Source organism: Eulemur rufifrons, chromosome 2 (genome assembly GCF_041146395.1).
Source record: "Eulemur rufifrons isolate Redbay chromosome 2, OSU_ERuf_1, whole genome shotgun sequence".
NCBI classification, from domain to species: Eukaryota; Metazoa; Chordata; class Mammalia; order Primates; family Lemuridae; genus Eulemur; species Eulemur rufifrons.
The window spans coordinates 19562010-19686279 of record NC_090984.1 but is presented as its reverse complement, the minus strand read 5'-3'; the positions used below and the strand labels follow the sequence as shown (position 1 = coordinate 19686279).

At 40.3% G+C, this 124270-nt stretch overlaps 3 protein-coding genes and 1 non-coding gene across 7 annotated transcripts; 1 reads left to right on the top strand and 3 right to left on the bottom strand.

The window, feature by feature from the left end:
- Window positions 1-16085: 16085 nt before the first annotated feature.
- PSMA4 (proteasome 20S subunit alpha 4) lies at window positions 16086-25253 on the bottom strand. Of its 2 annotated transcripts, none has more exons than XM_069456922.1 (9): window positions 25163-25253; window positions 23712-23737; window positions 23443-23485; window positions 23014-23176; window positions 21647-21724; window positions 21085-21173; window positions 18816-18946; window positions 18196-18319; window positions 16086-16506 (listed from the first exon to the last, which is right to left on the bottom strand). In XM_069456922.1, the coding sequence occupies exons 2-9, from the start codon at window positions 23712-23714 to the stop codon at window positions 16352-16354; spliced, it is 786 nt and encodes a 261-aa protein (XP_069313023.1). In that variant the 5' UTR covers window positions 23715-23737; window positions 25163-25253; the 3' UTR covers window positions 16086-16351. The 2 variants fall into 2 exon arrangements, with proteins under 2 accessions (XP_069313023.1, XP_069313029.1); XM_069456928.1 differs by having other exon boundaries at window positions 25197-25253.
- A 2744-nt stretch (window positions 25254-27997) lies between these two features.
- On the bottom strand, window positions 27998-46198 carry HYKK (hydroxylysine kinase). Of its 3 annotated transcripts, none has more exons than XM_069456905.1 (5): window positions 46133-46198; window positions 41164-41511; window positions 39928-40067; window positions 32905-33088; window positions 27998-30552 (listed from the first exon to the last, which is right to left on the bottom strand). In XM_069456905.1, the coding sequence occupies exons 2-5, from the start codon at window positions 41507-41509 to the stop codon at window positions 30092-30094; spliced, it is 1131 nt and encodes a 376-aa protein (XP_069313006.1). In that variant the 5' UTR covers window positions 41510-41511; window positions 46133-46198; the 3' UTR covers window positions 27998-30091. The 3 variants fall into 3 exon arrangements, with proteins under 3 accessions (XP_069313006.1, XP_069313013.1, XP_069312998.1); XM_069456912.1 differs by lacking the exon at window positions 46133-46198 and adding an exon at window positions 46015-46101; XM_069456897.1 differs by lacking the exon at window positions 46133-46198 and adding an exon at window positions 45485-45602.
- Window positions 46199-52035: 5837 nt separating this feature from the next.
- Window positions 52036-95589, bottom strand: IREB2 (iron responsive element binding protein 2). Its single transcript, XM_069481509.1, has 22 exons — window positions 95489-95589; window positions 93946-94035; window positions 80173-80338; window positions 77666-77803; window positions 76552-76770; window positions 73911-73980; window positions 73229-73412; window positions 72087-72226; window positions 69550-69721; window positions 68209-68309; window positions 66115-66231; window positions 64859-65018; window positions 63972-64107; window positions 62735-62819; window positions 62185-62341; window positions 61747-61871; window positions 59928-60032; window positions 59693-59835; window positions 56628-56775; window positions 56419-56541; window positions 54205-54390; window positions 52036-53446 (listed from the first exon to the last, which is right to left on the bottom strand). Exons 1-22 carry the CDS (start codon window positions 95505-95507, stop codon window positions 53336-53338), a joined length of 2895 nt encoding a protein of 964 aa, XP_069337610.1. The 5' UTR covers window positions 95508-95589; the 3' UTR covers window positions 52036-53335.
- A 25510-nt stretch (window positions 95590-121099) lies between these two features.
- On the top strand, window positions 121100-121230 carry LOC138381205 (small nucleolar RNA SNORA17). Its single transcript, XR_011233116.1, has one exon. It is a non-coding gene; the product is annotated as a small nucleolar RNA SNORA17 (small nucleolar RNA).
- Window positions 121231-124270: the final 3040 nt, after the last annotated feature.

Sequence of the window (124270 nt, the reverse complement as noted above, 5' to 3'; positions counted from 1 at the left end):
ACACACACACAGGAAGAAAAATGTTTTCCTTTTTTAATTCTTGCAAACTTGCTTTTTTAATTCAATACGATAATGTGAGTAGGTTTCTATCCCCATTCTTTCTTCATAAACTGCAAAGTGGTCCACATTATGGGTGTATCACGCTTTAAGGTTTCACTACTGATGGGCATTTATATAGTCTTCAGTTTCTGATTATTTCTAATAATGTTACAATGGGAAAATGTTGTAATTAACATCCTCGTACATCTATTTTTCCATACCTATGCAAAGATTTCCATAGCACTGACTCTTAGAAGAAGAACTGCTGAGTCAAGGGGATGCCCTCCTTTTCTTCTTCACGGGCTGCCGTAAGAACGAAGGAAGATAATGTCTCTAAAAACGGCTTGTAAGATCGCTGTAGATTATACATCCCCAATTCATAATCAAGGCATTCCTGGAGTAGTTAATCTTCCCCTCTAAGTCTCCTTGTATCTTTACGTTATCAAAAAGTGACTTGTGCTCCTTTTTAAAAAATCCTCATTGCAAGCAGTCCTAGGAGGGCTATTTTAAGCAACTCCAAGATAAAGCAGTGAACATAATCAACCCTTGTGAAAATGAGGAGAAATGTGTTCTATATCCAACATTTTCAAATGTGACAAATAAGTATGCTTACCAATCGTTATTTTAAGTATCCCAGATAAAATACAGAGGGATGTTTAATTCACTCCAGGATTTTCATTATATTTTATATTGATTTTTATCAGAATTATAGGATAAAGGTACACTGTAACTGATATGCTTTAGTAAACTTAATTTAACACCTTGCCCTGACTCTCAGAGGCACTTGCAGTAAAAAAATGACCTTAAGCAGTATTAAATTTAGGTTCAGTCAGCAGTTCTTGAGAGGAGACAACCTTCACACTTAAAAAAAAAAAAAAAAGTTTCAGCATCATCAGATCAAGTAAATGCAGAGTTCAGTATCTTAATTTGGGGCCATAAATCTCTCAATAGGCAATAAACATGTATTATGAGCTAGTACATTTAGGGTATCATGAAGTAAAACACCTAATGACACATGAAGTTGCTTGCTACAGGCTGTATGACCCTGATAAGACTCTTACAAATTTCCTTCTTAGAACTGTTCGATTATGAATGAATAGTATGGACTGGAAGGAAATATAGAAAAGTGAAGACAGCTGCTTTGTTAGGCCAGCAAGATAACACTTTTTTCTTAGTTTCCATTGGTCTTAATGCTGTTTGGGCTGCAGTTCATTGTCGATTCACTATTGCCATAATTACTTTCATCAGACACCCTTGAGAATTCACCAAATTGATATGAATAGGGAATTGTCTACAACCTTGGTACTTAACTGTGGTACTCTCAGCGACAACAGCCATATCACCTGGGAGAGCATTAGCAATGCCGAATCTCAGGCCCTGCCTTTGACCTACTCAGTCAGCATCTACCTTCCCAGGGGATCCCTGTGCACATTAAGGTTCAAAAAGCCCTTGTCAGTAAGACCTAGACCAGCGATTCTCAAGGGGTGGGGAGTATGGGGAACAACTTTGTCCTACAGGGCACATTTGACAGTGTCTGGGGACTTTTTTTTTTTTTTTTTGAGACAGAGTCTTGCTCTGTTGCCCGGGCTAGAGTGCCATGGCATCCTAGCATACATGCCACCTGCCCCTACTCCGTGGCGGGGGCCCACAACATGAGGACCGCTGCCACCGGCTACCACAAGCCCTTGCGAGGCCACATATCCTCCCCTACTGGGGCAGAGGGGACACTTTCCCTGCCAAATCCTGCCGACTACTAATTGTGGGGAGGAATCTCTGCAGCCAGCGAGGGTACCGGAACAGCTTCCAGGAATTGAAAGAAGAGACGCGCAGCAGCAGGCAGGTGAGACATGCTCTTCATTGTCGGGGTGAAGCCATGGCAGTGAGAATATGGAGAGCGCTTATATATGGCTCAGACCCATAGTGGCAACATGCCAAGCAAAAGTGTGATCACAGGGGTTTCACATAGGAGATAACACCATGGTTACATAAGTGTGCTGACTCATGCCTTACCAGAAGGCCAGCTTGCCTGAAAAGCCAGGCCGGAAAAACACCCTGGCTGTCAGCTTGGCCTAAGAAACCTATTGCCTATACAAATGCATTTTCCCTTATACTAGATCTAATTTGTAGATAATATGTTGGAAAAAACCTATTCTGACAATTGATTGAAAACCTCAGAATTCCATCAGTAGGCTACCTTAATAAGCTCAGGTACATCTGCAACGTATTAGAAAAATAAAGCCCTGCCTTTCAGTTGCTCACATTCTAGTTCACAGAGCATATTTAGTATTCTCTTGGAAACAAAATAATTTTTAATTTCAAATTAAATTGTGTAAAAGGTTTATCTAAAGACATGCATACAGATAACACGTATAGCTGACAGCCACTATGGGTCTATTTCTGTTAACTTCTGAAAATGTTAATGAAATGACAAGATGAGAAGAAAAAAATCTTTCGTAGCTCTCGTCTTCTATGAATTATTTTCCTTTGAATGAAGAACTCAGCCACTACATATACTAAAAATAAAGTTTCAACCATTTAAAATGTCACACAGCTAAGAAATATAACTGACTAATGACCATCTAATTTCCATAAGTCACTGTCCTAATCACAGTTAGGTTAGTTTAAAGTCTTACATTATCTTAATGTAGTAGTTAATTATACCTTAATACAGACAAAATTGCCTTCTGAGCCACTTTCCACAGCTCCATGACCTTCCAGCCATACCAAATAGGTATGGCTGACGGCTGACTAGCATTCTCTTTACCTGGGGACCGGCTCACAAAAAAACATAAAGAAAGGTTATTATTAAGAATCTAAGATGTAGGGGGTGGGAGGGGCAAGGGCAATATACGCAACCTAAACTTTTGTACCCCCACAATATGCTGAAATAATAAAAAAAGAGAAAGAAAAAAGAATCTAAGATGAACATGAAAACAATAAAATGTAAACATAAAAGTAATTATAGTTGAAAGGACTTAAAATCTACTCCTACCCTTTCATTTTAAAGAGGGAGAAATAAAGAATCAGCAAGGTCAAGTAATACACCCAGGGAAACACAACCAGTTAGCGGCAGGTCTCCTGACTCTGCGTAGTATTTTGGGCCACCCACATTCAAAGGCAGTTGTACACAAAAGCATATTAACATTTAGGAGCAAGTGTGCGATTGCATCATCCATTCAATATCACTTTGCTCTTCAAGATGATCATTTGTTAAGAGCACACAGAATCTTAGAATTTTAGAGGTGGAAGGGAGAGCCTTTAATGACCTCTCACCTTAGAGGGGAGGAAATTAACATCCAGAGAGATGATATTGTTCTGTTCATCTATTCCACAAACATTCACTGGGCTCCTACAATAAGGATAAGTCTTGAGGATACAAAGATAAACAGGATAAGAATCACAGTTCTTAAGGAGCTCACATGGGGCAAAGAGAAAAGAAAACATAAAAGTAATACAACCAGATATTCACTCAGTAAAGTAAGGGCAGAGGCAGGAAGTAATCAACTCTGCTTGTAACACTGATCACCACACATGGAGAGAGAGAGAGCTATTTACACCATTTAGTACTTGGCTACAATATTTTATATTAAAATAAATAAAACAGATTTTTAAAGTTCCAGTTTTCATGGAAAGGGGTAGGGAACCACCATTTTCTAGAGTGTCAGGCACTGTGCCTGGCATTTTATATATATTATTTAATCTTGAAAATCACTCCGAGAGGTAAGCAGTATTATCCCCATTTTTCAAAGAAGGAAGCCAGCAGAGAGAAGTTTGTCCAACGCAGGATACACCAGAGCCATTATTTGAATCCAGGTTTGTCTGGCTCCAAAAATCACATTACTTTCTTTCTGTTAAACTATAACTCTTTCTGCACAGGATTTTCTTTGTTTACATCACCCTCCACCTTATTTCTCTTCAGTCTACATTAATAACTTTGAAGACTAGATTTATTAAGCAATACATCCTGCAATAAATAATTCTAGTTTTCAAAGTTATTACTTCCTAATATCAGGAATCATAGTTTAAAAACCTTAACAGAGGAAAGGCAAGAAAAGGTTCTTCTTATATCCAAACAATGTTTCCTCTATTTAAGAAACTCACTCATAAAGACTAAAATACAGATGCGGAGACCTTCTGCTATCATACCTTGCTTAAAAGATCCTTACCTTCTCTATATTTAGATCACATCATAGGTGCTCCGTAAATATTAGTACTTTTCATCAAGGTATTGAGAGGGCTGACTCGAATAGGTTCTAGAGCACTTGAAATTTGAAGTACTAAGCATTTTCCTTTGTTGTTGCTATTCCGGTTCAAAGCGTCTTGATAAACAGTAAAAGGCCATGCTCTAAAGGAGCTGATGGAGAACTCTGGCTGCAAACGGTTAGCCCAGAAGCCAGGGAGGTGGCTTCCTAGCATTCTAGAACAAACAACACTTCACCTTCGGGCAAAAGGAAAGTTTCAAACGCTGCGGGGGGTGCGGATAGGGGTAAAGGGGGACCGGGGTAGGTCAAGTCTCAGTCCCTAGCGTTACGGAGTCTCCATGCCCGTGAATGAGCGCACGGTGGGAAGCCCAGCTGAAACCACGAAAGGAAAACCCCGCGGGACAACCAAGGCATCTTTCCTTGAAAAAGTTGTACCGAAGTCTATACCAGCCCTGCAGTCTCCATGCCGGTCACGAACAAAACTGAAAAGGGGCCTTCTCGCTGCATTCAAATGAACAGATCTAGGTTTTAAACTGAAACTTCACTCCAAACCCCCCGGAAAAAAACCAATAAGCGCCCCCACAACAGGTTTCCAGTGCGGCCCGCAGCCCCGCGCCCCGCAGCCCCGCGCCCCGCGCCCCGCGCTCACCTGCGGGCGCGCTGCCCCCCGCGACCAGCTGAACCAGGAGGAGGAGGACGCGAAGGCGGCGGGACCCCAAGCCCCGCGCCGCCATGGCCCCGGACGCGCGGGGACGCGGGCTCTTCGGGAGGCGGCGCGGAGCGCGTGTCGGAGCGAAGGGAGCGCAGCGCCACCGAGGGCTCCTCGGCTCGGCCAGGTGCGGCCACCTCAGCCGCGCGGCCTCGGGCGGGCTCCGGGCGTGAGGCGGCTCGCTGCGCTCGGCCCCGTGGGTTCCATTCATAGCCCGGCCCCGCCCAGTCCCGGCCCCGCCTCTCATCAGGCCCCGCCTTTTCCACGCGCGGCCCCGCCCCACCCCGCTGGCCCGCCTGGAGGCCCTGTTTCCTGCAGGTGCGACTCTGGAGCAGTCTCACGAGGAAGGCGATGGCCCAAGGCTGGCATCGCAGGCACGTCCTTTTCCAACCACCGGGTGACCTTGGCCAAATGACCGCGTACCTAGGGTAACAGCCATTAATTGATGTCCGCTCTGTGCTCAGCACCGAAAGGGAAAACAGATGGACAGACTGCTCCCAGCAGACAGAAAACCGGCAAACGTAAATAAAGTGATCAAAGCTACGAAAGACACAAACAGGAGGCAGAGACAAAATAACAGTGGTAGGGGCTTGCTCTGAGCTTCAGGCTGCAGCCCTCTTCACTTGGCCTTGCTGCCCACTAACTTCTTCGTACCAGGAAGGTACCAGACGCAGCCTGTCTGCCTCATTGGGCTGTTGTGGGGGCCAAGGGATCCCCATTAGCAGACCTGTATTCTGCACCAATGAGCTGACCCCGGGCAAATCGCCTTTCCTTTATGGGTCTGTTCCTCCTCCTTAAAACGAGGTGGATACACTAGAGGACTCAGGAAAGTACGGCTCTGACACTCATTCAGGCCACCCATTGCCTCAAACGTGGGCAGTGCCCTCTGTGTTGCTATCAATTAACATTTGTAAATATTAGTGCCTCCATCTGTCACAGACACTTAGCAACTTCAGTGGAGATGGATGCTGACTGCTGTAATCCCATCTCAAATCCCTCTAGGCCCTGTATTTCATCCCCTGTGTTCATAATTGATTAGAAAGCTTCATTTGGCTGAAGGGATTCAGGTGAATTATCTTTAAACTTCAGTGGCAGAACGTGACACTGACTCTTCACAAAAAGCTTTATGGAGTTGACACCTCTAAGACTCATTGTGAGCAGAAATTTCACTCCAAGCTCCAGACTTGGTAAATCTGTGAAAAACTAAACCTGATTGCAAAGAATCTGAACAGCAAAATTCAGTTAAGGCTTTTTTCTTAGGTCCAAGTACAAGCAGGAAAATGGAAACCATATCCAGTGAAGCCGATCTGTCTAAGCAGGACTGAACGAAGGGGCCGCAGAAAGGGAGTCGTCAGATGATAACCGGGTTAGTCACTCGTTACACTTCTGCACAGGAGTGAAAGACAGCGCCTTTCATCCTTTCGCTGCAAATTTGTATTTCGCTCTGAAGAATTTATGGTCATCCCAAGAGTGTTTGGGTGACTTTAAAGTGTTCTGCTTTTACAGCTAAGTGATTGGAAACAGGGGAGTTGAATATCTGCTAAAGGTCACAGTACCTGTCAATGGCAAAACCAGGATTAAATGGTTGTCAGCACAGCCACAGCAAGCATAATTGGAACTCCTGGACCTCCCCAGGGTGTTATATCAATAACCATGAGAAAAAAATGGTTATTTATGTAATCTGTGAAAAACACTATTAGTTTTTGTTATTAAGTGAGAGGCAAAGTGTGTCATTTGTTGGGCACTGTAAAATCCAAGCAAATAATCGTAGACTATAATGTATGCATCTTGGATGGGTTTTTTTTTAGCAGGATATGCCAATTGCTCATGGTTGCTGGATGCGGGAGCTGCACCTGACTCTGTTAACAGGCATCTTCACGCTGCTAGGAGACATGGGCTGATCAAATGACAATGAAAACTGCTGCCGTTGCTGCAGCCACCACCTACAAAATTCCCTACAGTAGCATCTAACAACGATCTCAGATTTAACTAAAGGCACTGTCATCCAGTTTTTGCAGCCCAGACACCACATTTTCCTCTGAAAATTACGGAATTTTTATTACACTTTACCGTCTTCACTCGTCCTGCTCCTTCTTCCCTTTTCTGAGTATCTAAACCCACCCTTTCTTCAAGGCCCATTTTAAATGCCACTTGCCTTCTCTTTGTCTATTTCTCGTATGTCATCTACTAGAGATAATGAGCTTCTCGGCCTAGGGCCCATGTCTTACTCATCTTTATAATACTCACTAGCCAGTCAGTACCTTGCCATAGAAAGTAGAATCTAGTAATTATCATATTAACCCTGTTAAGTAATGGAAAATGTAATAAGTTAAGCACTTTTAAATATACCAGCTTATTTAATCTCAAATAATATTGAAGAGCAGTACTTTGATTACCCTTGTTTTGTTTTGGCCAACCCTTTCTGAGTTCTCTTGGCAGGTTCCTCCTCTTCCACTGGGCTCTGTGTGTTGGGAATTCCATAGGCTCAAATGTGGGACTTTTTCTCCTATCTCTGTACACTCCCCCGCTTGGTGATCTTATCCACTTATCCAGCTTTAAATACCATCCATATACTGACAAAAACCAGATTCATACTCAGGTACTGATCTCACCTCTGAGCCCCAGTGTATCCAACTATGTACTGGACATCATTGTCACTTGAACATGTCACTTAATATGTCCCAAACCATTTTAACCTCTTGGTCTTCCCATCTCAATCAACAGTACCACCATCCAACTAATTACTCAAGCTAGAAACCTGGGAAGTCATCCTTAGTTCCTGCCTCTGCTTCACTCACCAAATCTAATTCAACCTTAAGTGCTATTTACCTTGAATTTATCTTGAATCCATATCCTCCTTCTCCTCCACTCCTCCTCTGTTCAAATTCATCTCTAGCTTAGACTCCTGCCGCAGCCTCTCAGCTAGGTCTCTTCCCTGCACCCCTCCACATACTCTGCAGGTGGCAGCCTCAGTGATCATCTTAAAACAGAAACCAGGCCAGGTGCAGTGGCTCACGCCTGTAATCCTAGCACTCTGGGAGGCCAAGGCAGGAGGATTGCTTGAGGTCAGGAGACCAGCCTGAGCAAGAGCGAGACCCCATCTCTACTAAAAATAGAAAACATTAGCCAGGCGTGGTGGCATGCACCTGTAGTCCCGGCTACTTGGGAGTCTGAAGCAGGAGGATCGCTTGAGTCCAGGAATTTGAGGTTGCAGTCAGCCATGATGACACCACTACACTCTAGCCTGGGTGACAGAGCGATACTCTGTCTCAAAAAAAAAAAAAAAAAAAAAAATCAAAAACCAAATCCCAAGTCCAAGTCCTTGCCATGATTCTAAGAGTGCCCCTGCTGCCCTCACAAACTCCACATCAAGCCCCTCCCCCTTGCACACTAAATTCCAGCCGCACTGGCCCCTCCAGTCCCCAGAACCACCAAGCCTGGTCCTGCCCAAGGGCCTTCACACATGCTGTTCCCTCTGCAGAGACTCATCTTCCCCTGCCTCACCTCCCCTGCTTAGCCTAAGTCTACTCCTCCTTCACCACTGGGCTTGTCACCTCTTATGTGAAACCAACCTGTCTAGGTTGGGCCCTCCACCCCCTCTGCTGTCACTATCACTGTCCCCTGTTCCCTCCCTTCACCACATTTGTTAGAATTTGTAATTGCATGCTTCTGTAGTGTCTTAGTGTGTCTGCTTCCCCTTATACGGGGTCCCCAACCTTTGGTGAGTTGTATAATTATTTCATTATATATTACAATGTAATAATAATAGAAATAAAATGCATAATAAATGTAATGCGCTTGAATCATCCCGAAACCATCCCCTACCTCCCCGTTCCGTGGAAAAATTGTCTTCCATGAAAACGGTCTCTGATGCCAGAAAGGTTGGGGATCACTGCAGAGATAACCAGCTCCAGACAGGCAGCAGCTGCGTCTGCCCAGTTTCTTGAGCACATGCTAGATGCTTGTTGGATGAATAAAGGGATATGAGCTAGTCCGCCCAAGGTTTCAGAGCTAGTGAATTAGAAAATGGCTAGCCGGGATCCAAACCCAGATCACCTGACTTCAAAGACTTAACCATTCACTAAACTAAACTCAATCTCTGTCTTTGAACCTTATTACTAATCTTTAAAATGGTGACATACAGCCTGCCCCCCTGGAGGTGGTCTGTAAAGCCCTTACCACGGTGCCCCAAGTGTTCAATACACGGTAGCTATTATTATCTGTGTAGCAATTATTCTCTGATACGCTCTCCTACTTTCAAAATCCTCAAGCAAAGGGCAGTTGCTGCTTCGGCATTAAAAGAGAGTGCACGGAAAGGGAATTAGAAGGCCAAATAAATAGCAGGAATCAAAAATAAATATTGTCATCTGCGAGTGGTATGGCCTAATGCGTCGTCTTTTATATCAATGTTGTTCACTTTTCTTTTTTATAATGGGGTCAACAGAGCTAAATTCAGAGCTAGGCAGCTTCTCCGAATCTCCCATTCAGCACTTCCATTATAGCTTGGTGATAAATTCCGCTGTGAGCCTTTAAGATGAAAGCCAAACTGAAAAGTTAATTAAAGTTAAAAATGGATGCTGTCAATTTTACTGCTGAAATTAAATGCATTTGCACAGATTAAAGGAGAAAAGCAAGTATTGATAGGATATTAAAATTCAATTCTTCAAATGAAATGATATAAAAAGAAAAGATCTCTTCCAAGGGCTATTTCCATGGCCACAATTAAAATGTAAAAGTAAAGACATATTTTAATGTAGAGAATGGCCACATTTTTATTAGACTGTAATAACTAAATAGTAGTGCATAAAATCAAATATGACAAAAATAGGAACCATATATAAAAATGAGCTGTCCCAATAGAATGTAATAGCCTTATAGATGCCACAATGTCACAGACCCAATTACCAATAGAGAAACACAACTGAATGAGGAAATGGCAATTCAGCTACAAAACAGAGTAAATTATAATGTATGCTGGAGAAATACTAGCTTTTATTAAAAATGAAGGTATTGTTTTCCACCTTCAGGAAGGGCAGTACAATAACCCATGTCCCCTAAATGTTGAAAGCTTTTAAATCTGGGAGTGATGAATCACATTATGAAAGAATTTTTCCTTTTAAGACAAATATGAATTTCCATAGATAAAGTCCTTCAGCAGATTATAATTATTTAATATGCAAAAGCTCAACATTTGTATACTACAATTTATTAGGAATATATAAATATGTATTATGTTAAGTGATCCGTTCTCCATAGATGGTATAGTATTGTAAATTTTAAAAAGCAACTTATGCTCTTAATTTAATATCTACAAGATACAATTGCAAATATTTAATTCTGCGCAATAGATAGAATTTAAATATTCTTACCAAATATGTGGCCTGCATCTCTCTATCAGGTGTTCTATTCTGGATATGACAGGTATTTGTAGACACTGCCACGTGCACCAATGAGCCCAAAGTACAAACCACACACATTGTCCTGCAGGTACAGGCCACAAATGTTCCAGATATTCGTGGCTACACAGCAAGAGAACTGCCATCCTAGAATTTAATTCATCGATTGCCAATTTAGTTGTTCCCAGATTATTCCCACTTCAACCAAGGGTTATGATGAAATTCTGATCCACAAAAGCATGAAAAACATCAAAATTAAATATATTTCATTTCCATGTGTAATTTGCAAACTGCCAGATAGTTCTTTCAGGGACGTGAGGATAAAATAAAAGATGGAGCTGCTTCTCTAATATGGTTTGGAATCTCTGCTCTAATTATCCACTCTAATTTATTTAGCAAGGCTTCACTCACTCAGCCAGCTTCATTTCTCTGGAATACTAATTGATGTCAAGGTCTCTCTATGGATGAGAAACAAGACCAGATGAGCAACCTCTTAGCAATATGAAAAGCTCCCTCTGAAGGTTAGTTATGTATGGCATTGATTGTTCCAGAGAAGTGATTATCTTTAGCCTAATTAGAATTCAAAGCCACCTGATCCAAATCTCCTAAAATTGGAAATCATTGGATAATTTCCAGTTCCACAGTGCCTCGCACGAGACACAATCTTTCCTTGCTCTTCTGTTACATGCCTGATTAATTTTCGGTGTTTTGAATTTTTGAAAGCTAAAGAATACTGGAAGTCATCCACATGGAAAAGGATATTTTGATCCTGGTTTATATCTGATCTTCTCAGCCACTGGTGAACCAGAGTTGAAATTGCTGTGTTTCTAATGCACATACAATCTTTTCAATGCTCTGTGGAGTAAGACATTGGGAAATACAGAAAGTTCTTGGCATATTGGGAAGTGCACAGTCTTTTATCTTTGAAGTCAAATAAACATGAGTTTGAATCCTAGATGGTCATTTATTCATTCAGTCAACAAATATTTGAAAGCCAATTACTGTCTATGCCAAATTCTAGGGATGATGTAGTGAGCAAGATAGATAAATGTTCCTGCCTTCGTAGGACTTACTTCCTAGGACAGGAAGGCAGACAGTAGAAAGGAAAACAAAGAAATTTCAGAATTTGATAAGAACTGTCGAGGAATAAATAAAATGTGATGGAGTGAGGGTGGGAGGTTTTGTTTTAGATGGGGTGGTCAGAAAATGCCTTTCTGGCAAGGTGACCTGAGTTAGGACCAGGGATGGAGAAAGTGCCAGTCCTGCAGGCCGAAGGGGAAGAGCATTCCAGGTAAAGGCATGATCTGGTAAAGACCCCAAGGTAGAAAAGAACTTGAGGTGCAAGAGGGACAGAGAGGACTCAGGTACAGACGAGATGGGGGTATGGGGTGAGGTGCAGCTGTAGGTCAGAATGAAGAGAATGGAAAGCAGGGGCTGATGCAGGTTTGTATTGAAGATTATATTATTTAAGCAGATGGGGGTGTCCTCCTTAAGCAAAAGAATATGAGATTTGGTATGAAATTGCATATTTGCTTAGAACGAAAAAAACCTCACCAAATACAAATTTTTAAAAAGTTGACAAACATCACAGTATCTAGAAAATTATATCTTGATTAATAGCCCGACACAGTAAATTCCCTGAGGGGGAACCTATACAAGGTTTAAGATGTGCTCATGTGCTCTGATTAACGTATCAAGATTTTTCTAGCAGTAAAGGGGGGACAGGTTGGAGGGGCAGGAGTGGGAGGGTGTTCCAGAAGTCTAGGCGAGGAATGGCAGTGATGTCTTGCATGGGAAGGTGGTTCTGGAGCTGTGTGACTTGGCACAGGTCACTTGCCTTTTCTGAGCTTTGGTTTTCCCAATTACACAACAAAAAGACTGTCTGCAAATCACTGAGCACCGAGTAGGCCCTCAATCACTGAGTGCTACAGTTACAATCCCTGGTTTACAAGGTGGTTGTGAGAATTAACGCTAAATTTATAAAGTAACTGATACATACTATTTACTCAATAAATGATAGCTTCTGCTCTGTTGTATAGAGAAACAGCACTTTCTAAGGCTGCAAAATACTTCAGAAAAGCAATGAGAAGGAAAAAATATTTAACAGATTCTCCTTTAAGAGTATTTTGAAAGAGCTTGCCTAAAATTTGTTGAAGGTTACCAGTATACTTTTTCAGCATCTAAACTGGGCCACTGAGATAAGTTAATAGTGGCTACCTCTGGGCAAGATATGGGATATTTTTATTTTATTCATTGTGTACTTTCTAAAGTAATCATGCATTGCTTTTGTAATCAGAAAAAGTAAGTTATTAAATTGCTCAGGACTCAGAGGACAATTTACCCTGGATTTACCCATTTTGTGTGAGTCTTAATTTTTCAGAGAATGCTATTATATAAGGCTCTTCGGCACAGAATCAAAGAGTTGGCCTCTCCTACTGTTAGGTATAAAGGAACTTAGAGAAAACATTCTTCCTGCCAAGATGAAAGGAAGTGAAAATCCTCTCCAACTGTGAGACCTACTTCAGTGATAACAAATTCGTATACATTTACTCAAATAGTCAACCCAATTCCCATTTTTACTGGGCTGTCACAGAATAGGGGAAAGTAGACTCTTTTTAAAATCTATATCCCTAGTATGAATGTATGGTATAAAGATGGATTAAAAATAAAGCAATATGTGACCCAAAAATTCTACACTTCTAGGTATACACCCAAAGTAAATGAAAACATATATCCATGCAAAAACTTGTCCTTGAGTGTTCACAGCAGCACTATTCATAATAGCTAAAAAGTACAAAACACTCAAATGTCCATCAACTGTTGAATGGATAAACAAAATGTAGTATAACCATATAAAGGAATAAGAATGATCTATGCTATTATTTCTCTAATCTAGTAAACAAACAAACGACTGACACAGGCTACAACATGGATGAGCCTTGAAAACATTATGCTAAGTGAAAGAAGCCAGTCACAAAGGACCACATATTGTATAATCCCATTTAATGTGAAATGTCCAGAATAGGCAAATCTCTAGAGACTGAAATTAAATTAGTGGTTGCCTAGCGCTAGGCAGCGACTTGGAGGTGATGGCTAAGGGGTATGGGGTTTCTTTTCATTCTTTATTTTTTAGGGGTACAGGGTTCCTTTTTGGAGTGATGAAAATATTCTGGTATTGATGGTTGTGATGACTGCACAACTCTGAATATACTGAAAGCCACTGAAATGTATGCTTTAAGTGAGTGAATTGTATGGTATGTGAATTATATCTCAATAAGGCTGTTACCAAAAAATAATAAAAACTAATAAATCAATGAAGAAAGGCAAATAACTGTCTTATTTCATGTAATTCTCACGTGGGAACCCACAAGTTTTGCCCAGAGGAGTTTTGCTATTGGTGAAGGGCCCCTGTTCAGATGAGTATTGCTAATGCTACATTTGGGATGCATCAGGCAACATCCTCGAAACCAGAGAGCCTGCAACATGGTTTAAATATGCCACAGAGCAGAGGAAAATGGGGCTGGGTGAGAATCCAGACTAGACAATCAGCCCTAGAGCTGGGGGAGAAAACCCAGTTACGGAGTAGCCCTCGCCTCACCACACATCTTTTTTTCCCCCACAGTATAAATTTATTTCAACCAAAGGGTGAATATGTTGAAATTCTTCTATTGTTAGGGTAAAGTTCTGAAGACTTTGTGGTAAAATCTACTGAGCTTTTTTTTATCCACTACAGCCTTTGAAGTTGCCATAACTTTAGGAAGTATTGAAAGGGTGGTTAGGATACAGAAAATCCACCAGTTCTACTGACCTGGATGGAAAAGGGTATTTTTATGGATTTTACTCCAGTACATCAAGGGTGACTATTTGTTCATCAATATTTATTTGTTGCCTAACAGGCCAGTTTTTGTTCTAGGTACTGGGACAGAGAGAGCTATTGAATAAAAACAAGGTTCCTGCTCTGGAAGCTTATATTCCAGTGGGGAGAAAGACAATAAACAAATATGCCAGCTGGTGCTGAGTGCTACGGAGAAAAACTCCGCAGGGTTTGGAGGACAGAGTGTGACTGTGTGGGGGGGTAGATTGCTCCTTTGATAGAAGCAGCAAAATAAGGTGACTCTCAAGCAGCAACCTGGAGATGAGTGGGCAGCACAGGTCCCCAGGGGAAGAGCATTCCCAAGGCAGAAGGACGGGCAAGTAGAGGCTGTGTGATGGAAGAGGACTTGGTGCATTCCATGAGTGGTGAGGAGGCTCCCTGGATTAACCAAGAGTGAGGGAGCACAGGTCGGCAAAGGTAGCAGCAGGGCAAGAACACAGGGTGCCTCCTGAGCCAGCGTAAAGACGTTTACTGAGCAAGACGGGAAGTCACTGGAGAGTTTTGAGCAATGCAGTGGCACAATCTTACATTCTGGAAGGATGGCTCTGGCTGCTGTGTTGAGAACTGACCGTAAAGAATGAAGGAGAAGCAGGGAGACTGGGTAGGACGCTGCTGCAATAGTGCAAGTGAGAGAGAATGGTGTCTTGGACCAGTGTCCCTGCAATGGGAAGTGGCTGGATTCTGGATAAATTCTAGATTGACTCAACAGGATTTACTGGCTCACTTCTCCATCTACCTCTACTTTCAGGAGCAGTTACGACTGAAGGAGGGTTATTCTAAGATGTACAGTCCATCCTCATTACTCGCAGTTTCTGAATTTGCATCCTTGCTAAAATGTACCCCCAATTCAATACTCATAATGCTTTCCGACATTGGCAGACATGCAGAGAGCACTGAAAACTTTGAGCAGCTGACACAGAACGAGGCAACACTCTGCCTTGTTTCAGCTCTCATACCACAAACACGGTGTCCTTAAGAATAATTTAGAAGCACTGTAAAAGGGGCTTGGAAATACCTTAGCCTGCAGGGAAAACAGCAAGAAACGGCTATTCCTTAAGAGAATTCATAAAGGATTATTAGGCTGGGATCCTGTATCCCATTGTTTGACAACTCCGCAGAGAAGGTTTTGGCTCAGAGCACTGGTTCTCATCCAGGCTGCCAAAGGAATCGCCTGAGTTTAAGAGATGCTAATGCCTGGGCTCCACCCAGAGGCTGAGTTAATTGATCTGGAGTACAGCCTGGGTGCAAGTTTTAAAAGCTCCCCAGGTGATGTTAACAAACAACAAAAGCTTCTCAAATTTGAGCCGTTCAGAACAATCACATGCAGAGCTTGTTAAAACATTACTGGGCTCCACCCTCCGAGATTTTAATTCAGCAGGTATGGGATGGGACACCAGAATTTGCATTTCTAGCAAGTTCCCAGGTGATGCTGAAGCGTCATGGACCATACTTTAAGCAGCACTGCTCTTATCCCACCACAAAGTCAGAAACCTAAGAGAACTTGGGCTGAGCAAAGCCCAGCAATGAAGCTCCCTTCAGCCAAAAAGGAACTGTTCTCTCCTGGTTCTGGTTTTCCTCTGTGGCTGTAATTTCTCCTAGACACCATCTTCCACATGGCTGGGGCTGCCGAATGCAGCAGCCTCAGTCCTAGCTGCAGGATCCTCACACCCATACACCAATCCTGGATTTGCTCAGCCCACGTGTTCATTCAGGAGACAGAGCCAGGTAACCTGGCCAGCCCGAGGAAGTGCCCACCTTGGCGGACGGAGTGTAAGCCACAGCATATGCAGATCGTGAAAGGAACACAATGGCCATATCGGTCCTTGTATGCTTAACAATTACTGCTACAGAGAATTTTTCCATCACCATTTCCATTCTTTCCAAGTTTTATTCCAAAAAACGGGGATATGCGTGGGAGATTAAGATGTCCATGAAGAGTAATCATCATCATTACAATAAAGTATGCAACTGGACAAAAAACGACAAGGACCCAATTCAGTATGTAATGTCCTACTTCTCCACTGCACAGGTTAAAAAAAAAAGGCCAAAGCCTTCTCAGTGTGGAAGAGTAGGACATCCTTTACACTGAAACAGTGCCCCAGCGGAGTTATAAAATCCCTGATTTTGTCTCCTATTTATCCTTTTCTTTCTGCTCTTTTTCTTTTTTCTCACGCTCAGCTTTAGCTTCTTCTTCCTCATGTTTTTTGATCAACTGTTCCACTTCCTTTTGTTTGAGAACTCGGATTACCGTCTTCCCATTCTCTCTTGTTAGCGTGGCGATTTCCACTGAAAACAAACACACCCTTGTGTCACAGGCAGGCATACTTAGCGAACAGAACTTAACAGGCGCTCAGTTTACTCTCCTCACATCATCTGAGCCTTAGTTCATCACTCTCCCGTGTTTTATGCTTAGTATGGGTCATGGACATTTATGAAACAAAACACCTTCAATCTTGTAATTTTTTTTCAAGTTTAAATCATTTTGTCAACACTGATTTTACAAAATGTGGTATATAAAGGCGAACGAAGCTTACAACTTAATTTGTTCAAGCAAATTGCCTTCAAAATTGAAGCTGTGAATAAGATTTTACTGAATTTTGGGAGCAGTCACACAGAAGCAGCTGCTTTTTCAATAAACTTGGCCAGCGTCACATCTCTTTTGGTCAGTCCACCAGAGTCGTGCAAGGTGAGTTATCTGGACCTTGTACACATTGAACCATTCTGGGTGATGATTCATCTTTTCTGCTTACAGAGCAACTTGGGACATAAAGCCAATTGCCTGATTAAAATTTTTGAAGAACTCTTTGCAGATGGCACCTCTGTCACTTAATTCCAACCATCCTGCTGCTTTAAGGTCAAGTGTAACTGGGTTTCTCTCCTCGGCTGGCAAGCAGTCAGCATCTGCTGATAGGGCTGCAGCCTTGGGCTCCGGCCTCAGCAGCACCAAGCTGCCCTAATCTTGTAACATTTTAATTACCATTTTTGCTCAAACACTCTTTACTTAAATACTTCTCCTCACCCATCCCAACTTTCTTAGCAGCCGTTCTGTCACTTCCTTAGAAAAAGGACAGTCAGTTGCTCTAGCTGTTCTGCTAGTAGCTGTGCTGACCAGAAGCAACCACAATTTCCTTGTTGGAACCTCTAAAGGCTCAGCCAGAGTCTTCAACCAGTAATAAATAACATTTTTTTAATGGACTTTTCAAAACAAATGCATGGAAAGCAGCTTCCATGGCTATGGACAAGAAAAGAAGACTGAGGGGAAGGAATTTTTGTGTAGGGGAAATTGAGTAGGGCCTCCTTGGAATTAGGGAGAAGCAGACAACAGAGGGGAATCTGCAAGTTAAGCATTTTCTAAGGAACATCAGGAACTAAATTATCCTAAACTAAATCAGTATGTTAATTTAGCACAATTTTTGAAAAACATTATTTAGAAATATTGTTTTATATATCGTCGTACAACTTAAGTTGAATAAAGTGTTTAGAATTAACATAAGCTTAACATAAGAGATTACTATTAATACATTCAGAAAAACAGAAGAGGGCACCACAACACGTGCAAAGGCTGTATTTCTTATAAAGCATATCATACCTATGTAAAAATATATAACTACATACATATACTTTATCATACAATCATAGATCTCATTGGCATGAAGTCTTGACAAGACAATTGTTAACTAAAAGTAGCCTGGTGCGGGATCTCTGTGAGTATTGAGAACACTCAGGCTCAAGTCCTTAAGCTTGGAATATTGTGTGGGATGGTGGCTCCACAACTTACCAATGTTGATCTTGGTCAAGTTTCTTAACCTCACTGAGCCCCTGTGTCTTCATTTAGGAAATAGGCATATAAGGCCATCTAACTCATAAGGTTGCTGTTTCAATGAACTAAAGTAACACATTAAAGGCCTAACAGCACCTGCTCAATCAATTCCCCTCACTCAATTGAACAAATTAGAGGAAAGCACCATGAATTACCTTTCTCTGCAGATAATTTACTAACATCCATGGTCTTATTTAGCACTTTGATAGCTAAAGCAAGTGCTGACTTCAAAGTCATTTCTCCTTCCTTGTAGTCTTGTTTCAACATTGACACAGCTGCCTATAAAACATAAAGAATCAACATAGAGAATTTCCTTTAAGTTTTTGCCTTTTTTAGGAATATGAATTGGTCTGGAAGAATAACGCCTGAATTATTACTGGCATTACAGCCAGTATAAACAATTGTGATGGCAGGAAGGGTAGGCATGGGATGGGGTAGGAAGAGGGGTATGGATGCTCTATGAAGGCAGTCTTTAACTGGGGGTCCTTGGTCCCCCAACGGATCTGTCATAGAATTCAGGGGATCTATGAACTAGGATGTGAAACAAAACTACAACTTCTAATTGAAAAGTGGCATTTAATTACAAATGTAGTTAACAAAGCCCAGTACAGTAGCAGTAAGTGCAACCTTGTCATCAACAGAAATCACAGCTATTTTCCTATCATATTAAGGTTGTTGCAGCTATCTTAAAATATTGTTCACATTCACCACTACTTCAAAATTATGGTAGTTACTAGACCTTCTGCTAGAGTTTATACACCATAAAAATACTCACAGCGCTATTATTTCCAATGCATGTGGCTTTCCATCCCCCATAATTTCCACTAGGGTCACTCTGATAGAGCTGAAAGCCATAGTGCTTATCCCAGCCAATGTATAGCAATGAAACACCAAAGGGACGTTTTCCTTTAACAAAGAAAAGAAAGCCAAACATATCAACAATTTAAATTTCGTATCACTATAGTATAGTTACTTGAGCTCAGTGAATGTGGCTAAGCCCTTTTCTGTGAAGTTAAGCATTCATAAACTGCTTTTTGTTCTGGCTACCACAGATAAGCTCCATTACAAATTCCACTTTTGTTTCTAGGATTTGGACACAGCCAAGAGAGGAAATAAAGACAGAGGACCAGTGCTGAATCTCATTATCATGTAAAACGCAACGTTTCCAGATTTGAAAATGTTATTTTGGATATCCTATATATTCAAAATAACAATCCTATAGTTATTTTCAATATCCTATTAATAAACCTTATAACACACATGGAAGAAGCAGGTTCATTCATGAAGCAAGAATGCATGAAGTTCTAGTGTTCTAGAGCACTGCAGGATGACCACAGTTAATAATATACAGTTTCAAATAGCTAGAAGGATATTGAAATTCCCAGCATAAAGAAATGATAGGCCGGGCGCGGTGGCTCACGCCTGTAATCCTAGCACTCTGGGAGGCCAAGGCGGGTGGATCGCTCAAGGTCAGGAGTTCGAGACCAGCCTGAGCAAGAACGAGACCCCCGTCTCTACTAAAAATAGAAAGAAATTATCTGGCCGACTAAAATATATATAGAAAAAATTAGCCGGGCATGGTGGCGCATGCCTGTAGTTCCAGCTACTCGGGAGGCTGAGGCAGTAGGATTGCTTAAGCCCAGGAGTTTGAGGTTGCTGTGAGCTAGGCTGACACCATGGCACTCACCCTAGCCAGGGCAACAAAGTGACACTCTGTCTCAAAAAAAAAAAAAAAAAAGGAAATGATAAATGTTGGAGATAATGGATATTCTAATTACCCTGATCTGATCAGTATACATTGTATGTATCCAAACATCATTATGCTCCCATGAATATTTACAATTGTTATTTGTCAATTTAAAAAATTTACTTAAAAAAAGCCAGCTATATGAAAAAACGCTTAATATCACTTATCAGGGAAATGCAAATCAAAACCACAATGAGATGGTATCTTACCTTAATTAAAATGGCTATCATTAAAAAGACAAAAAATAATACAAGCTGGTGAAGATGCAGAGAAAAGAGAACTCATACACCAATGGTCCCCAAACTTTTTGGCACCAGGGACCAGTTTCATGGAAGACAGTTTTTCCACAGACAGGGGTGGGGTTTGGGCGGCACGCAGTGGCACTGTGGGGCTCAGTCCTTAACAGGCCACAGATACTGGTTTGCCCAGAGGTTGGGGACTGCATCATACATTGTTAGTGGGAACATAAATTAGTGCAGGTACTATGGAAAACAGTAGAGAGATTTCTTAAAAAAACTAAAAATAAAACCATCATACAATCCAGTAATCCCACTACTGGGTATTTATCCGAAGTAAAAGAAATCAGTATATAAAAGAGATACCCGCAGGCAAATGTGTATCACAGCACTATTCACAACAGCGAAAACATGGAACCAATCTAAGTGTCCATCAACGGACAAATGGACAAAGAAAATGTGGTATACATACATAATGGAATACTATTCAGCCATAAAAAAGAATGAAATGTTACTTGCAGCAACATGGATGGAACCAGAGGTCATTAAGTGAAATAAGCCAGTCACAGAAAAACAAATATTCCATGTCCTCACTCATACGTGGGAGCTATAAAAGCTGATCTCACGGAGGTAGAGAATAGAATGATAGATACCAGCAGCTGGCAGGGCTGTGTAGGTGGGACGGGGGATGAAGTGAGGTTGTTTAATGGGTACAAACACACAGTTAGATATAAGTGCTAATGTTTCAGCAGAGTAGGGTGACTGTCGTTAGCAACAACATATTGCATATTTTAAAGTAGCTAGAAGAGAGGACTTGAAATGTTTCCAACACATAGAAATCACAAATACTCAGTGATGGATACCTCGAATACCCAGAACTGATCATTACACATTCCATGCATGTAAAAAAATATCACGTATCCCCATAAATATATAAAATATTACATATTAATTTAAAAAAGGAAAGTGTTTAATTTTCAAATTCTTTTTACTGTCTCAAAAGGTTGCTACTTATAAAATATTTTAACTTTTTGGAATAAAATCTCCAAAAAATTCAGTACCTCCAAACTGTGTATAAGCTTGTTTGATATCACAGAGTGCTGTAACCAACTGCTCACAAGGAATTGGCTCCTGATACTGTAATAAATACCTAGAATAAAGAGATTGGCATATTAACAGTTTTCTCTAAAACACAGATATACTCTAAGGAAGCCACCCTCTGAAAAGAAATCTATACCATGGGGACAACCTAACAATCATATGTATTTCAAAAGGAAGGGAGGGGGAGGAAACATGTCTACATTCTAATATGGTAAATAACATTTTGTAAGTCTGGTTAAAAAAAAACCCTGTAGTGTATACATACATAATGAGTGCGATGCGCACTGTCTAGGGGATGGACACGTTTGAAGCTCTGACTCAGGGAGAGGGAGATGGGGGCGCAAGGGCAATATATGTAACCTAAACTTTTGTACCCCCACAATATGCTGAAAAAAGAAGAAAAAAAAAAAAACAACCCTGTACTTTTCAATTAATAGACTTTAATGACTTTAGTCTTTGCAAAGGTGAGCTACCCTTAGAAACACCTAATTTCTCTACCAGTTATGCTACTTATGACCATACCTTTGAGCAATGAGCCTCAGTTCATTAGTCAGAACATTAGCATCAGAAGTTATACCTGCCACACTGCAAGCCATGTCCCTTGAAGAAAAGAAAGAGACTGATCTGAGAGCAGGGAAGATGCTTGCAAGGGGCATTTACAAATATTAAAAAGCACCAAGTTCTATTAGAAAGTTTCCATGCTTGCTTCACAGCTGCTACACCCTTCAGGAGAAAACTACAGAAGTTTTATCTTTGTAGGAGAACATTCACCTGATGTCATTCAACATGAAAGATAAACAAATGCAACCTTAGGTTTTTCAATAGATGTATTTATCATCACCACCTTGTAAACAGGGCAAGAGAATTAACACCAAGAAGCTAAAGTAAATCCCAAGAAGATTCAGCAACAAAGAAGAAAAAGGTTTTGCTAGACAGACAACCCCATGCTTTGGGGTAGTGCCCTCACTCCTAAGGGCTGGCTGGATGAGGATGAGTGTGAGGGGGAATGGGGGCAGGGGGGTTGACAAGCCTGCTGAGGAAGTCCAGGGCTACCAGCCTACTAGGGGTGCATTTCGGGTTTCTTGCCTCTGTTTTCTGGAGGGCCGCCCTGGTTCTCCTAACAGCCTAGATACTCACTGTGACTATGCCCAGCCAAGCCTGCAAGCTGCTGAGTGAACCCAACAGTGGCTCTGTGGAGGGATGACACTACCTTGGACAACTGTATCAAAAGGCCCTGATAACTGGCATTTCAGAGGTCCACCACTGAAGGGAAAGTCTCTAACTAGCATAGCCAGCTCTCCACTAGCTGCAAAGTTCTGCAAACCCAGATATAACAGAAATCTCACAAAGTGTACAGAGCTTTGGCTAAACTGTTTCCAGACTTCCAAGAGACCTGTTCTTTGGTAGCATTCACTATAATTCAACAAAATTCCTGAGTAGCTCTTCTAAATAATACTTTGAGGGCCTGCTATATGCCAGACACTGTCCTATTTTATTTCATTCATTTTATTTTATTTCATTAAACTGCCACAACCACTCTAGGAGGCTCTGAGGCCCAATGAAGTTAAATAATTAGTGCAAGGTCACACAGCTAGCGTGGGTGGTGCCTGGATTTGAACCTCAATCCGTGTGACTACTAAGTTTGTACTACACAATGTTGTTTCCCCACTAAGTGTTTGGCCCTGCACTTAAAAGGAATAATACATGATATTGGGCCTCAACGAGGTTTCAAGCAAAACAAGTTAAAAGCACAAATTTTCACAAATGAAAACACAATAAACTGTTCAATTCTACCATGTCAAATGGAAGAGCCCTCCCAAATTATGCAGATCCCACTTATGTGAGAAAGCAAGACATTCAAAAAAACTCTTCCCTAAAAGCTCACTTACTCATTGAGTTTATAAATTTTTTCAGAAAAAAATACTTCATCAAGAAGCTTGTGGATGTTACGTCTCTCTGCTGCAAGCAAAACACCGTCATTTGCTAAAATTCCCAAACAGGTGCCTGCATGTCCAATAGCTTCCATGGCATATTCAACTTGGTATAAGCGACCTACAAAACACAAGCAGTGAGAAGCCAAGACTCTCCTTTGTGGTCCTGCGCCACTGGTCCAAGAGAAATCAGCAACGACACTAGCAGGCTACAAACAAGAGCCCTACTTTTACTCTTTTATGATGCATGGTGATCATAATTAATTCAAAGTACAAAAAAGGTGAACACTGCAACTACAAGAAAAGTTTGCAGATTTTTTTTCCATAAAAGTCTAATACTTTTAAAAGAATTTTTACTTGAGGCAGATTAAACAATGTATATTTTACCTTCTGGAGAAAATATAGTGGTCCTGGAGTCATATCTTCGAGACTGCAAAGGAAAAACATACAAGTGATTCCTACCCACTGAAAGTAAGCTCACACATCATCTTATAAAACCTACCCTGGTACACAAAGTTCAATGTGTGAGAAGAAACTGTAAGGAAGAAGACACCATTCCATTTCTTCCATTTCGATTTTCTCATGCAAGTCCATAAGCGGAGTACAAGCAATACTATTTATCAGGCAACAGTTTATTGGCATGTGTATTAACTCACCATGTTTTCTGAACTTTATATAATTCCTGTAAAAACAAAATTGGATCATTAAAATAAAATTCACAATTTAAAAAGCATTTCTTGACTTTACAAATCTGTTTTATTCACTCCCTTTATTCAGCTAACACTTACGATGTACCTGCTAAGTGCCAGGTACTATGCTAGATACTGGAATACCAAGATGGGTAAAACCAATCCCTGTCCTGAAGAGCTTATACTAGTCTGGCAATTAGGTGAGAGAGGCGGTCACAGATTATAAAATAATGTGGAAAGAGGCACCGAGGGTGGGGTGAAATGAGAGATGCAGAAAATGAAAGTAAATTAGTTTCTGCTGTAGAATGTGGCCAAAATATATATATTTTTAAAAAAGATAATAAAAAAGAAATGAAAGTAAATTAGTGGTGGGAGAAGCAGAAATAAGGCTGAGAACTCTCAGGTTTAAAATGAAGAATAGGGGAAGAAAGGAAGGACAGTTCAGGCAGAGCAGACAGTGTGAATAAAGGGTACTGGAGCAAGACAGCTTAGTGCGCAAGAGACAAACTGCTGAAGTTTAACAAAGAATATAAACAAGTCAGAGTTAAGCTAGTATCCAAATCACGTAGAGCCTTGAATGCCAAGCTAAGAGGCTCAGTTAGGCCTTCCCCACAAAGTGATAAAGGGTCCTGAACTTGGTAGGCGCAGTAATCTTGGACATCATTTCCATTCCTGCAAAAGACAACACCAGGGGCTCAGCGTGATTTACTAGAAAGCCTCAGAGTCCAAAACCCATATTCCCAGATACTACAATACAGGAAATCAAGATTGTAAAGGTAAACTGGGATCAGGTACTGGAGGGCCTGCGTCCCCAGATAAAAACGGAATTGTATTTCTTAGTCAATGGGGCTCCACCGAATGATCCTGAGCCCAAGGGCCACAGGAACTCATTGGCATTTAGAAAGATCACTCAGGCTGGTGAAAGGCTAACAGGAGGGCAGCCAGTTATGGGACAGTTCCAATAGGCAAGTGCAAGGGAAGGATAGCCGTGAGTAGAAAAGCCTGGAGGACACAAAAGAGGCCTGCCAAGGGGAATATGATTCGCGCGTAAACACAACTTTCTGTTGTCCCCACGCCTGACGCCGCACGATCTTGAGTTCACCGGCACCTGCAGCAGCGCTAATTTGCACGTTCCGGACCACCGGGACAAAGCCGCCCCGACCCCGCGGTCCTGCCCACCGGCCCCCATGCCCAGCCCACTCGCCCGGCCCTGGCCTTGCGGTCCAGGCTGGACACGGCAAGCCCGGGAGGCCGGTCCCCGCGGCCGGCCCGTCACGGAGGCGACCGGTGCAGAGTCATCGTGCCCACGGCTCCTCGGTGGCGCCCGCAGGCCGGGACCGGCTGCCTGGACGTTTACGGACCCCCGCCCCGGGGAGAACGGCCAAGCTTCCGCGGGCCCTTAGGAGGCAAAGGCTCACCGGAGGGAAGACCCTGGACAGTCGAGATACACACCGAATCCCTTACTCCGCGGGAGAAAAGCCACCAGCAAAGCCGGAATAGCCCCTGCCAATATGGCTCCCGCGCGTGCGCAGAACGCGGGGGCGGGGCGGCCGAGGACGCGGAAGTCCTCCTGGGGGCGGGGCGGAGGCCGGCTGCTCTCGTGGGAGCCGGGGAGTTGGAGGGTGGCGCCTCAGCCTGCGGTCCTCAGCCAGCGGAGGGTGGTATACCGCGGGGAGGAGGGCAGGAAGACCCTGGCCAAGCGGAAGGTGGACTTACTGTGTAGCTCACTTCTTTCTACGCTTTGCGCTTTCACTTTCGCTTTCTCTTCACTGCTGTTTAGTCACAAAGACCTAGGAGAGCATTAGTGTGCACCGGCCTGTTAATTGCTTATGGTTCTGCCCTGTTCCCCAAATGGCCCCAACTGTACCGGACTTTACCTTCACCCTGTCTCTTCTCACCATCGCCCTTCTTGAACCTGGCTTCCCTATTTGCTGCCGATGCATGCATTTTTGGACATGTAAATTATGATAGGGTTCCCGCTCTGGGGAGAATTTTCTCCTTGGTCTCCTCTGTTTTTCACCGTGTCAGAAAGGATTTCCCCGACCAACCTAGTTAAAGCAATACCCTACCACCACCATACACTTGCAGCATGTTATCTTCTCTGCTGAAATTGTTATGTTTGTCTGTGTTCGTCATCCATCTCTCCACCCTTTTTCTCATCCAGCTTCAATCTCTATGTACACATTCTACTATTCCTGTTTAGGTTTTTCAAGCTAGAAAGTTGACTAAGTCTGGGTTAATATGTAGTCATTTGCTCACGGTCTCTCCCAGGTAGCATCCCGTTGGGCGGGGACTTTTGTTTTCTTCATGTTGGGTGCAAAATTATTGGGGGATATGAGCTTTGAAAAGAGAGAGCTTGGAAATGAGTTGCATTTTGACGTCTCTCCTGTCATCTCTGCTTTCCAAGCACACAGGGAGGGGAGCCAAGGCAAGGTGGCAAAGGGCCATGCTCAGATAGGTGGTGCTTTGAAAGCATCCTCAGTTGTTGTACTTATGGCATCTCTGAGGGCCCCTGCCTGCCATCTTAGTTCATTCTGCAGAATTCAGCAATCATTAAGTTTTAAGGGAGTGGTAGGATTTCTTAGGTCAAAAGAGGAAGGATCGGTTGAGACAAAAGAGCAGAAGAATGAGTTTGAGAAGTTTGGGTAACAGTTCAGTCTGGCTTGAATGGAGGAGATAATGTAGGAAGTAAAGGAGGAAAGGCATTTGAGGCCAAACTGTAGAGTGCCTTCACTGCAAGAATTTTTTTGATCAGTAATAAGAGGATCAAAGTGATGTTTTAGGATGACGAGCCCTCCAGATATCCCATCCAATAAGTTCCACTGATGCCACTGATGCTTCCCATTGAAAGGTTCTATGTCCCTTTGCCCTGAATCTGGGTGAGCCTATGACTGCAATGGAAGTAGTAACATGTGACTTCCCAGAGTAGGTCATAGGAGGTGATATAGTTCTGTCTTGTCCTCTTGGGATGGTTGTTCTCGGAACCCAGGCACTACGCTGTAAGGAAGCAAAGACCACATGGAGAGGTATTTGGCCAACTGCCTAGATGAGGTCCCAGTGTCACCTGTCAGATGGGTAAGTGAAGATTCCTCCAGGTGATTCTAGTCCCTGGTGATTGAGTCTCTCGCAGGCACCAAATCTCCCCTTGCCTTCAAGTCTTTCTAGCATTGTGGAGCAGAGACAAGCTGTCCTAGGGCCTATCTGAATTCATGACCCACAGAAACCATAAATGATTATTGTTTTAAGTTTTAAACCACTAATTTTTTGGTTGAATTGTCACACAGCAATTATGTAACCAGAATTTTTACCTGCCTCTAATATGAAGTATGTAGGTTAGGGAAACTAAGAAGACCAGAAAGTAAAGTTCTGTTGTAGTCCAGAGAGGATAAAAGTCTGGACAGAAAAAGACACTTGTGAGAGCAAAGAGCCTTTGCCAGACGTATGGTATTGATTTTTAAATCTAGAAATGGGTTTTCTCCTCATTGGTTGAAAGGCCCAGGACTTGACACTTGTAGAAGTGTGTTCATTCTTGCAGTTGATTGAACAGATCTTTCTTGGGTCTGCTAGGGGCCTGGCATGGTGCTAGGTCCTGAAGGTTATATGAAATAAATATTATTCAATGTATATACTGTATTAAGTCAGGGTTCTCCAGAGAAAAGGAACCAATAGGATGGATGGATGGATGGATGGATGAATAGACAGATAGAAGGGGATTTATTATGGAAATAAATTATGGAGGCCAAGAAGTCCCATAAAAGGTTGTCTGCAAGCTGGAGAACTAGGGGAGCTGATAGTGTAAGTCCTGGAGTCCAAAGGCTGAGAACCTGGAGTTCTGATGTCTGATGGCAAGAGAAGACGGATGTCCCACCTCCAGAAGAGAGATTGAAATCATCTTTCCTCTGCCTTTTTGTCTATCTGGGCCCTCAGTGGACCACCCACATTGGTGAGGGGGGATCTTCCTTAGTCTGTGATTCAATGCCAATCTCTTCTGGAAACATCCTCACAGACATACTCAGAAATAATGCTTTACCAGCTATCTGGGTATCCTTTAACCCAATCATAGGTGTCTCCTGACCCAGTCAAGCTGACACCTAAAATTAACCATCACAACCACCCAAGAGTCTATAAAATACATGGAATTGACTAATTGGAGATAAACTAGAACAAACACCAAATAGTAAAATATCAATGCAATGCAGCATGTATTTAAATATTGAAATAGTGGTAAGCAATATTTGCATTAGGAATTGAGTGGAAGGGAATCCATGTTAGCAGAAGTAATCAAGAGGGAAATCTGTAGGGTTTTATCATAGAAAAGGATGAACACTGGGCTGGGAGTGAAACCCAAATTTCAGTCCAATTTTCTGGCCCCCAGTTTCCTGAATGATCAAGCTAGATAAAAACTACAGTATTTTAAATTTGAGAAGCATAAGTGCTTTCATGTGAATGATCTCATTTGTTCCTCCTAAAGTGTGTGTGTGCGTGTGTGTGTGTGTGTGTGTGTGTGTGTGTAGGGGGATAGGGGAGAAGGGGAGAGGGAGAGGAAGTAGTGTGGGACCCTGTAGTGGTTAACAGCATGGTCTGTATCAGAAAGACCTGATTTAAGCAGTGGCTCTCTTTAATCAAATTAGTTCAACTTTTTAAGCTTCTATTTCCTTATCTGAAAATGGGGTTTAATCATAATAGTACTGCCCTCATGGGTTTGTTGTGAAGATTAAATGAGATAATGTGTGTAAAATACTTAGTGCTCGATAAATGTTGGCTTTTATTATATACTGCTAAAAACTTTAAAAGGCAGGAAAGACAGAGATTCTTAAAATTCTATGGTTATAAAAACCAATAGGGCTCAGTGATTGAATATGAAAGAAATAAGCAAAAAACTACTCCAGTATTTTGAGATTGGGTAACCTGGAATATGTTTGATTTGTTTAATAAATATTTATCAGGTCCCAGCTATGTGCCAAGCGTTGTGCTAAGTACTGGCATTATTCTCTTATGAAATCCTCACAACTAACTCTATGAGATAGGTACTACCATTACCCCAATTTTACAGATAAGGAAATTGAGACAGAGAAGTTAAAAATGAATGACATAAGAAAATTCAGAGAAACAATTATTTTGGGAAGTATAAATAGGTAGGTGGGCAGGCAGATAGGTGTAGAATCGATGCTTATTCATATATTTAGAAAGAGACAGATAGATAGATATAGAGTCAATGCATATTCATATATAGAAAGAGATAACTATTGAGAAGGTGTTTGAATGGCCAGGGTTCTGGACTTTAGGCATTTGTAGAAAATGAATAGTTAAAACTATAAGAATAAGTTAATAGCCATTTACTAAGTCATACTAAGTGAGACATAAAGAGAAATCAGTGAAGGAAATGCAGTGGTATAATTTAAGCCAAGTATATAGTGAGCTCCAGTTCACCCAATCTACTATATGGTCATACAAAAGGAAACATAAATTATAGAGAATTTAAAAATATTTGCTTAGGGACATTCCTGATATCAGTCTGAAAACTAACCATTATATTTAGGTGGCTCAGGGGTTAGTGGCCTTGCCTGGATGTCTTTATCTGCTTCCTTGCAGTTCTTGTCTTCCAGCATCTACCTCTGGAGTTCCAGTTTCAACTACCCTTTCAAACAAGCTAAAAAATGTTCTCAAAGAATACCTTCTGTGTTTTCTCCTAGGGCATCTTAGTGTGTGCCTTCCCCAGCCTTTCTTCTAGCATACATTCATTCTGCAAGTATTTGTAAAGACTTCTCTGTGGGAAAGGCACTGTAGCAGGTGTGAGAAGAAGGGATAAGACAAAAATAAGCTTTACATGGTCTCTGCCCTCAAACAGCTCTCAGGCTAGATGCCTACACAACCATGATCCATTATGCAAAGTGATATGCCATGAAAAAGAAATAGTACAATGGGATTCTAGGGAAAGAAGAGATCAGAGAAGGTTTTATAGCACTGGTGATATGTTATCTAGGTCTGTATGTTATATCCAGATATTTAAAATATGTGAATATATTTATACATATACCTTTCAAAGTTTAAAAAAGTCATTGATTTCAGGGTGAACAGACCTAGAGATTATCTGATTCAAAATATCATTATATGTGTTTTATATACAAGGCAAGCAAGACCCACAGAAAGATATGCTTGCTTATGCAGTACTTTCTTAAGTTTAAAAACTGGTCACGAGATTGCTTGAAGACCTTAGAGGTTTCATGAGCTTTGTCACATTCAGAATTGATCTGTTCCATCAGTTCATTTTTAACTATTCAGGAAAGTCCTTTGATGTGGTCCTTTTGGGTTTTTAATTACTCAAGTTAATGTGAACTTTAATCTAGTCACATGGAGATCCCAGATTCATAGGACTTGGCAGTTTCAAACCAGATTTCCTCTACAGCTTTCTGGCCCATGTCAAACATTTGCTGTAAGTGCTTCCACCCAGTTTTTGCAGTAATCATGAGATAGTCTTTGTTCTCTGGGTGTAGCTGACAAGTGTATGCTGCCATGACAAGTGACTGACAAAAACGACTGCATACAAGTAGAAACAGAGCACCCCTCTCTACAGCTGTCAGTGGGATTATACTTTCAAACCCTGCAAGGACATGACCTCCTACTTGTATAGGATTCTTGCTTTCAATCATCATGTACATGATAGTGATTGCCACTTCAAATACATAGTAGCCATAGCTCATGTCACCAAAGTCTAAAATCCCAGATACTTGATATTCAGCATCTCCACAGGCTGACTTGCTGGACTCTATTAAAATGTTATGGTCGTTAAGATCTCCATGATTGATACCTGAAAGTAGAAAAATCAGGTAAAAAGTTATTTAATATCCCAATTCATTCTCTTTCCATTCTCTTTTTTAGGCAAGGCCATTCAAATAATTTGATGAGCAGTCGGAGATAAAGGGCCAAACCATATTTTTCTTGAAATAAAATAATTTCCTCTGAAAAGGATAAAAGGAGTTAATTTTGGGTTTCTGTTTTTGCTTTTGCTTCTCATCAGTACAAGGCCAGAAGATGGAGATTGCAGTCCCTGCACATAGCTGATTTTGGCTATTGGAAGAGTAAAGTGAAAAGGAGTACTGATCAAAACCAGAAATGTTTCAAAAGAATATAAACATAATTATATTATTATAAGAGGCAGGGGGTTCTAGAATGGACCAGATGTGCCTTTATTTTCACCTAGGTTTTCCAAAAAATTTTTCTGATGACAAGGTAATTCTGAATTTCCCCAGTTTTTTGATTACTAGAATAGGTGGTGATATTTTAAGTCAATACTACTCAAAGTGGGGTCTGTGGCCAGTGTTGGTCTACAAATGTTACAGGTCTGCATGAGTTAAGAACAGACATTGAGAGTGTTTAGAAGATTTTATAGCAATTTGACATCCAAAAGTGTGATCAGTGGCTTTGTTGCATTGAACAGAAAGTAGACCAGTTTGTGTTCTGTCAAACTTGCATGGTTAGTGACATGTGGCATGAGCTGTGAATTAATCATGTACAGTAGGACCATGTGCTAGGCTGTGATGGGTTGGGGGTGGGCAGGGAAAAACCCCAAACTTATCTTTTACAATGGATAGTTTGAGAAGCACTGATTTAAGCCACTAAAGATGGGCATGTCCATGAGCAGTAAAGGTCACATACGTTCTAATAAGTACATAATTTTAACTTCTAAATATAAGAGAGATATCTTCTGTATGATTAGGATTACACAAATCATGCTTAAGTAATGTAGCTCATTGAGTGGCACATAGAAGCAATGAACATTACATCACAGATTTTAAACTATACATTCTGAAATTGGGATATATCATACAATTGACTCAAAATATTTAAAGCAAAAATTGATGGAAATATAAGCAAAAAACAGACAATCCACAGTCATAGTGGGAGATTTAAAACATACTTTACTTAGTAATTGTTACAACAAACAGACAAATATTAGAGAAAGCTATAGAAAATTTAAACATGAATTAACAAACTTGCCCCAATGGGCATATATGTAACTCCTTACCCAACAATTTAATACACTTTCTTTTTAAACACACATGGACCATTTATTAACATTTATCAAATACGGCATCACAAGGTAAATTCAAAAGACTGGAATCATATAAATCTATTCTGTCTACTACGGTAGCCACTAGCCATATGTGGCCATTTGAATTCATTAAGATTAAATAAAATTGAAAATCCCATTCCTCAGTTGCACTAGACACATTTCAAGCACTCACTGGCCACATAGTGGCAACTGTATTGGACAACACTGATATAGAACGTTTCCTTCATTGAAGAAAATCCTGATACAGAGTATGTTCTCTGTCCACGGTGTAATTACAGTAGAAATCAATAATAAAAAGATAACTAAAAAGTTCATCCTATTTTGGGCAAAAGGATTTATACTTCTAAATACCCATGGGCGAAAAGAAGAAATCTTAAGGTAAATTACAAAATATTTTTGAACTAAATGAAAATGAAAAACTATGTTTCAGTACTTCTGGTGTGCAACTTATATTAAAGATGTTGAAAGCCATATTCTCACATAAAGTACTTCAAATAGTAAGCAATTAAGATTAAGAATCTCAGAGGATATTCAAGGGCAAAAGAGCAAGACTGTCTCAAAAAAAAAAAAAAGGAGGAGGAGATATGTGGACTCATGTAAAGCTTGGGGGGGGGGCTTCAAATGTAGCAATTTTTTTCTTTTTTTTGAGACAGAGTCTCACTCTGTCACCTGGGCTAGAGTGCCATGGCATCAGCCTAGCTCACAGCAACCTCAAACTCTTGGACTCAAGCGATCTTCTTGCCTCAGCCTCCTGAGTAGCTGGGACTACAGGCATGCAACACCACACCTGGCTAATTTTTTCTATTTTTAGTAAAGATGAGGTCTCGCTCTTGCTCAGGCTGTTCTTGAACTCCTGAGCTCAAGCAATCCTCCAGCCTCAGCCTCCCAGAGTGCTAGGATTACAGGCGTGAGCAAATGTAGCAATTTTAAGAAAAGTAAAATATTATTTATAAAATAACAGGAACAAATATGGTAAAGTTTTAAGATTTAATAAAGCTAAATTGTACCTCCATATTTTTCTGAGAGTATGAAATTTGACAATTTAAATATTGAGAAAAATACTTATTTGATTGGGGGAATACTCACATTCTCGGAAATGACTTAATTTGGTCATTACTTCCTCCTTGAACAGCTGAATGACCTGCTCAACCATCTTCTGACTTCGGTTCTCGCCCAGGGCATACAGATATTTCTCCAGAAGAGGGACATTTTTCAGATTCCAGATGAAGTTCTCCCGATGAAGAATATTTAACTTTGGGTGATGGAATTTCTAAATCAAAAGGAAGAAACTCAGCTTCTTGACAATTAGAACAACCACTGCTGAGAGACCTGCTGCGTGCCAGAAGACTACCAGCTCCCAAGAGGCCTGGGAGTGCCTGACGGAGACAGCTGGCCTTCTCTCATGGTCATTGACTTGCCCATTTACATTAATCCACAAAAAATAGTAAGACCTTTATATTTGTACAGGACCTCATAGTCTGGGGAGCACATTTCCATCTCACTTGATCCTCATAATTATATGAAGATATCGATGGCTTACAGAGGAATTAGAGGCAGCTCTAAAGAACTGTGTTCTCACCCACATGATCTGACCTGCCCCTCGTTGCCTCTCTGAGTTCATCTTCTACTACCTTTGCTCCCTCTACTCCAACCGCCCTGGCCTCCCGGCTGTTCAAGAAACATGCCAGGCATGTTCCTACCTCACAGCCTTTTTTCCATCTGCTGTTTTCCTCCTCCCAGGATGCTCTTCCCCAGGTATCCATATGGTCAGTGCCCTCATTTCCACCGGGTCTTTACTCAGAAAACACCTTTTCTGTGAGAGCTTCCTGCCCACTCCATCTAGAATTTCATCCCTTTCTCTAGTATTTTGTATCCCTCTTCTCTGCTTATTTCTTCTACTTAGCACTTACATTAGTTTAACATTTGCCATAATTCACTAACTTATTTTACTGCCTATCTTCATTAGAATATTAGCTCCTTAAGGGGCAAGGGCTTTGTTTTTTGTCTGTGTTGTTCACTATCGTACCCCCACACCTAGAACAGTGCCTGGTACGTCAAAGGCACCGCTCAAGCCACATTTGCTGAATAAATGGATGTTCTTAGAATAAAAAGTTCTGGAATTGGAAGGGCCTTTAGACGTTGATTACTTGAGGGATAACAACTTGTTACTATGGAACTGACGGGGGACATGGGTCTTCTGACTTAATAGTTCAGACCTCTTTCATAGAGTGAGTGCTAGAAGGTGCCTTGGTGGTCACCCAATGAAATATCTTTCAAATATTTTTGACCATGACTTGCAGTAAAAAAAATATATATATATATTATATATCTCACAGGTTAAGCACATGGCTCACGCCTATAATCCCAGCACTTTGGGAAGCCAAGATGGGAGGATTGCTTGAGCCTAGGAGTTTAAGACCAGCCTGGGTAACATAGGGAGACCCTGACTCTACAAAAAATGAAAAAATTAGCCAGTCATGGTGACAGGCATCTGTAGTCCCAGCTACTTGGGAGGCTGAGGTGGGAGGATTGCCTGAGCCCAGGAGATTTAGGCTGCAGTGAGCTATGATTGCGCCACTACACTCCAACCTGGGTGACAGAGTGAGACCCCATCTCTTTAAAAAAAAAATACATATATATACACACACATATATATACACACATAAAGTATATATGATACATATACACATATCACAACCCAGTATATAGGCACACACACATATAAAGAAAAAAAAAATCTCGGCTGGGCATGGTGGCACACCCCTGTAATCCTAGCATTCTGGGAGGCCAAGGCAGGAAGATTACTTGAGGCCAGGAGTTTGAGACCAGTCTGAGCAAGAGCCAGACCCTGTCTCTATAGAAAATAGAAAAATTAGCCAGGCGTCATGGCATGCACCTACAGTCCCAGCTACTTGTGAGGCTGAAGGGGGAGAATCACTTGAGCCCAGGAGTTTAGGGTTGTAGTGAGCTATGATGACACCACTGCACTCTAGCCTGGGCAACAGAGTAAGACTCTGTCTCAAAAAATAAAATAAAAAATAAAATAAAAATAAAATAAAGAAAAAAGTCTCAGTAAACAGTACTTAGAGCATTGCATGTGACATATTCTGGTGTTTTATATTGTATTCTATTTCTTTTTTTAAGAAGTTGCTGTAAATTGGCTTCAACACCTACTGTCATGACCTGAAGTTTGAAAACCTTCCCCTAATGCTTGTGATACCACTAGCATATCCTTGCTACGTGGTCATGTAGCCTCTGTTCGAATACTTCTTGTGGGAGGTACTTTTCATCCTTATTGAGATGGCTCTGTGTTCTTCCTTTTGCTGAATCAAAATTTGCCTCTGCAATAGTGTCCATGCCACTGGTTCCAACTGTGAGCTCTGGGGCCATTTCGAACAGGATGAGTCCTCCAGATTTTTTAAGACAGCATTCCTGTTCCCTCGGAGTCTTCTCTTCTGCAGAATAAACCTTTTGAGTCCCTTCAACGATTCCTCATGTGACAAGCCTTTGAATTTCCTTACCATCTTGTATATTAAATGCCCCTGAGGATCACAAAAAATACTCTGCATGGTAAGCACTGAAAACACTGTTAGGAGCTGTTACTTTTGGAGAGTGGGATTGTGACTAGGAATGGAGATGATGGTAGAGAGGAAAAAATTTTCATTTTACACCTTTCAATATTGTTTGAAATTTTTACCATCAATATATATTACTTTATTTTTATTTTTTATTTTTTGAGACAGGCTCTCACTTTGTCACCCAGGCTTGAGTACAGTGGCGTCATCATAGCTCACAGCAACCTCAAACTCCAGGACTCAAGCAATCCTCCTGCGTCAGCCTCTAGAGTAGCTGGGACTATAGGCATGCGCCACAATACCCAGTAACTTTTTCTATTTTTGGTAGAGACAGGGTCTTGTTTCTGCTCAGGCTGATCTTAAACTCCTGACCTCAAGTGATCCTCCCACCTCAGCCTCCCAGAATGCTGCAATTACAGGTGTGAGCCACTGCACCTGGCCTATTTTTATTTTTTAGAGACAGGCTCTTACTCTGTCACCCAGACTGGAGTGCAGTGGCATGATCATAGCTCACTGCAGCCTCGAATTCCTGGGCTCAAGTGATCCTCCTGCCTCAGCTTCCCGAGAAGCTAGGACTACAGATGTAAGCCACCTCGCCTGGCTAATTTTTTTTAAAAAATTTTTTAAGAAATGAGATCTCGCTATGTTGCCCAGGCTGGTCTTGAACTCCTGGACTCAAGCAATCTTCTGTGTTGGCCTCCCAAAGTGCTGGGATTACAGGTGTGAGCCACTGCACGAGGATTTTACTTTTATTTTTAAAGAAAGTAAAATCTAACATTCTTGTTAAGTTTCCAGTGGAGCAACAGCTCTGCGTCAGCTTCTGAAATGATGGCTCTATTAGCCAGGGTACCCAAAGGAGAACAGTTCACTCTAGTATGGAGTAACAGAAAGAACACTGGAGTTGACTCAGACAGATCTGGGTTTCATCTGGCTCTACCACTTATAAGCAGGCCACTTAACATCTCAGATCTTATTTTCCTTAACAGTAAAATTAACATATTAATACCAACCTTACAGCCATTTGTGGAACAAGACATGAAATAAAGACCTCATACAGAGCCGATTCTACTAAGTGAAGTATCACAAGAATGGAAAAACAAGCACCACATGTACTCACCATCAAATTGGTACTAATTGATCAACCCTTATGTGCGCATATAGTAGTAACATTCATCGTGTGTAGGGCAGGTGGGAGGGGGAAGGGATGGGTACATTCACACCTAATGGGTGTGGTGCGCACCATCTAGGAGATGGACATGATTGTAGCCCTGACTTGTGTGGGGCAAAGGCAATATATGTAACCTAAACTTTTGTACCCCCGTAATATGCTGAAATAAAAATGAATTAAAGGCATCCAGATTGGGGGAAAAGAAGACCTCATATATATAGTAAATGTTTGTTAAATATCAACGTTGCACCTGGTCTGCCTGACTTTTCTGGCCTTTCTATCCTTTTGGCTCCTTGGTGCACCAACCTGAATTCTGGTAGTTTAATCAGTGCTCTTTATTAGTCTATCTCAGCCTCAGCCCCCCTCTTGCTAGCTTCCTACTGTCCACCTCCCACCCCAGCTCCCATTTCCCATGCACCCTGCTTCCTCTAGTACAAAGCTCTGAAAAGAGTCATATTCATAAGCCTCCTCTATATTTTCTTCTTTCTCAAAGTTAAATGAATCTTCTGAGTTTGACTTCCAGCCCATCTGTGGACCAAGCAGCAACTAAATTCCAGCATGGACTAGTTGGTTCCTTCGCTTGTGAATGCCTCAGTTTTGGCCCCTGCAATTTCCTGTCTATCCTGGATCCCCTAGGCCTGCCCAGCTGCTAGAAGCTTCAATGGCCCAACCATGTCCCCAGCAGAGTAGTCATAACCTCTGCCATGCCTACAGAAGGGGTGGAGAACCTGCGGCCTTGGGGCCACATGTGGCCTTCTGCATCCTTAAGTGCGGCCTTTTGACTGAATCCAAATTTTACAGAACAAATCCTTTTATTAAAGGGATTTGTTCTGTGAAGTTTGGATTTGGCTGAGGGGCTGCACTTGGGGATCTGGAGGGCCTCATGTGGCCTTGAGGCTGCAGGTTCCCCACCCCACCTAGTACATATAGAAAAACTAAGAACTTACCCCCTGCAAAGGCATGGGGTGAGGTTAGGTGAGGGGACGAGCCATGGGAATACTCGTGATAAAGTGCTTTGCAATACCAAGTGAAGAATGCTTTTCTTAGTTCCCTCCAGAGCTCCCCTGTTTCCTGTAAGACAAATTAAAATAAGTTGCACAGCACAGCAAGTGGCTAACTGCACAGCAGAACTCACTGTCACCAATGATGTGGTGCTGTCTCCCTCTGAAAACTGTCTCCCTCTGAAAACTGTATTTGCCTTTTCAGAATATAGCAAGAAAAGCTGAAAGTTCAGTGGCAATAGTTGTACAAATGAAGCTCACAAATAGGGTAGAAGGAAAGGTTAATGATAACAAAGAACTCTGTTATGTAATAGACAATCACTTAAATAGCTCATTTAGTAGGCTTAATTCTGAGGAAGGTAGAGAGACTTTACTGAGCACTACAAACAATTCAAAGGATTTTCTATAACAAATAAAATATGTGAAGAAAACTTCCTAAAAATACATTAGAACTATTTAAATCCAAATTATATTAATATTCACAAATGAGCTTTTTAACAAATATCCACAAATGGATTTGCTTAAACTTGACTGAAAACTGTTTTAACTGAAATGCTTAATACGTTACTATGCAAAGCCTTGCACGGCTCAATAAATATTTGTTTAGTAAATGAATACAGTGCAATGTGAAAGGGTGATATAAGCACTGAAAAATCTGTCAGTTTGTAAATGCTTACTGAGCACCAGGTATGCCCCAGGGGCTATGGGCTAGTGTGGTCCTGGACTCATGAAATAAGTGGTTTAGTGAGTGTCATCTCTGGGTGATGGGATTACTGGTAACTTTTAATTTTTCTTTGTATTTGTATCTGGTTTTATTCAAATAATGGATCATGGAAGGGTTTTTTAATCAGAAAAGAAAGTTACATTGTTTCTATTTGAGGATGAAAGGATAAATGAATACTATTTTGACTGAAACATGGACTTCAATTTCTGGCTGAGAGGGAGTAATAGGGAGTGGGTTTTTCCTCCTGCCTGAAAAAGTTAACACCGGTTTTCAAGTTATTAGGCAATGAAAGATAGTGATCCCTGAGAGATGGAAAACAAACAAAGGACTTTATCTGGAAAGCAGTGAGAAGCCACTGAAAGGTTTTAACAATGGAAACGACATGGTCAGATGGGTAATTTTAAAAAGTCACTCTTCGGGTGGGGCAAAGGCAATATATATAACCTAAACATTTGTGCCCCTGTAATATGCTGAAATAAAAAAAAAATTTTAAAAAATGGTCATTTTCAAATGGCTTTAGATTTCTAAAGAGCAAGGATATTGTGCTTTTCTTAAATCAAATAAAAAAAACATGATATGCTATCAAAAAAAAAAAAGAAGTCACTCTTGACTGGTATAAAGAATAAATTGGGGGAAGAAAACCAGATGCAGGGAGTCTACAGTGGTAGTTCAGGAAAGCTAGGATAGTTAAGGCAGGAATGGAGAGAAGGAGATGGAATTTAGAGACATCTGAGAGGTAGAACTGACAGGATTTAGTGAGTGATTGAAGCGTTTTACTCATACAAACTGTAATTTTTTTTTTTTTAATTTTAGACAGGGTCTCACTCTATGGCCCAGGCTGGAGTGCAGTGGTACCATCATAGCTCACTGTGATCTCAAACACTCGGGCTCCAGAGCTCCTCCTGCCTTTGCGTAGGTTCGCGCCACCATGCCTAGCTAAGTTTTTAATTTTTTTTTATAGAAATGGGGTCTCACTCTGTTGCCCAGGCTGGTCTTGAACTCCTGGGCTCAAGCAATCCTCTTGAATTGGCCTCCTAAAGTGCTGGGATTATAGGCACGGGCCACAGTGCCCAGCCCTGTAATTACTTTTTAAAGCATTTATCTGTCCCCTTGGAACACATTCTAGGACAGGGTCTATGTCTTATTATTCAACCAATGCTTGGCACATAAAAGGTACTTAGTCAATGTTTGTTGAATAAATGAAGATGTTTTATGGGTGGGTCTGAAAAATACCTGTCACACATGATTTATTTCTATAGGACAAAAACATCCTTTACCACAAGTCATTTTAACCCATTTGCAACTTAGCTATTCCTTCATACAGAGCTCCAGCTGATTACCCCTTATCTGGATGAAAACTTCAGGTTTCAGTTTGTGAATATAGACTGTTTTCAGTGAGCAGCATAAAAAATATCATAAATTTCTAAGAATCAGGAAGTTTTGCCACTTTGCCAGTAAAGTACAGACCTCGGCAGAAGGTAGCCTCACTGTCATAAAATGTGTGCACCTAGGACCCCATTCCCTTCACAGCATATCTTAAGAAGCACCAGACGTAAAAAGAGAATCTGATCCTGAGTTTATTTAAAAAAGAGAATAACAAACAAAAATCCCTTATAAACAAAATGAAACCTCAAATCTTACCTCCAGTGTCTTATCCAATTTGGCAGCTAGCCTTCCAATTTCATATAATAGCCGGGGGCTGATGGGAACCTCAGCTATGGGTCTTCCTGGGAGGTAAGTCAGCAGCCTCACCAAGTAGCTTCTGATCTCAGAGCCACTATCTAGATGGACAGAATGATATATCCTGTCAACTATTCTGGAAAAAAAGTAATGAGAAGCTAGTCTGCCTATGATGTAATTATTATTGAAAAGAACAGAAATTACAGACCAAGAGAAAAAATGTGCTAACCTAAAACAATTTGGCAGGATTCTATAAGGCAGGGCTGAGTGGATGAAGCAAGCAGGGAGAATGGACAACCTTACAAACATTGGAATTGGCCATTTACGTACCGAAATTATAGCCCCAACTCTGCTGGCCTTAGCTGTAAATGGAAATTACCTACTCTGGTAAATGAATGCAGAAATGCACACTCTCTCGAAAGTTTCAGCTGAGGACAGTGAGATATAAAGAAATGACTTCCAGAAACACAGGCTCCTTCAGGGGCAAACTGGGGTGCAGCCCGCGCTTGCAACACAGGACAATAACCACACCTCAGAGACCACAATAGGCCTTGGGTGTTTGAAGCAATGCAAAGTAGGAAAGAATGGATGAACAATTAAGAGAGAAAAACACGGTCAAGATTTCAAACCTTTAAAACAAATTCTAAGAAACTGATTTTAGGCTGTTGCTTAGAGAACTGAATTAGGTACATCTTAGCATTTTAGCATTTAGAGGTGAAAGGCACCATCTCACAGATGAAAATTTGTGCCTTAGGAATTTATTAATAAGTGGTGTGCCCAAGGTTACATATAGAGTAATGACAGAGCTGGGATCTAAATTTCCTGATTGCTAGTCTTGTGTTTTTCCTGCTATATCAACAGCACCAGAATATACAGCTGGTGTGATGAATAAAAATATTTAATTATTTTTCTGGTTTTAGAAAAAACAAAAAACATTCTCCTGATTTCCACAGGTCCCCTTAGTTACTATCCATCAGGGCCTTTCTAAGCAGAAACTTACACCAGATTTAGCTGTAACCACTTCTGAATCAGAAGCCCAATCTCCACTTTAGCAATGCTGTGGCTTCTCCCAAGCACTGAAAAAATAGCCAGGTCTACATTTGGAATTATAAACCTGTTACTGATATCTCTACTTGTAACCCAAAGGCAGTAATGCACATAGATAGGTGACTGATTGGCAGGTGGGTCATCTCTTACCTACAGACATGAGAGAAGTTATGTTGTCTCCTTTAGTCGGACACACCGAGGCTGTTGGAAACCCAGCTGCTTTCAGAAACATGATGATGTGATTCTGCACTTCAATCAGGTCTGGGTTTTTGCTAGCCTCCGTGTTGCTGATTTTGAGGACATATTCAGCTGGGCCATCTGTACTGTCTTTGGTTCTTGAAATGTATACATGAAAGTTTTGGTCATCATAGCTAGGAAGTGGCCGGATCTTGGAAACTTGTAACCCAAATATTGATTCCACTAATGCAGAGGCTTGTACCTCACTGAAAGTGGGTTTGGCAAGAGTCTCTGATTGCCGATCGTCTCCACTTGACATGTCTAGGGGAATAAAAAAACAAACCAGAAAGGGGACATATGATGAATATATTTATTTAAATAATTTTTTCTCAAGATAGACCAATGTTTCTCTATACTGATTCTGTATTTCTTTCGATGATTAATTTTTACTTATAAAGTTAAAAAAAAATCAGTAAATAAGACCAAGAAGTAGCTGTATTGGCAGGTAAATATAAATCCATGTACTGTAACTTTTTTTTTTTTTTTTTTTTTTAGAGAGATTCTCACTCTGTTGCCCAGGTTGGAGTGCAGTGGTACAATCATAGCTTGCTATAGCCTCGAATTTCTGGGCTCAAGTGATCCTCCTGCCTCAGCCTGAGGTGCACACTACCATGCCTGGCTGCTTTTTCTTATTTTTTGTAGAGACAGGGTCTTGCCATGTTGCCCAGGCTGGTCTCAAACTCCTGGTCTCAATCAATCTTCCTGCCTTGGCCTCCAAAAGTGGTGGGATTATAGGTGTGAGCCGCTGTACCCGGCCACCATAAATTATTTTTGAATTTACCTCCTAAACTGAAGGTATGTTCCCAGAGACAGAACACAGAGCAGAAAAGCACCTTGCTATCATCTTGTCTAATCCCTCCTTTTCCCCATCAACTTTACAGGGGAAATTTAGGTCCTGAGAGGATAAATGACTTGCCCAAAGTTACATACTAAATTATAGTACTAAGCCTCCAGACTCCCAATCCATGACTATGTCCTTTTTTTTTTTTTTTTAAACAGAGTCTCATTCTGTTGCCCGGGCTAGAGTGCCGTGGCATCAGCCTAGCTCACAGCAACCCCAAACTCCTGGGCTCAAGCGATCCTCCTGCCTCAGCCTCTCGAGTAGCTGGGACTACAGGCATGTGCTACCATGTCTGGCTAATTTTTCTATATATATATATTTTTAGCTGTCCATATAATTTCTTTCTATTTTTAGTAGAGACGGGGTCTTGCTCTTGCTCAGGCTGGTCTCGAACTCCTGAGCTCAAACAATCCACCCGCCTTGGCCTCCCAGAGTATTAGGATTACAGGCGTGAGCCACCGTGCCCGGCCAACTATGTCCTTTTGATCATCAGTCTTGGGTAAAAAATAAACTCAAATACAGTGATCCTCTAGTCACAGTTTTATAAAATTAAAAGGATCACCATCTAGCTTATCCCATATATTTCTAATATAAAAATGTGGACTGATGTCCAAAGTATTGTGTGAGGCACTGTGGGAGATGAGGTTTGAGGGCTCTGTAGCATTTGAAAAATTAACTCACGGTCACAGATAAACAACAAAAAAATTTAAAAATGGCTCAAAACAACAAGTTATAAGGCAGTAAGTAATAAACTGACTTAATGCCAAAGAAAGCCTTAAGTATAAACCTGAAATGACTGAAATAACACTGAAGTGACTGAGTTTACCTTAATTTGTAAAGAATGTTTTCCACTGCTAAGAGGAATAAGGACTTGAAATAAAGATCAGTTACAAAAAATAAAGTTCCATTTGAGTTTGTGACCATCGAAATTAATATGTGCCAAAACTATGACATAGAAAGGGGAGAGAAATGACTACAGCCCAAGGAAAGATATTCTTGAGAAGATGGATTTGAGTTTTTTTATCTGGACAGACTGAGTGGAGGGCACTGTTTCCTTTCACTTGGTAATTCCACCCTCTGCTACACGTACCTGGCATATTTCCTGAGTATCCAGGTATAAATCAAAGACAATGTGGGGCTTCTTCTGAACATCCTTCAGGAACCAAATGTTTAAGGTCCTTACAATCTCACCTCCCTTTTTTCTCAAAATAGTTTTATCAATTCTTCATACTAAGTTGTAAATAATTGATAACATCTTGGGGGGAGTTGCATTTTAAAGTATAACTTTTTTTTTTTTTTTGAGACATACTCTTGCTCTGTTGCCTGGGCTAAAGTGCCATGGTGTCAGCCTAGCTCACAGCAACCTCAAACTCCTGGGCTCAAGTGATCCTCTTGCCTCAGCCTCCCGAGTAGCTGGGACTATGGGCACGCACCACCACACCCAGCTAATTTTTCTATTTTTTGTAGAGACAGGGTCTCACTCTTGCCCAGGCTGGTCTCAAACTCCTGACCATAAGTGATCCTCCTGCCTCGGCCTCCCAGAGTGCTAGGATTACAGGTATGAGCCACCACGCCTGGCTTTAAGGTATGATTTTGATTGCTGTTCAGGGGATGCAGTGTTACATAAAAAGAATCTCATGAACGGTTACCTTTTGATGATAGAACTCAAAAGAACTATTTCTTCTGACAGGGAAGGGGCACAAGAGAACTTTCTAAGAGGAAAATGTTTTATATCTTGATTAGGCTTTGGTTACAAAGTCATATACATTTGTTAAAACTGCACTTAAATCCTAAGTAAACTAAGATCTGTGACTCCTGCTGAATATAAAGTTTACCTTAAAAAAAAAAAGAGCCCTTCTAAGAGATTAAGACAAGGAAGGATGGATCTTAGGACTTTCTTGGAGCTCCCAAAATCAGGCCAAATTCCCATCAATGTCTAAATATCTTTGACTCTATCACAACAAAAGTGCAACTTACTCCAGTGTGAGGAAGGGAATAAAATTCAGGGAGGTGTACCAGGGCTCTCCTATATGACCCCCTCCCTGCCTCAGCCCCAGGACTATAGCCTGATGACTCCAGTGATACTAAGTGCGTAAACCTCAAATGCTCACCGCCCCCATGCCATCCTCCATGGCCTTCCCTGATCCTCCTACCCAAAGTGATTTCTCCAGCCTCTAAACTTGCACAGCCCCTTGTGCCACTGGTTGGTTTCCACCACCTGTTATAGCTATTGCATTCTTGACAATCACTTCTCAGGTTTACTTTCTAACCAGAGCCTTTGTTTTCAGAAGCAAGTTATGCTGTTCAGATTTTGTTCACTAAAGATAGTGTGACAAAGCCTCAATGGAATTTCCAAACAATCTTTACACCTGAAACTTCTGGGAACCAGTATATCCTGTCACACTGTATTTGGGCTTAAGACTTCACGTGGAATTTTAACATTCCTTCTGGAGATATGTAAACTGGTGTAATATGAACTAAAGCATTAACTCCAAGATGAAATTCTGGACTAATTTTCCAACTCCCAAAGCGTTGAGGATGTCAGAATAATTCTGAATTGCATAGGAATGATAAGTTCTTAAAATTGGAAGGAACCGTAGAGGCAATCGGTAAAGGTCAATCTCCTTTCAAGTCCAGAAGATGTTCCTATGGCACCCTTGAATGGGGCTTGTTAAGCCTCTGTTTGGAGAGCCCTGTTTTCTACAGCAGTGCAAAGCAATGTTGGCAGCTCTGGCCATCAAAAGATAGCTTGATATAATAAAAGTTGCTGTGCTGACAGAAATAAGGTATATTTTATTCCTAGCTCTGCTACTTAACCTCTGGAACTTTGGACTAGTTATGTCTCCTCTAAAAGAGAGTTGCACTAGATCATCCCTAAAGTCCCTTCTAGCTCTAATATTCTATGCTTCAAAAGTTCTTTATCTTTGAGCTTAAATTTGCCTTTTTTTTTTTTTTTTTTGTAAAAGGACTCCAAATCATAGAACTAATGGCACAGATCAAGTCAGCTCCTGTAAGGAAATAAATACAAACAAAGAAATATGTTTATTAGAGATGTCTGTCTTAACCAAACGTCTCCTGTGTGTGGAGGGAGGGAGGAGGGGAATTCAAATCTTATAGGTTGTTGATCTATACATCCTACTGACAGTATTTTACTTAGAAAAGAAAAACAAGCCCTCAGGAAGCAAGTGTTTTCCAACAGCAAGGTTTGTTGCAGAATCTCACAACCTTTGTCCTACAACGGGGGTGGGAGGGGGGTGTTGGACCTTAAACTATGCACTTTGTGCACGGTATACCAGACAAGAAATAGAGTCATGCCCGATTCTTTCCTGTTCTCCGTTCCCAAAGTGTTACAAAGTCCAGTACATTCTACTTTAGCATGTCTTCCAGATCTACCTTTCTTCTCCTGCATCCCCTTTTGCTGCATCCTTCCAAGGAATTGTACCCAGTAAATCTCTGCATTACCAGCATCTGGCTCGGTCCCTTTTTTGGTATTAAATAATAAACCAAGTGTTGCCTTCACTCCACAGGCTCACTAAGCTGTTCACCCTCAAGGGGATCCCCGAAACAGCAAGGCGGTGGGGAATGTAGAATCCGTAGTTTTTCAAAGACAACAATGCATTAGGTGCTCTAAGGGTCTTCCTGCTGGGTGAAGGAGAAAGAGGGGTGGGACAGCCGGCAGAAGGAGGGCACATAAGTCAGGTTCACACGTTATTGTATCAGTGAGGTCTCGTGGAGCCTTAGAAATTGAGGCCACTGGATCCCCGGCCCCAGGTGCCAGGCGCCGCACCTTCCCCCTGCCAGCGTCCCCACACAGATCTCGGGGGGCGGGGGGGGGGCTGGGCCCGCTGGCTCCTCGGCTGCCACGCTGTCATTCTGGGGTCCCAGCCCAGCCTTGTGGGGAGGGTGACTTGCCCGTCACTCACGCAGCGAGTCTGAGGCACTCCGGGCTCCAGACTCACAGAGAGCCTCCCTGCTGTCGGGGGGCGTCCCTCCCCACACCGGGGGCCTGGGGCTCGCCCCTGCTTTCCCGACTCGGCTCACCAACAAGGAGCCGACGTCCCGGGGCGGATCCCGCTCTCCAGCAGCCGGGTACTCTGGCCGCGGCCCAGCGCCCACGCCACCAGGTCGCGCCTCTGCCGCAGCGCTTCGGCCCGCCCCGCCTCCGAGCCCGCGAGCCCTGACTTCTGATTGGCTCCTCCAGACCGCCCGCCGCCCAGTCAGCGCAGGCTACTGGAAGGCGGGGCGCACCAAGGCCGACCGGGGCTTTTCCCGGCCCAGCCTAGGAGGGTGTGCACAGAAATTCAGAGGTCGGGCTTCTGATTGGCTGTCTGCAGTCCCGCCTCTATCTTCTCTCGGTGAGTGCCCCAGTCAGAATCCGGCTACCTTGTCACTAACGGGAGTTCTTGTTTCTGATTGGCTCTCTGAGTTCCGCCCCGCCCCCTGGCAGTGAGTAGCCTTTTAGCAGGGTTTCGGCCTCGTGGTTCCGCCCAGTCCACGTAGTTGTGGAGGCTACGTGAGCTCCTGCTTTCGGCGTTCTGAGTGTGTAAGAAGGACTCGCGTCCTCGTTTTTCTTTCCTCGCTGTCCCTCCGCCTTGTGCTGGAAGCGCGTATGCCGGAGGCCGCCTTTCAAAAGCGCGGCCCGAGGTAGACTCGAGCCCATCCCAGCCCCAGGAACTGCGAGGGTCCGACAGGAGGTTCTGACTGTCAGGTGGCGGCGTTCCGCACGGGACCTAGCTTTCCCTGGACCCCGGAGTGTTCGAGTCCATAAGGTCTTATTTGTCGCATGCGCCTACACGCTCCTTGACAGGATACTGGAGCCTAGGGGGCACAGAGGCTCAACCAGCCCCTGGTCACCCAATTCCCAGTTTAGTCTCTCCGCAGCACCACTCTTCCCAAGCTATTTAACTCAATATAGTAGAAGGCAGAGGAGGAGCGAAGGCTGCCCCAAAGGTTTCCCAGGAGGGTGAGGTCGCCACAGTTCAGGTTTTGTGTGATGAATAACTCATTTACACTGAGAAATAGAACTGATAATTGGGTCAGAATCCTTATTTAGGTAGGTGCAATCAGTGGATTCTCTCCTTGCAGGAGAGTCTGCAGAAATCACATGATTTTCAGAATGCTGCATGGCATTCACGAGATAACAGCCAGATTAATTGGATGATTTTAATTGTCAAGGGCGCAAAGCTCTGTTAAGTAGCTTGATGCCCTTCTCCAGCCAAGCAGGACTTCTCTGATAAGTCAGAGCACTCTCTACTGGAGGAGTAGCGATCTGGACACCGGTCCACTCATGCCTGTAACTTGGTTTCTATTTTGTTTCTGCCAGTGCTCGTACTACCCTTTCTTTTCCGTCAGAATATAGCACATTCTGGTTATCTGTAGTCATCCTGATTGTCTTGGATAATTCTCAAACCTTTATCCACCACCTATTGAAGGAGGCCTCTATTTCGCCTTTGGATATGGATCTTACCTGCTTCACTTCTAATCTCCAAGGAGCAGGGCTGTCTTTTTATAGCCCCGGGGGCTGTAAACCTTTAGGTTGTCAAAAAGTAATTTTGACTTGAATTTTCTGTAACAAGAATTGGGATCCCATTGGCCCTCATAGACCCCTCTACATGCTGTTCCCTCAGGTAGCTCCTGAATTCTCTCCACTTCTCACTGTTCCACCTTTATTGGTCTTTTTCTACTCCTCTTAGGATGAGGGAATGAAGATTGTGGAAATTGTGAGAATTGAAGAGACAGGGCTACTGGTTACACAACTGCCTTCTTTGACATGTGTCCATTTCCACTCCCTGCACCTCCTTTAGAAATACTGTACTTTGTAAATTGCCTTTTTCACTTTAAGTGAGCATTTCCTTGTTTTAAAGAATATCCTCATATGTAAATCTTTTGTGCATTTTAAATTGTCTTTAAGATAATCTACTCAGTCATATTACTGGGTGTAAGAATGAACACTCTTAAGGCTCTTAATACATGCTGCCAAATCATGTTTTTCTTCAATAATGCCAACATCGGATGTCATGATAAAAAAATTGCACCAAGCTAAGAATGTCATGTTAAGCTGGGCATGGTAGCAGGCACCTGTAGTCCCAGCTACTCAGGAGGTTGAGGCGGGAGGATCGTACCTAGGAGTTCAAGACCAGCCTGGGCAACATAGTGAGACCTCATCTCTAGGGGGAAAAAAAAAAAAAGAAATGTCATTTTTGTAGTCTTTCTTCTCCACCTGACCACTGAAGCACTTTAAGTAGTGGCTTTCAAGGAGAGCTGTGATCAAAAAAATGAGTGAAACAAAATTAACAATTTGCAGTGAGATTATACATATGATTTTATATTATAAAACAGTGTCCTATACAACATAATAGCTTGGTCAAGGCATAAGAATTGCTTGAGGCAGGAGTTTGAGATCAACCTGAACAAGAGCCAGACCCTGTCTCTACAAAAAATAGGAAAATCAGCCCAGCAGAGTGGTGTGCACCCACCTACAGTCCCGGCTACTTGGGAGGCTGAGGCAGGGGAATCGCTTGAGTTCAGAGGTTTGAGGTTGTAGTGAGATGATGATGCCACTGCACTCTATCCTGGGCGACAGAGCGAGACTCTGTTTCAAAACAAACACCCCGCCCCCAAAACGTAATAGCCCAGTAGTTTTATACTTCCTTAAACAACCTATTGCAGGTTGTTTAAAATTCAATGCTAACACCATGCAAAAATTTAAAAATTCAGTAACAAGTGTCATGATACAAGCACATTTTGTGGAGATTACATATACATCTGCTTTTTGCAATAGATAAATTTTTCAAGTATACTAAACACAGGCTTTGTAGTTTAATATTTTGGAAAAATCAGCCAAATAACTCACATCAAAACAATAAAGTTGAAGTTAATGTACAATTAAAAAGCAAAACTGGCATCAGGTGAAAACTAAACCAACTAAATGCAACACTGATGATGCTTTAAGTTTCCACCAACACTGGATATTCAAACTATGGGCAGTGTTTATGTTGGTATTAGCCTTTGTAACACTAACTTATGATACTAAATTGGAATCCTTAGAAGGCTTTAATAATGTGCCAATTATGGTTTATGAATGCCAAAGGTCAATAAATGGACCTTAATCACTTATTTTTGTTATTAAGAGTAGGATTTACCTTTTTAGGTAAGTGGGGAGCTGACCATATTTACAAAACATTCCCTTAGGGTAGAGACAGACCTGTGGTCCTGGCTCCTAGCTCCAGAGGACTTGCTTCAAGGGCGCTAATGAATAGGCAGCAGAGGGAGCAGGCAGCCCCATTAGCTTGGTCCCTCCATCCTGTATCATCCAGAAAAGGCCATTTCCTCTTACAATACACAATTCATAGCAGACTTCCAATTCTGTCCTGAATGTTCACTTTAACTACCTCCATAATAAAAGGTGGTTATGTGCAGTGCAATTTGTGAAAGGCCCAATTTATCCATTCAATATGTATTAATGCTTAGTTGTACAAAAGTTCTTTAAGAGACACAGATTAGGGTGAACCAAAATCAGTGGTGATATATACACATACACACACATATAAGCTATAAGGATGCAGACTTCAGCTCGAAATACTTTTTTTTTTTGAGACAGGGTTTTGCTATGCTGCCCAGGCTGGAGTATAGTCTAGTTGCTATGCACAGGTGCAATCATAGCACACTACAGCCTGGAACTCCTGGACTCAAGCTAATTCTCCTACCTCAGCCTCTCAAGTAGCTGAGATTACAGGTGTGCACCACAAAGACGTTTTAACCAACAAAATTTCAGCCAACAGGATGGGTTGTCTGGCACATTACAGAGTATTCAAGAAAGCTCTAGACTGTTCAAGATAAGGCTGCCCAGTTAGGAGATGTTACTTGTACAAGAGACCCTGCTTTGGGTGAGAGATTAGTTTTTTCAATTCAAAATGTGATTCTTGGGAATCTAAGTATCTATTGAGACAACCCTTAAATCGAATTCAATTGTTTAAGGCTATCCCTATTTCAAGCCTTTACCTTGATTTTCATTCTCACTAGCCCCAGAGTAGAAAGGAATTGCTAGATACAAGGATAAGAATGATTATGGTCCACATTTTGGCAGTCATTATTAGGAATAATTAATGTCTAAACATTTAGAAAACATGTTTGAAGAAATATTTCTGGATAGCATCCCATTTCTTTTTAAGTCATGATGTTTTATTTTCAATTACCACAAAATATTTTATAACAAGAGTCAAATGTGATAATACAATTTTCTTTATTAAAAATAATTTACAGCATCAGTAACATATACACAATTGTCATCAACTGGACTTGCCTCCGATATATTTCTATACAATACTTAACATTATTGAACTTAAAACTGTTACACTGTTTTGTTGGCTTTAAATAATAATAGACAATGATTTGTAGTTACTTGAGATATATGGTTTCATAGCCACGTATTACGTGTAAAATTGATATAAACATTGACATTACCACCCTTTATGGGGGAAAAAACAACTGAAAAAGCCAAAGTCCATCCCCTTCTCCTCTCTTTATTACTCCAAATCAAACTAAGATAGGGTCAACATCCAGTATCTTATTATCTTCTAAACCTAAAGGCAAAAGAAAGGTATCTTTTAATTCAACCATAGAAAAATGTCAAATAATTTCTCCTCATCCTGTCACTCATCACTGAGAGAAGACAATGCACACATCATTGTTACCATATATGCAATAAACTGTGATTCTGATGTAGGTCTTAGCTTTATTTTCCTTTGGTACAACTGCAGTTGTACCAGCGAAAAACTGAGCAATCTGACTAGAGGGATTTTGATACCTCCCATTCAAGTCCCATTCAAGTGTCAGCATGGAGATAAAGCAGGAAATAATGACTACTGTCATCTTATAAACTTTTTAGGTATAATAATGGTAATTCAGTGGCTGGATGACATTTTCATTGATTTTTATAGGAGTAGCAAAACCCAAAGGTATGAAAATGGCAATGATACGTAGCATAATGTTTTTAAAAGATTTTTTAAAATGCTGCCAGTGGTAATGACCTTTGAAATTGTACTCTAAGGTCGCAACACTGATTTGCTTTTTTTTTCTTGTGGCTATTATACTTCCTTTTCACAACATTTGTATTTTTTTTTTTTTTTTGGGGGAGGTAACACAAAATTATCCAGATATAGTCAACAAAGGAGGTAAGATAATAAAAACCAACAGATGCCAGATTTTTGCAGACACAGCATTTGGCCAGAAGCAGAATCATAAGGTATACACATTGGAACATACATCCATGACTCCCAGTTTAAAACCATGCTTATCAAGCTTTTGGTTCATTGTATACAAACAAAAATTATGAAAACCTTGACTTTGTCCTGAAATAGAAGATGTACTTGTATTAATACTGGACTAGGTAGACTGAAAATGTAAATGTTTAATTCATACCTAGCTGGTTTTATCATTATCTCCTGGATTGGCTGTCGATGATTAATGCCTGTGCCTCTGCCCATAGACTATATATATGGTATGCCTTCAAAATAATACATATTCCATCCCCCCCCCACACCATCTGGAATTACCATTTTTTCAAAGCACATAATAGGTATTTTAACATTAAATTTGTAAATTCTCCATCCCTAATCATGTTTTCATGTAAATTAAAAACACATGCACTGACAGATATACAGCATATATCAAGAACACATAACTTGAAAGTACCAAAGAATATATTTGTAAAAAATTTAAATAAAGGGGAAATTGTTTTGTCAAATTCATTTGTGAAATTGTTTGCAAAATCTAAACACATATTTGCAAAACATTTTCAAAAGATTGTATGATTATGTGCAAAGTTCTCAGTGGTCTTCATCCACTGGTTTGGTAGTTTCAGCATTTTAGCTTAAAACAAGTAATTCTTTACTCTGCAATGTGAGCTAATTCTGAATTGCAATTAACTAGGTCATAGAAAGACCTCCACATGGTGAAAAAAAAAAATCACTACAATTAACCTTTAGCCTGCTAAGTTTAATTTCATAATTTTAAAAAGGTATAGAACCTTCTGGAATTAATTATTCAACTTTTCAAGTTGCCAAACATCTTTTTAATAGAACATTTGATGTGGTGGACAGACACACATATTGAGAATATATGGTACTCAGCAACAACTTAAGTGTTTTATCCTTACAGTCAGCTTTGGTTAAAACAGTAACATAACAAAATTAATAGAATCATGCAGGCAAAGTAAAATAATGATTCAAAGTGACAGGAAATCAATTTAATTAAGAAACAGCAACATTTAAAAAATACTTAGGGTTGAGCACCTATATAATTTATGGTGGATAATTTAAAAGTCTAGAGAAAATCAGTTTAGAGTTTAATGACTAAATGAGTTCTCTTTATCAACTATGAGTGTGGAATTTCGGTTAATATATCTAAAATATTAGGTTATGGGAAATTATAGTATCACATAAGGTAAGCAAAATAATCTAATCCAATTAATATAATGCCATTTGAGGCTTGCCAGAGGGTCACAGTGGCAAATTACTGAAAAATTAAAGGCTGTGCCATACATGATACATATTTCCATTGCTAATACATGGTACCATACAATCAGTTGTATTCTGCCATGGTCCATCTTCAGATGTGGAGGAAACCCTGGCTGGATTGTTGGACAGAATGATTGTGATCTGGGGCAGGTTTTATCCCTTGTAGTTAGACTGAGACCAAGGATAAACCTGGCTTATATGACAAACTAAGAATGCCAAATGTGTCCAGCTGAATTCTGAAAAGGAATCAATAAAAGTCCATTTATAAATCAGATTCCAATGTCCATAATTCTAGAGTCTTAATCTGGCTTCTTAATATTTCAATCTGCTACTCTTAACCAACAAACAGTAGTACACAGTTTTACAGGTGCAAAACTAAACAACTTCAGGAAGGTTACTCATATAAGAATCTTCAACACAAGTTCAAATTCTGCCTTTATTTACAAAATGGTCTGATAAAATATCCCCCCCCTCCCATACTTACAGGTCTCTTCCACAACACACTTCACACGTTGATTTTAGCAATGTTAATAGCACCATTCGTATATTATTTAAAATCAAGAAGATTTCATTTCAGTCACTATGTTGATTCATAATCATTTACATCCATGGATGAGATAAGTGAGTATACTTGGACTATCTGCAGCTCCATGGTAAGGATTCCTGGGTCCAGCACAAAAGGCTTTGCAGTTACCAGTTACAAAAGGTATCCATGGTTGAGTAGATACTATGAGAATTTTCGTGCCACAAAGTTTAATAATCCTCCGTGTTTGTACAATGTTATTTCCACATCATTTTCAAATGAAGCAATCACGCTGAATACTTTTCCAGTGCTTGTCTTTAAACAAACAAAAACATCTTATGTGAGTGGGAAAATACAACTGTTACTTAGTAGTCAAGAACATTTGTCTTCATATTTAATGACTTTACTTGCCACACAATCTGTCTGATTTTCCTCGTTCTAATTTCATATATTCTGATCGCCTGAAACCCTTCTGCTGCTTGAAAACATCTGAGATACCTGACCATGAGCTTCATAGCTAGGTAGAAAAAGTTATTTTCATCCCTAATTCTAAACAAGTATACTACCTAGAACATCTAAATCAAAGCATTTAGATTTTGATGTTAATTGTGGAAGTTATACTCACTACTCACATTCATTTTACACCAAGTATTCATTGCACATAACTCCTACTCTTTTCCTTTATTTTCTTAGTTGTAAAATCTGTGTTGTTCTAACCCTGAATGCTCAACTTTGCCTTCTCTTTGGAGTAGTGTATACACCTGGGTTAAAATTAGATCACCAAGAGTTGAAAACTAGGAAAAGAAAGTTGACACATGTAACTGGAAGTCAAGAGACCCCTCCAAGTGTCTTTTTTCTGGACTAAGCATCCAGTTCTTTCTACTTTTTCCCAGAGAACATGAACTACATTAACATAGGTTTAAGTATGTAAGAAACAGAGTCATCTTAAAGTACAACTTATGTTCACTAAGTGACATTAGAATACAATTTATAGCAATTGTTTCTTATTCGATTTATAACCATTTCTTTGAGTACAGAATGCACAATCACATATTTGAGAATTTTAGAAATACCTGAATATTTAATGTAATCCCAGGAGACAGTTCTTGAGGAAATGTTAAAGAAAATGTTTCTCTGCCAGAGAGGCCCAAGGAATCTGCATTTTCTCCTGGAAGGAACTGAAGTGGAGCTATGCCAATTCCAATCAAATGATCTTTGTGTATTTTTTCATAACTTTCAGCCAAAACAGCCTTTACACCCTGTAACAAATGTGCATTTTATTTCCTCCAGTCACTTGTAAAAGTTGATTCACTGAGCATTCAAAGGGGGGGAAAATCTACTTTGGCCTTTCTATAAACACTTTTAATCTAATACCTCATATGAATCATGTTCTATCAAAGTATTTATACAAGGCCTTTATAGATTATTTTTCTGGCTTTTTCTGGAGTTATTCTGACTCCCCCTCTGCTGCTCCAGGGTTAAGTACTACCCTTGCCTACCACATAGTAAAAGCTCTATAAATGGGGTGGCTGCTTTGACCTCAAATAGGGCTCAAGAGGATTGCTATTCAAACATGGCACATGTGTTCTTCAACACTCTCTTGAAATGCCACTGAAATAAAGGAATAAAGAAGGTATAAACTCACAGCAACAACGGGAATAGGATGAGAGAATTCTATAAATATTAGTATTTAGAAGATCGGTAATTGACTTAGACAATGTTGAAACTACAGAATGATATACTGAAATCAGAGTGATATTAATAAGGTCTGAGTTAATCTGTGACATAAAACCCAGGAAAAACTTGAGACTCAGAGGCATGAGGTTCTTGGCACACTGGGAATACTGGTCAGAAGTCAAGTTTATAAAAAGCAAGTAAGATCTCCAGCCCAATCGCCACTCCAGAAGAGCTGAGGTTTATTCTCTGGAGAAAATGAGCTAGAGAGGTTCTAGACTTGTGTTTTGCAACTTTTTTCATTATTGCCTACCTCAGGAGCCCTTTAAGATAATTTTTCCTTAAACAAGTCTTCCTCTTCACCTCCTCTTCCTCTGAAATTTTGATACCACATACTGTTTATCTGTTTATATACTATATGTTTATCTGTACTTTACACATAAAAAGTTTTTTTTTTTTTTTTTTAATAACCTAAGGACCAATTTTCATCCCTTGGGAGTGCCATTACTGCTGCTGATAATGCATTTTCTAGACTAAGGAACACTGGGCAAAGGGAAGGCTGGGGGTTAGGATACCAGATTGGAAATAGGGGGATTAAGTATAAGTCTCCATCCTGAATGAGTCTACTTCCTTGAAGAAACTGAATGGGCTCAGAAAAACTACTTACAGATAATGACATATAGGGCTCTCTCAATGAAACTGGCAGCTTATCACCCAATCATGTGCAGCAAGCACCACCAATTGACAAAACCCAATCCCCACCAACAGCTTGTAATCAGTTTTTTAACATCTAACTAAATGGACAGCCAAGGATCACCCATTATATGAGGAAAGCCTCCAACATAAAAAACAGAGGCTAAATAAATTTTCAGAATAAAAAGAACCTATACCTATAATACTTATAATTAATATCTCAGAAGGATAAGAATTTGGTTTATTGCTATAAGTTCTCAGAATATTTGCATTTTAAAGGAGAAATTAAAGATTCAAAAAGAATGATGTTTTCGTGATATGCTATGAGGGTTGTGTTTTGGTCAGCCTTTTTACAGCTACAATTGTAAAGAGAGGCGCTTGTGAGTATGAAATAGCAGAAAGCGTATGTCACATGACTATTCCCTCCAGTAGATGGTCTATCTGCCCTGCAACAAGTAAACAGTCTCGGAAGAAATGTCTTCCTGGCCAACAGCCAGGTACCAAAATCTCCTATGAGGGTGGGGGAGAAGTGAAACTTGGCCCACTACTTCTGAGTCTCTTAACCCCTGATAGAGCAAATCAGAGAAAATTAAATGAAAAGGAGGCAAGTAAAACTACTAGCAGGTATAAACAATTATTATAAAGTAATAGGTTTAGAACAGAATTTCCTTTCCCTCTACTATATTGACTCCTTCAAATAAGACTGGATGTACATTTAAATCAAATTCACAGTATTAAAATGTAACTAACAACTAGATGAATACAAAATATTATCTAAGATCACTGAAAAAAACCTTTGAGATTCAAATAAGCATTAAAAAATCCAAATATGCAAAATAAACTTTGACAGGATATTACTGACCAAAGGGAACATGTAAAACCCATTGAAGCTTAAGATGATAAATTTTAAGAATAAATACCAGTAAATATGGTCCTTTGGCAGCCCAGTCTCTTGAGTTTCCTGAACCATATTTTTTTCCTGCTAAAATAATCAGCGGGATACCTTCTTTCTGGTACAGCTCTGCAGCCTCAAATACATCTAGCTGTAGATTAAAACAAACACAAAAATCTTTAATACAAAATTTTGATCCAGTTAACAACTGCCTAAACACTTTGTATACATCCTTACCGACTGTCCTGATGGAAAATGAATTGTTTTGGGAGCTGGCTTTCCAATAAACTTATTAAAAAGCTTGATATTTGCAAAAGTACCTCTTGTCATCACAGCATCATTACCCCTTCGGGCTCCATAAGAGTTGAATTCTCGAGGGGTAAGGCTATAAGAAAGTTACGGAAAGTCAGTTTTCATTCCAGATGGAAAATAATGACATATTATTGAGTTGTAAAACTTATTCAAAAACACTTTTTCATTCGGTAAAATTTCAAGCATGTACAAAAGTAAAAACACAACAGTGAATGTCCATGTACCTATCACCAGGCAATAATAATCAACTTATGGACTCTTTGTTTCTTCTACAGTCACCTCCATTAGATTATTTTGAAGCAAAACTCAGATACATTATAACTGTATACATTTCAGCATGTTTCTCTAAAAGATACAGACTCTTTTTTGGGGGGTGGGGAGACAGGGTCTTACTTTGTTGCCCAGGATGATCTCAAATTGGGATTACAGGCATGAGCCATTGTACCTGGCCTTGCCATGGACTCTTTATACCATCTTTGGGCCAGGTATGGTGACTCACGTCTGTAATCCTGGCACTCTGGGAGGATTGCTTGAGCTCAGGAGTTTGAGACTAGTCTGAGCAAGAGAGAGACCCCGTCTCTACTAAAAATAGAAAAAATTAGCTGGGTGTGGTGGCACACACCTCGCCTGTAGTCCCAGCTATTCGAGAGGCTGATATTCGAGAGGCTGAGGCAGGAGGATCGTTTTGAGCCCAGAGTTTGAGGTTGCAGTGAGCTATAATGACGCCACTGCACTCCAGCATGGGGAACAGAGCAAAACTCTGCCTTAAATAAATAAACATACAAAACCCACCATCTTTATGTATACATATTAAAAAAACACAATAATTTCTTCCTGTCAGATACGTAGTCAATATTCATACGTCCCTGACCTTTCCCCATTCTATTTTTTTTTCAAGTTGTTTTGTTCAAGTCAGGGTTCAAATGCACTTCATAAATGCATTCAGTTGATCTAAAGTCTCTTTTATAGTTGACCCTTAAACAACACAGGTTTAAACTGCGAGGGTCGACTTATATGTGGATTTTCAGTTGAACGTGGATCGAAAATATAGTGTTTGCGGGATGAAGAAATTCTCATATACTGAAGGCTAACTTTTCATATATGTGGGTTCTGCAGGACCTAGTGCAGGACTTGAATATGCATGGATTTGGCTATATGCGGGTGGTCCCAGAACCAACCCACTACACACACCGAGGGACAACTGTGTATATTCCCTCTCCTCCCCACCCTCTTGTACTTTATCTGAAGAAATTAGGTCATCTGTTATATAGCTTTCTGTATCTGTAAGATTGTATTTACTGCACCTCCACAGTATCATTTAACATGTTCTTCTGTCTTCTGTGTTTCTTGTAAACCAGATGTCAGATCCAGTGGCTTGATAAGATTAGAGTTTTTACTTTTTGGCAACAGTGTTTCATAGGTTGTATGTACTTCCCTCAGGAAGCACATGATATTCAATTGTCTTTTTCTGGAATATTATCACCGATTGATCATCATGGTCTAGACTGATGATTTCATTAGAGACCGCAAAATGGTGATTCTCTAATTCAATCATTTCTTCTTCATTTTTTGGGTGGAAAACTTCTATAAAGACAGACTTTCCTTCATCAAGGATTTGGTTATACTGAAATACATCCCATAGAAGAAAGGCTGGTTAAAGACTTGATTGTTTACCAGTTTTCAAAATAATGAGCTGGTTCCCCGTCATTTTCTGAAAGTAATTAATATGATGATTTTTGTGATTTTTCTTTTAATATCATTTATGAACTCATGAATTTAAATATACTTAATGTTTCAATCCCTTCTAGTTATTATTCTTATTGATGCTCAACATGTCCCATCTTTGAGCAGTAACAAATTCAGGTTGGATCCTGAGTAAAGCTATACATTATTATTACATGTCAAACCAAGCTACATAGCACTGATATTTATAAAACATCTCAATGAAAAATCTTGTCATTTGAATTGTTCAAGCATTAAATAAGCATTCAAAAGCTAATCAGTCAGCAGTACTGCAACTTCTGCTTTTTGCAAAACTTTGTCTCTGGTGTCAAAATAGTCCATTGTTAACAAAACAATTCTACTTTATTAATCATGTATAAATGAAATAAAATCTGCCTCGTTTTAGATATTTTCAATATAAATGGCCTTTACATTCACATTTATTGTTCCTGTAAAATTTTATATTCAAGGCCGTGCGTGGTGGCTCACGCCTGTAATCCTAGCACTCTGGGAGGCCGAGGTGGGAGGATCGCTCAAGGTCAGGAGTTGGAGACCAGCCTGAGCAAGAGTGAGACCCCGTCTCTACTAAAAAAATAGAAAGAAATGATTTAGACAGCTAAAAATATATACAGAAAAAATTAGCCAGGCATGGTGGCGCATGCCTATAGTCCCAGCTACTCGGGAGGCTGAGGCAGAAGGATTGCTTAAGCCCAGGAGTTTGAGGTTGCTGTGAGCTAGGCTGTCGCCACGGCACTCTAGCCCGGGCAACAGAGCGAGACTCTATCTCAAAAAAAAAAGAAAAAAATTTTTTTTACATTCAAGAAGCAGAAATTCATTGTCTTTTGGTTTGATACACATCAATCCTAGCCTCATGCATGTACATTTTGTAGCCCATAAAACACACATTTAGATTCTGTACTCCAATAATGGGAAGCTGGTTAGAACCAAATGATCAGGCTTCATTTGGTAGGTCAAACCAAGCTGACTTTTCAACAAAGTAGCAATGAAAAAGAAAAATCTTATTTCTAATCAGTTGTTTATATAGACTATAATTTTATAGACTCAATTTAAAACAGACACTTCAATTTCTAAAGTTATAAGCAAAGGTGCAACAGGTAACCCCCAGTTCTTGCTTAAGTCAAATACAATGACAATCAGACACCTATGATAGCATGTATTTACTGGATAAAAGAACATGACCAGTTGAAGCCTCTTAATCAGTGAGAAAGACGACAAAACAAAAACACTCTAAAGCCATGTACACATACCCTCTGTTTGTCAAATACTTAGCGGCAGCACTATTCCTCGCGATACTTCCAGCAGGTGATATATGATCTGTTGTGACAGAGTCTCCCAAATATAGTAAGACATGGGCATTTTCAATAGGCTGGAGTGCAACTGGCTCTTTGGTCTAAAAGGTAAAAGTTCAAGGCATTTAACTCTTCACAAGAGCTCTGAGTTTATAACAATCTTTAAAAGATCAAACAGTAAAACAGTACTTACAAGTTTATCAAAAAATGAAGGACATCTGATATAAGTAGATTTTAAATCCCATGGAAACAAAACTGAATCTGGTGCTTCTAAGGAATTCCACCGTTTATTTCCCATCTGTGAGTATGGTTTTGGTTGATGAACCAAAAGAAAGATAAAAAGAACTCAGAAGAAGAGGCTTATAAAAATGATCAAGGGAATAAAATAGTATGTAGGTCAGAATGAAAAAAAAAGGGCTAATCCATATGGAAAGAAAGCTAAAACAGTGTATTCTATAAAACAATAACATGTTTGGACAGAATAATTAAAGATCTGTTCATCAAATTCCAGCACACCAGATCTTCAGGAACACCCTAAGAGGTAAGTTTCAATATAAACTGAACATATATTTGTCCCATATCACTGCCTTCAAACTATATCCAAAAATCTCACCATTCCTCACCACCCCCACTGCTACCCCAATGGTCCATCCCATCAACATCTTTTACCTTGGACTGCTGCAATTGGTCTTCCAATGACTCCCCTTCTCACCCTACTCGGGGTATTAAGATTGTTCTGTTTTTTTTTCCCTGAAGAGACAGGGTCTTGCTCTGTCGCCCAGGCTAGAGAGTAGTAGCACAATCATAGCTCACTGCAGCCTTGAACTAACTCCTGAGCTCCAGCAATCCTCCAGCTTTAGGCTCCCAAGTAGCTGGGACTACTACAGCTACACACCACCATGCCTGGCTAATTTTTTCTCTTTTTTTTTTGTAGAGACAGGGTCTCACTATGTTGCCCAGGCTGGTCTGAACACCTGGCCTCACGCAACCCTCCCGCCTCGACCTCTGGAAGTACTGAGATTACTCACAGGTGTGAGCCACTACGCCTGGCCAAGACTGTTCTTATAATGGCCTAAAATTCCCTAGGTGAACTGGGCCTCCATCTTCTCTCTGACATCACTTCCTACTATCATCCTTATTCACTATGCTCTAGACACACTGCCCTCTGTAAGGTTCCCTACTTAAGGCCTTTTCCCTGATTGTCCCCTCTACCTGGAAAGCCCTGCTCTTTGCTCAGATACATGGCTAACTCATTCACTTCCTTCAAAACTTTGCTCAAATGTCATCTTTTCAACTACGCTATAAAACTTCAATCTGCTCCCCAAATTTTGCACAATTGATCCTCTTTACCCTCACCTATTTTTTCTACAGTACTTACTACTTTTTAACAAATAACAAATATTGTATAATTTACCTAATTCTCTTTACAGTTCATTGTCTACCTTTCCCTGTGAGAATTTTGTGTTTTGTTCACTGATGTATTCCAAACACCTTGAAGGGACTCAATAAATATTTGCTAAGTACCTTTTCTCCCCTCATATTTATATTGTCTGTTCTTAAAAACATATGTATTTGCGTGCATGTGCATAAAAACACCTCTGGAAAGATGCGTTTACATCTTTGTTGCTCTACAGAGGTTGCTCTACATAGGTGAAGTAAATGGCTGGGAAATTGGTAGGAGTGAGATTTCACTGTTTGCTCTCATTTCTTTCAAATTTGGAACCATCTGAATGGGATTGACAAATAAGGGCAGTTTCTATGAAGTGTACCCACATTCACGATGCCAAATATAAGTGCTTGCTATACACTTCCAATAAGTAAATAAAATCAATTGTAACACTCTAAGCCATTCTCTTTGTAATTACAGATTCCAGATATAAAATGACTTATTAAAAAAAACCTGTACATACAAAATAATATAATTTTAATTTTTATTCTATTCAGAAAGATGCATGAAATAAAAGAACACTGCAATTTGATTAAATTACTAAAGAAACAAATAAGACTCTTACCTCTATTTTCTCTTTTAATGTTTTAAACATGGATAGTATAACATATTCTTCTTCTACCTGATGAACTTCTTCTCGACTAGGCCAAATGTCATGCAGGTAAATGTTTTTGCCAGCAGAGTCAATACCTGGTTAAAAAATTTGAATGTGATATTCAGTATAAAAATAACTCCTTCAAAATGTTCACAACTTTTCAAAGACATACCATAGAAACCAAGTAAATTATTCAGCAACAGGATGCTTCAGGCTTAAGCAGCTGGAAGAACTAATTACTTGCATTTTATTTTCTTCACATGAACAGAGAGATTAATAACTATGCATTATCACAAGTTTTCCTGAAATAATTCAAAGAATGGATAGTCTAAGAAACAGTTAAAAAATATAGCAACTTCTGGGGGAAAAAGTGTGTGTAGGTACACGTATACATAAAGGAAAAGATACCTAAAGGCTCTGTCTGGAAATCTATATTCACTGTGCCCGCTATGGCATAAGCTACCACTAAGGGTGGAGAGGCAAGATAATTGGCACGAACACAATCACAAAGGCGACCTTCAAAATTTTTGTTTCCAGATAAAACTCCACAGGTAACCAAATCACCCTGAAAAAAAACACACACACATAAACATGTTCAATCCAAGAGATGTTACAAATTTCGATAATCATATATAAGCAATATCAAATATTACAGTCTGATGGCTAGACAATCAAAAAACACATTACTAATTTTTAGATACAGAACTATCAATCCTGTAAATAAACTAAAAAAAAAAATAAAACAAAACCCAAAAACTAATTCCTTATATTATTAAGGAATTATTTCAAGGATCTAGAAATGATTCTTTGAATCATTTTAACATTTACATTTAACATTTACTCTTTCCAGGAGGTAGAAAGACTATGGAATATAAACACATCAATATATATTTTCTATAATTTAATAACAAAACATAGTTAAGAAAATTTAGATGTCTTGCTGATCCACACATTTTACCTGTTTTACTGCACTTAAAACTGCTTCTGATAAGGGTGCTGTATTTCCCACACATGTTGAACATCCATAGCCAACTATTTCAAATCTGCATTTCAAAAAACAAATGTGATTGGATGGTACATCACAATATGTATAAAGAAAGGACAAATTTTCTCTTTTATTTCCATCATTGCAATAAGGTTACTTAAAACAATATTCATGACACATGGATTAACCTTCATCGATACATTCATTTTCACATTTTAGCAATTAAGTCTAACTCTCAGGCATGCTATTTGTAGTGAATACAAACCTTTCAGAGAGCCTTGACATTTAGGACATTCCCTGTTAGGTCAATAGCACCTATCATACGCTGCACAAGAAAATTCCTCAAATACTACTTGCGAGGAATATAAGATGACCTTTTAAAAAATTGATATTGGACTTCCATCCAAATGGGTTTAAACTGTAAAGTATCAAAAGGATCTGACTGTAATAATCTGACCAAAGCACCCAAAAGAGGCACTGTAACTGGGCACCCTGATGGGAGTAAATCTTTCATTTCTCAACCAATTAAACCCAACAAGAGTCTCTGACTATGATTCCAAGATGATATAACTAAAAGATTAGAGGTATAATGCTCTAAATTACTTTCAGATGCTGTCCTGAAAGCAAACAATCCAAAATTTATCAGTTTTGCAAAGGAACTGGATGATATATGTAAGATAATCCAAAATATACACTGAAAACACAACTAACGTCAATTATTGCTTTTGATTACATAAAAAATATGAAAGTTATTTTCTTTAAAGTCCAGGGACAACTTAACCTATGTATTACAGATCTAATACCTCACAAAACCTCAATTAAGACAATTTACTCAATAAATACAATCTATAAGATTTCATTCTTTTCTGAATTGATCTACACAACTCATGAAAATTATATACTACTTGGTACCATCTCTTTTACTGTCTGTCATTGTTATCTGGTTTTACTTATTTTACTACTGAGCACCAACTAAGTATCCTGAAGCTAAGATCATAACTTATAAGTAGCCAACCAGCACCTTGCTCACTAGATATACCCAATAAATATTTGCAAGTGATAAGGCCTCAAAGATTGCGTGACAACAGTAAGGTAACAAATACAGCTAAAGCATATTTTTTCAATCTTCTCTTTGTATATGAAAAGCCCCAATAAACAGCATCAATACTTACTGAATACAATGTCAATAAAAGTAATAACTGTCACTTACCCAAGCTTACTAAGGTACGGTAATACTCCACTTGAGCTGAGGTAATGTGTAACCATCCCACTGCCTGGAGATAAACTTGTTCTTATATAAGGTTTAACACGCAGACCAGCTTCAACAGCCTTTTTAGCCAAAAGACCTGCACAGTCAACAAACAATGATTTTTTTATGGCAATGTTTCTTTCCTTCTTTCACTCATACTAAAGTAGGACGTGAAAAAGGTCTATTTATCGATAAATTTATTGTCATTATTTTGTCCATTTTATCTATTGATTTATTTAAAATAAATTAAAAATTATAGTAAATATACCAGCTTTTATGTTGTAAATTAATAAGGTACAGGCTGACATCACATCATTCACACAAATGGAAAATAAGGATGCACATACAGAGTAGATATTAACTGAACCATTTTTTAATGGCATAATCACACTACACTAAGGGCAATTTAACACTGTATATGATTTTATACAATTAATGAATTGTTCCAATGTGCATACAAATAGATTTCATTTACAATCTTTGTCAATACAATGATTTTTTGACTTCTTTTATAACTCTCAATGAAATCTAGCACACTGTTACCATTAACTTCTAATAGATAATCAAGAAATATCAGCTAATTAACTATACACACTTCTAAATTAACAGAAGCAGATGTGACCCAAAATTAATAGACGTGTAAGTTATAATAAAAAAATTACCTTCTATGTAATAAAAACAAAATAACATAAATCAAACTTAAGACCTAATAAAAATCTTAGAAAGTCTCTGAATATCAAATGTTAGCTACTGATACTCATGCGTAATCTAAGAAACAGAAAGTGAATAAAACAGAAAGCATATAATTTAGGGGGAAAAAAAATGTATGGCCATAAACCACAGCCTACCTGCAGCAAGCATGACAGATGGATTACAATTATTGGTACAACTGATAACTGCAGCAATGACCACTGATCCATGAGACAGCTTATATTCACTTCCTTCATAATGAATAGAGACGATATCATTTTGTTTTTCAGCTGCAATTTGGAAGCCTTTAAATCCAACCTATACAAATTTGCACACAAATATAAACTAAATATTCTGGATAAGTATAGGAAAAAAATCTGGTAGAAATACAACAGACACCTGACACTGATGATTTAACATTCAAAATTCCAACTGTGAGTGATGCTGAAGGCCTATAACATTCAGTAGTTGTAATTTAGCTAAAGCACAAATTTGAATAGTTACAATAGGAGTCTGGTGGTGTTCAGAAGCAAAACTTTTATATTCCAAGTGAGTTCAGCCAACTACCCAGAATCCGGATCTTATTTGGATTGGTTGTCTTTTATTCATTCCTACTTACAGTAATTCTTAATAGATGGTACAAACTTTTTTCTATTAAAAATGGCCCTCAAGATTTGCTCCAAAATGATCCTATGTGTGTCAGTGCATATAGATGAAATACAATAGGCTATGAGTTGGTAATTGTTGAAGCTGGATGATAGCTATACGGCAATTCATTACACTATTTTCTTTCTGTACAAGTTTAACATTTTCCAAATAAAGAGTCAAATCATAAAAAGGCTGTGAAAAGAAGGGCTACTAGTTCTCATAATAGAACAGAGAAAATGACAAGATTGACGCCATGATTCTCAGACAGAAAATACAAACCCCCAAAATCCAAAGAGATCACTTACTACTCAGTTACATTTTAACAAATTTTATAAGAGTAATTACAGTGTCATAGTTTTTTTCCTAGTCGAGGAAATTACAAAAGACTAGAACAGTGCTATCTAATAAAACTTTCTGTGACAATGTAAGTGTTCAACATCTATTCTGTCCAATACAAGAGCCACAGTCACATGTTTCTCTTCAGCACTTGAAATGAGGCTACTGTGAATAACAAACTCAATTTTAAATTTTATTTAATTTTAATTTAAATAGACACAATCAACCTCTGACTCTCACACTAAAAGTGGAAATAACTCACCAAATGACTGACTTGCACATCAGACAGAAGGAAAATAAGCGGGCTGCTGGTGTGTGCCATAATATATAAAAATATAGCAGTTGATTGAGTTTATGGGTCACCTTGTTGGTTCTTTATTACTTAACACAAAGCATATTGACAAATAAGTATAGCAATAAAGAAACCTACCTTTTCATTTAAGCAAGCCTGGAAATCACTTTTCATATCTGTCACAGCAACTCTATCCTGAGGTCTTTTTGGACCACTGACAGATGGAACTATTGAATTCAGATTAATCTGGATCACCTAGGAAATGAGAGAGAAGAGGAAGAGAAGGAATTAGAATTCCTAAGTACAAATTCCAATTTAAGCATAACTTTCTGAGGCCGAATGAATATATTCATCTATTTTAATGCAATCTGTTTTAATAGTGAAAATAAGGATTTTAAAACAAGCCCATTTAAATTTATGAAATGTAACATGAAAATTTGCTAAAAGCAAACTAGCAGATCAGTATATAACCAAACTACTACAATACTAATTGTACTCTCTACATAAAATCTGTGGTTTCCCAAGTGTGTTTTCTCCCACAAAGATGAACACTGTCTTAACAGATGTCCAATGATAAAGTAGATGCCGATGCCAGCTATCAACTTATTGCCTCTGAGCGCCAAATTCACCTTTCCTTGCCTGCTCTGTGATCATGGAGGTAAACGGTTAGTGCACTTCTCCTTTCTCATCCTGCATGATGTGAAGCCTGGTCAACAGAGGGTGCTGGAGGGACACAGCAGAAAAAGAGGTTTCTCTTCCTGGTTCCAGAAGTCTTGTTGGCCAGACTCCTGCAGACTAGGCTTTAATTCCTTGGTTAAGAAATCATATTTTGTTAAAATCCCACTTCACAACTGGGTTTCTATTTATTTCTTTTCCTATTTCTACTATTTCCTTTGTGAATTTTATGTGGCTATAGCCAATTTGAAACTTTCTTTTCACTATAGTTTTTCATTATTATTCAACAGCCATGTTTATTCTGACTGATCCTAACCATCTTTCTTATATTTTCATTTAATGGATTCAGGTGATGCTAGTCTTTGCCCTTAAGTATGCATTTAAGGAGTTTCTCTTGAAATCCACGTCCTGATGACTTTAGTTTTATTTCTTAATACAGTCAGGTTTTTTAAACAGGCAAATTTATTTCATTTTATTCTACCAATCAAGTTTTTCCATCTAATTTTTCTTATTCTTTTCAGTATGTCTTTTTTTAAAATGTGGACAAAGCACTAGAATCAATAAATAGAGGTGAAAGCAATCAGAAAATGATCAGAGAAGTTAAAAGTGTCACACAAATCCAATTCCTACGGTTCTATATTAGCTCTTCAATATATCGATATGTATTCATTTATTCACCTAACACATTTACTGAATATTTACTATATACCAGGCCCTGTTCTAGGAGCTGGGGATATAACACCAAACAAAACAAAGTTCCTGTCTTCATGGAGCTTACTTGTATTCCAGTGCGGGAAAGACAAACAAGTATATCAATTAACAGATAATGTCAGGTAGGAACATGGTATGAAGAAAAACCAAGCTGGGCAAGAAAACAGATTTCCCCACAAAAAATAGCTTAATAGTTAATCAAACCCATGATAACATCAAGTTATAGATCCTTGACATACTCCTAGAAAATGAATTTTACTAAAATTAAAATTTTCCTGAAAGTGATTTCTATTTCAATATAAATTTTCAACAGATAAGAAATAGTTGCTAAAATAATTTTAAAACTAACACTTAAGACCACATAACAGGGTATCTCCTTAACAGTGGAATTTTGCAAAATATAGTCATAAACCACATACAGACATAATCAAAATTATTTTGGGAGAGATAATACAGTACTCTTATAAAGTAGGCAAGAATTAAGAGCTAATATTATGTTTTAAACACTAAAAAATCAGACTTCATAAAATGTTACAAAATTCATAAAAGTGTAAAATTAATGAATAAAAGGACTGGGCCACAAATGCATTTCTTAAATAATAACTACCCCTTATTGGGCATTTACTATGTGCCTGGAACTGTCCTATGAATTTATATTTAATCTAAGAATCCTACGGTTCATATATGATTGTACATTTAAGAGATGAAGAAACTGAGGCAGAAAGGCTAAATAAATTGCCAAAGGTTATGCAGTTAATAAGTCTCAGAGCTGGGATTCAAACCTAGGTGGTCAGGCTCCAGAATTTATACTCTTAACTACTAGTAGATGGCTTAATTTGCATATACCTGGGAATATTCAGGTTCTCCTGAAGAATTCTCATCATTTCGAAACAATTTCACAGCTTTAAGGTATGTTTCCATTGACTCGAGTTTGGCTTTGTCAAAACCTAAAAAAAAGATGAACAAAGCAAAACCCAGTAAGGAATTTTGAAATCTTTGGGGGAAAGGGTCCTGAATTCCAGTGATGAGCAAGAAATAAATATTACTTGCATATTTATTTACATTTCTCTTTCTCACTCTCCTGACTCTTGAGAATCCACCACCTGAGAAAACTACATGGAGAAGCCACATGTGGGTGTTTTGCCAGACAGCCCTAGCCAAGTCCCCAGCTGACAGCACACATTCACTGTCAGACAAGTGAGTGGACCAAGCCTTCAGGATTCCAGGCACTAGCTTTCAAATCTTGCAGTTGAGGCCCAGGCTTCATGAAGCAGAAACAAGCTGTCCCCACTGTGCCCTGTCTGGATTACTGAACCACTGAAACTGTGAGGCAATAATCATTGCTGTTATAAACCACTAAATTTTAGGATAATTTGTTACATAGTAACAGATCACTAATATCTTAACTCAGGTAAATATGCGAGGAATAAGGTACCTCTAACCATTTCTCTCTTGAATGTTCTACCAACCAAAATTCAGAAGTTCTGCACCCTATGGAGACCATTCCCTCCAGGGTTCCATATGACCAGTTAACCACTTTGCCATTTGATTCATTAACTTATAATAATCTGACCCCAAAGTGAAGAATACTAGACTATATCCGCCCCCAATATCTATGATTAGATGCCCTACGAAATATCACCACATTTCAGTTTTGCAGGTACTTTCTATTTTAAGTTAAACAATCAATAGAAGATCAAAGTTCTTAGTAATCAGGCTGCAAAAAGATTTGGAACCTGCAGCCCTATGTTGCTTTTTGCAAAATTATATGCTTCTTGTTCTTTAGATAGAACAGTGATTTCCAAGTCCTTTTGTCTGGTGGCTCCTCTACTCCTGGATGTGGAAGGGAACAGCTGTGAATATGCTCAAGGCTGACTTCCATTAAACTGTAACCACTGATCCTTAAGAAAGGGTGAAAGTATCCATCATTATGGGGGAATAATGAAGTGAGGATCAGGGGTCTGAATAATTCCTTTAAATCGCTGTCAGTGGGTTACAGGGAACTAGCGTTTGAGAAGATAACACTCTTCAGAGACATCTGATACAGCTAGAGAGCCACTGTTTAAAAAGAAGATAATTTCACAAATACTAAATAACATGTATAAGGTAGTAATTATTATAAAATATTGTCAGGCAAATACATTGGAAATGTAACACATTTATTCTAAGGATCTTTTATCTTCTTACCTGTATGTTCTAAATGTTTTAGTGTCACATTGTCAACAGGGAAAAAGCTGAGGATAGCACCATATTCTGGACACATGTTTGCTATTGTAGTTCGATCAACTATAGATAACTGTGAAACTCCACTTCCAAAAAACTCAACAAACTTTCCAGCCACTCCTACTTGCCTGAGGTGCTATATAAAGAGATACACAAAAACACACACAAAATCAGTAATGACAAGATTAGCATGGACTTCCTGAAAACTACAAAATCTAATTTTTAACCAACACTGATGAGGGTGAAGGAAAAAGATACTTCATTGCTCTTATTAAACATCAACTCATTCTGGTTTCGCAGGTATTTTAAGATAAATAATCAATAGGAGAGTGGTCCAGTGTCACTGTTTATCAGGGTGCGGTGGTTTGTGCCTATAATCCCAGCTACTCAGGAGGCTGAGGCAGGAAGACTGCTTGAGCCCAGGAGTTTGAGGCTGCAGTGAGCTACGACAGTACCACTCCACTCCACTCCAGCCTGGGCAACAGAGTGAGAGACCCAGTCTCTTAAAAAAAAAAAAAAAAAAAAAAAAAGGAAACAAAGAAAGACAAGGAAAAGAAAGGGAGGAAAAAAGGGTCTGAAAGCTCAAGATGGCTATGATTCACATTTTACTGTCTCTGAAATCAGAATGCACCTTAGACTCAACGGTATGTGCGTTTAGCCGAAAGTCCTTTTTCTGGTCTTAGCAGTACATTAAACAGTGGTGCTTTTAACCACTGGTGGCATCTTAGACTTAATGAAATACTAATATACTGATGAAACCGTATATTTAAATAAAAATTACATACTAGCTAAACACAAATTCTTCAAATTACAACTAGTGGCACAAATATTTACAGCAACAATAATTACAGGCAATTTCCAATTTGTTAGAATTTTTAACACAATGTTTCAAACTTATTTCCTTTTAAAATCATTTTTCTTAGTTACTATCAAGTAACCCAAACAGCTACTCATCTTTTCTAAATTGAAAAATGGGTATGAGGAAAGTGCCTAGGGAGGTGAGAGTAAAACTACCCTCAACCTATGAATAATATTAAGTCCTAACGTTTTAGAGGTGTAGGGAGTACTTAAATTTTAACTCTTTTTTATAGATATAGAAACTCAAACCTTAAAGATATTTCTTTATATTTATGGTGATAGTTTTAAAGTTGAGAGAAATACAGATTAGATACACCAAGTCAAATGCTACTTGTATCAAATTAATGACATACCACAATATTTACATTTTGGAAAACAATACATGATTAATCCCATAAAGATCACGAATAGAACAGGACCTCAAAAATGCAGCAATAATATATTCAATAAATGCAAACATACATAATTTTTTGTAACAATAAGCTAAAATGTCAAAAACATAGTAATGTTAAGGAAAAACAAAGCAAGAGAAGTCCAAAAAGCAGCATTAATTTTCAGGATGTCTGAAGTAAAGAATTGATTTCTCTAAAAACATAATGGGATATTCCTTTTCCTTTAGGAATAATCCTGCAATTCCCAGTTTAACTTCTTGATCTTTTGGTACCATACACTGAATCAATCATTTCTTTAAGGTGCCAATTTTTTTTCTAATTAGGTAAGAAGGATCAATAACGAATGCTGAGGGAGGCATTATCATTTTCTTACCCTGTAGAGTACCCTGAAAGCCTTCAGATCAATAACCTAACCAAAAATACTGAGATGCTGGGATCCAAATTGGAATTTTATGTGAAACACTTTCCAAGTACTTTCAATCAACAAAATGGGACTTAATCATTAAAATAAAGTTAGTGAAAACCAGAAATTTGGGACGGAGAGTTACAAATAACTGTTCACTAGGAACCCCTGCAGCATATGTATTGATATGTTCAAGCAGCTCAGTCTATGTATTAAAGGCATGCAGCCAATATTTTTAAAATTCAGAGAAAAAGTTTCTACATAATACTTCAAAGAAATGTTAGAACAGCAATAGAAAAATTTGACATATCACATTTCTACAGTCTATATTTTTGAAAACATTATCTAGTAATGGTTTCTAATGGGCAAATACTTCAATGAAAGGAGACAGAATCAACCTTTGCTAAATTAAATATATCTAAAATTAATTTAGTCAACAAGTATTTACTGAGGTAACAAGGCATTGATGAGGCATAATGATTTAGAGCATGGACTCAAGAACTCAACTTACTATTCAGCTCTAACACCCTCTGGTTAAGTCACTAATTCTGTGTCTCAATTTTCTCACAACTAAAATGAGGACAATAATAGTACCTACACCATAGGCTTGTTATGAGGAATAAATGAGCCGACATATGTCAAGTGAATGACACAACAAATTTTTTGTACTTACTAGTACAAAGCAATTGTTATGTTTGCTGTTATTACTATAACTATAATGACACGGCTAATAATACCAGAGACCTGAGGATGCAGTAATGAACCAGAATCCTTGCTTTCACGGGGCTCCTTCACTTACATAACAATAACGTCCACTAAGCCATACACCTACCACAACTTTAACCTACCTTTGTAATGCCAAGAACAACATCTATGGATGTAACAAAAGCATTTGATGACCCAGTTAACTCACATCCAACCACCTCTGGTAAAGTAAGAGAAACTGGCAGACCAAGCATAACTGCTTCTGTTTCAATGCCTCCAACCCCTAAAGTAATAAAGACAGGTATATTAGCACAGTGTATTTAAAGATAATTTAAGTTATCTCTGTAACATCTACATCTCTAGGTGTTTCACAAGCTTGTCTTACATAGTATCCTACACAGAGTTGTTACATTGCTACTAATGTGGACAATGAACCCAAGCCTTCTCAAAAGAATGACTCTATTTGCATGGTTGGAAAAAAACTGATATTTTACCTTTATACTAAATTCAGTAAACATTTAGTGAGTATTTATTATGCTAGGCACTGTATTATGCTCAAGACAGGGATATGAGTGGAACCTAGTCCCTGTCAACCTCAAGCAGCTCAGTCTAACGAAAAAGACAAAAAAAAAAAACAAAAGACAGAAAGAAAATTAACAATTATAATTCCCGTAAAGAGTAAGTACCGAGTTGGGGGTACATTTAACTCAGTGAGGGGAGCTAAGGCTTTCAGAAGACACATGAGGTTAGTCTTGAAGGAGTTAATAGTGACCCAACATTTCAATAATAAAAGGGATGGTCAGTAGTATGCATTCTGCCAGAAGAACCTATGCAAAGCCATGAAGTACAAAAGAGCACAGCCCACCCAGGTAAATAAACTGTTAGTCTCTAAGATGGGTGTGGGTAAATGGCCAAAGGGGTATCAGGTTGAGAAAGGCTAAGGAACATATAAAATGCTAAGGAATTTGTATTTATAAAGAAGGTCAGGAAGGCCTTGGAAGGACTTTAAACAACGGAATAACCTTTGTAGACATCGTCATCACTCAATTAGTTCACAAATGATAGTGCTGTGCGGGGCACTGTGCAAATTTCTATTCATAAATCCTTTTACCACACTGCTCACAAACCCTTGAATTAAGATTTTGTTGCTGTTGCTGCTATTACAGATGAAAAAAACGGAGCCTCAAAGAGGCCATAAAGACCCACTATTTATGTAATGTTCTTTTGTAATGTTCTTGACATCCTCACCCCTAAAGAAATTAAATATATTGAGTCATTTACTTACCCCACCCCAGAATTCCCAAACCATTCACCATGGTTATATGTGAATCTGTGCCAACTACACTGTCTGGAAAGAGGAGGTCCTCTTCTTCAAAAACCACTCTTGACAAATATTCTAAGTTTACTTGATGAGCCATTCCAGTTCCAGGAGGGATTACAGCTACCTTCTTAAAAACTCTTGAACTCCACTGCAGTTTGTTTAAATTTAAGAAATATATATGTTAGCATTTTATATGAATTTGTGCTCACAAGATATAAATATCGACACTAAAAATATTTTAAACAATGTTCAATACGGTAAATTAAAGTTCACATCACATACTTAAAAAAAGTATATAGATACCGAAACTAAATATATTCATTTTGCAAGCTATTAAAACAAAGTTAGGACAAATGAAAAAGCTCAAATAGTCCAGATAAATGGCAGTAGTCAACTGTATTCTAAGGTTTCTCTGGGATGTGAAGAAAGGAAGGTCCAATGTACAAAAGGCTTGCCCTCCAAGCTCTTAAACTAGAGTCACTGTTTTCAGCTTTCTTTATACACTGGGGTTTCCAGTAAGATTTCATTTGAAGGAACAAAAGGGTTCTACTACTATAAAGCCTCTAAACACCACTAAAGATATAAAAATTGTACCTATCAACATTTTATAAATTCCAATACAAAAATTTCCCTGAATCATTTATACCTTGAAAAATTGAAGCCTCTCTCGATTTCTGCCAAATTCTACTTCTTGATTTTTTAACACTGTTTCAGGTCTAAAAGAAAGAAGAGCTGACATTAAATATAGGTATTACAAAAGAAGATTTGCCTTATTTCTTTCTAAGTCATCATTCTTATGCGCAAATATATACAAACATATTCTTAAAATTCTTGGAAGAACAATGTACTAGACGTCTCAGGATTGTTTTCTTTCAACAAGTTCTGCTTTAAATAACACATTAGAAAGCTATGGAAAGCAGCTGTTATTTTACTACTGAGTATAAGAAAGCCAGGTTCACACCAGTGTACAAAACTGTACAAAATCGGCCGGGCGCGGTGGCTCACGCCTGTAATCCTAGCACTCTGGGAGGCCGAGGTGGGCGGATCGTTTGAGCTCAGGAGTTCGAGACCAGCCTGAGCAAGAGCGAGACCCCATCTCTACTAAAAATAGAAAGAAATCATATGGACAGCTAAAAATATATGTATCAAAAAAATTAGCCGGGCATGGTGGTGCATGCCTGTAGTCCCAACTACTCGGGAGGCTGAGTCAGGAGGATCCCTTGAGCTCAGGAGTTTGAGGTTGCTGTGAGCTAGGCTGACGCCACGGCACTCACTCTAGCCTGGGCAACAAAGTGAGACTCTGTCTCAAAAAAAATAAATAAATAAAAAAAATAAAAAAAATAAAAAAACTGTACAAAATCATTAATAAAAATAAAATGGTAAGCTTTGATGGGTTTTCCAACGCAAGAATAAAGGAGAGTAGTAGCTTATTCAAAAATAAGCATGTACTTTTCCTCCTATTTGACTCTTGTGTCAGTTACACGAGATGAATGTTGACTGACAACATCTCAACATCATTTTATAGTTTAAAAAGAGGTTCTGGCAAAAATCTTTTATTTATCTCACCCCAAATGGAAGGCTCTATTTTATGTATAAATAGTTTGCTTTACATGGATTATAAATATATTTTACATGAATTATTTAAACAGACAAAAACAACTCATCTCTAAACAGTAAACATACTACCAATTTTAGAAAACTATTTTTACCTAAGGGATATTTTTAAAAAATTATTTCAAACAGCTTTAAGTTGTTTATTTCCCTACCAGATAGTGATTAAGTGTCGACGTGAAATGTCAATATAACTTAAATTATACATGTCCTCCAGGGTCCAGATAATTATAGTTGTTTAATTGTCAACTTCTTTTTTTTTTTTTTTTTTAACAAAGTTTGCTTTAATAATTCATGGCTGAGTGATCTTTTGAAGCTAAGCACATGTTAGTGCGATTTTTCTCAGGACCTCAGGGAACACAGCTTTCAAGAGCCACTCCCAATTAATTATTCTACCTTTCCATAGCACTTATGGCTACAAAGTATCATACAAACATTTATTAGCTCATAACCTCACTTCAAATCATGTAGTAATTTCAAGTGCCAAATGTTAAAGCTCTCACCTTTCTACCCCTCAATTTCTTGTTTAAGTCTATAATTAATATTTCATTGATGCATTAAAGAACACAAAAGAGTTACTATTTTCATATAGCCAGGGACCATAATATAACTTATCTTAATACTTTGTACTTTAAAGTCAAAATTGAGGGGAAATGTTACACCACATTGAATTTTTAGAAATAAAAATACACCACTAAGCACTTCACACTTTGCCAGTTATAAAGAACTCACAGACCATACTAAATTCTTAGAAAGGAAGAGCACATGATGAGGTCACTATCACCTCAGGCTTTATAAAAACACTGAGCCCCAGATTTTAGAACTAGAAAAATCTAATTCAGAGACAAAGGAAATAGTGTATTATTTGGCACTTATAATAAATAAGAGTGGATATTATTCTCAGCTACTCTAAATCTTAAATGTGTTAAATTTTTTAAACCTAAAGTATAAGTCATTTTTTACTAAATTAAAAAAATTGACAGTCTGTTAACAATGGGATAAACAACATAACTCACTTAAAAATAAGACTGGAAACTTCAGAGTATATAAAAATTCAAGACACAGAACTCTTTTTCTTATTTTGAAATATTACCTATTAGAAAATCTAGCCAAATCCTAAGAATAAAATTCTTTTCTAGGTATGTTTACTATTAATACTTTCCATGGTACCATATAGGAAATCACTCATTTGAAAGGGCTTATTAGATTTGATAATAATTATATTCTTAACATAGCACTCTTAAATACAATAGGAAAAAATAAGAAACCCCCCGGTAGGAAAAAAATACTAAAAATACACACAGGGAAGTCACAAAAGAAATATGAATGACTAGTGAGCATATAAATGGTACAAATGCACTAAAATATTCACAATTTAAAATGAGACTCCATTGTTCTGCCTGCATTAGTCATAAAAATGAAATGTATTTACAGATAAATCACAAGAAAGGTTTGCTTCCTAAAGAACAGAAACAGAGAATAGTATTTAGAGATTACCACGTTAATTAAATTTGCTTCTTTCAGTAAAATAGGAAGTACATATAAAAATGCAACCCAGATTTTAAGGTTGCATGAAGGTAATGTAACACGAATTGAGTGGGAAGGAGAATAAATGTGATTTCCTTAACTGCAAAATAACACGGCACTAATAAATATTAACAAAAACAATTTCATACTCAGGCACTGGTTGCAAATGAAAAGGACACAGGATGGGTGTATTCTCAATCTGTGAAGAAAATGTTCCTGAGTTTCGACCTAGTTCTCCAGAATCACACGATCCTCGGCAGGTAGTCTGCCCTCTGCAGGGAAGCTTCTTAGGCTGCACTTTAAGTGGAGAGAGCTTTCCTGCTTTCTGCAGGTCACCACCTCCAGGATTTGGCGCATTCTGTATTGCACTATCATTCCAAAAAGGAAAGAAAATAAAGCCGTTTAAAGTGACAGAAAAATTGTGTACTATTAATAGCAATGCTATCTGGAAGTAATTAAATGATGTTCAGAGGCTAATATATCACTTTATTCAGGTTTCAAAAACAAATTTTAGATTTAAAAAAAAAAAAAACAGAAACAGGTAATTAACATTTACAGAGATGAAGACATAATTCTCAGTGTCCAATAAGATCATTTTCATGTACAGTATACCAATTTAAATAACTTTTAGCAAGTACCAAAATAGATTTTTTTTCCCCTACCTAACAACTTAAAAGAAGCTCAGAGCTACAGTTTAATCTAGAGGGCAAAATCTCTCATGGGTTGTAATAAATTTCAGTCTTTCCACTACTTCAGGGAATGCAAAAGCAAGCTGGTGTAAGATAACAGAAATATGTCTTCTCTAGGATGATCTTGGTCTAAAGGGCCCTATAAATTCTAAGAAACTTATTTCAGTGGAAGGAAAACAGAGCTTTAGTGAGCTCAGTGTTTTCAATCACCAATTAATTAAAGACATTGATGGCTTACATCATTCTCTCTGAAAGGTAAATAGGTTAAAAAATGAAAAAGAAATGAAGACTGAATTCAGATGTTCACTCCAAAAAGCAGACTCTAGGCTTATATATTTTTATAAAAAATGGCAGTAGAAATACACAAATGTGAAAATAACTTTAAACTCAGACTGCACATAAAAAAATATTACCAATCCATAAACTTTTCACCAGGCTTTCTTTTTATACACTAGTCAATACTAAATATAGTACACTTTACTCTGGCATTATCTTTACTCCTTTTCCTTTATACACCTCCAATGGGTTGGTTACCAGTTAACTTGCATGGCTACAAATATCTGTATTGAAGTACCATTTACTGAAGTCAATTTGTAAAGAATGGTCAACTGTAAGATCTGTCGGACAGGCAGGATGGACTTTCTTAGGATCACCTCCAAGAATTTTCACTGCCTCTCTCATAGCAGCAAAATCCACCATTGCCGGTATTCCACTAAGAAATAAAGAATGAAGATCATATTATAGTTCTAGTTATTTTTATATATGCTTAATAAAAGATTAACATGTACTTTTATTCATTTTATATTTAAAAAGTATCCCTTTTTTAGTTTACATTCATTCATTTTTAATAACATACTTACATTATTTAAAATTAGATGCATCCTGGTTTAATGAGAATTAACATTAAATATTGTGACAACTGGAGTGCTCAGGGGCTGATGTGCCAAAAGTCAAATAAGAGATGAGGCATAAAGTGAACTTTATGGGAATTGTCTGTGGAATTCTTTCTTTTGTCTTGTATTTCTTGATGCCCCTCTTCCCTTCTCCCTAGCTCCAGCCCCTTTCCCCCAGTGCCTTCTTGCTACCCCAAAGCTATCCCCAGTAGCTTTCGACATTTTACGTTCATCCACCCACATATCCAGCCAACTACATAATAAGCATTTACCAAATGCCTTCAATGTGCTAGACACCAATGGTATAAGGCCAAATAAGACATAGTTCTGGTTCTCAAGGAATTTGCAGGGAAGATAAAGTTTGCAGAATGGTATCATAAGTACTAGTAGCAGCAGCATATAGAGAGTATACAGAGCAGTGGTGAACAAACCAGACTTGGGTGGGTGGGTAAAGTGGATGTTCTAGCCAACTCCTATACTTCCTTCCAAATCCAGCTCAAGTTAACTCTTCCAATAAATAAACCCTGGACACCCAGATCAGACAAAGTCTTTCAGGCTATGGTAAAGGCTCTGGATTTTATTCTGAGTGTAACAGATGCCAACTGGCACATGGAGGAATGATATGACTTGATTAAACATTTTTAACCAAGTCACTCCAAATCCTGTATGAAGAAGAGACCATTGATCCTAAATGCGAAAGTAAGGATAAGCAACTATTTGCAGTTATGGTCCAGGTAAAAGACAATGGCGCTAGAACCAGGATGACTGTGGTAGAGATGGTAAACTGACAAAACTTGCTGACAGACTGGTTATAGGATATTTAAAGAAAAAGAAAAATCAAGGTTAACTCCTAGATTTGGGGCCTAAACAAATGGGAAACTATGGTGTCATTTACTATGATAAAGACAAATCAGAAAGAAACAGGTGAGGTGACATGGCCCAGGCTGTGGAATGGGGAAAGGAATTTGGTTCCCCGACACAGATTCTAGCTGGATAACCTTGGGCAAGTCATGCATCTTTCTGTGCCTCTAGTCCTTTTTCTAGAAATGAGGATAGTATGGAATTTATTTGGATGGGTGACTGATCATGTGATTAGTACCCTGCATGTTCTATTATTAAAGAAGAATGACACATTAGTTAAGAGCACAACTTTGGTGCCAGACTGCCTGGATTGAGTTCTGGCTTTACCATTCCCAGCTTTGTGACCTTGGACAAACTATATGACCTCTCTCTGCACCTACAGTTTCAGTAAGAAGTCTACCAGTGAAAAACAATATGTAAACAAATAATAACCAAGACTCCTAGAGCACATATGTTTCAGGCACTGTTAAAAGGGCATTATGGGTCGGGTGCGGTGACTCACGCCTACAATCCTAGCACTCTGGGAGGCTGAGGCGGGAGGATTGCTTGAGCTTGGGAGTTCGAGACCAGCCTGAGCAAGAGTGAGACTCTGTCTCTACTATAAATAGAAAGAAATTAGGCAAACAACTAAAAATAGAAGAAATTAGCTGGGCACAGTGGCGTGTGCCTGTAGTCCCAGCTACTCGGGAGGCTGAGGCAGGAGGATTGCTTAAGCCCAGGAGTTTGAAGTTGCTGTGAGCTAGGCTGATGCCACGACACTCTAGCCTGGGCAACAGAGCGAGATTCTGTCTCAAAAAAAAGGGGGGGGGAGGGGTGTATTACAAGCGTGGATGCATTCTAGCCTCATGATGGTAAGGCTAGCACCATTTTATAAATGAGAAACCAAGGCACAAGGAAGTTAAGTAATATGCCTAGACTCATGCAACTAGTAAGTTAGAGCCAGGGCACACTGTAAATCTACAATACATGTTGGCTGTTATTATGAATTACAATAACAATCTTTCCCCTCTACCCTCTCTCCCAAAAAAGAAATAGGTGAGGTGAGGCTGACAATCAAGAAATCAAATTTTGGACATATTAAGTTTGAGAAACTTATCGGCTATGCAGAGATCATAAGCAGGCAGTTAAGCAAAAGCAGTTTTTGAATAAACAGTCTAAGATACAGGTACCTAATTTTTAAAGAATTGCTTCAGTGTAGAAGGGGCAATTTTTAAAATTTTATAAACTAACCTTCAAAATTAAAAACAGAGCCATCTATCAGCGAGTATAAATTTTAAAAAGGAAACACTGTGAAAATTCATTCATGAAAAATAAACCTATTACTCACGTAAAATCTTGAAGAAGAACACGGGCAGGGAAAAAGGGCACTTCAACATTGCTTTGTTTGGTTTTCCAGTCTAAAATGTTCATAACATCTTCCTTTTTCATTAAAAAGTCATCACAATTTCGTACAGCAGCTTCCAACAGGACCCGTATTGAGTAAGGCAGAACGTCTGATTTAAGAGAAAATATTACTATTAATAAAGGACAATAGTAAAAAGTTAAAGACAAATATGCCTTGTTTTCTCAATTTAAAAAATTCACTTTTCAGTCTAATAAACATGGAGTATAAAACCATTCATGTTAACACCAGGGTTTTTGTAACATTAACTTTCCTATATATGAGCCCAAGGCCCTGAAAAAGCAGAGATAAAAGCCTTCACACACAGCTGCATTAATTTGGGAATATCAGACTATAACCATGACAAATAAATACTTGACACAGTCAGGAAATTCACAGAAAAATTGAAAAGCACAGAATATTCTAATTAAATACAATAATGAAGATATCCTTTTGTACAGCAAAAAATGGCTAAACTGTATAAAAGCTTGTAATAAATTTAAAAGATGTCCATCAAGAATGGTTAAAGTTCAAAAGTAAATTGGAACGTTTAGGTGAGTGAAATTCATTTCATGAAAACTTTCATTCACTCTTGATTACTAGTTTAAGGATACAATAGAGAAAGTGAGTCCAGTATTTTTAAATTTTCAATCATATTAAATTCTCACACCAGATTTTGCCACACAAGTGTTTCCTTAGGATTTAAGGGGAAAACTAAATTAGCATGGGGTTGGTTGAATAAATTGTGGTAATCTACACAATGGATTACAATGCAGCTGCTTAAAGGAATGAAGAGTTCTACATGCTGATAAGGAGTGATCTCTAGAATACATCATTAAGAGAAAAAGCAGGCCAAACAGTATACTATCTTTCCTGTAAGAAAGAGGGTTAAAAAAATATATATACACATACACACACAATGTAACTATTGCTTTAAAATTATATATTAAAGATAATTTTAAAATATATATTAAATACATAATTTAAAAATATATAACCATATGTAATTTTATAAAAAGAAACAATGAAAGGATAAATGGAAAAACTTAGGCTATATCTCATATATTTTGACTGTACCTCCTTAGTGAGATATGTATTAAGGACAAAAAGAACCACAAAGAAAGCAAACTGCATTCAGTCATTAGTACTGTTATTCTGAAATTGTGATATGTGTGAGAAGAAGAAAGCAACTAAGGAGTTTTGTTACTATGGTTGGGAACCAAGGTTTTCAACAGTAATGATACATACGTATAAAATTGGAATACTTAATGAGGGCTAATGTAAGATTCTTTAAGTATTTTTTGTTATTTCATAGGAGTGGTTGCATTTTGAGAACGTTGCATTTGGAATTGTTGAAGTTGAAGTCTTGGAAAATATGCTAACTGTTCACTGGGTGGGGTGGAGGAGGAAACATGCGGAGAGAAGGGTTCTGTGCCCGTGAGTTACATTAGTTCAGACTGTCTAACCATTGTTCTACATGTGCGTTTTAGTTAATACTGCTGTGTATTAAAGGATAAGCAAGTCAAAATGCCCAAAGTATGCTAAAAGTAAAGGTAGCAAAATAATCTGTTTATAAATGTCCTTTTGCTAGTTTTTAGGAAAGACTATTTTCTGGGAATGACCTCTGTTAATTCACCTCTTGGAGCTAGATGTGGTCTTGTACTTAGTTATTGGAATGGAAGAGGGAGAAGAGGAAGGGTGAAGGGAAGGGCTCTTTGCTAGTATCTCCTTATCTAGAAGATGGTTTTACATTATAACCATAGGTCTGTATGTGCATTTTTGGCAAAGTATCTTTGTTTATTGTGGACAAAGTTCATTCCTTATTTTGTAACATCTAAGCTTTATAGACATCCTGAGGTAACAATATATGTCCTGAGCTAGTGAATTAGCCAATTTGTGAATAGCTTTTTAGTATACTTGATAGAAAAGGTACATGTAGGACATGAAACTGTTAAACCACCTCTGAGCAGTGTGTATCAGGACTTGTTCATTAGGTTGGCAGCAGATAGGCAGAGGAAGGATAGAGGGAAAGATGTATGTAGATGTGTTCATATTTACATTTTGATGATAGCCACTGATGTATGTGCATTTCTTTTGGCTCTACTATTGGAATACATTAAGTCATTCAATGGAAACATAACTTGCTAATATTTTAGAAGTATAGATCAGATAAATTCTCTAAGAAACATACTTAGTGTACTGTTACTTTATGTCTCATTTTAAATTGAGCATTAAGGGAATGCGGTATTTTAAACGTAACTTTGCCAATACTTTTATCTTGAAGTCTGTTGCCGTTTTTGTCTTCTATGAAATTTTGTCCCCAAGAAAGGCAGGATCACATTTTTCTCTAACAGACTGAGTTGGTGTAGTATATTCTTGGTTACCAAAATACTCATGCAGCTTTGGGATTTTGAAATGGTAAATATTCATGATGTATGAAAGTATAATACATACTGTATGATCTCTATTACATAAAATTGGATGTTGTGTATATAAACACACACAGGACTTGGAAGGACACATCAAACTGCTTATGATAGTGGATGATTTTGTTCTTTGCTTTCTGTGTTTTTCAGTTTCCTATAGTGCACATATTAACTTTTAAAAAATAAGTTATTTTAAAAACCTGAAAAAAAAATCAGAGTAGCTAAATTAAAAAAAAAAAATCCTTACATTTCAATTGGAAACATGGGCATGAACTCATGGTTTATTTTTCTTTTTCTAAAAAATATGTATTTCCTAGCTCTTTCTACTGAAAATGCCTAGAATTGTGACATCCCAATAGTAATGAACCCCTAAGCAACTCAGTTTGCTGTTTCTAAATACTATTTCTCATTAAAACAAACAACTCCCCTCCCTCCCAAAAAAACCAGTTTCTTAGAGAAATGGCCAATTCTGTCTGGAGAAGGATATGTATAAAATAAGCCTGCAACATCTTGTGCTAGAAACGAAAGAAGTTATCAAAGACTAATGGGGGCACTAATGGATCAATTAGAACATCAAAATGAATAATGACTATAATTTACTGAAATATATCAAAAATATAAATAGCCCTTTGTTCATAATGACTCTTAAAAAAAGCCCCTTTATCGATCACCAATGGAAGTTACTAGGGCACCAACTCATTACTCTGAAAACTGACAAATAAAGGGGGGGAGGGGAACCTCAATCATTAACATTGTCTTTCCTGACTTCAAGTAGCCAAATAGTTAAGAGAAAGTTCTTTGTTACAGAAGAATTATAGCGAAAAAATGATATGATTTGAAAAATCATCAACGTATAACATCTAATGAAATAATGGATCCAGACAATGATCATAAATGAATGCTAAAATCATTAGGTTATATGTGGATGGGGAACTTATAAGGGATAGATCAAGCTGATAACACTTATGCCTGCTTAGCATCACCAAAAGTGAGACATTGAAGATACCACCTGCCTCCTGATGAAACAAGAAATACATGCACCAACCAGGAAGTGTTCTTGCAAAAATAAATAAATACATAAATAAACCTGAATCAAATCAAACTTCTAGCTCTAACTTCTAGTTAACAGGAAATATGAAGGACAGTGGAACAGTAAAATGAAACCACAAAGAAGCAATCAGCCAAATCCAGAATACGGTACGTTCTACAAGGATAAAGAACCTGGTTTCTTCAACATAAAAATGGCATGGAAAAAGGGGAGAGGAGGACTACTACAAATTAAGAGAGACTTGAGAGACATAACCAAATGTTGTGTGTTGATTCTATTTGGTTACTGCCTGAACAAACCAAATGTAAAAATATATTTTCGAGACCACTAAAGAATATGGACTCAATTTTAGATTATATTAAGGAATTACTTAATTTTGTTGGGTATAATAGCACTAAGATTTTTTTTTTTTGAGACAGAGTCTCACTGTGTTGCCCTGGCTAGAGTGCAGTGGTGTCATCGTAGCTCATTGCAACCTCACACTCCTGGGCTTAAGCGATCCTCCTGTCTCAGCCTCCTGAGTAGCTGGGACTACAGGTGTGCACCACCATGCCCAACTAGTTTTTCTATTTTCAGTAGAGACAGGGTCTTGCTCTTTCTCAAGCTAGTCTCAAACTCCTGACCTCAAGCGATCTTTCAGCCTCGGCCTCCCAGAGTGCTAGGATCATAGGCGTGAGCCTGGCTGGCACTGTTATGTTTTAAAAGTCCTTTTATATATCAGATATACATATTGAAGAATACTTATAGGTTAAAAAAAATGGTGGAATATTTGAAACAAAAGACTAGCAAAACGTTGACAACTGGCCAATAATACATAAAGGATTATTATACATTCTCTCCCTACTTTTTTTTTTTTCCATTAAGGAAAAATTTTTGACTTTTTTAGTATGTTCCAGCTCTAGGAGAATAAATCAGACATGGTATCTGCTCTTATGAAGGGGGACGCTACTGGGAGATTCAGACCATAGACAAGTAATCAAAATAAATATTTAGAAACAATAGCATGTGCTATGATGGAAGTGAGTAGGGTTCAGTATAGAAGATAACTCCCCATAGATGGGGCGAGCAGTGAAGTCTCCTCTGAGAAAGTGTGATGGCTTTTTTTTTTTTAAGACTTTATTTTTTTTTAGAGCAGTTATAGGTTCACAGTGTAACTGAGAAGGTAGAGATTTCCCACATACTCCCTGCACCTACAAATGCACAGCCTCCCCCATTATCAACATTCCCCACCAGAATGGTATGTTTATTACAACTGATGAACTTACATCACAGTGACCCAAAGCCCACAATTTATGTTAGGGCTCATTTTTAGTATACCTACCTACTTTCATGTTTGAAAATATTCACACATGTAAATTAAAGAAAACGTCAATATAGCTGTAAGTAAAAAGAAAAAATAGCTGAGCACAGTGGCTCACCCCTGTAATCCCAGCATTCTGGGAGGTGGGAAGATTGCCGGAGGCCAGGAGTTCGAGACCAGCCTGGGCAACATAGGAAAACCCTGGCTCTACAAAAAATAAAAAAATTAGCCAAGTGTGGTGGCACTTGCCTGTAGTCCTAGCTATTCAGGAGGCTGACGCAAGAGAATTGCTTGAGGCCAGGAGTTCGAGGCTGCAGTGAGCTATGATTGTGCCACTGAACTCCAGCCTGGGTGAGAGAGTAAGATTCTGTCTCAGGAAAAAAAAAAAAAAAAAAGGCGGTGGGGTGGGGTGGTATGAAGAACTACAGAATCAGAAACACTAGATTCAAATACCTGTATTTGCTATTTACTACAGGTGTGATCTTAGGAAACTGACTAAGTTGATACGTTTTCTCATTTTAAATAGGAATGCCAGCTACTGAGATGTGAATACTATCTTTCTTACCCCATCCATCCAGCACATGTAAAACTCTCAAACAAATTATGACAAATAGAAGGTACTTAACAAATATTAGTCTTCATCCTACCTCAATCAGAAACATAATAAAGCCCCCCACACCAAGGGGAATTTTCAGGGAAAATTTTTTTTGTAGAACACTTGGAGATGAGGAAGAGGAAGATATTATTACAGAAGTTAATTCACAAGATTAACCTTCTTATTTGGTTAATTACTCTGGAAAAACAATCTCAGGAATATGTTTTATGTAAAGTATCCTCATAAAAACCATTTTATTAGATTTCTGGTTAAACATGGTAAACAACAGCAATTATTTCTATTCTCTCCTGAAACCCGGTAAGATAACAGTAAAGAAATATAAAGGCTATAAGCCCACTAGAGAAAAAAAAAAGGTGGTGAGGCAAAGCCAACAAATTTTGGAAAACAGAAAGTACATAGATGACTGGTAATGGACTAAGTAGAACAGAGGAGAGAAAGCTGAAACTTAAATGTCTACATGGAGAGGGAAGGTAACCAGAAACAATGATTAAGAATCAGGATAGCCTGGCATTTCTTAAGAGGAGTGTTAGAAGCTAGAAGACAATGGAACAATGCCTTCAAAATTCCAAATGAAGGCCAGGTGCAGCAGCTTACAACTATAATCCTAGCACTTTGGGAGGCCAAGATGAGAGGATCGCTTGAGCCCAGGAGTTCGAGGTTGCAGTGAGCTATGATTACGCCACTGCACTCTAGCCTGGGCCAAAGTGTAAGACCTTGTCTCAAAAAAAAAAAAAAAAAAAAAATCCAAATGAAAATAATTTCCAGCCTAGAAATTTGACAGGCAAGCTATCAATTAATCATGCAAGGTCTCAAAAATTTATTTCCCAGACACCCTTTCTTAGGAAGCTACTGGAGGATATACTCTATAAAACAAGTGAGTAAACAAAACATAGAAAACCATGGAATCTAGGAAAGTCTCCAACATAGGAGAGAGAACAAAGTGACTATTCTAGGACAATGGCTGTGTAAGCCACAATGTAGTCAGTCCCAAATGGAGAAGGAAAGAAATTGATAGATTACCTGATTATAGCAGGAGGAATTTAGTTCTTTTGGAGAGTCTGGAAATGAATTATTGATAAGGACATAGAAAACTAAGCAAACAAAAAAAGATAATCCATTAATTCCAGGAAAAATACAAAAATTATATGAAAAATGAGATGCAACCACCATCTACTACATGGATTGGCTGAGAATATTTACAGTGATAATAATATAAACACCAAATACTGAGTTAATCAAAAATTATGATGGGCCATAATAATTCTGCTCAGGGCCTTTTAAGAGGTTACAGCCAAGTGTTAACTGGCTTACTAAAGTCTAAAACTGAAAAACCAAGAAAGAGTAGTATAAGCATGGCTATTTAATAATATGAAGGAAATTACTAGAAGAAACAGTCAAGGAAATTGAGATAGTATTTTCTGGGGAGTAGAAATTGGGATATTATTTTGGTTGTAATTTTGGTGGGGGTTTTTAACTCTAGCATTTGAAAATCAAAAAGCAACTGTCAAATAAGAATACTATGAGAAAAAATTAATCACAAATAGTAACTGGACATTTTGTCATTAAGAAGCACTATCACAAATTTGTCTGAATTCATAATAATGAATAGAGGCTTACTGCAAAGAAAGATGTAAATAAACCATCCCCTCTCAAAACAAAAACAAAATTTATTTCTTATTTCTCCTGGTGGCAGCCAATCTCCAAGATGATATCAATAATCCTTGCCTTGTGGTATTCATGCTCTCATATAATCTCTCTGCACCAAATCAGTTCTGCTTGTGTGATCAACAGAGTAGCAGAGATGACAGTGAGTGACTTTCAAGGCTGGGCTATGAAAGTATTTTGGCTTCAGCCTTCCTTTCTCAGATTACTTTCTCTGAGAGAAGCAGCAGCCTGTTATGAGACAATCAAGAGGCTCTGAGGCGAGGCCCACGGGGAGAACTAAGGCTCTCCATCATCAGGGAACACCATCCTGCCAGCCTGTGAGTGAGCCCTTAGAAGCAGATCCTCCCACCTTAGTCAGGCCCTTCAGAGGACTGCAGCCCCATCCAACACTTGGCTATAACCTCGTAAAAGGCCCTGACCCAGAATAATTCCACTAAGCCCTTCTCAAATTCCGGACCTACAGAAACTCTGAGAGATAATAAATGTCTGCTGCTGCTCTTTAAGCCCCAAAGCTTTTGGTTAATTTGTTACGCAGTAATAAATAACTAACATGATTTTCTTTCTCAACTTTTCCAATAACATCTGCAGTTATTTATTTAGGACCTACTAAGGGGCAGGTATTGGGTGAGTTATATACATTATCTCATTTAATCCTTAAAGTAAACCTATAGGTAGATATTCCAGTAGAGCTACAACAGTAGAGAACAAACTAGCAGATGTTGAGAAATGGACACATGCTCTGGTTTGCTTTTTGACAACATTAATTTTATAGCCCCACTTTGGAAAAGATACAAAGTTCAGGAAGGCCCTTAATCTCTTTCTTCCTCTCTATTCTCCCAGCCCCACCTCCACATACACTCTAATGCTCCAACCACACCATCTTAAAAGTTTTCTAAACTTCCAAACCTTTCTGATCCCCACTCTCACCACATCAACTTACTTTCTCCCTTACCCATCAGCACCTGCCCGTCCATGCTTTCTCTGCTTATGCAGTTAGGTACTAGATGGTTCAATCTCTCATCTCCCCAAACCCCACACTTATTTGCCTCTGTTCTTTTATCCCATCTGCCCAAGAAAACACCAATTCTGTTTTTTGTTTTTTTCAATTGATCCATCCATCACTTTCCTGCTCAAGAACTGTTTCCTTTTTTAAAAATAACTCTATTGAGGTATGTTTCACATATCTTGTAATTCATCCAAGTGTACAATTTAGGGATTTTTAAGTAAACTTACCAAGTTGTGCAATCAGCAGCATAAAACAGTTTTAGAACATTTTCATCACCCCAAAAGATCTCTCATACCCATTTACTGTTAATCTCCATCCCCAGGAAACCACTAATCTATTCTTTACCTTTCTTAGATATTCCATATAAATGAAATCATACAATAAGGTCTCTTGTGTCTGGCTTTTTTCACTGAGCATGCTTTGAAGGTTCATCTGTGTTGTATAGTATGTTTCTATAGTTAATTTTGTTTTACTGCTGAACAGTATTCCATTGTATACCAAATTTTGTCTATCCATTCACTCACTGCAGGACATTTACGTTGTTTTCAATTTTCAGCTATTATGAACAATGGTACTAAGGTCATTTGTTTGCAAATCTTAGCGTGAATAAACGTTTTCATTTCTCTTAGGTAGATACCTAAGAATGAAACTGCAGGGCCGTATGGTACATTTATATTCAACTTTTTAAGAAACTGTCAAACTATTTCTCAAAGTGGCTACACCATTTTACATTCCCACCAGCAATGTATGCAGGTCTCCATTTCTCCAAATCCTCCCCAACATTTGTTATTGTCTGTCTTTTATATGATACCCATTCTAGTAAGTATGAAATGGTAGATAATCATTGTGGTTTTAATGGTGGAGGTATATAAAGGGGGAGAAGGGGGAGGAACCTAAAGCATCAACCCAGGGAAACTAGTGCCAATATAAATATATACTTATAACCTCAGTTGGGTCCTCACTATTCACCCAGAAATCCTACTTTGTTTCTCTGATCTGCTTATTTTCCCATACTCCACAATAATTCCTATCTTTACCTCTTCTCTTTAAAATTTAATCTCTATTTACCTACTACAGGACCTAGCCCCATTTCCTACTTCAGCTTCCTCCAACTATACTCACAAATCTTGCTATGTCTGGATTCACCCTTTCTCCAGTTAAGTAAGCTGTGGAACTCCTCCTACTAAATGCCAACTTCTCTATAGGAGTTCTACATCCCACTTCCACTGACCATTTTAGGATCCATGAGTCATCAATTATGTCCTCTTCCCTTTTTTTGCAATCGACAATTCAACTGGATTGTTTCCATGAACTTAAATGTTCCCATGAACATTTAAACAGTCTCCAGACCCAGTTTAACAACAAAAGCTTCCAAATACTGCTTTCTTCAAATTCTCAACCAAGTTTTTTGAAAGAATTATCTGTATTCCTAATGTCCACTTTTCTACCTTCCATTCACTCCTCAGCCCACACCAATCTGAATTCTATCCTTAAAACACGAACAACGCAGGTCTAGCTAGAGTCCCAGTATCTTTTCAGAAATATTCAACAGAGCCAATAATTTCCTCCTCCTTGGAATACTCCAGTTTTCTTTCTAACATGTTGTTGGAGGACAATTTTCCATGTCTCCCATCCCATATTTCTAAATGACGTGTGAATAGAGGCAACGACTACCATTATTCCAGACTATTTTTCAAAGATGTCTAGACAGTGAATAGCCTTGGAAGATAAGGTGGTGTCTCCCTCTGGGGCAAAAGGCAGGCATGCTTATTACCCATTATAAAAGATTTGGGTTTTCTAAGCCACAGTTCCTTCTCTGTAACACAATCGCTGTGTGTGCAGGTGTTACTTGGCCCTCTTCAACATCACCCTATAGAAACCGGAGTTGGGAAACCAACACAAAGGCTGATACTATAACGCTTTGCTGTGGGTAATAAACTGCCCATTGTCTCTAATCCAGGAGTCACATACCTTCTGCCAATATCCATGAAACTATGTCAAGCTAACTTGTTATAATAACTTGCAAAGAGAATAAAATTTTGGATTCTTTATAGTTCTTAACACTTTCTGGTAGCCCTGTTTTGTTTTCCTTGCTAACCTCTACTCCTTTACCTCATCTTTAAATGTAGGAATTCCTCACAGTTCATATCTGGGCTCACTTTTTTTCTTACTCTACTGTTTCCCCTAAGGGGTTTAATTGCTCCTATGGCTTCAATTATGACTATCTTTATACCAATAATCCCAAAATATTAATATTTTTTTGCAGTCCAGATCTGTATTCTGAGCTCCAAAACCATATGCCTAATTAATTGCCTCCTGAACATCTCTACTTGAAATCTGTCATGTTCTCAAATTCACTGTATCTAAACTGATCTCGGTGATTTTCCCTCTGCACGGCCCTTATCATCACCTCCTCTTCTGTTCCCTAGCACAGTTAATAGCACCACCATCTGTCCTGACGCTTATGCCAAAACATCTAGGCATCTTCCTTGACACCACTCTCCCACATCTTTCTAATTTGTCTTCTGTCACCACCACCACTAAATCTAGTCCAAACCACGATTACATCATCTGTCACCTACGTTCGCCAGGTGGTCTTTCCAACGCCATACCTGCCCCACACCAGTGGTTTTCAAAATGTGGTCCCAGGACATCTAGGGGATGCTGCAAACCCCTTGATCTAGTGGGGTCAACTGAGATACTATTTGCTTTTTTGAACATTTTGACTTTGCACTGATAGTTCAAAAGCAATGGTGAGTAAACTGCTGATGCTTTAGCAGGACTCAAGGCCAAGACACTAAATTGTACTTGTATCCCTGGATCCCAAAATCCAAAATCCAAAATGCTCTAATGAGCATTTCCTCTGAGCATCCCATCAGTGTTCAAGAAGTTTCAGATTTTGAATTTTCAGGTTAGGGATATTCAACTTGTACTACTCATACTCTGGTTTTTTTTTTTGTTTGTTTGTTTGTTTGAAGAGATGAAGGTCTTGCTATGTTGCCCAGGCTGGACTCAAACTCCTAGGTTCAAGCAATCCTCCCGCCTCAACTTCCTCAGTAGCTGGGACTACAGGCACATGCCACCAAGCCCAGTTCTTCATATTGTTTGTTATCACACAAAATATCAGTTTCACTTAAGACTGTCTTTGATGAAGCAGAAAAACTGGTAATTTTATTAAATCTCAACTGCTGAGGTCAAGTCTGTTTAATATTCTGCGTGACAATAATGAAATGCATGTACACAGCATTTCTGCTCAGTATCAAAGTACAATGGTTGCTTACGGAAAAACACTTGCATGATTGCTCAAGTTGCAAGCTAAAATAGCCACTTTTTCAAAAAACACTGTTTTAACTTGAAAAAAAAAACAATTGACAAACTATGGTTATTCAAATGCAGTAGGTTATTTGGCAGAAAGTTTCTCAAAAACAAATGAAGTGAGAGCTTGTCTGCTCATTACATTCAGTGGTCTTTGAGAAATAAAGGTTCACTGAGTTATGCTCACCTTCCAAATGTGGACACGTTACATATATTTTAAAAGTATATATAAAAATACATATACATTTGTTAATATCATCAGAGCCCTCTCAACATGGAAACCAGAGCTCTTACGTGGCTGCAAGGTCTGAAGGCCTCCTACCTGGACTGAGACACTCCCACACAGAAGGCCCACTGCCCTGCCAGTGCCTAGATTCCATCTGCAAGGCACTTAGAGGGTCACACACGAGCTGCCATTCCTTCAGCAAGCCTCCACATGGTCCATGAGCTCTGAAGGGCTCTTGCCCCTACCAGCACGTATTCTCCCAATGCATGCCCACAGCACGGGTTACCGATTGCCTGATCCCTTGCTTGCACTCCAGACCAGCTCCAATCTGGCCAAAACTAGCAGCTTCTCTGCTATATTGTGGGTCGAACCACACCTTCTCCAATGAGTTCTGAACCCCTTCCAAGTTTGTCCTTCCTTGGGTACTCCGGCTTAGCTGTACGGTATCATGTACAGTTTCCTTACATCTTATATAACTTTTGTCATAGTTTATAATTATTTATATTAAACTTTCTCTGTTTAACCTCTTATGTGGTTTCTATCTCCTGACCGAACCCAGACTGCTATAACATAAAGCACTGTGCTTGACACATTTTCCATGTATGTCATCGTTACTAAATTACATGCTTTCTTTAGCACAAAGATGCTATCTTAGCCATCATTCATTTGCCAGAAACACATAAATATTAATAAATGTTAGCTAAATGAATTAAACAGTATTGTCGAGAGATTCATGCAACAAGTAGAAAAATGGACTGGATTACTTCTTCCCCTTTTAATCAGCAAATTCTAGAATTCTATGAATTCAGAAAGCTAATCCTTTAAGGAAAGGTAATCAAAGAGACATGGGAACCAGGACGCTGGTAACTTAAACTGGTAAAGTATAATCATTTGTGTTATCATACTTCTGAAAGGAGCTGATAATAACAGATATCCTTTTGATCAATTACTTGGTGGAATATCCAACAGGTGGGTCAGGCTCTGTAAAAAGATGCTGAGGTCTGCTATTTTAAATGGGAGACAGCTGATGAAAGACATACCCAGGTTCCCAAGACTGCAGACTCTAATATTCAAGGCTAAATTGCTGCTACTAAGATTGGGTAATACAGTCTACTTCTCAGTACAGGGGTCACAAACTGAAGCCAAAAATTTGGATTTTCATGTGAAAAAAACCTCTGTTTTTTAAATGTTGGCAATTAAAATTTTAAATGTTAAAACTCGGCAGAAAAAAAACAAAACATGTCTTCAGAGCAGGTAAAGGATAATGCTCTTATTTGGGCAAACTGTTTATTTTTATATGGCAACCTAATTCTAAGATGGGGATTTTCTAAGCTATCCCAAAATATCTAAATCTCAAGGCACATGGCAGTCTAGAATATTTAAATTCATCAAAATCTGAGAAAAATTACAAGAACAATCCTCTTTATGACTGTAATAGGTCTGGCATTTGACTTATCTTTCATATCGTTTTCACGAAAAATTCACAAAGAATAATCAGTCTTCCAAACAGGTCTTTCCTTCATTGGGCTGGTTGAGAAAGTCACTCAACTGTCAGTAAAGTCAAGACTTCCATCCAATGACATCAGCCAAGTTCACTCTTCTAATACCACAGTGAAAGGTTTGACCCTGGTCAGGCAGGTGCAAATGTCTGCCAGGTGCTTTGAACCAGTAAAGGTGATTTAAATACAAAATGTAGGTGTGCAGTTCAGGGCAAACCATGCTCAGTACCAGAGAACAACTCAAATCAGTGGACCTGTTGCTGATTCTTATTCAAAGGATGGCATAAAGAATAAATGAGGGCACTGTTCACTTGAAAAAATAAAACATACATTTAATTGGTGTAAATGTCATCAGTCAGATTTTTCTAAAAATTGCATTAGTAGTTTTTTTGGGGAAAAAAATCATTGCCTAATTTAGATTTTTAAATGAGAAGTTAAAGTATGGGCTTACATCTTCCTCAAAAGTTATCCCAAACATTTTTAAAATGGCAGAGATGTGTGTAGGTGTACCTGTTACACCTACATGAAAATAAATTTAAATTTCTTCAGCTCAGCTTGACAAATGCATTTTAATTATTAGAAACTCAACAAACCCAAGAAAATGTAAAGCAACATTACCATACTTGGTGCCTCCAAGTTTAGATACATTGAAGAACTTCTTATGTGAACTGTCATTTAATGTTTCAATAAGGTACTCAAAGGCGTATCCTGAAAAAAAATTATACTGTCATTATACTGTTTAAACACAGCTACAAAGTATCTTATCCAAAGTGAAAACACTGGAAACTAGCTTTGTCCAGCAGAATTTTCTACAATGGCAGAAATGTCCCATGTTTGTGCTGTCCAGTAAGGTATTAGCCACATGTGGCTACTAAGCACTCAAAATGTGGCTACAGCAACTGGGGAAATAAATTTTTAATTTTATTTAATTAATTTAAAGTCATACGCAGCTAGTATTCACCATACTGGTAGGCTAGCTCTAATTTGTCAAGTAAAAACTAGTAAGATAATTTACTCCCGAAATGTGTTAAGAATACCTGGAAAGGAACAGTAAGAATGATTAAAAGTATAGGGATGTTTTGGAAAGACACTGTTCTGAAAATTGCATAAGTACAGAACAATTTGAGAACTCCAGTTACGTTAGAGGGACTGATTAAAAAACAATAATAAAGGACTGATTTTTACAGAGCATTCAACGACATAGACAAAATCAAAGCAAAACCAACCCCAAAACTTCTCAAGACCTTAATAGATCTTAAGACTGAAGATAAAAGTGAACAAAATATTTAGGTAAATTAGCACATTCTCCCCTAAAAAAGGCATATCCTTCTGGTTTTGCAGGAATTAAAGCTGAACTACAAAGTCAAAGACTCAGTCAGGGGTCTCATCTGAATGTGCCCCAGGCTCCTAACGTTCTGGGAAGTGGCGGGGAGGCAGCCTTGAGGCTGAAAAGATCTTTTGTGCAGACTCATTGCGGTGGGTGGGCAGGACACTCAAAATTGTTGGGGTCTTCGTCCAAAATGAGAAGAGATAAGCACAGCCTACTTTCAGAATGAAAAGTGTTCCTAGCCCTCTCTCTTTCTCTCTTTTTTTTCTTTTTGCAGAGAGAGGTGGGCTGGGAGGAGACTCAGAGGTGCGAGGTGCAATAAATAGTCGGGGAACTGGCTGATCAACGTACAACCTTGACTGCTCCTCATTCGGCTTCCAGAGGCTAAGAGGCACGGAGGGGCTCGAGGCTAGATAGTGGAATAAACAACTAGCTGCGTGAAACCCAAGCAAGGAGACGCTAGCCCCCACCCGCATCTCTCACAAATCGGGGGCGGTGTGGGGAAGATGGTGGGCCTCTCTCTGCCCCTAGTGTTACTGACAGGGGCCAGGAAGCCGCTGGCAGCAAGCAGCGGCAACCGGGGTGAGATAGGTGCGGGTCAAGGCTAGCAGCGAAACGGACGGCCCTGCTGGGGTCGCTCTGGGAGGCGGGGTGCGGAGGCCCGGCTTCCAAGGCCTGGGCGCAGAGAATGCGGCCCAGCAGGCAGGCCCCGAGGGGAGCCCTGAGGACCCCTGGCGCCCGTCGGGCGACTCTAGGAGAGAGAGGAAAGGAACACGGCGCCCAAACAGCGCGCGTTTCCAGCTGCCAGACCCAAGCCGGCGGCCCGAAACTGACCTGCACTTGGGGCGTCCATCGCCGGAGACCATATTATCCCTGCGGGGAGGGGGCCAGCGGGGGAAGGAGGGGAGGCCTAGCGGGGAGGAGGGGTAGGAAGACAGGCGGACTGGCAAGAGAGGAAGGAAGGAAGCAGTCTCGCGCAAACACCGCGAGAGCCGCGGAGCAGGCCCCGTATCTACGCTCGCGAGATTTTAGCCTAATTCCCGCGAGATCTTCGGACATGAAAACAAAGAAAGAAGGGGCGGAGCTAGTCTAAAGAGGATTCCGGCGCAGTCGCCGCTGTTCTCGCGAGCAGAGGCAGAGCGACGGGGAGGGTGTGACGTTGGCGTCACTAGCGTGGCCTCGTAGTGGTCCGTTGCTTAGCTGTGGCCTCAAGTGCCCAGTTGGGGTTGTCAGGTCGAGCGCTGTGTGGGTTCCTGCAGGGTGTCTTCCAGAGTAGGAGTCGGAATCGGAACTCCTAGGAAAAACAGCTTAAGGAGACCCCCTTTTCCCCTGACGAGAAAGCCTTGCATTAACTTGTCATATGTAGGTAGCCCCCATGTGTGTTCTCTACAGAAGGTGGGGAGACAATCGGGCACGTCGGAGGCGCTTAACTAATTGTTGAATGAATTAATTTTTCCTTACACTCCGCAGCTTCAATCTCTCACTTTCTGATGACTTCTTCCCCGTAGCAGCTAATCATGCCTAAGCTTCTCCGTCCTTCCGCTTCAGCTCCTCCGGTCCCTACAGTCTTTTCCACCTGCTGCCTTATCTCCTGTTGGCAGCCAGCTTCCCAGAAAGAGTGGTTTGCACTCGCTCTTCTCGCACTCTTTATCCCTCCTCCAGTCTGGCTTCCACCCCCAGAGTTCCACCAAGGGCAGCCAAAACTCCACTTGCTAATCTCACGTTTCTCAATCCATACTCTACTTGTTCTTTCCCCTTGTTGAAAAATACTCTTCCATTGGCTGCTGTGACCTAAAACTCTTATTGTTTATTTATTTATTTATTTATTTATTTTTGTTTACTTCTTACCTCTGAGTTTGCTCCACCTCAGTCTCTTCTGCTGGTTCCTTCCTCCGCACAGCTTTAAAATGTACTGGGCCTTAAGTGTACCCAAGGGCTCTGGCTTGCACCTCCTCTCACTCCATTTTCCCTGACCTATCTCGCCCTCTCCTCTGACTTCAGTTATTAGATAATATGTTGATCCTTCCCAGTTTACCTGTAACCCAAGCCATCTCCTAAGCCCAGAGGTGTATATCCTAGTACCTGTTGGATGCCTCCACATCCCACAGGCACCTCAGACTCAAAATCTCCAAAACTAAACCCTTAGAAAAGTTCTAAACAAGATAAAATACAACCCTTCTTCTTTTTACACAATAATAGTATTCCTGGAAAATCCAGTGTATATTCAAACCAAACACAAATTACTTGTTTTATTTGTAAGTGGGGTTAAATTCTAGGCTCAGATAATTATAAACAAATTTGTTGTTGTTGTTATGTTTGTGTATATGTTTACCTACCTGAATATCTGACGGTATGTTTAGGGGAGTAATCTTGTTTGATTCTTTGTTGTGCAATTCTGTACTATGGAATGCAGGCAATCTAATATTCATTAAATGCCGAAAGTGCCCCCACAATGGTGACAACAAAAAATACCCTCCCATTTCCTCAATGTCCTGCTTCCATTGAGAAACACTAACTTAGATCAGTCATGATGTGTCCCCTTGTGGCTCGACTCATTACTTTTTTTAAACAGTTTTACTGAGATTTAATTAACATGCCATAAAATTCTCCCATTTTTAAACCTTTTTTATTTTGTGATAATTGTAGATTTACATGCAGTTGTATTAAATAATAGAAATCCCATATACTCTTCAACCAGACTTCCACCATATAACATAGTACAATATCAAAATGAGGAAATTGACATTGATAGAATCATTCCACCTTATTCAGATTTCAGCAGTTTTATTAATACATCCACTCTTTTGTGTGTGTGTGTGTGTGTGTGTGTGTGTGTATTTAGTTCACATGTATAGATTTGTGTGACGACCACCACAATCAAGATACAGAACATTTCCAAGGACCCTTCATGTTGCCCTTGTGTAACCACATCTACTTTCCTACTAGGCTGCCACTTCCTCATCCACTATGCCCTGATAACTACTAATCTGTGCCCCATTTTGAATGATATACAAATGGAATCATGCTGTATGTTTCCACAATTCATTTTTTTCAAGTTACATTTCCAGTGAGTACCCTTTTAGATCAGTGTCCTGAGCAATATCCTGGCTGGTTCAGCTCTTCTTTTTTAATTAAACTTTTTATTTTGGAAAAAAATTTAAGGATACAGAAGAATTGTAAGATAATTACAATAAACCTTCTTATACACTTTACCTGGATTTATTTATTTATTGTTAATATTTTGCCATGTTTGCTTTATCTCTCTGTACTGCATACTGCATAAGATCCTCATTATTTCTTATTCTAATTTTTTCCCTGGACTATTTCAGAGTAAATTTCAGAGATTATGACCTTTAAACACTAAATACTTCATTATGTATCTCCTAACAACAAAGACAATCTCTTACATAACTACGGTGTAGTGATCCAATTCAGGAAACTTAATATTGATACGATATAATCAGTTATATCTTATCAATACAATTCATATTCAAATTTTATGAATTTGAATCATCAAATTTGGTGAATAATCCATATTCAAACATTGATACAATTTACAATCCATATTCAAATTTTGTTAATTGTCCAATACCGTCCTTTCTAGAAACTTTTCTCCCAATCCAGAATCCAAACCAGGATCAAGCATTGCATTTAGATGTCGTATCTGTTTAGTCACCTATAATCCAGAACAGTTCCTTAGCCTTTCATTCTCTTTTATGGTATTGAAATTTTTGAAGAGCATTGGCCCATTGTTTTGCAGAATGTCCTTTAATTTGGGCTCCCCTGATCGTTTCTTCATGATTAAATTTGGTTTATGCATTTTTGGTGGGAATGCTACACAAGCAATGTTGTGTCCTTTTTAGTACATCCTATCAGGAGACACCTGATTTCATTTAGTTCCTTTTTTGGTAGCTGAGCCATCTCTAAACGTAAAATCAGCACAGGATTTTAAACCCAGGTCCTCCAGACTCTAGGGCCCATGTTTTCACCCATCCACAATGCCGTGGTTAGATGTGGTCTCACTTATTGCAGGGAGTGAGGTTGGAGGCTCCTGTGGCCTTTCTAAATCTTCTTAGTATGATCTCTCAGTAGCTAAGACCTGAGTGCTGTCATGTTCTTCCAATTTATGTTTTAAATCTACACAAAGAAAGCCTGTTTGGTTATTGATAGCTCCAGAATAAATGCCATATCTTAAAAAATCAAAACCATGATAAACTAATATGGCTGCCATTCTGTGGCTCACATGGAAGCCACTACTGAGCCTGATCATGGGATGGGGTAAGATCAAAACATATGAAATCAAAGGGAACCATTGTACACCCAAAGCGGGTAACTGTGTGTTCTGCCCATCTAGTCAAGAGGAATGCAGATCAGAGTTTTTTCTTTTCATCCATATGAGTAGATCATACATTAAAAGTTTTTAGAAACTACTGAAATCCCTGTCTATTGCCAGCAGATGGTTAGGAATGTTGATGCAGGCTTACAGTGCTGAACACTGTCCTTGGAACTGTGATAGGATATAAAATAAATAGAAAAGACCCTTATTCCTCACACCCTAATTCCCTTTTCTAGGGAAAAGACAGAATTGCCATCAATAAAATGACATGAAAACATAAATGTCAAAACTACTGTTACAGGTTGAATTGTGTTCCCCCAAATTGTATGTGACCTTATTTAGAAATAGAGTGACTGCAAATGTAATTAGTTAAGGTCGTACTAGAGTGAGTTGGTCCTAATCCAATGGCTGGTGTCCTTACAAGAAGACAGGCACATAGACACACAGAGGGAAGGTGGCTGTGTGAAGAAACAGACATGCATACAGGGAGAACGCTATGGAACCATGAAGGCAGAGATCAAGGGGATGGGTCTGCAAGCCAAGAAGAGAGGCCTGGAACTGATCCTCAGAAGAAACCAACTCTGCCAACACCTTATTTTCTGACTTCTAGCCTCCAGAACTGCGAGGCAATAAATTTCTGTTGTATAAGCTACCCAGTTTGAAGTAGTTTGTTATAGCAGCCCTAGGAAGCTAATATAAATCCCTTCTTGGAATACCAAAGTGAAAATTGTGCAGCATAGCAGTCAGGAGACCTAGGTTTCAGTCCAAGCCCAATCCTAAATTTGCTGTGTGGCCATACCCAGATGAATGAATTTGTCAGGCCTCAGCTGTAAAATTAATCAGTTGAAGAAAGTCTTCTTCTAGGTTCAAGAATGATTTTACATAGTCTATGTTTGTACATTTCCGCTTTCAGGCATTTTCCCTCTCTTTTGTCCCTCTCATCAAAGGAACCATGATGCCCTATCAAATTATAATTCCTAAATATCTCTTCGTTTATCTCCTCTACCGTTGCCTTAGTTTGGGTTCTGGTCATTTGTTACCTGGGCCATTGTGTTAGGTTGAACCAAATGAAACTGATGACATTTGACCATTTTTGACAAAAATATAAAAAATGGCCATTTTATATGTTTCAACCTAAGAGTCATTTCCTGGCCCAGCACGGTGGCTCACGCCTGTAATGCTAGCACTCTGGGAGGCCGAGGCGGGAGGATCGCTCGAGGTCAGGAGTTCGAGGCAGCCTGAGCAAGAGCGAGACCCTGTCTCTACTAAAAATAGAAAGAAATTATCTGGCCAACTAAAAATATATATAGAAAAAATTAGCCAGGCATGGTGGCACATGCCTGTAGTCCCAGCTACTTGGGAGGCTGAAGCAGGAGGATCACTTGAGCCTAGGAGTTTGAGGTTGCTGTGAGCTAGGCTGACGCCATGGCACTCTAGCCTGGGCAACAGAGCAAGACTCTGTCTCCAAAAAAAATAAATAAATAAAAGAATCATTTCCTAACTGGTCCCCCTACTTCAGGCTAGCCTCACCCATGCTCTCATCATCGCTCCAATCACCCTACATAACCCCACCAGGATATTCTTTCTGAAAGGCAAATCTGATCATGTTTGCCTAGAATTCTTTGAGGTCTTCCCCACCACCTTCAAAATGAAACCAGAACTTCCCAGCCCAGCATTTGAGGGCTTTTGCCACCTCATCCCACCTACTCTCCAGAATTACCTCTTGACCTAAACCCCGTTTTTACCTAATCCTGCACCCATACAGAATGAAGCTTCATACTACCTCAAGCTTTTGCACATTCACCAGCTAACTTCTAATTGTCCCCCAGGAACAGCAGAAGCTCCTCTTCATGAAGATTTTGCTGTTCCAATTCACTCTTCTCCACTGCAACCCTGGGCTCCCTCTTTCTTGCCGTCAAACCCACCATGCTTCCCCTCTCACAGCACTTAGCTCACCATACTATAATTCTTGGTCCGTTCATTCACTAAATGGTGAACTCCTTGAACACTGAGTTTTTACTCTATTTCCCTATCTCCCAGCACATGGCATATGACAATTACTCCAGAAAGTGTTACTGAATAAGTGAATGGATGAGTGAACTGATGACTGAATGAATGGAACCTGATCCTGCATATAAGAATTTCCAAATCTGTACAACAGGCAGGTTAGACACAAATAATTTGAATTATGAAATGATTCATCTTTCAAAAATAATTTTCTATAGGAATTCTGTAAATAGCAAGCTATACTAGTGAATTGAAAAATCGGACTTGAATTTCAGAATTCATTTAATGGAAACTTGACTCCTATAAAGTGGTGGCCTGGACTCTTTGGTTTGGTTCAACCACCCTTTGAGTATTATCTATTACATTCTAGAACGGTGAGGAGGACGAGACTTGCCCTTGAGAATCTTACAAATAGATAATGTTAGTATAAGTGATAATAAAAATAATAATAGCTAACACGTAATTAACCTTGTTAAGTTAACCTAATTAACCTTGTTACACGTATTAGCGCATTTAAATTTTCAAAACACCCCTGGAAGGCATTGTATCACTTAGGATGTTTGTAGCTACAGGTAAAAGAAACATCCCTCTGAGGTCTTCATTGCATGGTAAGAAAAAAAAAGAAAAAAGAAACATCCAATTCAAACTGGCTTAAATGTGAGCCACTGCTTGTACCAAGTGAAGTGCTTCTATTTTCTCAGAAACATTTAGCCAGCTGCATGGGCTTCAGAGAAGCTCCCCTACAGAGTCAGGGAAAGGTGGAGCTTCAGCAGCTTTGTTAATGGCTCACCTGCCAAGAAAGAGCAGTCCCATTGAACAACAAATGTTTCTCTGATGGCCAATCTCAGGTAGGCCCTATGCTAAGGGCTGGGGACACAGAGGAGATTAGCATGGCTCCAGGCTTGTCCCTTAGTCTGGAGTGTGTGTATGTGGCACTGAGAGGTAAACACGTAATGATGATGTGTCAAAGAGTCAGAAAAGATGTTACTGAGAAGCAGTGGTATTCGAACTCAGAAACTTTGTGGTCAGGATCTTTGTGGACATTTGATATCCATTTCCTGTTTCTCCTGCCCAAATTACTCTGAATTTCTCTTGGGCAATTCAACCCTTCCCCAGTTCCCCTTCACTGGTCCACTACTGGACCCAGTATTTGGATCAGAAATTAGGGATATAACCTAATTAGAAGCAGCAAATCACAGCAAGACTTGCTGGGGCTTCTGAGAAAGGGAGCTTCTCCTTTTCACTCTATGAGTCGTGGGAGTGAGGTGTGACACATCTGGAACTGCTGCAGCCATTTTACTGCCACAGTGGTGAGTTTGAAGCTGTGAACCCCACTGTGTGGTACCTGAGAATGCACCAAGACTGTAGGAGACAGAGACAAGAGATAGAGAAATTCTGAATCCCCGGTGTCAAACTTTAGCTTCCAAATCAAGCCTTGCCTGTTCTCTACGATAACTTCCTTTGGAATTTTTTTTCAGTCATGTGAGCCAACAAACTCCTTTTATAGTGTTAAATAAAATTTATAGGAAGCCGTTGGAGTGGACTGAGCTCCTGCACTATGCCTAACAGACCAGACCAGAAGGGAGTCACTCATGCTGAAGTCCCACGCCACCAGCCTAGACCCAGCTGTTTACCTGACCTTCCAAGACATTAAGGGAGAAAAATAGCCAAATCCCCAAACAGGTCAGTTGTAGCAGGCATGATAAGGAGGTCCACCAGTCTGCTTTTTGTTCTCTGTTTCTGCTTTCTTCAGCCCTTTTTTGCCTACAAAGCCAACCTCCTCCGTTCAGCTCATCAGAACACTCATCCTACTTTATAGTGTCAAAAGATAAAAGTATAACAAATTTAGTTTAAAGATCTCTCCCTTTCAAAATATCAAAGATATTCTTCTCAGAAATAGAAAAAAGCAATCCTAAAATTCGTATGGAACCACAAAAGACCCTGCATAGACAAAGCAGTCCTGAGCAAAAAGAACAAAGCTGGAGGCATCACATTACCTGAATTTAAAATATACTACAAAGCTATAGTAACCAAAATAGGTATGGTACTGGCATAAAAACAGACACTAGACCAATGGAACAGAATAGAGAAACCAGAAATAAATACACAAATTTATAGCTAACTGATTTTTGGCAAAGATGTCAAGAATATACATTGAGGGAAGGGACAGTCTGTTCAATAAATGGTGCTGGGAAAACTGGATATCCATATGCAGAAGAATGAAACTGGACCCCTGTCTCTCACCTTATACAAAAATCAAGTCAAAATCAAGAGACTTAAATGTAAGACCTGAAACTATGAAACTACTGTTACTGAACCAAAATGGGGTCTGCTTGCCAGCAAAGCCAGACACTGAAGCTAAGAGTTACAGAGGGTGAAAGAGGCATTTTTATTGCATGGTACCATGCAAGGAAAGGGCAGCTACTGGCTTAAGCCCAAACTCCCAGAAGGCTTACAAGCAAAAGTTTTGAAAGGCAGGCGTACACATTAGGAAAATCAATACATGGAGATTATACATTGACCTGGCCCCAAAAGGCAGGATATCCTGAAGTGGGGGCCTACGGGCCATAGTGGATTCAGGGATTTTTGGATTAGTGGAAAGGAATGTTAAGGGTATGACTTTCTCCAGGCCCCTCAGGGAGAAATTTAGAACAAAGAATGGTGGTCAGAGTTCAATTCTTCAGTTCCCTTTTATTTGCATTTTTTGTCTGGTGGGGGTTTCTCGAAAACAACTCAAGAATATAAGTTGAGATGTTATTTTTTTGTTTCCATAGGGAACCACAACACCTCACATTGCTTAGAGGACCATTATTGTTACCATCTTCCTGCTCATCATGTTGCCCATTCACTTTTCAAGGCTCCCTATGTGCCCAGAACTTTCCCTGAAGTGGTTCAGCGGGGGGGGGGGGGGGGGGGGGTATTTCCCTGCTTGGGGTGGGGGTGTCCAGCAGGCCTAAGAGGGGTCCCTGCTCCATCTCACTACTAGAAGAAAACACTGGGGAAATGCTTCAGAACATTGGTCTGGGAAAAGACTTTTTTGGGTAAGATCTCAAAAGTACAGGCAACAAAGGCAAAAATAGACAAATGAGACTATATCAAGCTAAAAGTCTTCTGCACAGCAAAGGAAACAATCAACAGAGTGAAAGAACAACCTACAGAGTAGGAGAAAATATTTGCAAACTATCAGACAAAAAATTAATAACCACAATATATAAGAAACTCAAACAACTCAATAGCAAAAAAAAAAAAAATAATCTGATTTATTTGTTTATTTATTTTTTGAGACAGAGTCTCACTCTCTTGCCTGGGCTAGAGTGCCGTGGCGTCAGCCTAGCTCACAGCAACCTCCCACTCCTGGGTTTAAGCGATCTTCCTGCCTCAGCCTCCTGGGTAGCTGGGACTACAAGCACGCACCACCATGCCCGGCTAATTTTTTTTCTTTTTAGTTGTTTGGCTAATTTCTTTCTATTTTTAGTAGAGACAGGGTCTCGCTCTTGCTCAGGCTGGTTTCGAACTCCTGAACTCAAGCAGTCCTCCCGCCTCAGCCTCCCAGAGTGCTAGGATTATGACTGTGCCTGGCCATAATCTGATTTAAAAATGAGCAAATGATGTAGATGGACATTTCATAAAAGAAGACATATAAATGGTTAACATGTATATGAAAAAATGTTCAACATCCCAAGTCATCAGGGAAATGCAAATCAAAACCACAGAGAGATATCATTTTACCCCAGTTAAAATGGCTATTATAAAAAAGACAAAAAATAACAAATGCTGGTGAGGATATGAAGAAAGGGCAACCCTTGTATACTGTTGGTGGGAGTGTAAATTAGTACAGCCACGATGGAAACAATATGGAAGTTCTTTGAAAACTAAAACTAGATGTACTATGTAATACAGCAATCCCACTGCTAGGTATATATCCAAAAGAAAGGAAATTAGTATATTGAAGAGATATCTGCACTCCCAGGTTTATTGCAGCATTATTCATAATAGCCAAGATATGGAATCAACCTAAGGGTCCATCAACAAATGAATAAAGACAGTGTGGTATATATACACAATGGAATATTATTGAGCTATAAAAAAGAATGAAATTCTGTCATTCACAGCAACACGGATGGAATTGGAGGACAATATGTTAAGTGAAATAAGCCAGGCACAGAAAGACAAATATCTCATGTTCTCATTCACACATGGGAGCTGAAAAAGTGGATCTCATGGAGGTGGAGAGTAGAATGATGGTTGCCAGAGGCTGGGAAGGGTGGGGGAGATGAGAGGTTGGCTAAGGGGTGCAAAAATACAGTTACATAGAAGGTATAAGTTCTAGTGTTCGATATCACAGTAGGGTGACTATAGTTAACAATAATTTATTTTATATCTCAAAATAGCTAGAAAAGAAGATTTAGAATGTCCCCAACACAAAAAATGATAAATATTTGAGGTGATGAATATCCTAAATACCCTGATTTGATCACTACACATTGTACACATGGATCAAAACATCTCATTCCTTGGCCCGCAGCTCTCTTCTATGTTCAGTGCCAGCACTTGGACCTGTCTCTGTCTTCGTATCTGGATCTCTGACTCTCCTGCCTCCCTCTTTCACTGATACGGAACCTTGTTACTACATTGGACCCACTCGGATAATCCAGGATAATCTCCCCTTCTCAAAGTTGGCTGATTAGCAAGCTTAATTCCATTCTAAGCTCTAGTCCCCCTTGCCGTCTAACATAACATTTTCACAGGTTCCAGGGATTAGGACGTGGACATCTTTGGAGAGGCGGGAGAATTATTCTGCCTACAGCAGAGGTCTATTCTGGTGTAGACATGTATGTAGCACTCAGTGAGTCATTCCCATAGACTTTTAAGCATGGTTGAAGAACATTTAACCCCACTTGGAGGGAATCAAAGAAGGTTTCTTAGAGGAAATGAATCCTGAGCTGAATCCATTTAAAAACACTCTGCCATTTATTATCTGACATTGTCCAGATAGGTTGCATAAACTATTTGCAATCCTCATGATAATCTTGAAGATAAATGTTGTTATTATCCCTGTTTTACAGATAAGAAAACTGAGATTCAGAGATGTGGAAAAATGTAATCCCTCATTAGCACTCATTGGTTGGTGGAACTAGGAAAAGTCAGTTTTGATGAGAGCAAAAGAAAAAAGGTCTAAAACTTGGGGCACTTGCAGGGAAGTTAGGCCCAGAAGAGGCCTTGCCTTGTGGTTTCCCAGATGGCCAGAGGACAGTGCCTGGGTACCAGGTGGGATATTTGGGGAGGGAGAAGAAGGGTGAAGAAATCTAAAAGGAACTTGAGATGATGTGAAAGCCATGTTCCATTTAATTTACAGATTTCATAAACATTTTTAAGATGTCAGAGCAAGAAGGGGAGATGAGAAATTATCTAGTTTAATGGCTTTATATATGGGCACAGGGCTTGCGGCAATTACCACGGTGAATTATGCACTGAGATAATGGCAGAGCGGGAATGTGAAACCAGATTCTGGGCCCCGGTCCTAGATCCCTTCTGGGGACGCAGGCCAGCGGCCCTGGGTTGGGTTACAAGCCGAATCCTCTTGGAACCACTCCTCTGGTCTTAGCTCTCTGAGGGCTCTTCCATGCTGTTTTGCAGGCCAAGCCAAATGGTTTGTGCCCAGAAAATAACAGGTGAAGTTCAGGAGTTACAGCTTGGGCTGCTGTTAGGCCTCGTAGCCTCCGGGGGGCAGCAGTACGAGGCACTGTCTCTTGAGGTGCTATAAATAGAGACAATAAGCACCGTGTCTGGCCTGACACCAGTGGTTAATGAAACACCAAGGGAACAATAAGGGAGTGAAGCTCCCACTGTACCCTCTAGCGTGGTAATAACAACAATTTTTTTTTTTTTTTACACTTAAGACACCCAAATGGCCCTTTTGAAGCAGCCTAGATATCTATTCCAAATGAGGCTGCCCCTGCTCAAAACTGCAGTAACTTTTCTTTGAGAATGGCCTTCAGGGCTGGGGCTGGACCAGAAGGCTCAGCCCTGAGGACGAGCACTTGCTTTGGAGTCTGTTCGTCTAAAGTCTGTGAGGCTAAAATCTGGCTGTCCCGGGTGCCTGGGGCCTATCTTCTGCAAACCTTTACTTTCCCCCATTGATAAAATGTATCATCCTAGTCCAAGCCACCGTCATCTCCGCCCTGGGCTATTGCAGCAGCCTCAACACAACCACCGGAGGGATGCTGTTTAAGCGGAAGCCAGCTCACGCCATGCTCTGCTCAGAACTCCGCGCTGGCTCTAGCTCACTTGGTGCTACAGCCAAAGTCCTCACTGTGGCCTCCAAGGCCCCAACATTCTCTGACTCTCCTCTTTGACCTCATCTCCTGCATCCCCCACGATGGCTCTGCACTAGTCTCACTCCTTGCTGGTCCTTGAACTCCAAGCTCCATCTCTTCTTCAGGCCTTTGCTGGTCCCTCTGCCTGGTACACTCCCAGATGCCTACTGCCTTGTCCTTCCACTTTCTCTGGTTCTGCTCCAATTGCCCAGCTCAGTGAGGTCTTCCCTGAGCACCCAATATACACATTATCCTGCTTTATTCCTCTCCATAGCACTTATAATGACCCAACACGTTGTACATTTAACTCATCTGTTTGTTGTCTACCTCCTACTAGAATGTAGGCTCCACGAGGGGAGAAACCTGGTTGCTTTGTTCACTGTTACATCCCCTGCTCTCAGAAGTGGCACATGGTAGGTATTTGTGGAAAAGGTGCATGAATCAAGTAACCCTTTCAGGCAAGCTCAAAGAGAGACTTGTTTCTCTGAACCTTGGGTGGAGAACATCAGAGTCAAGGATACCTCTCTTGATTCTGGTCATGTCCACCGTTGTGACTTCAGTTGAGTGAGCACTTCCATTTACACATTGGAGAGGTTTTTCCTGGTTGAGGGTGTGCCTGTGGGTGTTGGCAGCAGTGATGGTAGAAAATTATTAAGCAGCAGCAAAAGCTGAGGCTCCTTAAATCCATGCAGCAGAGAGCCCCACAGCCTTAGGGAAGACATCTCATTCCTGGGCCAGATGTCATGTAACCTCATGCTTTTGCTCTCTTAGTTTTAGGACCCAGAATACCTTTCTGTATTGTTAAAACAAGAAGCTTTGTCTCTGAAAATGTGATGACTTGGTCCTGACATTCAAAGAGAAGTCTGGGAGATCAACATGGTGTTGCAAGGAGGGAACTGAAGTTTGGCTCTCGGGTCCCTTAGCTCAGAGCATGCCACATCCTTCTCCTATGCCCTTGCCTTTCCCTGCCCTTGCCACCACTCCATTTGGGTTTGGATTACCCCTGGCCTCCTGGCTGGTACTCCATCTGTACCCCATGGCCCTGCTGGACTTCCAGAAGTACCAACTTTGATTATAACTCTGATTTCCTGTTCAAAACCCCCAGTCCACACTCAAAAGGCCAAAGTCCAAACTCACCAGCCTGATATTCGAGCCCTCTGGTATCTGGCTCAGGGCCACCTGTTTCCATTCTTGTCAACGTCTCACCTTTCTGGATCTTATGCATCACCTGGCCTAGCCATCTCACAGGTCCTGAGCTTCCCCACCTCCTGCTGTTCCACCCCTGCCCCTACTCATCTCCCATGCCAGACGCCGCCTCCATCCTCTGTGGCTGGGCAAACCCACCCCTCCATCACCCTGCGCCCTTGTTTGCCCTGAAGTCTTCTCAATCTTCTCAACGTAGACGATATCGTTATCTGAGCCTTCCTGCCAGGTTTCCCTTTCAGACCAGGCACTTGTGAGCAGGAGGGAGGCTGGATTGGAAGGCTTTGGCAGGGCTGCTGAGGACCCTTCTGCACCACTGCTTCACCCCAGCCCCATCTCTGGAGCCCTCCCCTATCTCTGGAGCCCTCCCCCAACCTGCTGGCCTTCGACTTTTCAGAGCGCTGCCCTACACCTTCTGTCAGCTCCTGCATCAAAGATTGTGACCTGTTCTTGGTTTTTCCTGCGAGGCCCCTATCCCTTCGGTGGAGTGCAATCCTTCATGATGTAAGCATCTATCTCGGAACTGGGGATGTCTGTAGTGTTGAACATTTTCTATTTTTCCTATAACACAGCCCCAAACACAAGCCTACTTCTGTATTTGGCACTCAGCCGAAGAAGCTGCTGTCTGCCCCAGACTGGAGGAAAAGCTGGCTGTATTGACCTCACTGAAAGATAATGTTATCATGCAATATATATGGTATATAGGTATCCTAGAGGATCTTTAAGGATCATTTTGACTAAATGGGACTTTCACTTTAAGTGCTGACTTTAGAACCTACCCCTGTATAAGATGGGACTCTGCTGTGGATAGTGTGTGAGATCATTAGGGATTATGACTGCATTTGGATGAGTAGCTGCTCTGCATAGGTAGAGACCTTTGCAAACTATCTCCCGAGCCCACCGTGGAGCCTTCAAACCAGATCTGACGACTGGGAGGAAGCCGGGAGCTGGCTCCCAGATGCAACAGTGTTCTGACCTCTTTTTTGAACTGACTGAGGCCCGGAGAGAGGAAGCGACTCACCAGACAGGGTGAAGGAGAAGGGGGCAGGTGCGACCCAGCTTCCTGGTGATTCCTAGGGCAGAACTCTTTTCTGAGCCTCACCTTGGAAAGAATAAGAGACAACACAGGATTGGGAGAGTTCATGTTCCCCGTGGGAAGCATCAAACTGTCCTAACTTGATGGGTTGTTTCAGTTCAGCTCCAAATCATATACCTTAGGAACAGTCTTACGCCAATGTGTGTTTCTGCAACAGGTCCTAATGGGCCTCCTGTTGACTTTTTAATGAATAGACTGTCCCAGTAACTCTTACCCCTTAGATATAGTTTATACCGGGAAAACTGCCAATGTAAGAATGGCCCTGAAGATGTTTGCAGGCTTATGTGGCAACACAAGGGTTACATTTCCGTGAAGTATTCTGAAAATCCTTACATTCTCTTACTCTTCCAGGAAATACCAAAGGTTTTGTGCAACTTTTATGTTGCACAGAACTATAACTGTTTGTTGACTGAATGCCAAAGAGTCGGAAAGAATAGGACTAACATTTATTGACTTACTATGTGCTAGACACTTTCAACTCTTCATTCTTTACAAAAACCCCTTAAAACAGGCATTATGTTACCCATGTTGCTTAAGAGGGATCGAAGCTCAGAGGGTAAGTGACTTGCCCAAGGCCACCCAGATAATACGTGGCAGAGTGAGGATTTGAACCCAGGTAAGCCTAACTCAGAGGCAGTTTTCCAAATCCCATAATGTCTTCCTCTTGGGGAAACATCATGGATCCCTGGACACTGAGTCTATGTGGCCTAGTCTCCCAACAAATGCAGGAATTCCTTCCCTAGAATCTCTGTCAGAAGTTCAGAGGGGCCGGGCGCGGTGGCTCACGCCTGTAATCCTAGCACTCTGGGAGGCCGAGGCGGGTGGATCGCTCAAGGTCAGGAGTTCGAGACCAGCCTGAGCGAGACCCCGTCTCTACTAAAAATAGAAAGACATTATATGGACAACTAAAAATCTATATAGAAAAAATTAGCCGGGCATGGTGGCGCATGCCTGTAGTCCCAGCTACTCGGGAGGCTGAGGCAGTAGGATCGCTTAAGCTGAGGAGTCTGAGGTTGCTGTGAGCTAAGCTGACGCCACGGCACTCACTCTAGCCTGGGCAACAAAGTGAGACTCTGTCTCAACAAAAAAAAAAAAAAAAAAAAAAGTTCAGAGGGATACAGTGAGGCAGGTAGAACACTGAGACAGATGTCTGTACACATGGATATTGTCTCCAACCAGCTCTGATGTTGGTTCTTACTTGGACAACCCCAGTCCATCTGTCTTCAAAGGCTGAACCTGTCTACTCTCTAACATCTCTCCAAGCCCTAGGATTCAGTGATTCTGTAATAAACACTGTGGACCAACTCACCTTTCTGAACCGCAGGGGCTGCACCAATCCACCGTCATAAACTCGTTTTTGTTACAGTTAACTGGAGTAGATTCAGATGTCTACAAAGCGGACCAACCCAGGTTCTGTCCGGCGACAGGGCTCGCCGCCTGCACAAAGTGCCTACCCCAGTGTGACGGTCTGCCTGTGAAAGACGTTTTCTTGTATGTTGAGCTGAAAACTGTGCTCACCTGGTTCTCCCCTGTCCCAGCTTTGCTTTCTGGGACCAAACAGAATGAGTCAACTCCTGTTTCCATTTAACTGCCCTTCGGAGATCCGAGGATGGTGATGGTGCCGTTCCCCAAACTGCGCTCAGCAGCACCGAAAGCCCCTGCTTCCAGATGAGAAACTGTTGAGATGAGCCAAGCAGCCAAGTAAAGGCAGAGAGAGTCTGGCACTGCAGAGGTGGCAAGGGCAACTATTCCTTGTCTCCCACTGAGAGAAGAGTATATTCACAGTCCTAGCAAAGGTAAAAACCACCGCCAATCCGCAATTCCCAGGCTACTGAGAGGCTGCAGAAACCAATTAATTCAAAATTGATTATATTCAGTGTGCTAAATTGGTCACCAGGGGGAGTCTAGATATAATAGGATCTAATAGGATCTTTGGCTAGAACCATCATTATGACAATTTGTATTTGGAGAGCTTTTTCCTCCTTCTTTTATCCAAAGGGTTCCCAGCACCTTGCCACCACCTGCCTCATTAATGAACACAGTACCTCACTGAGCTAGGCAGGTGGCCAGCCTCATTATCCCACTTTTTAAAGAAGGGCATGTAGAGGTCAAGTGACTTTTTTCCCCATCTTGTTAATTAAAACCTTCTGTAGCTGTTTTTTTGCAAGTTCATGGGCTCCTTAAAAGCTTTGTCAGTGATTTCAAAAGCCTAATTCACTTACTGACTGCTTTGACACTCCCATTAAGAAAAGGAGTCAAGAATGAAATGAAAAAGAGCAGTTTTGTCCTCAGTTTTGTTATGTATAAATGTCAAAGAATTTGATAAAAAAAAAAAAATTAACTGCCTCTGGAGGCAGGATTTAGTCATTCACAATACTTCTTGGTTTCCTACTTGGCAAAGTAAATACTATGGACTACACAAAGACTGAGACTTTGACCCCAAGAAACTACATTTTGGTTGGGAAGGGCTGGGGGTGGGCCGGAGGGGGGTGAAGCCATTTCCGGCTGGGGTAAGTGGAAATGCTTTGCAAAGAGATGGGAAGGACAGAAAAACAAAACAAAGCCAGCAGCAGGCCTTCGTTCCCTGTTGTGGGCACCCTGAGGACCTGGTCAGGGAGTGCAGGATGTTCTGGTCCTTCTCTGCTCCCCAGCCTTCTCGAGATTCTGGTGCAGCGCACTATCTTTCCAGCAAATTCCGTTTTAGCTGAAGCCAGGCTGAGTCTCTGGCTGATAAAGAGTGCTTTCCAGGCAGCACCAGCGTGTGGACAGAGTTCTGGAGGATGGAAAGACCAGGTCTTTCAGGGGGTTGGATAGAGCAGAAAATTTGCAATGGCAAGGTATGAACCCCAAAATTCTTTTTTTTTTTTTAAGAGACAAGGTCGCCCAGGCTGCAGTGCAGTTGTGTGATCATAGCTCACTGTAACCTTGAACTCCTGGGTTCAAGCGATCCTCCCACCTCAGCCTCCCAAGTAGCTGGGAGTACAGATGCGTGCCATTACATTTGGCTAATTTTTAAAATTTTTTGTAGAGATGGAGTCTTGCTATGTTGCCCAGGCTGGTCCCGAACTCCTGGCTTCAAGGGATCCTCCTACCTTGGCCTCCCAAAGTGCTGAGATTACAGGCGTGAGCCACTGCACATGGCCTATTTCACTGTTTAATATTAGAAGTGTTTTGGGTCTTTATTTAGAAGTTTGGTGATATTTTTGTGACCAGAAACATACCACAGGAACTGGTAAGTTATGGTATAACTTACAAGACATAAACTCTTGTTTATGTCTACTAGCCTGTGGTAAAATTGGTTTCCTTATACATTATTTCACTTGAAGTCACAGTGTCACGGTTCGGCCCACGGCTGGACTTTGAAGTGTTGTCCCAGTTCTTGGGCTCCTGGCTTGGAGGAATCCCCAGCCTTGCCTCACAGGACAGAGAGGTGACAGACACTCAGCAGGTATGCTTGAAGAATTTATTGAGAGTGACATTTAAGGGCGCAAAGCGAAAGTACATTTCCTAAGGGGAAATGGGTCTGTCTCCGAGAGTGGAGAAGACCCTGGCTACTTCCATGTTTTTCTTTTTATATGCTTTATATTTAGGTAAAAGTTAGTTATAATTATTCATAACTATATGTCACTGTTTTGGGGACTGAATTCTTTCCAGGTAGGGACGTGACTTAAAGGCTATGTTCCAGTCATTTTTCTAGTATATGTATGATGGGCAAAGTTCCATAATCGTTCTCTGACTGGTGGTCAGTGTTCCATGGCCCTAATTACCCCATTCTTTAAGCCTGAAATAACCGTCCCCTCTTTTTATTTTTCTGCTACCATTTCCTCCTTACTGTTTTTCTATCCCTAACATTGCATTACGTCTCACTTGTTTTTCCGTCCTTGACAACAGGTTATAAGAACCTATCAATGACATTAAATGAGGACGTACCGTACTTTAAAATAAAAGGTTTTTGTTTTTTTTTAAAGTGCATTGCCATTAATATGACCGGTAGAGACAGTAGCTAAATCCCCATCTCTCATAAAGTGTGTGGTTAGAGGAGGGAAGGAGCCCAGGGCAGGAGGAGTGAGGTTAAGAGGGGGCTGGTGGGGCAGGGGGTGGGAGCTTGTCAGGAATTGGGGAAATTCAGGACCCTAAGGCTAGGATTAAGTTCACTCAGTGTACTAGGCAGTCAGAACAAGGGAGAGGGAAGGAAGGGAGGAAAAGAGGGAGGAAGGAAGAAAAGAAAGAAGGAGGGGAGGAAGGATGGAGGGGCAGAACAGGCGAGAATGTGAGAAATTGCCTCCTGAGTCTGCTGTTGTCTGAAGTTTGCTCTTAGAAGCTGCCAGGGTGTGATAAGCTGCTAGGGTGTGACATGGTGGTGTGTTGGCCCCAACTAAAATGGGCCAGAGGAGAGGTGAAGGGACAAAGATAGTGTCTTAGTCCTTTGGGGCTGTTATAACAAAATACCATGAACTAGGTGGCTCAAACAACAGAAATTTATTTCTCACAGTTTTGTAGGCTGGGAACCCCAAGATCAAGGTGCCGGCATATTCAGTGTCTGGTGACGGCCCCCCTTTCTGTTCATGGATGGCACCTTCACGCTGTGTCCTCACATGGTGGAAGGGACAAGGCAGCTCTCTGGGGCCTCCTTTAAAAGGGCACTAATCCCATTTACGGGGCCCCGGCCCTCATGATCTGATCACCTCCCAAAGGCCCCATCTCTTATACCCTCACATTGGTGATTAGGTTTCAACATAGGAATTTGAGGGTGACACAAACATTAGCATAGCATGTAGGAAGAGCAATAAATGGATAAATGGCTGCTTGCTGGCCATGCACTAGACACTGAGCCAGGCCACGTGTGAATTTCATTTCCCCCTCACATAAACACTTCATGGCAGGTGGTATCATCTTCAGTCCACGGATGGGGAAAAGAAGCTCAAAGAAGCAGAGTGGTTAGTAGGTGGTAGAGGTGGGATGAATGGACAGGTCTGTTGGTTCTGAGCCTGTGCCCTGGCTCCACCCCCACCCGCACTCCCAACTCTCTCCCCAACTCTAGTGGCACAGACTGTTTCTGCTTAAGGGACTAAAAATGCTTCACATCACCTCACCCACATCCCCAACCTCCGCCCCACCCTCCTGGCCACAGCTGACGGGATCGGGATGGTCGATGCCCCTGAGGGCCAGAAATCCACAACTGACTGCCACTGGCATGTATGTTACTGATTTTTATGAATCTTGCCAATGCCTTCTGCAGAGGTTGCACTACTCCCAGCCCCCTACGCCCTCTGATAGCCACCTGTTATCAAGATTTTTTATCTTGACCAATCTCAAGACAGTGTTTTAACAATCGGCTTTACTGAGGTGTAATTTACATACCCCGGGTAGTTTTGATTCACATTTCCCTCTCTAACAAGTGAGGCTCCACATCTTGTCATCTGCTTAAATCAGGGGTGGGGAACATTTTCATGTTGGAAGGCCACATTAATTCAGCTGTAATCAGATAAGGCCACATTCAAGAAATTTCAATTAGATATACCTAAAAATATACATTATTTTGTAAAAATCTAACTACTATGTACTTAATTTCAAAAAATGAAAACTATTTGTTAATTGAGCCTGAGGCAGGAGGATCTCTTGAGCCCAGGAGTTTGAGGCTGCTGTGAGCTAGGCTGACGCCGCTGCACTCTAGCCCAGGTGACAGAAGGAGACTGTCTCAAAAAAAAAAAAAAAAAAATACTGTCGAGCTGTGCAGCTATTCACAAATTCCACTTCAAACAGAAACACAGTGCACTGTTGTCAAAGGCTGACAACAGACTGGTGTACTCGACCGCCATGAACTCTCGCCAACCAGCCTGGTGCGCTGGTGGCGCCAGTCAGGCGGGGGAAGTTAGAACTAAGTCATGACTATAGCAGCCGTCACTCTAGCCCTTATGACTTACTAATTTTCTAATTGTGCTGGTCAATCTGGGATGAGTATTTCATTGAAACTTATTTTATTCTTTGGTATATTTTAAATACGTTCATTTTAAAAATAAAATAAAAATGTAAAAGATGAACAAAAATGTATTAATAAAAATAAGAGAATTTGTTCTGTAAAATTTGGATTCAGTCAAAAGGCCACATTTAAGAACCTAGAAGGTCACATGTAGCCTTAAAGCTGCAGGTTCCTCACCCCTAGCTTAAATGATGGGAAGAATTTTATGGTCCCTCAAGTAGGAATACCATTCTGCTTGGTATCTTACCTTAGCACAAATCCCCAGTTTGTACCAGGCAGTAATATTCCCTCTTTATCTTCATTAAGGCCCTGGCTATTGTCTTTACTAGTTTTAAGCCCAAGATGGTATGAGCTCCATGCATTCAGTTTGATGCTCACAACAATTCTATGAGATGATGATTATTATCTCAATTCTAAGGATGAGGACGCAGAGGAGAGAGACGACAAGCCAGTGGCCGTGCTGGGTTTACACCCAGTTGGTTTGAGCTGGTAGCCCACGATCTTCTAACTTCCTCCCTCTGAGCTGTTGGATTCCAATCAGGACTCGCATCCCAGCTCCAGCTCTCCATCAGTTGCTGTGAGACGTTGAGAAAACCCCATCTCTGGTCTCTGCACAGTGAGTGGATGGAGTTGCCAACTGCCATGAGCTGGGTGGAAGAGCAGGGCAGGAAAATAATCCAGGACCGCCTAACCCCAGTCTCTTCATTGCTCATCAGTGTGAATGAGCAGTGAAGCAACGGAAAAGCAAAACTCCCACTCCCCAAACCCGGCGGCAGCGCTTCTCCACACTTTCATTCAGTCCTGAACGCTGGGGAAGCGGGGGAGGGGAGCACCATATTTGAAGCATTTATCCACCATATGTAAGGCAGGCCAGCCTCATCAAGAGGCTTTCCTTGTCCTAGGAGCAAATTGCAAAGGCAGGTGGAACTAGTTATCCTTGTTGAGAGAAACAGGGCACAGGAACTTGCCCAGAGGCCCTGAGAGATGATGAGAATGAAAACCAGATTTCGCAGGGTTAGAGGAATGAGTAAATGAGAGTTCCCATTTAGCTTTAGAATCTGGGGCACACATTTTAAAGGAGCGGGGAATGAGGCATACACAGTCAAGTGACTTGCTCAAGGTTGCAGACGCTTTAAGACTTGAACACAGATCTCTTGACTTCCCCTGCGATGCTCACCATTGCCCCACGCCCCTGGCAAGCAGCCAATATGCTTTACGCACCTACCCCCATTGCAGGGAGACCTGGGAAGGCCCACACCACTGGGGAGGAGGCAGTGGACCGGATTTAAGTCTTGATGACACTAGTAGGATACATCCGCTGGGCTTCATAATTGAATTGGACTGTTACTATTTGCACATTGATGATGCTGTTGGATTCATTACCTTGGATGTTTGGCTAAAATGATTGTGTTTTGCTTCACAATTTGTTGCAATCTGCAGAGACAAAACTGTACTATACAAGGATAAATGAAAAATTCCAAATGTGTGGGTTCAGCCTGGGAACACATGGATTTTTACCCAAAGCTTATAAAACATCTCCATCCTTTTAAGCCCCTCTCAGCTGTCACAGCACATGAACTTGATTTCCTTAGGGAAGCTCGGAGGCAGGCAGTGTCTCAAATGTGGCACTCCGTGTCCGTCACAGTTCAGGCAAGCTGTGCTAGGGCAAGTCTGGTGGTGCCGAGAAGTTGGGGAGGCCGAGGTGAGGAAGACTGGCTCACGCATTACTGAACATTGCCTCAGCTGTCTTTTGTCATTACTGTCCACACCTTAGGTTGTCAGGCCCTGGAAAAAAAGGATGCAGGCTTTGACTGTAATTCTGAACCAGGATGCAAAGGCTGAGCACCAAGGCTTTGGAGTCCAAATAAACTGGGTTTAAGTCCCAGTGTTGCTTATCGGCTACTGGGAAAGTCACTTCACTCCTGTGACTCTCTGTTTGTTTGTCAGCAAAGTATGAACAATGTTAATAAGTACATTATAGGGCTGTTGAGAGGATTAAATGGGATAACACGTGTAGACTGGTTAGCACAGTATAAGGACTTAGTAAATGGTAGTGAATATAATTACACATGTTTCATCAGATCGGTGATGTTCTCATTTGCAAGAGGCACCATTATTTTGTGTACCACTTAGAAAAAGAAAATAACATTGTCAATTAAACTATGGCACGAGGCTTTCTTAAGTAGAATTTTTGTCATGTACAATACTTATGAAAGAGCCCTCAGACTTCTTCGGCCATCTATGCTTGATAATATCACTTTTATACATACCTAAGAAAGAAAATGTAAGAAAAATGAATTCACTTCAGAAGAGTGCGGCTCATTTGAATCACTTTTTGATTCAGCATCATTCATGAGCGTATATTCCACAGTGCGAGTGATGGAGCATTTCTTAAAAGGCATCCTCCCTACTATCTCTAGGTTTTCCTTCCGAGCCACTGATACCTGTCCCCAAGGTTTTATGCATGTGTGCAGACAGTGACAGCTATCTGACGGCCACATTAGCCAATCATGGTTGTAAGATGCATCCTGAGTTCAGAGATGTCAAAATGTGAAAGTGTCAAAGTGTGCATTTTAGAATAATAAAACACGATATTATAGATGTGTTAAAATCAATTGTAAAGTGTGTTGCAAGACATTTGTAACTAGTAATAATTAAAGCTTTGAAGTTTGTGAGCGGCTTACTTAAAAAATTAGGGTATTCATTACCATTGCCATGACTCTACATGGCAAAATTACTACTTCTATTATTACTGTCACATAACATTGTCTAAGTGCCATTCATTGACATAAACACTTTACACAAATTATTAACACATTTAATTCTCACAATAACCATATGAGGTGGATGCAATTATTATACTCATTTTACAGACAAGGAAGCTGAAGCACAGAGAGGTGAAATAACTTACCTAAGACCACACACCTACTTTGTTTCTAGAGTCTTGGTCTTAACTACTGTACCAGGGCTTCTCAGTCTTAGCACTAATGAACCTTGGCCCACTACCGGCCAAATGAGTCTTTGTTGTAGAGGACTGTCCTGTGCATTGTAGGATGTTTAGCAGCATTCCCTGATCTGTACCCACTAGCCACCAGGAGCACCTGTTACCCAGGTGTGGCAACCAAGAATATCTCTAGATATTGCCACCTGTCCTCTGGGGGACAATCTCTCCAGTCGAGAACCATTGCGTTATACCGGACCCACTTGGGCAGCCCCTGAGGAAGCCACAGCCTGAGCCCAGCTGCAGAGTGTTTCATTCAAGCCCAGAGATGGCGGGAAGAACCCAAGGCCCTGGCCATGTGGTTGCTCCGCCCCAGGGGGACCACAGAGGCCTGCAGAGAGTTGGCTGCTGTGGCAGCGGCTGGGGGTTCAGGAGACAGGTGAGGCCGAGAGAGTCTGGGAGATGCATCAGCTGTGTCTGACACGATAGCCTCAGCAAGAAGGTAAATCCCCTTTGTCCTTCGGACCCATCCCACTCCTCTTTTTCCCCTTTTCAGCGACAACTGCTGTCATGAATATAGTATATACCCTTTCAATCTGTCTCTTATGTTTTACCTTTATAAATTTACATTCATCTATGATAAATACATAGAACTGCTTTTTCTATCTGAAAACTTCTATAATTAGGATTTTAATTTTGTATTATACAGTAACTTTCTTTTTTCACTCAACAGTATATTTTGAGATCTCTCCATAATGAGATATATATATATATATAGCTTTAATTCATTTTCTTTAACTGCTGTGAAATATTCCATTGTATGATTAGACCATATTTTACCTAGCTATTTTTCTATTGGCAGACATCTGAGTTGTTTCCAGTTTTGTAGGATTGCCAACATCCTGCAGTTAACATCCTCAGATATGTTTGCTTGTGCACACACTGAACTCTTGGGCATATACTAAAAGATGGAATTGCAGGCTCACAGGGAATATAATTGAAATTAAATGTTCCATTTCATCAGATACTGCCAAATTGGTCTCTGTTGGTTCTATATCCATTTATACTTTCACCAACAATGTATAAAAGTTAGCCTTTTCTATGCCCTTACCAACACTTGATATTCTTTAAAATTTTTGCCAATGTGAGCGAGTCAGACATGTGAATAAACATCGTCCATCATGTGTGTCTCAGAGGGGAAAAGGTTGAGAGTCATTCGGTCTGTGAGAACGGTCCTGTTTGACCACAAACATGCGGAGGTTTAAACGTTGATGAATTGCTGCACAACTCCTCCCAGTAATTCACCTTGGCCAGTAAAACACAAACTGCTCTTAAAACAAAGCAGTCATCTAATTAACTGCCGCGATGAAAGGACTGCCCAGTGAATTTCATAAATGTGGTCTGAAGTTTTCCCAGTGGGTCCCTGTGGATGATCCTCGGCGATGCAGTAACATTGAACCTGGAGGTCCACGCTCTGTTCCACGAGGCTCTGCACGTGGGCAGGTGTGAAAGGAGAGGTCTTGAGCAGCAGCTCTAGTACTTCCCCCACCCCAGTGCTTGACCAAGAATTGGTAGGGCAGGTGGGGGATGGCCTGCATCTCTGCCCATCAGGGTAGAGGCCAGGGTTGGCCTCACAAGGCTGCTTCAGAAGGTGAGGACTGCCTTTGTCAGCCCTTCTGTACTGGGACACCCAGTCCGTCCAAACTGTCCCACTCACCTGCTGCCTCCTGGTCACGTACCTCCTCACCTCAGAGATACAGTCTTTAGGGTGTTATGAAAACACAGCAGGGAGCCCAGGAATCAGCTCTGGGTCCCACTTCTACCCTATCACCCAGCATGCTGGCAACTGTATGTGTGCAATGGGGACAATCCCTTCCCTCCGGATCTCCGGGGGTTGCTGTGAGGAGCAGCACACGTCAGGACTCAGAAGGTCATGTGAGACTGTCAAGTACCAGAGGTAACAGGTTAAGTGGGAAGCAGTGTGGTTTAGTGGCGGGGCCTCCAGTTTGGCTGTTCAGTGGCCTACTTGTCACCGCTTCATCAGCCAGGTAACTCCAGGAAGTCTCCTCCTCTCTCTGGGCCTCCGTTTCCCCACCTATGACATTAGAGCATTGGACTAGATTAGTACTTCCAAAACTGTACTCCACAGAACTCGCAAGATGTTCCATGAAAGCCTGGGTGCAGTGGCTCATGCCTGTAATACCAGCACTTTGGGAGGCTGAAGTGGGAGGATCGCTTGAGACCAGGAGTTCAAGACCAGCCTGGGCAATACAGCGAGACCCTTTCTACAAAAAATAAAAAAATTAGCCATGTGTGGTGGCACATGCTGAGGTGGGAGCATTGCTTGAGCCCAGAAGTTTGAGGCTTTGGTGAGCTATGATCATGCCATTGTACTCCAGCCTGGACAATAAAGTGAGACCCCATCTCTAAAAAGAAAAGTTTTTTTTTAATAAAAAAAAAGATATTCCAGAAAAAAGGAGTTCCATTATCTACTTAATCTGGAAAACACTGAGCGTGATACCTACCCTGAAAATCACACTGAAAGGCAGCATTTAGAGGTCCTCAACTGCCCCAGAGGTGTTACAGATGTGGCTGCTGTGTTGCATTTGTGCCATCGGGTGGCAGAGAGGCAAGAGGCTGTGTCTACACTCAGGGTTCTGACCCATGAACATTTGCATGATTAATAGTCTGACACTTGACACACACAAAAAAGGTTCTGAGACATCTCATAAGAAAGAAAGTTAGTGTTTCCCAAACATCTTTGGTTTTGGAGCCTTTTTTCTGTTGAATGAATGATACAACATTTTTGCCTCTCTGAAGTCAGGGATGTGTCTTACAATTGGTGTATCTTAGAGTCTTTGAAATATGGTTTACTAATAGCTAACTCTGTTGGGCGTCAACAAAAATGCAGGTAGTCACTAGGTATTTAATTTAATAAGTTAATACTTATTTGATTTAGTATTGTATTCAATATTCCCAATCATCCTGTAAATTAGGGACCATTATTATTCCCACTTTGCAAATGAGAAAACTGAGTCATAGAGTGTTTAAGAAACTCCCCAGGGATCACGTGGCTGATAAATAGTGAAGCCAGCACTTAACGCCCTGGGGCGGCTGAACTCTCAAACATAGTTCACACTGGTCTCTCGGGTCCCTTTGGAATCCAATCTGTGATTCAGTGACCACGAAAGACATAAGGCCTGGTCCTCAAAGGCCTTGAAAGCACCACGTTCCATCAGAAAGAGCGAAGCATGAACGAGCAGAACCTTTCTAGCACCGTGATCAGAAGACATGATAGCGGGCCGCAGAGTGCACCCAGGCTAGTGTGAGGAGCTGCAGGGGAGTGGGGTGGGGGGTGGCAGTGAGAGAGATGTGTCAAACAGACATGGGAGCACAGGGACCACCAGGGTCTGGTCTCCCAACAAGGGCTTCTATAAAGTGGCTTTTCAGGGCAGAGGGGAGACCAGGCCCCTGACCCACTTAATAATAAGGATTGCACCCTAGACTTGGATCCTGCTCTGAATGTTGCCAACCCTTCATCACCCTGACAGTCTTGCGATGTAGGCGGGCAGAATTATTACCCTCACCCAGGTAAGGATGCTGAGGCCCCGGGGAAGTGAAACCTGGAAACGCCTTCCTGTAGCTCTTTCTTACGGATGTCTGCACAGGCCATCTATTCTCTAGACCCTGCAGCGTGCAGGGAAAAAACAGACAGTGCTTCCCCTTGGAATGGCTGATTTCTAGGCGAACCTGTTTGTCATGATGGCAATGACAAAGGCGCACACTTTTCCTTTTCTCTCTCTCTCTATCACTCCTTTGTGTCCCTCTATAACCTGGTGGTCCCTGCTGGGTCCCTAACATCCTGCTCCCCAGAGAGGATCTGAAACTCATTGCTGTTGGAGTGTGTCTGAGTGATATCAGCTGCGCTCCTCATACAAGAGGGACTTGCATCACTGCAGGGGAAGGAAGCACTTATAACCAGGCACGTTTCTCCAGCTGTAACATGCAAACCGATTCTGGGGGATCTTGCTAAAAATGCTGAGACTGGTTTTGTAAGCCTGGACAGGGCCTGAGATTCTTGTATCACACAAACTCCCCAATGATGCTGAAGCTGCTGGTCCAGGGCCCACACTATGAGGAACAAAGACACAGAGGTTTGGTGGAGAACCTGCGGTTGGGATGTCTGCGCTCTTCCTCGGTTCCACCTTTCTATCCGGCTCACTTTCGTGAAGCAACGTAACTCCGTCTCTCAGTTTCTTCATCTGTAAATTCATAAATGCTTATTAGTATTTAGTAAATTCCCAAATATTAGGGAATACCTAAAACACTAGTACCTTTCTGGTAGAATTGTTGAAAGGACTAAATAAAAAAAGTGCACTTAGCTCACAGAGCCTGGCACACTAAATATTAATTAGCAGCTGTTAGTAAGGAGAATGGAAAGACTAGTGTGATAGATTCACAAGCGCCAGGAAGCCAGCAGGGAGGTGGGGAAGGAAAGGACCCTTTCTGGTGTGGTGAACGCACTGCAGCCTTGGAGACTCCTCTCCTGTGTCCATCAGTGCTGCCCTGCCGGTGTCCCTGGAGAGAATGAGAACCCCGGTCACTCTGAGCGGCCACTACAGGTCCAGCCTCCTGTCTCAGCAGCTTTGTCTGCTCAGGGTGTCTCTGCGGGCTTTTCCTTGCTTGCGGCCATCCTCTGCTGCTGCTGCCGCTTAAATCATCTCCGTCCACATCACAGGGGGCTGGGAGGCTGCCTGCGACACAGGGGCTCCAGCTGTCTCCTGTGGAACATGAATAGCACCCGCCGGGCTGTTTGTCTTGTTGCCTTCGCAATCTGCTTTCTGCGCAATGTCTACGTTGGGCACGTTTGCAGGCTCAGCGAAGCCATTATTTTTCTTGGTGACATTTTCTGGGAGCGGTCTGGATTCGTGAAGGGCTGAGGACAGCCCTTGCCTATGACTGAAATCATGTGGCCTATTTCCCCATTGTCTTCTGTGTCTATTTGTCCCTGGCCTTAGATACAGACCCATCCACGCTCAGACCAAAGAATCCCAGCTCCGGTGTAGCTCCTGTCAAACTGTAAGGTACGTGGGAACCCTCTAGAGTCTTGTTAAACTGCAGACTTGGTGGGTCTGGGGCCAGGCCCGAGATTCTGCCTTTCTAATAATCTGACAATGCTGGTCCACGGAACAGCCACACTTTGAGTAGCCAAGTGGTGCTCAGACTTTATCATGCATCGGAATTACTGGCAGGCCCGTTAAAACAGAGTTTCTGAGGCTTAGTTAGGATTGGGCCCAATAATTTGCATTTCTACGGTATTATCAGGTGATACAATGTTGCTGATCCCAGGACTACACTTTGAGAACCATTGTTTTATTTACCCAAACTTTCCTTTACCTTTATTATCATTATCATTATTATTTAGAGACAGAATCTCACTATGTTGCGCAGCCTGGCCTCAGACTTCTGGCCTCAAGCAATCCTCTTGTCTCAGCCTCCCGAGTAGCTGGGACTACAGGCGTGAGCCACCACCCCCGGCATTACCTTTATTATTATTCCTTGAGTTCTGTGACTTTTCCTTGAGTTCTGCACTCCTGAACACTTGCCACAATTCAGTCCTACTGAGTACCTCTACTCTGTCATATTTAGAGCTGGCAATGCCCCAGCTTGACCAGTGTCTTGAAATGGTTGCCCTGACTGCCTCGTGCTCTGCAGCTTCCTAGCCTCACTTGATCT

What these genes read in the sequence shown, in the direction of transcription:
- IREB2 (XM_069481509.1), bottom strand. An exon ending in AGAGGCTTCAATTTTTCAAG is followed by an intron (nt 73,413 to 73,910) that starts GTATAAATGATT and finishes AACAAACTGCAG; the next exon opens with TGGAGTTCAAGAGTTTTTAA. An exon ending in ATCTGTCATGCTTGCTGCAG is followed by an intron (nt 64,108 to 64,858) that starts GTAGGCTGTGGT and finishes TTGACTGTGCAG; the next exon opens with GTCTTTTGGCTAAAAAGGCT.
- PSMA4 (XM_069456922.1), bottom strand. An exon ending in AGCTTATACACAGTTTGGAG is followed by an intron (nt 18,947 to 21,084) that starts GTACTGAATTTT and finishes TCTTTGTTAAAG; the next exon opens with GAAAACGTCCCTTTGGTGTT. An exon ending in GCATTGGAAATAATAGCGCT is followed by an intron (nt 18,320 to 18,815) that starts GTGAGTATTTTT and finishes TATGTTTTATAG; the next exon opens with GCAGCTGTGTCAATGTTGAA.
- HYKK (XM_069456897.1), bottom strand. Translation starts at nt 45,515, where the DNA reads ATGCAGCAAAAGGGGATGCAGGAGAAGAAAG. An exon ending in AACTTCTCTCATGTCTGTAG is followed by an intron (nt 40,068 to 41,163) that starts GTAAGAGATGAC and finishes CTGTCCATCTAG; the next exon opens with ATAGTGGCTCTGAGATCAGA. An exon ending in ATTAAGTCATTTCCGAGAAT is followed by an intron (nt 30,553 to 32,904) that starts GTGAGTATTCCC and finishes TTCTACTTTCAG; the next exon opens with GTATCAATCATGGAGATCTT.